This window comes from Bos grunniens, chromosome 26, assembly GCF_055505025.1.
Source record: "Bos grunniens cultivar Pamir isolate PY7600 chromosome 26, Bosgru_T2T1.0, whole genome shotgun sequence".
Classification (NCBI taxonomy): Eukaryota; Metazoa; Chordata; class Mammalia; order Artiodactyla; family Bovidae; genus Bos; species Bos grunniens.
Genome location: NC_141190.1, coordinates 343,980 through 467,354, shown reverse-complemented (window position 1 = coordinate 467,354; position 123,375 = coordinate 343,980). Strand labels below are relative to the sequence as shown.

The 123,375-nt window shown below is 41.5% G+C and overlaps 1 protein-coding gene and 2 pseudogenes across 2 annotated transcripts; all 3 read left to right on the top strand.

Annotated features, from left to right (window-relative positions):
- Positions 1 to 7,559: 7,559 nt before the first annotated feature.
- Positions 7,560 to 69,225, top strand: LOC147343920 (putative coiled-coil domain-containing protein 144B; annotated as a pseudogene).
- Positions 69,226 to 69,846: 621 nt separating this feature from the next.
- LOC147343919 (ankyrin repeat domain-containing protein 26 pseudogene) lies at positions 69,847 to 72,747 on the top strand (annotated as a pseudogene). The gene is made up of 2 exons (XR_015155843.1): positions 69,847 to 69,996; positions 71,316 to 72,747. The product of XR_015155843.1 is annotated as an ankyrin repeat domain-containing protein 26 pseudogene (transcript).
- A 4,594-nt stretch (positions 72,748 to 77,341) lies between these two features.
- Positions 77,342 to 93,758, top strand: LOC147343918 (ankyrin repeat domain-containing protein 26-like). Its single transcript, XM_086377872.1, has 3 exons — positions 77,342 to 77,452; positions 78,667 to 78,918; positions 91,697 to 93,758. The coding sequence occupies exons 1-3, from the start codon at positions 77,342 to 77,344 to the stop codon at positions 91,820 to 91,822; spliced, it is 489 nt and encodes a 162-aa protein (XP_086233998.1). The 3' UTR covers positions 91,823 to 93,758.
- The last annotated feature ends 29,617 nt before the right edge of the window (positions 93,759 to 123,375 follow it).

The window sequence follows — 123,375 nt, the reverse complement described above, 5'->3', positions numbered from 1 at the left end:
AAGAATGTTTTACATATTCATTTTCTCTGTGTTATAGTTAAAAATCTATGTGTTTTTTCTTAGTCTGAGGAAGTAGCTGGCATAGGACTCTGGGCTCAGTAAGAAAGTCATTGGCTTTCTTACTTCTTTTGTAGAATTAAGAACTTTGCCTAAATCATGACTCTCATACCTTAAAAAAAGTTTTTTTTTTCCCCCCCAAAGAAAACAAACTTTCTTTAAAACAATTTTTGTGTGTGTGTGGAACCATATTATATAAAACAAAGATAAATATAAAGCCTTTTAACCAAAGGAGTGGCCAGAGGTCCTGCACTTGTGACTTCTCAGGTTCTCAACCCTGCAGTGACCCCTGTGGGACCTTCCCCTTCTATGGGACATAGTTTGTAAACTAACAGTTATGTGTTAATCCTTCTCACTAAACACCTTTAGAATAAAAACTTTCTGGTACATTGTTCTGTGTATAATTTTCTCACCTTTCTGTGTTTTTGTTAAATGGAAAAGTTTAAAGAAAATTGCAGGTGTGTTCTCCTTAATAACATTCAAATCAAACTACTTCCTCCATTTGAACAGGATCCTCACCTAGAAATCAAAATAAAGGTCTCAGAAGTATGTATTTAGTGCAGGAGCTGTTAGGGGGAGAAGAAAGTAATCTTGTGGGTCATTCCTAGGATCATGCATCATTCTCTAATTCTTTGAAATTATATGTACTCTATAGACTGATATTTATTGTACTTTTTATCAGTTTAACGTTCTCTATATATATGTTCTCTGTTATTTATAAGCCGAATAAGTAGGAATGCATTTTCTTTTATTTATGTGATTATTTTTCTACTTAAGTAATCTTCAAGTTAGGTCTAGTCTCTAAAAGTATTATTTAAATGTCACATTTAGTAAGCTGTACAACATTCCTATGATAATATCTCTTGCTTAACTTAAAGATAAATAATATTTGACTTATTTCAGATGCAGCAGGAGTTGGACAGGAGTATAACTAGAGAACTAAGAGAGGGTATGTTGGCAAAATGTATGAATTAAGTTTAGACATTGATTTCTGAAATACACTGTAAACAATAAATGGCATCTCTTTCCATTGTTTGGATAACAGATGCTATGTTTAATAGTTTTTTTCTTATACATAGCTAATGAAAAATGTGAAAGCATGAGCAGTCATAGTGAAAATTATTCTTCTTCCTCATTTATTCATCATGTTCCATAGTTTAAAAAATAATCTCAAAAGGTCTATGCATTTCTATTTATTTCTGACTGTATCCTTTCTCTACTACTGCCATCGCTGTGGAACTGTCAATCTGCACCCTGACACCATTTTCAGAAAGCATGGAGTTCATCAAAGTCTCAAGTGTCTGGTAGTGGTTAAGGCTAGAACATCCAGACTCAAGCAGTTATGTTTGCATAGCTGTCACTTGGTGGGTGACTTTATAAATTCTATGTCATTGACTTTGTCACTAGTTTATCTCTTGCCCTCAGGAAAATCTCCAAACACCTGCATCAATGTGGGTCCTTCCAAAGTAGTTGGCCTTATCTCTTTACCACCTTATTCTGCCGCTTAGCTATGCATCTAACCAGCCAGACTGTTCAGAATCCCACAGATTCGTTTCCTCACCTCTGGTCTTTGTACGTGCTCCTCCCCTCTGACTCTTGTACTTTTTCCTGTCCTTCAGGTAGCTACTTCCATAGCACCTCCACCAAAAAGCTGGCAATATTGACACAAAGCCAGCTGTCCCTTCTTAGTGTTCCTTGGGCCATCTTGTATACCTGTTTTAGTATTTATGACTCTGTATGGAAATTGTCTGTTCATCTATTTTTACAGTTTATGGCATTATCATTTCTCAGGGTGAGTGGGTCACCTTCATCTTGTAAGTCCAGTGTTTGTCACAGCACCTTAACAGACAGTTATTGAGTAAGTGAATGAAGAATGAGAAAGCCAGAAGCTCTGATACTCAGACACATGTGGGACCATGGGCTGATTATATAATTGTAATCTTGTATTTTGTTTTCTGTCATTTATAGATATGTTTCATTTTTCAGAGCACTTAGAAATGTCTCAGGTTTTTGTTTTTTTTTTTTTTTGTTTTTACTAATACTGAGTTAACTCAAGTATTTTAGATAAAGAATGTAATCCTTTTTCTTTATAGCTGCTACTGAATTTGAATCTGAGTCCTATGGATTGTCTCCTCTAGGAGCTACAGATGGGTCAAATCTGTCTCAGGACCTGCTTTTGAAAACATCACAAGAATATGTACAGATTTTGAAGAAAAAAATATATGATCTGAAAGATAAATAGTAAAAAATTTCCCTTCTAGACTGTTTTCATGACATTTTAGTTGTTTCTCATTCAGCATGATGAGAAAATCTTTATTAAATGGAAATATTTGTGTGTGTGTGTGTGATGAAAATTTATATGGTATTTAAAAAATACTACTTTTAAACAGTAGTATCTAAGTACTTTTGATACTAAGTGTTTTTTCTGCAGCTAACTTAAGTGATTTAAAAACCAGCACTGTTAAGTTTTCCATATTCAAAGAGTGTTAGTGACTCAGTAGTGTCCGACTCTGTGACCAGTGGACTGCAGCCAGCCAGCCTCCTCTGCCCTCCACTATTTTGTGGGGTTAGCTCAAATTCATGCCCATTGAGTTAGTGATGCTATCCAACCCTCTCGTCCTCTGTTGTCCCCTTTCTCCTCCTGCCTTCCATCTTTCCCAGCATAAGGGTCTTTTCTGATGAGTCAGCTCTTCACATCAAGTGGCTGAAGTATTGGAGCTTCAGCCTCAACATCAGTCCTTCCAATGAGTATTCAGGATTGATTTCCTTTAGGATTCACTTGTTTAATCTACTTGCAGTCCAAAGACTCTTGAGATCTACTCCCAACACCACAGTTCAAAAGCGTTAATTCTTTGGCAGTCAGCTTTCTTTATTGTACCACTCTCATATCCATACATGACTACTAGAAAAGTGTATATATGTTAACCCCAATTTCCTAATTTGTCCTTCCCCTCATGTTTCCCCTTTCATAACCATAATTTGATTTTCAGATCTTTTGAGTTGGTTTCTGTTGTGTAAATAAGTTTATTTTTATTAAATTCCACATGGAAGTGACGTGATACTTGTTTTTCTCTGTTTGAGTTACCTCACTTAGTATTGTAATTTCGAGATCCATCTGTGTTGCTGCAAATGCCATTATTATTTCTTTTTATGGCTGAGTAATATTCCATTTTCATTGTGTGTGTGTGTGTGTGTGTGTGTGTGTGTGTATAGTGCATCTTCTTTATCCATTCTTCTGTTGATGGACACTTAGGTTGCTTCAATGTCTTGGCTATTGTAGATAGTTCTGCAGTGAACATTGGGGTGCATGAACCTTTTTGAATTATGGTTTTCTTCAGACATACTCCCAGGACTGAGACTGCTGAATCATTTGGCAACTCTGTATTTAGTTTTTATAGCAACGTTTATAGAGTTTTCTACAGTGGGTGTACCTAGTTGCATTCCATAAGCAGTGTATAAGGATTCCCTTTTCTCTACACTCTCTTCAGCATTTATTGTTTGTATATTTTTTGATGGTGGCTATTCCTGATTAGTGTGAAATGATACCTTATTATAGTATTTCTGCATTTCTATACTAATTAGTGATGCAGAGCATCCTTTCTGAGCATCCCTCATGTGCTTTTTGGTCATCTGTAGGTGTTCCCTACAGAAATGTGTATTTAGATATTATACTCATTTTTTGATCAGGTTGTTTGTTTTTTGATATTGGGCTCTTTGAGCTGTTTGAATATGTTGGAGATTAATCCCTTGTCACTTGCATCATTTGCAAATATTGTGTCCCATTCTGTGGGTTGTAGTCTGTCTTCTTTATGATTTCCTGCACTGTGCAAAAGCTTTTACATTTAATTATATCCCATTTGCTTATTTCTGTTTTTATTTTCATTACTCTAAGAGGTGGATGAAAAAAGATCCTGCTGTAATTTATGTCAGAGTGTGTTCTGCCTATATTCTCCTCTGAGTTTTACAGGACCTGTCTTATATTTAGGTGCTTAAGCCATTTTGAGTTTATTTTTGTGTATGATGTTAGGGAGTGTTCTAATTTCCTTCTTATACATGTAGCTGTTGACTTTTCTCAGCACCACTTATTGAAGGGGCTGTCTTTTCTCCTTTGTATAGTCTTGCCTCCTTTATCCTAGATTAATTGACCACAGGTATGTAGGTTTATCTCTGGACTTTCTGTCTTGTTCCATTGATCATTCAATATATTTCTGTTTTTGTGCTACTACTGTTTTGATTACTGAAGCTTGCTGAGTAGTTTGCAGTCAGGGTACCTGATTCTGTCAGCTCTTGCTTTTCTTTCTCAAGATTGCTTTGTCTCTTTGGGGTTCTTTTGTTTCCATACACACTGTAAAATTTTTTGTTCTAGTTGTGTGAAAAATGCCATTGGTAATTTGATAGAAATTGCACTGAATCTGTAAATTGCTTTGGATACTATAGTTATTTTGACACTTATACAGTTATAATGTCACTTTCATTTCTGTATTTCAGTTTCCTCTCTTTCCTTCTTAGTTTAGGTAAAGGTTTATTGATATTGTTTGTTTCTTTCAGGAAATGAACTTACAGTTCTTGCATATGAGCACTAGGCTGGCACGCCAGGCCTCTGTGTGCATGGGCAATGTGTTTAGAGGTGTTACTTAGCAACGATCATTCTGGGATGAAAGATTCCAAACCGTTTAGCTTCCCAGCTGGGAAGTTGTGGCCGGACAGCTCTGGCTTGCCTGTAGTGTTCGTGTTGGGTTTAGGGGACTGTGAAGAGCCAAGGGAGAGGTGAGGTGTGTTTGGAGTCTGTAGGCTCTGTGATGAAGAAGATTTTTGGCTTCAGGAGTAAGAAGGGTGTGTCACCCTTTGGCTCCTCCATCAACCCAGTGAGAAACAGCAGGCATGGAGTCAACTTCCAGCCCGGGTAGCGCATCCGAGACAAAGACCTCAGAAAGATCCACAAAGCTGCCATTGTGGGCAACGTAGCCAAAGCTGCACTTTGTGTTGTTTGGGAAAAAACGGCCTGAACGACAGGGACAACGTGAACAGGTAAGCGGGGTGGAAGGTCCTGGCGGAGATCCCGCCTGTGAGTTTCCCCTCCAAGGCTCCTGGGATCCAATACCCCGCAGACTTTATAGGCAGCAAAAAGCCTTAGCTGGTTTTGGACCCACTTATAATTCCCCTTATAGAGCTTTACTGATAGTTTTGAAGTCATTTAACTGAATGTTGGTAATCACAGAAATGAAATGAAACACGAATAGCATCTGTTTTTCCTTTCTTCTTCCTACTTTTTATTTGCATGGGTTAGCATGATGTACTCATGAGTAAAAGCTCTCAGGTTATATAGCCTTCAAGAAATCTTCTGAACCTTCTGGCTCTCACATTTTTTCTCCTGTGATTTATGAAAACACTTCCTCATGGATTGCCTATTGTGGATCATGGTAGTGGACAGATTCCTGATGTTGTCAATATCTTATTTTTAATGTATATACTTTTTATACTGTAAGGTTATATATTTCAGAAAACTGCATAGTGAGCAAAATAATTCCCATACCAAATCAGCTTCTGGATTAAAAATTCTTCAGATACAATTCAATATCCATTTTATATCAGTGTACACTTAGAAATATGTGTTCTTTGCTAAAGGACCTTAGAAGACAGCTTTGAAGTAGGAAGCTGGCTGTGTCCTTGAATAGGAAGACATTTTCTTAGGATGTATGGTCTTTCTATATTTAAAGCAAATCAACATTTCATGGTTTTAAAGATTTTGGGTTACATATGCTGTCTTTAATTGTTGTGATGAAATGAAAAGTTTTGTATAGTAGAGGAAGATTTGCCCTTCTAGATATCAAAATGTGCTATAAGTGCCCACAAAGTGTTCATTTACTAACAACTGAAGAGATAGATAAATGAATGGAACAGAATGTCCAAACACCCAAATATATGTAAAACTTTAGAACTTGAAAATGATGACCTTTTCTGTTAGAAATGATAAACTGTGTGTAGATGGTGGAGAAATAACCTGGTAAAAGATAAAAGTAACTCAATTTTTATCTCACCAAAAAGTTTCAGATAGAGTATGGATCAAAGATTTCAAATATGCACAGTGAGAAAAGTACCAGAATAAAACTCAGTTTCCTATTTATACATTTTTTTTATCTGCTGACAGAGACCTTCTGTTTTTTCTATTTCTACTGTTTATTAACCTTATTTTCTTTTTTAATTGGAGAATAATTGCTTTACAATGTTGTGTTGTTTTCTGCTGTATAACATTATAAATCAGTTGTAAGTATACATATATCCCCTTCCTTGTGAGCCTCCCTCCCACCTTAAACATCTTTCTAAGAATGATTTCAAAAGTAAGAAATCTGGAGTTTCCTGGATTTCGGCACACACCAAAAAAAAAAAAAAAAAAAAAGAAAGAAAGAAAAGAAATCTGGATGTTGATTTAACATTTTAACAACATAAAAAAATTAAAACTCTCTGTAGATCAATCTGTCTATAGGCAAGTCGGCTTAGCAGACAGGGCTTGTCTTTTTGGCACTAATAGGAATGTGGCACAGATAAAAATGATTTCTCACTTTTAATTTTTTTTTTTTTAGAATTTTTTTTGAGGATTGATATTTTCTGACAGCTTTCAGCCTTTTCAGAAGTCAAGGGAGTCTACAGAGTTCCTTGGTCATCTAGTGGTTAAGACTCACTGCTGTGGGCCCAGGGTTCAATACCTGGTGGGGGAACTAAAACCCTGCCAGCTACTGGGATGTATTGTACAACATGGGGAATATAGCAAATATCATATAATAACTTTACATGGAGCATGACCTATAAAAATTGTGAATCACTATGTTGTGTACCTGTAATATATAATCATATGTACTATGCATCATCTATATTTTAATTAAAAAGAAGCAACTTTAGATAAAAGACCTTATGTTAATTAAATCAATGGGAAAAATGAGAAATGAACAAACAAAAATGCCACCAATTATAGTGGTACAGACATTGTGAATTATAAATTTCATTCCAATGTCAGAGACGTTAAAATGTCAGAAATTGAAGGTATTAGAATCACTGAAGCATAGTGTTGTCTCTAATCCTCAAAATGTATCTGCAAAGTAGGTATGATATCCTTTGACTTCATTGAGATGTTGTCCTTGTAAAATCGGAGAAGGCAATGGCACCTCACTCCACTATTCTTGCTTGGAGAACCCAGGGATGGGGGAGCCTGGTGGGCTGCCATCTATGGGGTCGCACAGAGTCAGACACGACTGAAGCAACTTAGCAGCAGCAGCAATAAGTATGATTATATTACCTAACAGTTACTGAGCTGTTACCTGTGCCAGGAATGGTTCTAAACTCTTTGCGTGGATCTCATTTAAGTGTCGCAGTGCTGTCCTGTGAGAGAACTACTTCTCTCTCTCCATTTTGTTGATGAGGAAATTAAGGCTCAGAGAGGCTGAGTGACAGCTAAGTGACAGAGTGAAAGTCAAATTCAAACCCAACTTGAGCTGAAACTCGAGATCATGGCCATTCTATTCAAGTAAATTGTTCTTTCATTACTGTGTTAAGAAGAGCTAATGCTAATATATAATGTTCTTTCTCCAGAAGGAAATGAAATATTTGTTTTAGAGGGATAGGAATAGCATGCTATTGAATGTTTTCAATCACAGGAACAATTATTTGTTTTGAAACAGTAACACTACAGTTTCCTGAAAACTCCTCTTGCTTTCATAGGACTGCCCTCCACTTGGCCTGTGCCAATGTCCATTCAGTGGTGGTCACTCTGCTCCTGGAGAGAAAATGCCTGCTTAACCTCTGTGACAATGAAAACAGGACAGCACTGATGAAGGTATGGGGCAGCGAACCGTGTCCACATGAGGTGGATGTGATTTAACTACTGAGACTAAAAGTGAATTCATCTCATTAAGATATAGCAAACCAGTGAAGCTTGTCGACTGTTTACTTGGAATTCCTAGAATTTACACTCTGTTTCTTGGTGCATCACTGACAGGCCATAGCATGCCAAGAAGACGAGTGTGCGACTCTTCTGCTGGAGCATGGTGCCAACCCAAATGCCATGGACGTCTGTGGAAACACGGCACTCCACTTCGCTGTCTTTTGCCAGAATATATCACTTGCAGCAAAGCTGCTTTCCTGTGATGCCAATATAGAAGCCAGGAACAAGGTATATTTCAACTAACTTTATTTACAAAATATTTGCAAGGCATTTTTTTAAACTGCTGCTGCTGCTGTTAAGTCGCTTCAGTCCTGTCTTACTCTGTACGACCCCAAAGACAGCAGCCCACCAGGCTCCCCTGTCCCTGGGATTCTCCAGGCAAGAACACTGGAGTGGGTTGCCATTTCTTTCTCCAATGCATGAAAGTGGAAAGTGAAAGTGAAGTCGCTCAGTCGTATCTGACTTTTTGTGACCCCATGGACTGCAGCCTACCAGGCTCCTCCGTCCATGGGATTTTCCAGGCAAGAGTAGAAGTGTTTTATTTCTAAATGTGTAAATAGGTAAACTGAATAGTGTCCATCAAGCCCTGTTACCGTGGAAACAACTCCAAAGCCACTGAAAGGGGAAAATTTTTGGAGCTCACAGAGAGGGCAAAACTGTGTCTCCCAGCCAGCCATCTACCCCAGAAGGAAGATTTACCATCAGAATGTGCCCACGAGTGGGTGGTAGACTCAGAGCCCACAAATGATGAAGACTTGGGGGGAGTGAAGTGATGTGAGAAGTGGCTGCTTCCAAGGGCTCAAAGAATGGGTGCCCCTGGGAGTGGGTGGGACGAGGAAGGAGATCCAGTGCCCATGAAGGGGAGCTGGGTGAGTGCAAGTGGGCCTGGGAGACAGCAGGCCTGGAGCCCTGAGCCCTCCAGGACCCTGGTTCTGAGATCCGGCCAAGAGGGTCAGGTCATGTTTGACTCCCAGCAAGGGTGTTCACTTGTGCTGGTGACCACTTGGTTCACGAGGTACACCTCGGGGTCTCCTATGCTCAGCACTGGGGAGCAGCTCTGTGGGGTTGCAGCTGTGCGTGTGGAGCTGGTGGTGGCGAAGCCGCCCCTCCTACTTTCTCCAGGACACATATGACGTCCTGCAGCTGCAGCCCCGCCAAGAACTCCCTCCACTCTCACAGGTGGGCTCAGTTTTCCTTCTTTGGAAGCTCCAGCCTTCCCTGAGTGAAAGTATTTTGAAGGAACCAAATTGTCTAAGATTTCACTTTAAATCATGATATTTCTCAAGCATTAGAGAGTAAAGCATTCCTTTATGCGTTTATGGCTGGTATTCGTGATAACACTGCACTTGTTAAAGGTAAAACATTTTCCAAATATTTTCCCCCACTTAAGGTTTTGTTTTGTTTTGTTTTGTTTTGTTTAATCAGTCTAAAATAACACAGTAAAGCAAAATTTGCCTCAGTAGACTTTGTCTTAAAATTCAAACATAATGAAAGCATTTTACAACATATTAGAAATCTTGCTGCTGTTCACAAATTCCCATTTCATGAAAAATGGTTTATATAAACACAGTTTCTCTCTCATTTCCCATGTCTTAAGAGGGTAAAAGGAAAGGAAAAGGAACAAGCAAGTGAAAAGTGCAAGTCAAGCTGGAATTTTGGCAGTTGGGAAATGCCAAGAAGAGGATTTATTTATTTTAATATTTATTTATTTGGCTGAGCTGGGCTTCGTTTTAGCATGTAGGATCTAGTTTCATGACCAGGGGTAGAACCCAGGCCCTCTTTCCTGGGAGCACTGAGACCCAGCCACAGGACCACGATGGAAGTCCTGAGATTTTGGTTTGTGCTTTTTATTCCCTTCAGTTTATATATTTCTTATATGCTTTTCAGTTTTCAGGGATAATAGTTGTTATTTTGAAAAAGAGTGTGAGTGAATTGTAAACTTGCCTAGGTGCCAGTTTTAAGAAGACTCTGATCAAAACAGACTGACAGTGAACAGTTGGTGATTAAGTGGGAATTAAGAGAGAAGAACAAATAACTACCTGATATTATCCTATTCTGGCAGAACCATCCACTTAGATAAGAGTCTAGACTCTGCTCTCCCATCTAGAATGTCTTGATGGGAAGGAAGTAAGGGGTTTATAAATAATGAGATCAGGTTGCCTTTGGGGTTTACTAGTCCCTGTTCTACCACTGTTTACCCAGGAAAATTTTTTTTAAAAAATTGTAGTTTTGATGACTCTTGCCTCTTAATGCTTTTCTTTTTTATTCAAACCTCTACGTAAGAGAAGGAATTGGCTGTGTGAGTAAGAGATGAGACTGGAGTGGTTGCTGCAGTAATTCTCAGCTATATTCTGCTGGTGAACCACAATTATTTAGGAAAACTTATTTTAAAAATGTATAAGCCTAGGCTGTTTGCTGTAGATTTTGACTGAGTAAATCGAGGAACGCTTAGACGTGTGTATTTAGAATTATTCCCTTGAGATTCTGATCGAATCCTTGATGAATAACTATGGAGTGAATACATGTAATTTCTAAATGCACCCTTCACAAAAGAAAGTAGTCTCCTGAAGTGTTGGAGTTTGATCAGTGCTAGCTACTTCCATCAGCTCCCTTCTTTCCAACAATATTAGACTGACTTTTTCTCTGCCCCTGTGCTTGAGACATTAAAAGAAGTATCTTTGGCAATATCTATGGGCTTGAATGATAACTCCTTTTCCTTTCAACCACTCATCATTCAGTGACACTCCGAGAGTCTTTAGCTATTTGCTCATGATGAAGTCACTTCGTCTGTAGAGTCTGACCCTTTAAGGATTTTGCACCTTCACTTATCATCCAGGTCATTAGGTCAACAGATGTTCATTACCAACAGGGTTTTCCTGACTACAATAATAGTAACTCACGAGCCTTTTTTGGTGTCAGCTTCAGGACAGACTCTTGCAGTGTGTCTGTTAGAATTCCTGATCTCTGGCATAAGCAGATGAGAGCTTTAAAACCCGTGAAGTTAGTAACAGTACAGAGGGGAATTGTTTTAAGCATTTATTTTCAGCAGGCTTGGAAACACATGATCCATTTTATGAACAATCTAGAAGAATTCTAGAGATAGATTGTAGTTTCAACAGGCAGTGGAAACATTCTTGACTGTGAATTATGAGTCTTTTAAAAAGAATTTATGTTTAATTGAATTATGAGTCTTAATAGCCATATTTATTACATATTGGGACCCAGTTTTTTTGTGAAACATATGATACTAAAGAAAGGAAAGGTTCACATACAAATATTTGCTTTATACCCACCTGTTTGGAAACAGCAAACATAAAACAAAACGTGGGCCATAAACCAAACATGGCCCTTGGATATATTAATTTACCTCCATACATTGGGTCAACATTTCAAATTTAGGAGGCTCATGCAGAAGTTCAGGCTTCTCCAAGGACCAAATCTGGACCCCCTTGAGCCCGTCCTACTGTTTGGTCTGCGTTCAGAGGCCACCCCTTCTGTGTGGGACATGTGTTTTCGGGGTTCCCAGTCTCACCTGGCTTTTTCACTTAATCAGGTCATCAGCTTTCCATCCATAAGCATTTGAGTTTCCAATTTTTGATTGATAGTTTATTTTGATAAATATTTGAAGGTTTTTGAAAACAGTCTAATTAATCTATAATTGATTTGATATTTTAAAAAATATCTTAAAAATGGGATTGAATTTTTCAAATTAGAATTTTTAAGTTGGTTGTGGTGGTTTTGCACTGAATAACTCTCACAAACACACAGGATTATAAGAGACAATGCAGAGAGAGCTGGTGGAAGAGCAAGTCCCTAAGAAAATGTTGAGCATGTGTTTACTGGTAATTTTATGTTGCAATCTTTAACTAAAAGCAGTAAAGCAAGACAGACACCAGAACTCTAGGATTTTGGAAGCTTCCTCCTGGTGGTCTGGAGGTAATCACGTGAGAGTCATCAAGAAGGGTGTTTGAAGATAAGGTGTGTGTGGGGGGGTGCTCATTCTGCATGTAGTTAGCATCTAGCTAATGCTGACCTCTCAACCAGAACATCTAACTTAAGGAAGGGCGGTGGAAAGAGCAAGCTAGGGAGAGAAAATGAGTAAGGTTAAATTCCAGGAGACATTTCTGAGAAAGCAGTAAAACAGTGTTCCCACAGTTGAATTTTTGAAAAAGGAAAAAAAAAAGTTTCTCTCTTTGCATGTTCATGTAGAGAATAATATTCCCACTGGAATGTCTGTAAACCTTTTGAGTTTACTCATGGTCATCCGTGGATAGGTTATGCATGCTACAGATAGTATTATATATTTCTGCCTCAGCATTGTCCCTAAAATACGCAGTTGATAGAGTAGCTAAATGACACCCGCACCCCCTGCATTGGGAGCTTGACACTTAGCCACTGGACCACCAGGGAAGGCCCAGAGGAGGAGCATATTAAAGAGAAAGAAGATGCACAGGGCAATGAGGAGGGAGCTCTCTTTCATTTAATTTCTGACTTTTATTTTTAAGTTCAGAGTATCTATTGCACAATTTTAATTTCAGTTTAGAAATAGGTTAACTGTGTACATTAGAAATGGTTTTCCCTGTTTTACAGGATGGCCTGACACCACTGTTACTTGCAATATGTGAAAGGAGAGGGCAAATGGTGGAGTTTTTAGTAAAGAAAGAAGCAAATATACATGAGGTTAATAAGATGAAAAGGTACTGTTGTTCTTTTTCTTTTTAAAACCCTTAGTGGTGTTCTAGGATTGTAATATCAAGATTAAATGAATAAGAGGATTCATTTGTGATCTACTTAGGTAGAAAATCAATTATTCTGATTGAATCATGAATCATGAACAATATATAGCAGGAATATATAGCAGGATTCATATCCCTTTATAATATTGACCAGTGTCATATGCAACCTCTTTTTGTTTGGTTGGTTGATCTTGTAATAGCTGAGGTGTTTCAAATTAGTTTTATTAGCTTTGTGAAATATGGATTCTGCTTTTGAGTTTACCTCATGACAGTATCAAGTTTCTTAATTCTTTTAAAAGAATTCTTTAACCTCTACTTTGTATGTATATATTTTTATAAGATGCATAGTAAAACTAAAAGACTTGATTTTGTCTTTTGGATAACTGTTTTATTTATTTATTTATTTATTTTACTTTGTAAATTTTTATTTGTCTTTTTTTTTTTTATTCCTTTATTTCTCATGTGTTCCCCATCTTGAACCCTCCTCCCTCCTCCCTCCCCATACCATCCCTCTGGGTCGTCCCAGTGTTTTAAATTACTTTGTTTGAAGAATGCTGATGTTACTAGGTTACAAAAGAGTCAGATACAACATAGTGACTAAATAACAACAGCCACAAAAAGGTGATTATTATTCACAGTCACCAGATCCTGTGGGCTCATCAGTTTTTATCCTTTCTCATTTTAGTACATTTTGATATTTTCATTTTTAATGCAGGTAGAAGCAGGAAAGATAGCTTTGATCAGATAAACAGTTCCTTTAACAAAGACAAGTCAGAGGTGAATGATACAGATGAAAATGATGGGCTTTAGGTTCAGGCTAGGTTCAACTCCTAGGTTTCCTACTGATTAGGGTTATCATCAGCAAATAAGTTTCCTGATACAAAAGGCAAATAGTAATGCATCTTTCAAAGGTGCTTCTGTGAAAGAAAGATTTTATATATAGTATTTCATTTTTAGCGCCTAGCACATTCTTGTCCACATCATTAACTGCCACCATGACTATTTTTATTCCCATTATTAATATTTTTTTATTTAAACCTGCAAGTAGCCTTTCCTTAACCCAACCTCTAGCTGACTTTGAAGCCGAATATATCAGACTAAGGAGGAAATAGGGAATTTAACCCTTAAATAGTCATCTGCGTCAGATAAGTGACCTCAGCATCGTTTCTTGTCCATCAAGGACTTTATTATTATTTTTAAAAAAACATTTATTTATTTGGCTACGTGGGGTCCTAGTTGTGGGAACTCTTAGTTGCAGCATATGGGATCAAGTTCCCTGACCAGGGATGGAACCTAGGCCCCCTTCACTGGGAGCCTGGAGTCTTATCGACTAGCCCACCAGGGAAGTCCCCATCAGGGACTTTTGAAATAGTAAGTGCTGCTACCTGGCATCCCAGTGGGACAGGAGGCTTCTTTTCTGTCCCTTCATTTTAGCCTTGGAGGTAATTTGCAAAGATGAACACTTGAGCCTGTAAATGGTCAGTTCTTCATGAAAGGGCAAGGCATTCACTTGGTAAAGCATATCAAATTAACTGTTTAAGTTAGTCAACTCAACTTCCTGAGGCTGAAGTCATCTCTCTGTTGTTTTAGAACAGCCCTCATGCTTGCTGTCAAGTATGAATCAACAAATGTTGTCAGACTTCTTCTTCAGCAAGGTGCTGACATCTTTTCTCAAGATGTTTTTGGATGGATTGCAGAAAAATATGCTGTTATTAGTGGTTTTAATACGTAAGTATTCACATTAAAATGCCAGTTCTAACTGTTACTTGCTACGTGACCAGTGAGAGTTCCAGTTTGGTGCAGGCAGTTTGGAGAATGGTGGTGAGATGTTCCCCCTCAAGAGCTGAAAGCCAAGCAAAAGGCAGTTAGTGACTCTTGGCTGTGGGCTCGGGGTGGTTTATCTCAGGACATGTAGATCTTGATCCTTAGAAAGCTTGACATTAGCTATTTCATTCCAAGTGTGACCTCCTGTTATGGCGTATGAACAGTGTCACAGTTGTGATATTTCTGACTAGTTCTTTGGTTCTTGAAATATTTATTTCAACAGCAAATCCTGTTTTCCCTTGAGGGCTTGCCTCTCTGTGCACTTCTGCTTGAATTTTCCAAGAACCTGGAGGATTCCCTAAGGTCAACGAAACAGTCCTCTCCCACCAGTCATTTGGAGAGGAAAAAATAGTTCCTTATCATCATTCTGTTCCTTGCATTGATTCTCCTGTTGCAGCACTGCTGCTACAGCTGGTCTTGACAGGGTCTGCTTGGCAGCTGGATGTAGAGTCTGGATGTGGCTCTATAAAGACCTTTAATAAAATCATGGGAAGATTTGGGAGAATGGCATTGAAACATGTAAAATATCATGTAAGAAACGAGTTGCCAGTCCAGGTTCGATGCACGATACTGGATGCTTGGGGCCAGTGCACTGGGACGACCCAGAGGGATGGTATGGGGAGGGAGGAGGGAGGAGGGTTCAGGATGGGGAACACATGTATACCTGTGGCAGATTCATTTTGATATTTGGCAAAACTAATACAATTATGTAAAGTTTAAAAATAAAATAAAATTAGGGGAAAAAAAAGAAAAGGAAAAAAAAAACTCATCCTGCAGTGGGATCATGATTGACTTTTGCTCCCAGGCCACCCCTCTGGGTCCAGGTTCCCCAGCCTTTAAGGTGATGCACACGTCGACTTCAGAATGAGAGCTCCTTTGTTCTCATATGTATGCTGTTGCTCAGTCTGCTGCAAACAAAGCTCCAGCACCCAGTTCAGGCAGCTGGGTGGCCTCGCTTCCCCCCTCACTCAGAGACCTTATGTAGAGCCCACGTGGAAGCCTAGATCTTCACGATGAGGTGCCCTTGAGGCTTTTATTTATCTTTTCTGCTAGCAGATGTCAGTGGGGACCATTTTAGGCTGTCAGAGAGGGTCAAGTGCTCCTGCAGGGATTGAGCAGACTTTCCTTTCTCCTTTGTATCTCGACTTGAACCTCAAGGTGGCTTTCTGTCCTGTGGGGGCACCTGTTCTTAGGTCACAGGTTCCCTGTCATCCTTCCCAGAGTAGTGGGTCCCAGCTTGCCTGAGATTCCCTAATTATGCTTGGCCCCTCATGGGATCTGTTTCCTGTAATAATGAAAATCTTCCAACGGATTTCTGTCTTCCTCCACCTTAAATGTTTTCAGAATCTGCCCCATAAGTAACCCATTCAGCAGAAATCCCTAAATCTCAAGTAAGATAGTTGGAATTCAGAGAGGTAAGCCCTGTCTAGAACTTGTCAGTACCCACTGTAAGAGTAGGGATATGTCTTCCATGTGAATTGGAGAGGAACATGGAGATTAAACATCATTGTCAGAAAGATCTGCTGGTTCAGAGTTTGAGTAGGTAGAGTAGGAAAAGTAGTGGTCCAGGCCAGGTCTTGACTGTGATTATTTTTCTGCTCTTGGTGTAATTAGCTGCAATAATGGGGGATCATTATGTTCTCTAATGTAGTGAATTCTTATGTTATAAATAAATTTAGGTACACATTATCCAAAAGCTGAGATTCCCTAAATTACAAACCACAAAGAACAGCTAATCACCAGAATTAATAACAGTTTCATGCAACATTTGAGTGTTAAATGTATGAAAAAGCACACATTGGGATTTACTTGGAATTCCAAAGTAGTTACAGCAATAAACTTGAAGATGAAATTATTCCACTCTTAGATTGTTTCTGCAAGCATTTATGGTGTATATTATCTCATTACATCCTATTAATCCTCTTTTGAAATAAGATAGTAACTATCCAAGTTGTGTAGAGGAAGGACTTTGAACTGAAGAGAAACAACTCCTCCAGGAATAAAGAGCAGTTGGTTATAGAGGTAGGATGTGCAAGCTCGAGAGATTTTTCATATGTCAAGCTGCTGCTGCTGCTACTAAGTCGCTTCAGTCGTGTCCGACTCTGTGCGACCCCATAGACGGCCTCCCACCAGGCTGCCTCATCCCTGGGATTCTCCAGACAAGAAAACTGGAGTGGGTTGCCATTTTCTTCTCCAATGCATGAAAGTGAAAAGTGAAAGTGAAGTCACTCAGTCGTGTCTGACTCTTCTCAACCCCATGGACTGCAGCTACCAGGCTTCTCCGTCCATGGTATTTTCCAGGAAAGAGTACTGGAGTGAGGTGCCATCACATTCTCCAATGCCAAGCTAAATCTAGTTAATTATTGGAGCTGTACTGCCCTGATTTCATGACTACTTCATCTTCCTTTTCTTTCTCCTTTCAGTTCAGTTCAGTTGCTCAGTTGTGTCCGACTCCTTAGGACCCCATGAACTGCAGCATGCCAAGCCTCCCTGTCCATCACCAACTCCCAGAGTTCACCCAAAATCATGTCCATTGAGTCGGTGATGCCATCCAATCATCTCATCCTCTGTTGTCCTCTTCTCCTCCTGCCTTCAATCTTTCCCAGCATCAGGGTCTTTTCAAATGAGTCTGCTCTTCACATCAGGTGGCCAAAATATTGGAGTTTCAGCTTCAACATCAATCCTTCCAATGAACACCCAGGACTGATTTCCTTTAGGATTGACTGGTTGGATCTCCTCGCAGTCCAAGGGACTCTCAAGTGTCTTTTCCAAGACCGCAGTTCAGAAGCATCAATTCTGCACTCAGCTTTCTTTATAATCCAACTCTTACATCCATACATGACTACTGGAAAAACCATAACCTTGACTAGATGGACCTATGTTCAGAAAGTAATGTCTCTGCTTTTTAATATGCTAAGTTGGTCTAACTTTCTTTCCAAGGGGTAAGTGTCTTTTAATTTCATGGCTGCAGTCACCATCTGCAGTGATTTTGGAGCCCCCAAAAAACAAAGTCAGTCACTGTTTCCCCATCTATTTGCCATGAAGTGATGGGACCGGATGCCATGATCTTAGTTTTCTGAATGTTGAGCTTTAAGTCAACTTTTTCACTATATTCTTTCACTTTCATCAAGAGGCTTTTTAGCTCTTCTTCACTTTCTGCCATATATGTGGTGTCATCTGCATATCTGAGATTATTGATATTTCTCCCGGCAATCTTGATTCCACCTTGTGCTTCATCCAGCCCAGTATTTTTCATAATGTACTCTGCATATAAGTTCAATAAGCAGGGTGAAAATATACCTTTACTTTCTCCTTTACTACATACTTAATAAAAGTTTATAGAACTTAGAAACTTGAAATGTATACTACAATTGAAGTTTTGATATTATCTCTGACATTGTCTGAAATGATCTAAGAATTTGGTACTTGTTTTTTGTATCAGTGTTAAAATATTATTTATCGCATTTTCAATGCATAGTTTTTGCCAACTGATTTCTGAATATAAAGAAAAGATATCTAAAACTTCTCCTGAAAATAGCAACCCAGGTATGTCATCTGATACCGAATTACTCTCGGTGATTCTACCATAGATTAAAGTCGGAATGAGGAAGTTTCAATAATGAAAGGACTATGAAAAAAATAGTGTAAATTTCATGTGTATTTTATTTTTTAATTAATTTCTTTATACTCTAGTATTCAGAATTCTTTAAGAAGTTAATTGCAGGTGATTTAACATCAAAGACTGTATTGTCTGAAAAGAAATCCATCTTTTTAATATGGCCCCTAAAGTCCCATATTAGTTCTTTGTGTAAATCAGAAAAAAAAAAACATTAAGTGAGTATGATGTATATGTCATCTATAGTCATAGTACAGCAGATTGGATGTCTTATGAAAGTGAACTCTAATTTTTAGAAATGGTTTACATTTAGTGAATGATGGCTCAGATGGTAAAGTGTCTGTCTACAGTGCAGGAGACCTGGGTTCGATCCCTGTGTTGGGAAGATACCCTGGAGAAGGAAATGGCAATCCACTCCAGGACTATTGCCTGGAAAATCCCATGGACAGAGGAGCCTGGTAGGCTACAATCCATGGGGTCACGAAGAGTCAGACACGACTGAGCTACTTCACTTTGACTTTCAGTTTCACTGAGTAGTGATTAGTCTCGCCAAAATAGTTACCATCATTAAACCTGGGAACTTGAATAATCCCTTCCTGGTAGGATAAGAAATGATAAACAACAACTACAAAGCTGAGGCAGTGTGCAGCATAGTAGTGAGATATTATTTCTGAAAGATACCTACCAGTTGTACAGAAGGCAGAAAAGTAATGCCTGGTTGAGAACCAGTTATTTTGCCTATTGTACCAAGCAGGACTAGATTACCAACTTCATTCCTTACAGATCCAGAGAGAGTGAGATAGTTTGACTTCATTAGGATCAGATATTTTCTTTTGTGTGTAGGACAATTGTCATGAGAGTATAGTTTTGTAAGAACAAGATGTTCTCTTGCCATTAGTTAAAAGATTATCATAATAGATATTCAAATAGAACAACTTGGGACTCTGCAGGTTCTAATAAAAGCACAAAAATACTTTGCATTAACAAAAACAGCATTAGATCCACTGGATGTGGCATCTAGCACATTGTACAGGGTATCCAAGGATACCTTTAGCTGAGTAGACCTCTATCTAAACAAAGGGGTCTTCCCAGGTGCCTCAGTAGTAAGGAATCCACCCGCCAATGCAGGAGATATGGCTTGATCCCTGTGTTGGGGAGATCCCCTGGAGAAGAAAATGGCAATCCACTCCCATACTCTTACCTGGGAAATCCCATGAACAGAAGGGCCTGGTGAACTGTAGTCCATGGGATCACAAGAGTCAGACACGATTTGGTGACTGAACCACAAAAACATCTATCAGAGAACTGTAGGTTGGTTTATTACACTAGTCAGAGGAGATACAGAGATGTCAGTGTCTTGGTTTTCAATACGCTCAGAATAGAGTTTTTCTCTGGTTAATTTCTGTATTTTTCTAAAGAAAATTTTCAAAGAAAACATGCTAATTTATTTGTTCATTTGTTCACTAAGCAGATACATTTCAAGTGTCTTTTATGTGCTAAGCATTTTTCTGATGTCACAGGGTGAAAACTTTTAAAAATCACTGCCCCTGCTCTCCTTGCTCAAGCTTGCAGTGCTCCTCTCCCCATGGAGTCACTGCATGTGAGTCATCCCTCCAGCATCAGATCATGACGACCCCTGGGAAATGTTGTCCAACAGCATCAGAGTCCGTGGTTCCCTCCATCCTTCCCTCCCTTCCTTAGTTCATTAGCTTAGGATGTGATGATGTATGCCTTCCAAGCTGAAAAAACATGATTTCTATAAAAATTTGCCATATAATGGGAAGGACTGATATAATGATATCCCTCATTAGTACACAGCACTCTTTGGACCATCCCGATCTGTGTGGTCCAGATACTCTTGAGCAATGGAAGGAGATAGTCTCAAGAGATTCTTTTTAAACATGTTTATATATATATGTATATATATATATATATATATATATACACACACACACACACATACATACACACACACACACACACACAGAGAACCTGAACTTTTTAAAAAGTTCCATATATATATATATATATGTATATGTATGTATATATATATACACACACACAGAACCTGAACTTTTAAAAAAAATTTTTTTTAAAGTTCCATATATATATATATATATATGGAAAAATATATATATATATTTAAAAAGTTCAGCTTCTGTGTACCCTACTTAATGCTCACTGCTACAAGTCTAGTCCCCATTCTCATCACTGAATTGAGACCCTTTACCCGTTTGCCCTCCCCCACCTGCCTTTCAAGAGATTATCCTTTCTAAACTTGGAATTACTACATCTTTCATACTTCTCTTGCCTTTTGGAAAGAGGGCCAGGAAGAGAAGACTTTTGTTTCCAATGTTTTATCTTGCTCTGAAGTTCAGGGCCTTTGGCCAAGCTTCCCTGTGATAGGGCATTTTCATTGTGAACTGAAGAGCCAGAGAAGTAGTCATGTCCCAGCAAGACACCTATAGTCTCTGTTCAGTGCTCCAGGCAATAGAAATCCAGAAATACTGTGCTGTTTAAGAATGCTATTGTCAGCTTATAGTACTTATTGTATTAATGGTGTAGTATCATTTTCTGTTCAGTCTTCTGGAGTTTGGTTAGGATTATGGTCATTGTAAACAGCGGTTCTTTTCTTTGTTGTTTTGTTTTGCATTTTATGACTATAAAGGGGAGGAGTGGTTCTTAGGCATTAGTGGCCTACTAGTATAGTACAACCACTGTTCCCTTCCTCTAGTGTGGCCTCCAGGTGTGGTTTGAAAGGAATACTTTTAAACAAAGCCTCAGTCTTGAGGTTTTAATATTCTGTATTTTTCTTCCATTGATTTAAAATGTATCTTGTTTTTTTCTTTAACAGTGGATGAGAGTTCTGAGGAGGACTCTTCAAGGAGGTAGGATTTTATGGATGTTTTAAATTATGTATTTAACTAATGGAACATGGAGAAGAGAAACTAATGGTTGTTGAGTGTTCTACTCTGGGTTAGACACTGCATTACGTGCTTAACATTTGTGACCTCATAGAGTCATCACAGCAGCTTTGTAAAGTAGCTGTGTCCTACTTTTACTTAATTAGACAACTGTGGTTTCAGGAGGTTAATGAATTGACCCTGGTTAAAATGAGCTGGCTTGTGATTTGACAATTGGCCTTCCTGGCTCCCACATTCATGCCCATAGGCCTCAGCAGAAACTGAGAAGTACCCATGTAGCATATAAGTTAAAGATATAAATTAGTTATTTGATGTATACAATTAAAGTTTTGACATTGTGGGGAAACTCCCTGTACTCCCTTAGAGTAAAGGAGAGAAGTAATGCCATCTCAGTAAGTGATATCCCTGCTGACGGACCAAGACTCCCATTTTGGACAGGCTCAGATTCGTCTCTGAACCTTGAACAGACAATGGAGAAGGAAAAGCATATTGTTCTGCTTAGTTTTAAGTCATCAGGTTTATTCCAGTTTGGGCAAACAAGATTTATTTCAATCCATCAATTGGATTTTCAGTTTAGCAATTAGAACTTTTAGTGAAAAATTATTTTTAGGCTCTGCCAATACATTGGCTGTCACTCTCTGTTATGGAAACTAAGAAGGAGTGTTAACTAGATATTTCATAGGTTGGGAGAGATGGATGCAGAAATAGGTAATGAAAAAATTTTTTGGAGACTTCCCTGGGGATGCAGTGGTTAAGATGGTTAGTAAGACATCTTCCAATGTAGGCAGTGTGGGTTCGATACTGGGTCAGAGAAGCTAAGATCTCACATGACCCAGGGTCAGACAGCCAAAACATAAAATAGAAGCACCGTTGGAACTAATTCAGTAAAGACTTTAAAACTGATGCATATCAAGAAATCTTTAAAAAATTAAAATAAAAAGCTGTTTTAAAACAGGCCAAATTTTATTCATGTCAATAAATTTCATTTAATATATAAACTTTCACTTTTTTTTCTTTTGTTCAAAGGCATGAACTCACTCATTTTTTAAAACTTTATTTTTTAACTTTACAATATTGTATTGGTTTTGTCATATATCAACATGAATCCACCACAGGTATACACGTGTTCCCTATCCTGAATCCTCCTCCCTCCTCCCTGCCCATACCATCCCTCTGGGTCGTCCCAGTGCACCAGCCCCAAGCATCCGGTATCATGCATTGAACCTGGCCTGGCGACTAGTTTCATATATGATATTATACATGTTTCAGTGCCATTCTCCCAAATCATCACACCCTCTCCCTCTTCCACAGAGTCCAAAAGACTGTTCTATACATCAGTGTCTCTTTTGCTGTCTCGTATATGGGTTATTGTTACCATCTTTCTAAATTCCATATATATGCGTTAGTATACTGTGTTGGTGTATTTCTTTCTGGCTTACTTCACTCTGTATAATAGGCTCCAGTTTCATCCACCTCATTAAAACTAATTCAAATGTATTCTTTTTAATTGCTGAGTAATACTCCATTGTGTATACATACCACAGCTTTCTTATCCATTCATCTGCTGATGAACATCTAGGTTGCTTCCATGTCCTGGCTATTATAAACAGTGCTGCGATGAACACTGGGGTACATGTGTCTCTTTCACTTCTGGTTTCCTCAGTGTATATGCCCAGCGGTGGGATTGCTGGGTCATAAGGCAGTTCTATTTCCAGTTTTTTAAGGAATCTCCACACTTCTCCATAGTGGCTATACTAGTTTGCATTCCCATCAACAGTGTAAAAGGGTTCCCTTTTCTCCACACCCTCTCCAGCATTTATTGCTTGTAGACTTTTGGATAGCAGCCATTCTGACTGGCGTGAAATAGTACCTCATTGTGGTTTTGATTTGCATTTCTCTGATAATGAGTGATGTTGAGCATCTGTTAATGTGTTTGTTAGCCATCTGTATGTCTTCTTTGGAGAAAAGTCTACTTAGTTCTTTGGCCCATTTTTTGATTGAGTCATTTATTTTATTTTGGAATTGAGCTGTAGAAGTTGCTTGTATATTTTGAAGATTAGTTGTTTGTCAGTTGTTTCATTTGCTATTATTTTCTCACATTCTGAAGGCTGTCTTTTCACCTTCCTAATAGTTTCCTTTGTTGTGTAGAAGCTTTTAAGTTTAATTAGGTCCCATTTGTTTATTTTTGCTTTTATTTCCAATATTCTGGGAGGTGAGTCATAGAGGATCCTGCTGTGATATATGTCAGAGAGTGTTTTGCCTATGTTCTTCTCTAGGAGTTTTATAGTTTCTGGTCTTACGCTTAGATCTTTAATCCATTTTGAGTTTATTTTTGTGTATGGTGTTAGAAAGTGTTCTAGTTTCATTCTTTTACAAGTGGTTGACCAGTTTTCCCAGCACCACTTGTTAAAGAGATTGTCTTTAATCTATTGTATATTCTTTCCTCCTTTGTCAAAGATAAGGTGTGCATAGGTGCGTGAATTTATCTCTGGGATTTCTATTTTGTTCCATTGATCTATATTTCTGTCTTTGTGAGAGTACCATACTGTTTTGATGACTGTGGCTTTGTAGTAGAGCCTGAAGTCAGGCAGGTTGATTCCTCCAGTTCCATTCTTCTTTCACAAGATTGCTTTGGCTATTTGAGGTTTTTTGTATTTCCATACAAATTGTGAAATTATTTGTTCTAGCTCTGTGAAGAATACCGTTGTTAGCTTGATAGGGATTGCATTGAATCTATAAATTGCTTTGGGTAGTATACTCATTTTCACTATATTGATTCTTCCAATCCATGAACATGGTATATTTCTCCATCTATTAGTGTCCTCTTTGATTTCTTTCACCAGTGTTTTATAGTTTTATATATATAGGTCTTTAGTTTCTTTAGGTAGATATATTCCTAAGTATTCTATTCTTTTTGTTGCAATGGTGAGTGGAATTGTTTCCTTAATTTCTCTTTCTATTTTCTCATTATTAGTGTATAGGAATGCAAGGGATTTCTGTGTGTTGATTTTATATACTGCAACTTTACTATATTCATTGATTAGTTCTAGTAATTTTCTGGTGGACTTTTTAGGGTTTTCTATGTAGAAGATCATGTCCTTTGCAAACAGTGAGAGTTTTACTTCTTATTTTCCAATCTGGATTCCTTTTATTTCTTGTTCTGCTCTGATTGCTGTGGCCAAAACTATGTTGAATAGTAATGGTGAAAGTGGGCACCCTTGTCTTCTTCCTGACTTTAGAGGAAATGCTTTCAATTTTTCACCATTGAGGATAATGTTTGCTGTGGGTTTGTCATATATAGCTTTTATTATGTTAAGGTATATTCCTTATATTCCTACTTTCTGGAGATCTTTTTATCATAAATGAATGTTGAATTTTGTCAAGGGCTTTCTCTCGATCTATTGAGATAATCATATGGCTTTTATTTTTCAATTTGTTAATGTGGTGTATTATATTGATTGATTTGCAGATATTGAAGATTCCTCGCATCCCTGGGATAAAACCCACTTGATCATCGTGTATGATCTTTTTAATGTGTTGTTGCATTCTGATTACTAGAATTTTGTTAAGGATCCTTGCATCTATGTTCACCAGTGATATTGGCCTGTAGTTTTTTTTTTTTTTTTTTTTTTTTTTTGTGGCATCTTTATTTGGTTTTGGTATTAGGGTGATGGTGGCCACATAGAATGAGTTTGGAAGTTTACCTTCCTCTGCAATTTTCTGGAAGACTTTGAGTAGGATGGGTGTGAGCTCTTCTCTAAATTTTTGGTAGAATTCAGTTGTGAAGCCGTCTGGACCTGGGCTTTTGTTTGCTGGAAGATTTCTGATTACAGTTTCAATTTCCATGCTTGTGATGGATCTGTTAAGATTTTCTATTTCTTCCTGATACAGTTTTGGAAAGTTGTACTTTTCTAAGAATTTGTCCATTTCTTCCACGTTGTCCATTTTATTGGCATATAATTGCTGATAGTAGTCTCTTATGATCCTTTGTGTTTCTGTGTTGTCTGTTGTGATCTCTCCATTTTCATTTCTAATTTTATTGATTTGATTTTTCTCCCTTTGTTTCCTGATGAGTCTGGGTAATGGTTTGTCAATTTTATTTATCCTTTCAAAGAACCAGCTTTTGGCTTTGTTGATTTTTGCTATGGTCTCTTTTGTTTCTTTTGCATTTATTTCTGCCCTAATTTTTAAGATTTATTTCCTTCTACTAACCCTGGGGTTCTTTATTTCTTCCTTTTCTAGTTGCTTTAGGTATAGAGTTAGGTTATTTATTTGACTTTATTCTTGTTTCTTGAGGTATGGTTGTATTGCTATGAACTTAGGACTGCTTTTACAGTGTCCCACAGGTTTTGTGTTGTTGTGTTTTCATTTTCATTCGTTTCTAAGCAAATTTTGATTTCTTTTTTGATTTCTTCTGTGATTTGTTGGTTATTCAGCAGTGTGCTGTTCAGCCTCCGTATGTTGGAATTTTTAATAGTTTTTCTCCTGTAATTGAGATCTAATCTTACTGCATTGTGGTCAGAAAAGATGCTTGGAATGATTTCAATTTTTTTTTAATTTACCAAAGCTAGATTTGTGCCCAGGATGTGATCTGTCCTGGAGAAGGTTCCATGTGTGCTTTAGAAAAAGGTGAAATTTATTGTTTTGGGGTGAAATGTCCTATAGATATCAATTAGGTCTAACTGGTCTATTTTATCATTTAAATTTTGTGTTTCCTTGTTAATTTTCTGTTTAGTTGATCTATCCATAGGTGTGAGTGGGGTATTAAAGTCTCCACCATTATTGTGTTATTGTTAATTTCCCCTTTCATACTTGTTAGCATTTGTCTTACATATTGTGGTGCTCCTATGTTGGATGCATATATATTTGTAATTGTTATATCTTCTTGGATTGATCCTTTCATCATTATGTAGTAACCTTCTTTGTCTCTTATCACAGCCTTTGTTTTAAAGTCTATTTTATCACTCATTTTTATTGTATTTTTTTTTTTTCTTTAAAGATTTTCCAACAAACCTGGCATTGATTTAGGGCCTACATCAAATGATGAAGTCTTAGATTTTAAAACCAAGGTAAAATGTTTTGTTGTGAAATTCGTTTTCCTGCTCTGAAATTACTTTCATGTAATATTTACTCTTATGATTAGACAGTGGAAGTGACAAATAGATTCAAAGGATCAGATCCAATAAACAGAGTGCCTGAAGAACTATGGATGGAGATTCCTGACATTGTACAAGAGGCAGTTATCAAGACCATCCCCAAGAAAAAGAAAAGTAAAAAGGGAAAATGATTGTCTGAGGAGGCCTTCCAAATACCTGAGGAAAGAAGAGAAGCAAAAGGCAAAGGAGAAATGGAAAGATATACCCATTTGAATGCAGAGCTACAAAGAATAGCAAAGAGAGATAAGAAAGCCTTTCTCAGTGATGAATGCAAAGAAATAGAGGAAACAATAGAATGGGAAAGGCTAGAGATCTCTTGAAGAAAATTAGATATACCATGGGAACATTTCATGCAAAGATGGACACCATAAAGGACGAAATGGTATGGGCCTAAGAGAAGCAAGAGGTGTCAAGAATATACAGAACTCTACAAAAAAGATCTTTATGATCCAGATAACCAGGATGGTGTGATCACTCACCTAGAACCAAACATCCTGGAATGCGAAGTCAAGTAGGCCTTAAGAAGCATCACTATGACCAAAGCTAGTGGAGGTGATGGAATTGCAGTTGAGCTATTTCAAATCCTCAAAGATGATGCTGTGAAAGTGCTGCACTCAATATGCCAGCAAATCTGGAAAACTCATCAGTGGCCACAGGACTGGAAAAGGTCAGTTTTCCTTCCAATCCCAAAGAAAAGCAATGCCAAAGAATGTTCAAACTACCACATAATGGCACACATCTCACATGCTAGCAAAGTAATGCTCAACATTTTCCAAGCCAGTCTTCAAGAGTACATGATCCATGAACTTCAGATGTTCAAGCTGGATTTAGAAAAGGAAGAGGAACCAGAGGTGGGAAACCAGACCATCTGACCTGCCTCCGGAGAAATCTGTATACAGGACAAGAAGCAACAGTTAGAACTGGACATGGAACAATAGACTGGTTCCAAATCAGGAAAGGAGTACATCAAGGATATAAATTGTCACCCTGCTTATTTTACTTATATGCAGAGTACATCATGCGAAATCCCAGACTGGATGAAGCACAAGCTGGAATCAAGATAGCTAGAAGAAATATCAATAACCTCATATATGCCGATGACACCACCATGATGGCAGAAATTGAAGAACTAAAGAGCCTCTTGATGAAAGTGAAAGAGGAGAGTGAAAAAGTTGACTTACAACAAAACATTCAGAAAACTAAGATTATGGCATCTGGTCCCATCACTTCATGGCAAATAGATGGGGAAACAATGGAAACAATGACAGACTTCTTTATTAGAGCTTCAAAATCACTGCAGATGGTGACTGCAGCCATGAAATTAAAAGATGCTTGCTCCTTGGATGAAAAGCTATGCCCAACCTAGACAGCAGATTGAAAAGCAGGGACATTACTTTGCCAGCAAAGTTCTGTCTAGTCTAAGCTATGGTTTTTCTAGAAGTCATGTATTGATGTGAGAGTTGGACTATAAAGCAGGCTGAGTGCTGAATAATTGCTGCTTTTGAACTGTGGTATTGGAGAAGACTCTTCAGAGTCCCTTGGACTGCAAGGAGATCCAATTATTCCCTTCTAAAGGAAATAAGTCCTGAATATTCATTGAAAGGACTGATGTTGAATCTGAAACTCTAATACTTTGGTCATCTGATGCAAATAACCAACTCATTGGAAAATACCGGTTCTGGGAAAGTTTGAAGGCTGGAGGAGAAGGGGACAACAGAGGATGAGATGGTTGGATGGCATCCCCAACTCAGTGGACAAGAGTTTGTAAAGCCTCTGGGAGTTGGTGATGAACATGGAAGCCTGGTGTGCTGCAGTCCATGGGATCGCAGAGAGCTGCACACAACTGAGCAACTGAACTGTGCTGAACTGATGTTGATATTTTCATAAAATTTGAAGAACACAGTGTAGATGCATAAAAATATATTAATGAAATCATATGAAATGGAGGCTTAGCTTATAGTATATCCTTAAGAATACTGATATGTTACTGATCTATTGTATATAAATTCTAAATATATGTGTTGCTTCACATACCTTATTATACTTGTTTTTTTTTTTTTTTCCGTAAAGTTTGTTCTTGACTAGAAATGTCTCACTTTTTCCTTCTTCTTCCTCTTCTACCTTTAAAATTTTTTTTTTAATATTTACTGTTAACTTAATTTTTCCTTGCAGAACACATTTCTTCAGTGTCTGTCCTTTCAGTCCATCTCTCTCTGTCTCTATTGTGAACATGTTTGCTTATGGCTTTCAATTTAGAGTGTGGCTTTCATTCATGACCTTTGCCCTATAGGTTTAACCTTGTTTTTCCCCTGTTTCATGGAAGCAGCTGAATTTTTTTCCTTGTTTCATTGGTCTCTAGCTGTTTGACAAACAGAATAGAAGTAGCTTATCGTATTTGCAGTTCTAGCCCATCTAAATACGGTTGTTAAAACCTGAACTTTCATATTTCCCTTCACAAGTGATAATCCATGTACATATTAATCATGGAAGCAAATTTCAAAATATAGCAATTAATTTAAATGTCTTAGTTTTTCAATAGTGCTCTAAACTACCAGGGATAAATTATTACTCTAGAACATTTTGGTAGAGAAAGTAATCTAGTGGGTGTCCTAATATTTGTATAGCAGTCAATTAGCGGTAAGGAGAGGAACATCTGGGGCTTCTAATGTCATCTGTCATAATCCTTCCTCATGAGCAGGTCAGTCAGGGAAAAAAACTGGGATTTGAATCCACATCTGAATGACTCCAGAGCCTGTGCTCTTTGTGTTATATTATAGAGGAATGGGGGATATTATAATTATTTTATTCAGGTTGGTACTTGTTATATTCTTCAAGCTCTTATTTTCTTCTCCAGCATGTCCTGAAATCAAAGGTAACTAATGAAGGCTTCTCAGCAATCCAAGAGAAACAGTAAGTTATTTGAAGACTGTCTTCCTGGTGTTATTCCTTGATTTGAAATGACACATGTTCTCATGTACTCTCTCCTGTTTTCACTGTACTAGAAGCAAAATGTGGCATTTTGAGACCAGAGAGTACAACTTTCTCTCAGGACAGTAATTCTGATAGTAACGTTGAAGATATGATTGAAACATTTCTCAAACCATCACCCTGCTTTGAGGGCATCTGTAATCCTGCCTTCCCATTGCCTGAGCCTGTTTCATAACTTCTCAAGTCTGTAGCAGGCCTTGGATCTTACAAAGGTAAGTTTGTTCTGTTTGTAACTCTTCTTTCCCTGTATTTGTTCACATACCAGTCCCCTGATCTTTATGGTGACAAAAAGGATCCCACCACAGAAATAGAAGCCCTCAAAGTCACGATATGAAGTGGTGTGATAATATGAGCCATACATGTGCATGTTTCAGATTTATAAATATTGCCATTATGAAAGAAAAGAATTAAAAAGCACTGAGGTAAAACAAATAGATGAATATGAAGATTGGGAGGAGGATGAAGGGGAAGAATTCCTTTAAGAAGTGCAAGATGAAGAATTCCTTTAAGAAGGACAAGATGAATATAAAATGGAATGAGGGTGAAGATGAGACAGATATTATACAAACACAACAGAAACAGTGGGGTCAGTCAGACTAGGAACTCTGTATTATAAATATGCGAGAAATTATTTCAAATTCAACTTAAGAAGAGAAAGTGAGGTTGTAAAAAAACAATGCTCATACTCTTTTGAATGCCATATAGCTGATTTTTATGAAGAACTAAAAAAAATGTGTTCCTTATTTTTTTTGGTGGTTGTTTTTGAGGTTGGTGGTGGTTCTTGTTTTTTTGTTGAACTGAAGTGTAGTCAGTTTAAAATACTGTGTAAGTTTCAGGTGTACAGCAATGTGATTTGTTTATACCTGTGTGTGTGTGTGTGTGTGTATTGAATATAGTTCCCTCTGGAAGTTCATTTAAATTTGAAGTGATTTCCCTTTTTAAAAAAAAATCTCACTTTGAAACTAATGAAGTGATGTCTTCTATTTAACCTAGCAAAACTTTCATTTAGCGATAATTCAAGATGAGCCCTGTTTTGGGCCTTCAGAGATGTATTATGAATTAATAATTTCTGGCCCTTCTATTTATTGTGGTTTCTAACTTCAGGTCAGTTCAGTCGCTCAGTTATGTCTGACGCTTAATACTTAATGTATTTATTTATCTTACTGTTTACTGTAACCTTGGTGGGTGTTTTAGATCTTTCTGAAAATAAAGAGGAAATACATAAGCATTTTATCTATTCTTTTTACTAAAATTATAATTTATAATTTTATAAATGAGATTCTTAATCTCTCTTCATTAAATGAGAAAATTTTCAGCTGCAACAATCTGAAAGAACAAATGTAGAAGTATATTTTTTCCTCTGGAGAGATTCTGATTTCTTTCTTCTGAATGTCAGCTAATAATGGGTAATTACATACATTAAATGGATGAGATCACGATTTATGCTTTTGTCTTATATAGACTGCTGCTGCTGCTGCTAAGTCACTTCAGTCGTGTCTGACTCTGTGCGACCCCATAGACGGCAGCCCACCAGGCTCCCCCGTCCCTGGGATTCTCCAGGCAAGAACACTAGAGTGGGTTGCCATTTATATAGACTACTTGTTATTATTAAATCATAAAGAAAGAAAAATTACCACCAGAGTTTATAAAATTGTCTGTGGAAGATATTTTTTCTTTTAAAAATATCTCTAGCACCATGTACATTCCATGTTATTTTTATTTATTTTTAATTTTAATTGGAGGCTAGTGACTTTACAATATTGTAGTGGTTTTGCCATACACAGACATGAATCAGCCATGGATGTACATGTGTTCCCCATCCTGAACTCCCCTCCCATCTCTCTCCCCATCCCATCCCTCTGGGGCATCCCAGTGCACCAGCCCTGAGCACCCTGTCTCATGTATTGAACCTGGACTGGTGATCTGTTTCACATATGATAATATGTATGTTTCAGTGCTATTCTCTCAAGTCATCCCACCCTTGCCTTCTCCCATAGAGTTCAAAAGGCTGTTCTTTACATCTGTCTCTCTTTTGCTGTCTCGCATATAGGGTTATCGTTACCATCTTTCTAAATTCCATATACATGCGTTAGTATACTGTATTTGTAGTTTTCTTTCTGGCTTACTTCACTCTGTATGATAGGCTCCAGTTTCATCCACCTCATTAGAACTGATTTAAACGTATTCTTTCTAATGGCTGTGTAATATTCCATTGTGTATATGTACCACAGCTTTCTTATCCATTCGTCTGCTGGTGGACATCAAGGTTGCTTCTATGTCCTGGCTATTATAAACAGTGCTGCAATGGGCACTGGGGTACACGTGTCTCTTTCACTTCTGGTTTCCTCAGTGTGTATGCCCAGCAGTGGGATTGCTGGGTCATATGGCAGTTCTATTTCCAGTTTTTTAAGGAATCTTCACACTGTTCTCCATAGTGGCTGTACTAGTTTGCATTCCCACCAACAATATAGGAGGGTTCCCTTTTCCCCACACTCTCTCCAGCATTTATTGTTTGTAGACTTTTGGATAGCAGCCATTCTGACCATGGTGAGATGGTACCTCATGGTGGTTTTGATTAGCATTTTCCTGATAATGAGTGATTTTGAGCATCTTTTAATGTGTTTGTTAGCCATCTGTATGTCTTCTTTGGAGAAATGTGTGTTTAGTTCTTTGGCCAATTTTTTGATTGGGTCATTTATTATTCTGGAATGAGGTGCAGGAGCTGCTTGTATATTTTTGAGATTAATTCTTTGTCAGTTGCTTCCTTTGCTATTATTTTCTCCCATTCTGAAGGCTCTCTCTTCACCATCCTTATAGTTTCCTTTGTTGTGCAAAAGTCTTTAAGTTTAATTAGGTCCCATATGTTTTTTTGCTTTTATTTCCATTGCTCTGGGAGGCGGGTCATAGAGGACCCTGCTGTGATTTATGTCAGAGAGTGTTTTACCTATGTTTTCCTCTAGGAGTTTTATAGTTTCTCGTCTTATGTTTAGATCTTTAATCCATTTTGAGTTTATTTTTGTGTATGGTGTTAGAATGTCTTCTTGTTTCATTATTTTACAAGTTGTTGACTGGTTTTCCCAGCACCACTTGTTAAATAGACTGTCTTTTGTCCATTGTATATTCTTGCCTCCTTTGTCATCAATAAGTTGCCCATCAGATCAGATCAGATCAGATCAGTCTCTCAGTCGTGTCCGACTCTTTGCCCATAGGTGCTTGGATTTATCTCTGGGCTTTCTATTTAGTTCCATTGATTTACATTTTTGTCTTTGTGCCAGTACTATACTGTCCTGATGACTGTAGCTTTGTAGTATAACCTGAAGTCAGGCAGGTTGATTCCTCCAGTTCTGTTCTTCTTTCACAAGGTTGCTTTGGCTATTCAAAGTTTTTTTTGTATTTCCATACAAATTGTGATATTATTTGTTCTAGTTCTGTGAAAAATACCGTCGGTAGCTTGATAGCGATTGCATTGAATCTATAGATTGCTTTGGGTAGTATACTCATTTTCACTATATTGATTCTTCCAATCCATGAACATGGTATATTTCTCCATCTATTTGTGTCCTCTTTGATTTCTTTCAACAGTGTTTTATAGTTTTCTATATTTAGGTCTTTTGTTTCTTTAGGTAGGTATATTTTAAGTATTTTATTCTTTTATTTGCAGTGGTGAATGGAATTGTTTCTTAATTTCTCTTTCTGTTTTCTCATTGTTCGTGTATAGGAATGCAAGGTATTTCTGTGTATTAATTTTATATCCTGCAACTTTACTATATTCATTGATTAGCTCTAGTAATTTTCTGGTGGAGTCTTTAGGGTTTTGTATGTAGAAGATCATGTGGTCTGCAAACAGTGAAAGTTTTACTTCTTCTTTTCCAATTTGGATTCCTTTTATTTCTTTTTCTTCTCTGATTGCAGTGGCCAAAACTTCCAAAACTATGTTGAATAGAGTGGGCACCCTTGTGGTCAGAGTGGTGAGAGTGGGTACCCTTGTCTTGTTCCTGACTTTGGGGGAAATGCATTCAGCTTTTCACCATTGAGGATAATGTTTGCTGTGAGTTTGTCATATATAGCTTTTATTATGTTGAGGTATGTTCCTTCTGTTCCTGCTTTCTGGAAAGTTTTTATCATAAATGGATGTTGAATTTTGTCAAAGGCTTTCTCTGCATCTGTTGATATAATAGTATGGTTTTTATCTTTCAACTTGTTAATGTGGTATATTACATTGATTGATTTGCAGATATTGAAAAATCCTTGCATCCCTGGGATAAAGCCCACTTGGTCATGATGTATGATCTTTTTAATATGTTGTTGGATTCTGTTTGCTAGAATTTTGTTAAGGATCCTTGCATCTATGTTCACCAGTGATATTGGCCTGTAGTTTTCTTTTTTTGTGGCATCTTTGTCTGGTTTTGGTATTAGGGTGATGGTGGCCTCCTAGAGTGAGTTTGGAAGTTTACTTTCCTCTGCAATTTTTCTGGAAGAGTTTCAGTAGGATAGGTGTTAGCTCTTCTCTAAATTTTTGATAGAATTCAGCTATGAAGCCGTCTGGACCTGGGCTTTTGTTTGCTGGAAGATTTCTGATTAGAGTTTCGATTTCCATGCTTGTGATGGGTCTGTTACAGATTTTCTATTTCTTCCTGGTTCAGTTTTGGAAACATACTTTTCTCATAATGTGTTCATTTCTTCCAAGTTGTCCATTGTATTGGCATATAGTTGCTGATAGTAGTCTCTTATGATCCTATGTATTTCTGTGCTGTCTGTTGTGATTTCTCCATTTTCATTTCTAAGTTTGTTGACTTGATTTTTCTCCCTTTGTTTCTTGATGAGTCTGGCTAATGGCTTGTCAATTTTATTTATCTTCTCCAAAAAACAGCTTTCAGCTTTGTTTATTATGTTGTTTTGTTTCTTTTGCATTTCTTTCTGCCATAATTTTTAAGATTTCTTTCCTTCAACTAGCCCTGGGGTTCTTCATTTCTTCCTTTTCTAGTTGCTTTAGGTGTAGAGTTAGGTTATTTATTTGACTTTTTTCTTGTTTCTTGAGGTAAGCCTGTATTGCTATGAGCCTTCCCCTTAACACTGCTTTTACAGTGTCCCATAGGTTTTGGGTTGTTTTGTTTCATTTTCCTTTGTTTCTATGCATATTTTGATTTCCTTTTTGATTTCTTTTGTGATTTGTTCGTTATTCAGAAGCATGTTGTTCAGCCTCCATCTGTTGGAATTTTTAATAGTTTTTCTCCTGTAATTGACATTTAATCTTACGGCATTGTGATCAGAAAAGAGGTTTGGAATGATTTCAATTTTTTTGAATTTACCAAGGCTAGATTTATGAACCAGGATGTGATCTATCCTGTTGAAGGTTCCATGCGCCCTTGAGAAAAAGGTGAAATTCTTTGTTTTGGATTGAAATGTCCTATAGATATCATTTAGGTCTAACTGGTCCATTGTATCATTTAAAGTTTGTGTTTCCTTGTTAATTTTCTGTTTAGTTGATCTATCAATAGGTGTGAGTGGGGTATTAAAGTCTCCCGCTATTATTGTGTTATTGTTAATTTCCGCTTTCATACTTATTGCTAATAATTTGCCTTACCTATTGTGGTGCTCCTATGTTGGTGCACATATATTTATAATTGTTATATCTTCTTCTTGGATTGATCCATTGGTCATTATGTAGTTTCCTACTTTGTCTCCTTTCACAGCCTTTATTTTAAAGTCTATTTTATCTGATATGAGTATTGCTACTCCTGCTTTCTTTTTGGTCTCCATTGGTGTCAAATAACTTTTTCCAGCCCTTCACTTTCAGTCTGTATGTGTCCCCTGTTTTGAAGTGGTCTTTTATAGACAACATATATAGGGGTCTAGTTTTTGTATCCATTCAGCCAGTCTTTGTCTTTTGGTTGGGGCACTCAACCCACTTACATTTAAGTTAATTATTGAGAAGTATGATCCTGTTGCCATTTACTTTGTTGTTTTGGGTTTGAGTTTATACACCCTTTCTGTGTTTCCTGTCTAGAGAAGATCCTTTAGCATTTGTTGAAGAGCTGGTTTGGTGGTGCTGAATTCTCTCAGCTTTTGCTTATCTATAAAGCTTTTGATTTCTCCTTCATATTTGAATGAGCTCCTTGCTGGGTACAGTAATCTGGGTTGTAGGTTTTTCTCTTTCATCACTTTAAGTATGTCCTGCCATTCCCTTCTGGCCTGAAGAATTCTATTGAAAGATCAGCTGTTATCCTTATCGGAATCCTCTTGTATGTTATTTGTTGTTTTTCCCTTGCTGCTTTTAATATTTGTTCTTTGTGTTTGATCTTTGTTAATTTGATTAATGTGTGTCTTGGGGTATTTCGCCTTGGGTTTATCCTGTTTGGGACTGTCTGGGTTTCTTGGACTTGGATGACTATTTCCTTCCCCATTTTAGGGAAGTTTTCAACTATTATCTCCTCAAGTATTTCCTCATGGCCTTACTTTTTGTCTTCTTCTGGGACTCCTCTGACTCAAATGTTGGGGCGTTTAGCATTGTCCCAGAGGTCTCTGAGGCTGTCCTCATTTCTTTTAATTCTTTTTTCTTTTTTCCTCTCTGCTTCATTTATTTCTACCATTCTATCTTCTACCTCACTTATCCTATCTTCTGCCTCTGCTATTCGACTTTGGTTCCCTCCAGAGAGTTTTTGATCTCATTTATTGCATTATTCATTACTGATTGACTCTTTTTTAATTTATTCTAGGTCCTTGTTAAACATGTCCTGCATTGTCTCAATCCTTGTCTCCAGGCTATTTATCTGTAATTCCATTATGTTTTCAAGATTTTGGATCATTTTTACTATCATTATTCTGAATTCCTTTTCAGGTAGACTCCCTATCTCCTCCTCTTTTGTTTGGTTTGGTGGGCATTTATCATGTTCCTTTACCTGCTGAGTATGTCTTTGGTTTTTCATCTTGTTTAGATTGCTGTGTTTAGGGTGGCCTTTCAGTATTCTGGCAGTTTGTGGTTCCTCTTTATTATGGAGGTACCTCGATGTGGGTGGGTTTGGACGATAGGCTTGTCAAGATTTCCTGGTTAGGGAAGCTTGTGTCGGTGTTCTGGTGGGTGGGGCTGGATTTCTTCTGTCTGGGGTGCAATGAAGTGTCCAATAGTGTTCTGGGATGTCTATGGGTTTGAAGTGACTTTGGGCAGTATGTATATTGAAGTTTAGGGCTATGTTCCTGCATTGCTGGAGAATTTGCATGGCTTGTCTTGCTCTGGAACTTGTTGGCTCTTGGGTGGTGCTTGGTTTCCGTGTAGGTATGGAGGATTTTGAATGAGCTCTTATCGATTAATGTTCCTAGGAGTCAGGAGTTCTCTGGTTTTCTCAGGTTTGGGACTTAAGCCTCCTGCCTCTGTTTTTCAGACTTATTCTTACAGAAGCCTCAAGACTTCTCCATCTATACAGCACCAATGACAAAACATCTAGGTTTATGATGAAAAGCTCCTCCACAGTGAGGAACACCGGGAGAGGTTCACAGAGTTACATGGAGAAGAGAAGAGGGAGAAGGGAGATTGAGGTGACCAGGAGTAGGAGAGGGGGAATCAAAAGGTGAGAGAGCAAGCTAGCCAGTAATCAATTCCCTATGTGCTCTCCACAGTCTGGACACCTTGGAAAGGTTCATGGAGTTACAAAGAGAAGAGAAGAGGGAGCAAGGAGACAGAGGTGAACAGGAGGACAAAAGGGTGAATGAAAAGGAGAGAGACAGATCCAGGCACTAATCAGGTCCCTAAGTATTCTCCACAGTCAAGAACACACAAAGAGATTCACAGAGTTGGGTAGAGAAAAGAAGGGGGAGGGAGGAGATAGAGGCGACCTGGTGGAGACAAAGCAGAGTCAAAAAGGGAAGATAGAAATCAAGCCAGTAATCACACTCCCAGGTAAAAATGGGTACTGAAGATTGGGTTCTTAAAGGTACAACACTGATAACAAATACCAAAAAGCAGAGATTAAAAATCTAGAGTAGAGTTTAGACTCTGAAAAACACAATATTAGAAAAACAAAACAAAGTCACAAAAATTATGAAATATATACATGAAGTTTGCTTTAAAAATAGGGTCTTTTGTTTTTTCAAGGTAATAGTAGCTTATAAAAATGAAAATTAAAGGAGTAATATCAGGGAACATTCAGCTTTAAGGAATCCAATGTTATTCTTTTCTTTTGTGTGACATTTCTCAAGGATTCTCTATTCCTCATCAGTTGCTGCAGGAACGAGCAGAGCTGCACACAGTTCCTGGGACTGAGATCCTGAGAAAGGGCACCTACTTGGTCCCTTCAATGACTCCCTCCAGTGACCTCACTGAAACGTGATCTGCTCAGTTATGCGGACATGCAATGCTTTCTGGCCCTTTGAAGATTGTTATTTGCTTGGCTTTGTTTTTGCTCAGTTGTTTTGTTTTGTTTTTAACTGCTTAAAGCTGCTGTGTATGAAGATATATAAACATGCTTTTCTGCAAACAAAGAACCCTTGTTTCACTCCAGACTTGGGTCCCCTGCATCCCTCTTCTTGTCGACTCCAGTCCCCAGGTCCCAGTCTAAAAAGACCATGACAGAGTAATAGAGAACTTTAAAAAAATTAAATATTTAAATAATGATAATAGTAAAAATATATCTAGGAATTTCTCTGGAGCTGTTGTGGGCAGTGTGGGGTCAGTTCAGTTTCAGATAGTTCCTTGATCCAGCTTATACTTCTCAAGATCTATAGGCCCCTTCCAATGTAGTCACTGCTAACTACAGGGTTTTAATCTATTGCACCTGTCACTTCCAAAGCAGTTCCCTCTGTTTATTTTAGCTTCTTCCATTTGCTGTTCTCTTCAGTGTCTAATTCCTGTCCTGACACAAGGGGGCGAAGGTGGTCACTTATTTAGGCTCACTTGTTCAGTACTGCAGTGAGGACAGAGGGACACTGCAAACAAATATCACTGGCATGTGTGGGGAGTGCTTGCAGTGTCTCGGCGACACTGGGTTTGCCCTTGCTCATGGCACGTGCACTTTCCCCCTCTACAATTCTCAGGCTCTAGGTTGTTCTGCCAGGGAACTATCTGAGGCGGGCCCTGGGTTGCGTGCACTTCCAAGGTCTAAACCGCTCAGGTTCAGGTTTGCAGGTAGTCCACAGAGGGGCAGACTCAGTTGGGCCTGCGTTTTTTGACCTTTCCAGGTCTGAGCAGCTCAGGCGACCAGGTGCTTGGTGAGCGCTCTCTCCCCAGGTGGGGAGTGCATCTTATCACCTCCCCGGTCCCAGCTGCTCAGTTTCCTGGGTGACAGCGGGTGCACCCGTCTTCAGTGTGCTGTATATCTCTTCTGGGGAGCTGATCTCTGGCTGTGACCCTCCTGACAGAAGTCAACCATCCAGAATCGCAAGGGGTTTTGGTTAGCAACTGGGTGCCTGCTTGCAGCTTAGTAGAAGTTTGCCTCTTTCCTCTGGCTTCCCTGCTCCTGCCTCCCTGTCTCCAGTGGGGGATGGGCCGACCTGCAGCCATCTAGATCTCCTCTGGTATTCGCTCAGTCCTTTGTTTTTTGAGTAGGCCTGGCAGTGCCTTAGGTTAGGGCTTTTCGCAGGATAGTTCTCTCTCTCTCTCTCTCTCTCTCTCTCTCTCTCTCTCTCTGGCTATCCCACAGTGTGGGTTGATATCTCATGTTAGTTTCCTCAGATTGCCCCCTCAGGGCATTCAGGCCCAGTCCTTACCTTAAGCAGTGCAGCCCGTGCCTTCCTGTTCAGCCCCCACTTGCTGCTGGTGGATGCAAGCACAGGGAGTTCCATTTAGGCACGTGATCTGTGGGTTTTATTTATTTATGTATTTATTTTTCCTCCCAGTTATGTTGCCCTCTGAGATTCCAAAACTCTCCACAGACCCACCAGTGAGAGTGTTTCCTGGTGTTTGGAAACTTCTCCATTTTTAAGACTCCCTCCCTACCTCCATGGATGGATCTCCATCCCTACCTCTTTGTCTCTCTTTTTATCTTTTATATTTTGTACTACCTCCTTTCAAAGACAATGGGCTACCTTTCTGGGTGCTCCAGCATTCAGAAGTTGTTTTGTGGAATTTGCTCAGCGTTCAAATGTTCTTTCAGTGACTTGTGAAGGAGAAAGTGGTCTGCCCGTCCTATTCCTCTGCCATCTTAGGACCGCGGCCCCCCATATTATTTTTAAGAAACTTTATTAATTTCAATGTTTATAGATGTTAAATTACCATGTCAATTCTTTGTTATGTGAAACTAACGTGTAAATTCTTCCATATAGAAAAGTTAGTCATTGTGGTAACTTGATTTTTTTTTAGTTGTTTTTTTCTTTCCTGATGTGAATATTGAGTCATTGTTGATCATCATAAATGTATCTGAAAACTTTTAAACCTTCAACTTGGATAACCATAGTTTTACTCCTTTTTTTTTAATATCTAGGTCATTCCTTTACTCTTTACCTGCCATTCCAGAAGACATAGATAAGAAGTTACAGTCGTTAGTGTGCTGCTTACAGGGAAAGAGGCAGTAAACCATCTGAATGTTCAAATAGAGTTGTAAAAAATTCATTTATTCTTAAATGAAGGATAATTGCTTTCCACAATTTTGTTGTTTCCTGTCAGACATCAACAAGAATCAGTCTTAGGTACACCCATGTCCCCTCCCTCCCAAACCCCCTCCAATCTCCCTCTCCATCCCACCCTTCTAAATTGTTGAAGAGCCCCTCTTTGAGTTCCCTGAGTGAGAGGGCAAATTCCCATTGGCTATCTATTTTACATATGGAATTGTAAGTTTCCATGTTACTCTTTCCATCCATCTCACCCTCTCCCCTCTTCCCCTTCACCCGTGTCTCTAAGTCTGTTCTCTCTGTCTGTTTCTCCATTGCTGCCCTGCAAATAAATTCATCAGTACCATCTTTCTAGACTCCATACATATGTGTTAGTATCAGATATTTATATTTCTCTTTCTGACTTACTTCCCTATGTATAATAGGCTCTAGGTTTATCCACCTCAATAGAACTGACTCAAATGCATTCCTTTTTACAGCTGAGTAATGTTCATTTGTAGATATGTACCACCACATCTTCATCCATTTATCTGTTGATGGCCATCTAAGTTACTTCCGTGTTCTAACTATCATAAACAGCACTGCAATGAACATCGGGGTGCATGTGTCTCTTTCCATTTTGGTTTCCTCAGGGTATACTCCTAGGAGTTGGATTGCTGGTTTGTATGGTGGTTTTATTCCTAGTTTCTTAAGGAACCTGCATATCATCTTCCATAGTGGTTGTATCAATGTACCTTGCCACGAGCAGTGCAAGAGTGTTCCCTTTCCCCCAACACCCTCTCCGGCATTCATTGTTTTTAGACTTTTTGATGATGGCCATTCTGACTGGTGTGAGGGGTATCTCATTGAGGCTGAGTGGTAAAGAATCTGCCTTCAGTGGGAGACCTGGGTTTAATCCCTGAGTCTGGAAGGAGGGCATGACAACCCACTCCAGTATTCTTGCCTGGAGAATCCAATGGACAGGGTAGCCTGGAAGGCTTCAGTCCTAGGGTGGCACAGAGTCGGACATGACTGAAGCGACTAAGCAGCAGCAGTGGTAACAGACTTTTGGATGATGGCCATTCTGCCTGGTGTGAGGTGGTATCTCATTGTACTTTTGATTTTTATTTCTACTGTGGTTTTTTACCAAATCGACATTGACAAGATAGTGCTGGAGGCTTGAAAGTATTGCTACATTTGGATTCTCATGTTGATCTCCAAGGAACATTTCAAGAGAAGCAAAAGCATAGGAAATAGTAATAAATATGTGGGGCTATAATAACAGCATTTAGCTTTAGTGATGTTTTAGTAAGTGCAAACCATTTCGCATAGTGTAAGTAGCATGTGCAGAGTACCTTTATGGCAGCCGTACTTGAAGTAACATAAAGTAACAGTGCCCTGTTTGAAGGTGGCAGCTATGGAAGGAGATAAGAAGGGCCTAATCTCTTAGATGTGGCAGCCACTGCTTGGTGATGCAGCACCATGTTTGAATTCAGCATCCTGGTTCTGTCATATAGCAACTGTGGGATCTTGGCAAAACCTGTCTCAACCAGGTTCAGAGTAGGGTATTTCCTCAAAAGTGATTAGGAAAACTTCATGCAACTCATTGTTATCATCCATTCTAGCAGAGTGTCTCTGAGAGCCTTCCACAGAAGTATGTGGATCATTTACCTGGAACTGCTGGTCAAAGAGGAAAAAAGACATTAAATAGACAAGTAGAAGGTAAAAACTGTATTTTACAGAAAAATCATTTGAGAGAACATTGATTAAAAATGGGAATACTGATACATTCTAATAGGCAAAGAAAATCACCTTTCAGATGGGCAGTGAGAAAAAAGATGAGAAAAGGAGGGCAATTATGTGTCTTATCAGATGTCTATCACAGATTACATTGAGAATCCAGTTTAAGGAGCTAAATTATTGGTTCTTAGACTTAATTCACAGTCCAATGTTTAAGACTTTGTCCGGTTAAGACTCTCCAATGCAGGTGGTGCAGTTTCGATCCCTGCTCAGGGAATTAAGATTCCATGTGACACATGACCAAAAACAAATTATTAGTTCTATTTCAAGATACTCTACGACCTAAGGAAAGTCAAAAAGTAAGAGGCAAAAGGGAATGAAAGATGAGAGAGGCAGAGGGTACAGGGAGGAAAAGAAGAAAAGGAAGCACAGGTCTGTGGGGGAAGGGGGCAATAAGTAATGAAGGTCTTTAGATAAAAGGAGAGTATTTGACATGGACAGTGTATTTGAAGTGAGCTTCTTGCACAAAAACTTGTCAGAGAAGAACAGCAAAGTTCTTGCCTCTTCCTGTTTACTCGTTATTAGGAAGACGTTCAGAACTGCGGTCCCTGGGCATGCAGAGTGGTGTGTCATCCTCTGGGGGAGCGTGGACATATGTGCTCAGCTGTAATATGTGAAAATTGGTGTCATATGAAATGTTGCTGCTTTCCAGCATGGTGTCACACGGGACAAAAGAAGAGAGCTGGAAAGAAGGAGAGAGCAGGGAGCATGATGGGGAGACCAAGGAACCTACAGCCTCATAGAGAGTCCACTGGAAGGTTTCCAACTTCTAATGCCATTTCAGTTTAGAGGAATGTGTTCACGTGAGGAAACGGAGGCTGAGATTTCCAGAGAATGAATTAAATTGAAATTATGTAGAAGCAGACTCTGTGTAGATCAGAGTTTCTCAAATTTTAATTAGTCACTTGGGGACCATGTGTGAAATGCATATGCTGAGCAGGAGGTCTGCTCAAGTGCATATGCTGAGATTCTGTGTTTCTAACAAGCTCTCTGAGTAGCAAGTGTGTAGCCTTGCATATACAGAAATCTGAAAGAAGAACATTGGATAGTGCAGGACATAACAGGATCAAGGAAAAGCATTATTTTGTGTTTCTTTCTGAGTGTGTTTATAGCCAGAGGGAAGCAAAGAGTTGAAGTAGCAGTTATAGGTGTAAGATACCATTGCTAAGCAAAGAGGGAGAAAGAAATGGTATGTGTCAGGGAATGTTTAACTTTAGGACTCCTGTATGTTGTTTTCTGTTTCTCATGAACCCTCTGTTCCTTATCAGTTCCTGGTATACAAAACAAGTGGAGTGGCACGCTCTTCCCATGACTGAGGTCATGGGACAGAACGCGTACATGGATTTCCTTCAGTAACTTTTACTCTACAGTAAAAGTGTTTAGTCACGACCCTCTTACTCAAGATATGGGTTGTCTTCTGGCCTTGTGGCGATTGTTATTCCTTGTTATTCCCTTGGTAACCGTTGTTATACATCTGGCTTTTGTTCTTTTCTTAACTTTATTTTTTTGCCTAAAGCTTCCTTGTATAACAATACATAAACTCACACAAACATGAATAATGCACCCTTGTTCCACTAGAGACTTGGGTCTCCCATGTCCTTCTTTGTCTCTCTGCCTAGTTCTTTGGAGCATAGAGGCCTGCCAAGCTCACTTTCTTGCCCGGGCTTCCAAGACTTCCTTGAGAGGACGTCCTGTGCCTTAGTGAGTGGTACAAGCCCTATTCTAGGGCTTTTTGGTTTTCCATATAACCCAGGGAATATTAGTCTCTCTCTTTTGCTTTCTTTTCGTTGACTCTGGTCCACCAGGCCCCAGTCTGTAAAGAAGACCGCAGGTAGGGATGATCCATAGAAAGGATGTCAAGGGGGAATATTTAAGTCCACAGATCCAGATATTACTACCCTTTGGATAGGAGAGAATCTAGTGAAAGGACAAAGAGAGGAAAGGAAGGCCTTAGGGAGGTGAGTTTGGAGTTGATGGGGACACTTGAGAGAACTCCTAGATGACTTCAGTGTATTTGCCCTGAAAAGAGATAAGATCATTATTGCTCCAGAGAATCCTGGAGGTGGGAGGGGGTGCTAGAAGTGGGGGAAACCACAGCCCCTCCGAGTATATCTTAGGCATCAAAGATATATGTTGTGCTGGTATTTGTTATTCAAATTAGATTAATTTGAAAAAGGAGGCATTGACTTTTTTTAAAGATAGCTGATTCTTTGAAAGTTGTTTCATAGAAATCCTTTGAAACATTAGCATGATGTACCAAACCAAACTAAATTTTGAAGCCAAACAGATTAATAGGGTCCATTCCCTAAATGCTAGAAATACTTTTAATAAATATTACACTGATTTTGAAACATGCAAGATTTTTAATTTCTAATAATTCTGTGGCAATTAAATGTATTATTTCTTTTTCACTATCTTTAGTGGATTCCTATGTCTGTCTTACCAGTGTCCTAAGACCCCCCTAAAAACAAGACACTAAAACTGAATGTATTCAGTGCCAAGCCTGAGCAAGAGGATTCTGCTCAGTACTAACTCTGCATGAATGTACAGCTGGCTTTCATATTTACATGTAATTAACTTTGTGCCCCTTTTTCCTTTTAGATTCTCCTGGGAAATATCCTAACGTGAAGGTAAAAACGTTTATGATTTTATCTTGAATTCTGAACTGTGGATCGTCTCCTATGTACATTATTTAGTAATCAACTTGTTTCCAAACGCCATTCAGCCAGCAGTCAGAATGAAAGAGTCTGTTGCTAATGAAACAGTTAGAATGAAGGATTTACAAACATCCAGTTCAGGTAAATTTTGCAGTACACAGTTAACTCTGGAAAGAGGGACATTGAACTATTTGAAATGTTCAGTCTTCATACTTCTAATATTTTCTTTGCAAATTTAATTGAAGAATTGGACATACGAGTTGGTGATGGACAGGGAGGCCTGGCGTGCTGCAGTTCATGGGGTCACAAAGAGTCAGACATGACTGAGGACTGATCTGACCTAATCTGATCTGAAAGCAAATGTTATTGTTGAAACCTGTGTTTTGAAACAAAAGATATTTACAAGGATAAGAACAACAAAAAAATTAAATTGTAAGCTTCAACTCAACGTGTTTCTGTATATGCTTCTACACTCTGAAGTTCTCAGTTTAGAATCTCTATACTTCTCAGGAACTCTCCGAGATTAAATTTTAGACTCTTAAGTTTTTTCCAATGTCCAAAAATGCTTGTTTGCACTCTAAACTTTCCCTAGAGTAAAACTTCACTTGCTAATATGTTAGTTCTATTTCAGCTTATAATTGTTTCATTATAGTATCTAGTTACACAGATGAATGTAGGCCAATATGATGTTTTGATGAGCAGGCTGTATGTGTGTGTGTGTTTATGTGCATGTGTTTGTGTGTGTGTGTGTGTGAGTTTGTGGTATCCTTGATTATTAGAAGTAGGGGAAGTAATCATACTTTAATGACAGTTGGATAGACATAATCTTTTGAAACAGTGATTGTGAAAGTTGTTGGCTTTAGGATCCTATTATACTTCTAAAAATTACTGAGAATTCCAAGGAACTTTTATTTATGTCTATTGATGTTTACTATATGGAAGTTCAGTTGAGTTCAGTCACTCAGTTGTGTCCGACTCTTTGCGACCCCATGGACTGCAGCACACCAGGCTTCACTGTCCATCAGAACTCCCGGAGTTTACTCAGACTCAAGTCCATCGAGTTGGTGATGCCATCCAACCATCTCATCCTCTGTCTTCCCCTACTCCTCCTGCCTTCAGTCTTTACCAGCATCAGGGTCTTTTCCAGTGAGTCAGTTCTTTACATCAGATGCCCAAAGTATTGGAGTTTCAGCTTCAACATCAGTCCTTTCAATGAATATTCAGGTCTGAATTCCCTTCGGATGGAGCGTTTGGATATCCTTGCAGTCCAAGGGACTCTCAAGAGTCTTCTCCAACACTACAATTCAAAACCATCAATTCTTCAGTGTGCAGCTTTCTGTACAGTCCAACTCTCACATCCATACATGAGTACTGGAAAAACCATAGCTTGGATGAGACAGATTGATGTTGGCAAAGTAATGTCTCTGCTTTTTAATATGCTGTCAAGGTCGATCATAGCTTTTCTTCCAAGCAGCAAATGTGTTTTAATTTCATGGGTGCAGTCACCATCTGCAGTGATTTTGGAGCCCCCCCCCCCCCCCCACATAAAGTCTGTCACTGTTTCCATTCTTTCCCCACCTATTTGCATGAAGGGATGGGACCGGATGCCATGATCTGAGTTTTTTTAATATTGAGTTTTTTTTTTTTTTTTCATGGTAGTAAGTGAATAGGATTTGTTGAAGAGAAGGAAAGTATAAAGCTCTCAGCATAGGCACTTAGAGAAGGTAAAGAGTTCCCCAAAGACAGGACTTACAGTAGTTTATATCCTTACCAGTATTCTGTACATTTTTGGTTGGCTCCTGTCCTTAAACTATGTCATTTCTAACTAATCCGTTTAAAGGTCAAAATGTTTAACTTAACATCTTTATGGCTTCTCTTGCTCCTTGGATTAAGTCATCACCCTTTTTCATGACCCCTGGCCATTTTACAGTGGACCAGATATTGAGTTTTAAACCAACCTTTCCACTCTCCTCTTTCACTTTCATCCAAGGGCTCTTTAGTTCTTCTTCCGTTTCTGCTATAAGAATGGTGTCATCTGCATATCTGTGGTTATTGATATTTCTTCTGGCTATCTTGATTTCAACTTGTGCTTCATCCAGCCCAGAATTTTGCATGATGTACTCTGCATATAAGTTAAATAAGCAGGGTGACAATATACAGCCTTGACATACTCCTTTCCCTATTTGGAATCAGTCTGTTGTTCCATGTCCATTTCTAAGTGTTGCTTCTTGACCTGCATACAGATTTTTCAGGAGGTAGGTCAGGTGGTCTGGTATTCCCATCTCTTTAAGTATTTTTCAGTTTGCTGTGATCCACACAGTTAAAAGCTTTGGGGTGGTCAATAAAGCAGAAGTAGATGTTTTCCTGGAACTCTCTTGCTTTTTCAGTGATCCAGTGGATGTTGGCAATTTGATCTCTAGTTCCTCTGCCTTTTCTAAATCCAGCTTGAATGTCTGGAAGTTCACGTTTCATGTTCTGTTGAGGCCTGGCCTGGAGAATTTTGAGTATTACCTTGCTAGTGTGTGAAATGAGTGCAGTTGTGCAGTAGTTTAAGCATTCTTTGGCATTGCCTTTCATTGGGATTGGAATGAAAACTGACCATTTCCAGTCTTGTAGCCACTGCTGACATTTCCAGATTTGCTGGCATATTCAGTGCAGCACTTTCGTAGCATCATCTGTTAGGATTTGAAATACGTCAACTGCAATTCCATCACCTCCACTAGCTCTGTTCACTAGCTCTGTTCATAGTGATGCTTCCTAAGACCCACTTGACTTCACATTCCAGGATGTCTGGCTGTAAGTAAAGGATCACACCATCATGCTTCTCTGGATCATGAAGATCTTTTCTATATAGTTTTTATGTGTGTGTTCTTACCACATCTTCTTAATATTTTCTGCATCAGTTAGGTCCATACTATTTCTCTCCTTTATTGTGTCCATTTTTGCATGAAATTGTCCCTTGGTATCTCTTACTCTCTTGAGGAGATCTCTAGTCTTTCCCATTCTATTATTTTCCTCTGTTTCTTTGCATTGACCACTGAGAAAGGCTTTCTTATCTCTCCTTGCTCTTCTTTGGAACTCTGCATTCAAATGGGTATATCTTTCCTGTTCTCCCTTGCCTTTAGCTTCTCTTCTTTTCTCAGCTATTTGTAAGCCCTCATCAGACAACCATTTTGCCTCTTTGCATTTCTTTTTCTCTGGGATGTTCTTGGCCAGTGCCTCTGGTACAATGTCACAAATCTCTGTCCATAGTTCTTCAGGTACTCTGTCTATCAAAACTAATCCCTTGAATCTATTTGTCACATCCATTGTATAACCCTAAGGGATTTGATTTAGGTCATACCTGGATGGTCTAGTGTTTTTCCCTACTTTCTTCAATTTAAGTCTGAATTTGGCAATAAGGAGTTCATGATCTGAGCCATAGTCAGCTCCCAGTCTTGTTTTTGCTGACTGTATAGAGCACTCCATCTTTGGCTGCAAATAATAGAATCAGTCTAATTTCATCATTGACCATCTGGTGATGTCCATGTGTAGAGTCTTCTCTTGTGTTGTTGGAAGAGGGGGTGTTTGCTATGACCAGTACGTTCTCTGGGCAAAGCTCTGTTCACCTTTGTCCTGCTTCAGTTTGTACTCCAAGGCCAAGTTTACCTGTTACTCCAGGTATCTCATGAATTCCTTCTTGTACATTCCAGTCCCCTATATTGAAAATAACATCATTTTTCGGTGTTAGTTCTAGAAGGTCTTCTATGTCATCATAGAACTGTTCAACTTGAGCTTGTTCAGTGTTACTGGTCAGAGCATAGACTTGCATTATTATGATATTGAATGGTTTGCCTTGGAAACGAACAGAGATCATTGTGTCATTTTTGAGATTGCATTCAAGTACTGCATTTGGAACTCTTGTTGACTGTGATGGCTACATCATTTGCTCTAAGGGATTTTTGCCCACAGTAGTAGACATAGTAATCAACTGAGTTAAATTCACCCATTCTAGTCAATTTGGGGGCTTCCCTGGTAGCTCAGTCAGTAAAGAATCTACCTGCCATGCAGGAGACCTGAGTTCAATGCCTGGGTCAGGAAGATCTCCTGAGGAAGGAAATGGCAACCCACTCCAGCATTCTTGCTTGGAAAATCCTATCGCCAGAGGAGTCTGGCGAGCTACAAATAGCCCATGGGGTCAGAAGCATGGAACACGACTTACAGCCTAAACCACAAACCAGTCCATTTTAGTTCACTGATTCCTAAAATGTCAATGTTCACTCTTGCCATCTCCTGCTTGACCACTTCCAATTTGCCTTGATTCATGGACCTAACATTCCAGGTTCCTATGCAGTATTGCTCTTTACAGCCTTGGACTTGACTCCCATCACCAGTCACATCCACAGCTAGGTGTTGTTTTTGCTTGGCTCCATCTCTTCATTCTTTCTGGATTTATTTCTCCACCGATCTCTAGTAGCATATTGGACACCTACTGACCTGCTGATGGGAAGTTCATCTTTTGGCAGGAGCCAGTGAGAGGCATTCCACTCATGACAAAGGTCATGAGGAATGAGGCTCGGCATACTCAAAGGCAGAATCAAGCCTCAGGAGTCCCCCTGGATATTCTCGAGCATCTACCCCCCAAAAAACAGAGTCTGCCTACTTTATTGCTTTGTGCTCTCACCTCTGACTTTACTGGGGGCTGTCCCCCACCACCATCTCGCTCTCCCTGTCAAAGAGTTAACTTACAGCTCCAATTAATAAAGTTCCTGGGCAATTAGGAGTGTTTAAATCCAAACCCCTCAGATAGCTCTCTAACTCGCCTCACAAGTTTACCTGGACTCCTACAGCTATGCATACGATTGTTTACAGTCTCCCAGCCTCGAGAGGCATGGGAAGCTTAAGATATTCAAATAGCTTAGAGCCTCTCAGAGAGTTAGAAACTGTCAGAGTAAAACTAGTAGAAGATTTCATTGATGAGCCAATGCTTGCTGCTAAGTTTCCACATCCCCTGTATTGTATCCTTGAATGTGTATTAATTAATATAGTTGGTATGTAGAAAAAATAAGTAGTGGCCTTGGTGTTAGCAACTTTAGCCCCTTAAGGTAATAAATCCTTTCCTTTGTTGTAAACCCATTACACCTCTGCCCTATAGGAATGCAATTTTATCTAACACCTTTGGAAGATGGCGCCAAACCTTAAAATAATTACTCTTAGAGAAAATAAGTCTTATGGTTGACAAACCTTTGTCAAGAGTCATAAAATGTTAATAGGCCTTCTGGCCAGAAGATGATGTAAATCACCTAAACCATTAGTATACGATAAATTTGCAGGAAAGAAACCCTGGTTTTTTGATAAGGATCAAAGAGTGCTGGCTTTACATCCCCTATTATCCTCTATGTGTAACTTAGGGTATAAAAACCCCTGTTGAAAATAAAGCTACGGCCCTTGCTCACCAAAGCTTGGTCTCCCCATGTCATTTTTCTCCTCATTTTCCAGCTGAGTCTCCATCTGGAGCGCGGAGGTCCTCTGCAACCATTTATTTGCCTGGGCTTCTAAGACCCACTCGAGAAGGTGTCTAAGGTGGGGCACCTTCTGCTATTCGAGAGGGCGCCTGCGGCCTCCGTGGTCAGAGCTAACCTGGTGTCACAGGTTATATTGATTTTCCACGTAAACCAAGCTACTCAGCCTCTTTTTTCCACTGAATTTTCCTACTGAGCTATCCTCATTCTATTACTCTTTATATCTTTGATGAATATGTAAATATTCGCTGACGCCGTCTCCCCTTCGAATACCCTGGATCAGCTGGGGCTGGACCTTGGCAATCTTTCAGTGTCCTATCTTTTTGCCTTTTCATACTGTTCATGGGGTTCTCAAGGCAAGAATACTGAAATGGATTGCCATTCCCTTTTCCAGTGGACCATGTTTTCTCAGAATATTCCAGCATAACCCATCTGTCTTGGATGGCCCTTCATGGCATGGCTCGCTCATAATTTCATTGAGTTAGACAAGTCTGTGGTCCATGTGATCAGTTTGGTTTGTTTTCTGTGGTTGAAGTTTTCAGTCTGCTTGCCCTCTGATGGATAAGGATAACAGGCTTATGGAAACTTCCTGATGGAAAGACTGACTCTTGGGGAAACTGGATCCTGTTCTAATGGGCAGGGCCATGCTCAGTAAATCTTTAATCCAATTTTCTGTTGATGGGTGGGGCTGTGTTCCCTCCCTGTTGTTTGACCTGAGGCCAAACTATGGTGGAGGTAATGAAGATAATAGCACCTCCTTCAACAGGTCCCATGCATGCCCTGCTACACTCAGTGACCCTGACTGTGCAGCAGGCCACCTCCAACCCTCCCCTCAGCCAGAGACTCCTGGATAATAAAACTAAAAAAAGTAAAAAATACAGGCACACACAATCATAATGGCAAATTCCGTTAGTCATTAAAGTTCTGATATCACATATCCTGTCTCTGGAGAACTCCTGTGTCCACTCAGAACATAACTGAGCATGGAAGTAACGTTTAGAGTTGTTGTGAAAAGAGTTTTGACCTCTTGGATCCCCAGGCCCAGAGGGTCTCTGGACTTCAGGAATTTTCAGGGCACACTAGAGAACCACTATTTTAAACCATTGGCATGGCTGGATGTGAAATGATAAAGGGACCCTTGTGTTGACACAGGGTTTAAAGTTTCACTTTTACATTTCTTGCTTGTTTCTTTGATTTCTCTTAAGAAATTTAGACCTGAGAGTTCCTTTTTTTTTTTTAAGCAAATATTTCTGTGTTGTGTTCATTCTTTCCTCATGGTTCTCTGTGCTCTTTGGATCCAGTGTGGTCCTAGACTTATCGTATTTTCTTGTGGAAACAATTGGTCACCCACAAGACTATCATGTCTCATATAAGTTTATGATGTCTATCCAGGGCTTAAAAAAATAGTTTTGAAGATATTGATAATTTGAGGAAAGACCATCTCATTGTGTTTAAAGAAGTTGTCATTGGTGGTGGTGTTCAGTCGCTAAGTCGGGTCCAACTCTTTGTGAGCCCATGGGCTGCAGCACGCTAGGCCTCCCTGTGCCTCATCATCTCCCGGAGTTTGCCCAAGTTCATATCCATTGCATCAGCGATCCTATCCCACCATCTCATCCTCTGCCCTCCCCTTCTCCTCCTGTCCTCAATCTTTCCCAGTATCAGGGTCTTTTCCAGGGATTCAGCTCTTCACATCAGGTACCCAAAGTTTTGGAGCTTTAGTGTCAGCATCAGTCCTTCCAGTGAATATTCAGCGTTGATTTCTCTTAGGATTGACTGGTTTGATCTCTTTGCTGTCCAAGGGACTCTCAGATGTCTTCTCTAGCACCACTCTTTGAAAGCATCAATTCTTCAATGCTCAGGCTTCTTTATGGTCCAACTCTCACATCTGTACATGACTACTGAAGAAACCATGGCTTTGGCTGTATGGACCTTTGTCAGCAAAGTGATGTCTTTCCTTTTTAATGTTGTCTAGGTTTGTAACATTAATTAAAGTAGTAGCATTCATTAAAAGTGTTTTTAAAACCATGGTGTCTAGAGCACACAGTATTATAAGGCATACTTAAGTGTAAAATAAGGTAGATATACATTTTCTTAATAATATATTTGTATGTTGAAAAATAGTCATGTATGGATGTGAGAGTTGGACTATAAAGAAAGCTGAACACAGAAGAATTGATGCTTTTGAACTGTAGTGTTTGAGAAGACTCTTGAGAGTCCCTTGGACTGCAAAGAGATCCATCCAGTCCATCCTAAAGGAAATCAGTCCTGGGTGTTCATTGGAAGGACTAATGCTGAAGCTGAAATGCCAATATTTTGGCCACCTGATGCAAAGAGCTGACTCATTTGAAAAGACCCTGATATTGGGAAAGATTAAGGGCAGGAGGAGAAAGGGATGACAGAGGATGAGATGGTTGGATGGCCTCACTGACACAATGGACACGAGTTTGGATAGACTCCAGGAGTTGGTGATGTACCGGGAGGCCTGACATGCTGCAGTTCATGAGGTCACAAAGAGTCGGACATGACTGAGCGACTGAACTGAATTGAACTGATGTTGAAAAAATAATTATTGGTAAAGTTCTTATGGAGTACAGAATATGCAATAGAAGTTAAGTGAATCAAAATCAGTAATACTAGGCAATTAAAAAGTAGAAGAAATGAGACACACTAGTTTACATCTCTTCATGAATGACGGTGACGTGTGAGATATTGTAAGCTGTGAAGGACTAGTGAGTTTCAGGGGAGAGGAGGTCATGGAACTGATTCTCTGAAGAAAGACTTTGTACAAGTTGGTCAGAGTTGTATTCTCACGTTCTAATAAGTGGAGACTTTGTTTTCACATTTTTCAAATTGGGCTTCTGCTGCTTTGAGCCTCAATAATGAGACTTGTCAAAGAGCCAGGCATTTGAAAGTTGATGGTCAGTGTGCGTTGGTGTCCCATTCAATGATCAAAAATCAATCAGCATCCACAGAATTTGGACAGAAGACTGTAATAGATAAAATGAAGATGAAGACTGTAGCAGTGTTCCTGGTAGGGAATTACTCGCTCCATCAGCTATGCAAGTCGGAGCTGCCAGGAAACAGAGGAAGCAAAGGTAATGCAGAAGCCCAAAACACTCAGCTGTGGGCCACCTGGGCACGACCTTACCATCCTTATGATGGTTCCAAATTAGATTCTGTGGCAAAGTCTACCTTGTGCTGACTCCTTTTATGCAAACTACAGCCAATCAATACCTCTTAGCAAGGTGTTTGCATTTGCCCTCTGACCGTAGTAATACAATAAATAACAAAGAGAATTAGGAAAACGTAAGTTCGTTCAGGCTGGTGTTTAGCATACACCTGAGAGCGCATAGCAGGATTATGTTTAGAACTCTGGGACTAGTTGGGAGACTAGGTAGCCATCTAGAGATTGCCTTCTCAAAACGGGACTTTGTAGCAATGTTTTAATATGGTTGTCATTTCATAAGTATTATTCATGATTATATTCAGTATAACTGCAAAAGCAACTCTGATACCAAATACTAAAATATTTCTTGTGTTTTCCGTGACTTCATATTTTTTAGAATTGGCTTTCCCAGTGGGAATGGGAGTCATGGGAAATTTGCTACATAGTACCTCCTTCTCAGCTGTGTCCACATAGTATATCTTGTTTTAGTATTTGTAATGAATTAAGAGTTCACAAGGGAGGTTGGTATAAAGGAGTGGTATATCACTTAAAAGCAGTATATAGAAAGTCAATTCTAATTCTACTAGGATGCCCAGTCTATTGAGTAACCACGTCTAAGAATGTGTTGTCCATAAATACTAATTAATTTAGCACCCTAAATCAGTCATACAGTCAGGACTATGGTAATAAATCATCCACTCCTTCTTTTTTCACTCCTGTACATTTTTCTTTTCTATCCTTACCTTGAACTTACAAAATGTTCTCAGTTATCTCCTAGAATAATGACTACAGGCTCTAAACTCAATGTGTTTGTCTTTTTTTTTTTTCTTTTAATCTATACAACTGAGTTGTTTGCTCTTGTTTCTCCATGAGCTTGGTAGGTCCAGGAAAAACAAATTCAAGAAAATACCTACACGAGTCCCTTCAACACTGAACGATGTGAGATAGGAAAATTACAAAATAGAAGCCACTTCAGTCAGTTCATGTTGATCATTTTCTTCTCAGTCAATACATTTTATAAAATAATGAGCAGTTATTTTATCCTTTAGGGTGCCTGGATTTGTACATTTATTGGTTCCTTAAAGATTTATTCTATACTGTACCCTGAAAGTTTTATATCCTAAATATTTCTGTAAACACTCCCTCAGTTCAGGCCTGCATCACCTTGTTATTCCCAGTATTAATACCTTCAGATTCCCCTCCTCTGGTTATTCATATGCCCTTCAGATTCCTCCCTCCTGTGGTGTTTAGAGTCACCAATCTCAAAAGCACACGTGACTATGAGACACTCTGAGTCACATTAATGTCTACACCTCTTAAAGCACCATTGATGTTTTCATAATCTGACTTCTGCCTGACCCTCTATCTCTAGCCCTTTCAGTCCTTTGCTCTAGAATTCTGAACTGCTGCTGGTGCCCTTGTCACTTGTACCTGTTGTTGTTCTTCAGTCGTTCAGTCATGTCTGATTCTACGTGGCCCCATGGACCACAGCACACCAGGCTTCCCTGTTCTTCATCATCTCCCAGTGCTTGCTCAACTCACGTACATGGAGTCTGTGATGCCATCCAACTATCTCATCCTCTGTCATTCCCTTCTCCTCCTGACTTCAACCTTTCCCAGCAACAGGGTCTTTTCTAATGAGTCAGCTCTTTGAATCCGGTGGCCAAAGTACTGGAGCTTCAGTGCCAGCATCAGTCTTTCCAGTGAATGTTCAGAACTGATTTTGTTTAGGATTGACTGGTTAGATCTCCTTGAAGTCCACGGGACTGTCATGAGTCTTTCCGAACACCACAGTTGAAAAGCGTCAGTTCTTCGGTGCTCAATCATCTTTTTGGTCCAACTCTCAAATCCATACATGACTGCTGGAAAAGCCTTTGCTTTGACTAGACGGACCTTTGTTGGCAAAGTAATGTCTCTGCTTTTTAATACACTAAGTTTGTCATATCTTTTCTTCCAAGGAGCAGGTGTCCTTTAATTTCATGACTGCAGTCACCATCTGCATTGATTTTGGAACTCAAGAAAATAAAGTCTGTTTCTGTTATCATTGTTTCCCCATCTCTTTGCCACGAAGTGATGGGACTGGATGCCATGACCTTCATCAGTCCCATCCCTTCACTTTGGACAAATATCTACCCTGTAGTGTGTGTGCTTCTCTCCCCATCTTGCTACAGCCTGAAATGCTCTCCCTCTCCTGCCCTCTGTTCCCTTGAACTGTGTAAGTCTGCACTCAGGCATTATCTCTAGAAAAGCCATCCCTGACACCTTTTTCTACCTTTTTTTGTGAAACTCCAGTGTCTAGTACTGAGTGGAAACCCGAGAAATAATTATTGAATAAGAGACACTGGGGCTCTGTATCAACCTAGAGGGATGGGATGGGGAAGGAGATGAGAAGGAGGTTCAAAAGGGGTGATATATGTACCTATGGCTGATTCATGTTGTGGTTTGGCATAAAACAACAAAATTCTGTAAAGCAGTTATCCTTCAATTAAAAAAAATAGATTAAAAAAAAAAAACGCGCTATATATATCGAGGTGACTTTTAAGAGCTTGTCCTCTGCTGTCTAGGAGCCAAGAGGATAGACACATAAAGAAATAATTTACAGTTCAGATCTAAATCTATAACTTAAAAAATCTAGAAAGATACACTAGAAAAAATTTTAAAGTACTAAGGGAGCTAAAAGGAAAGGCATACTTCTTTATCAGGGGAAAGATGGCAGTAATCAAAGACAACTTCACAAAACAGGTTGAACCTTAAAAGATGAAAAGTAATTTGTTGGAAGAGTAGAGGGAAACCTTTCAGATGAAGGAACTGATAAAAGCTAAAAAGTAAGAGGAATTTTGTAAACCATGAATAACGTTGCAGTTGATGCTTGGCACGTTGTTAAAAAGGTCCTGTTATGAAGTAGAGAAGAGAATGTATGGTGACTTTATATGTCTGTCCTGTATTTTGTTTGGTTTCTGATTGTTTTGTTCACTGATGTTTGGATTAATCTGTGGCTGAATCTTTGAGCTGTTTGTGTGCCTGTAACCTGGTGACATCTAGTATTTCCTAAATGGTTTGTTGAAGTTTGCAAGTCATTGGAAGTAGTTCTTAAAGAAGTAAACATTCAGCTGAAGATTAAGATTGATTTAACCTGTCATTTCATACAATGTTTTAGATCTCTGTTTTAAATGAGGATTATGTCTTTTATCTAAACGTTCTAAGTAATTTTAACTAAACATGCAGATCTGTCAAGAGAATTAGACTTAGAAATGATAACAGAGGAAGAACAAGAAAAACTTGATGAAGATGAGAATAACCATGCACAGGTATGTAAAACTAAATTTCAATATCTGGTGTAGTACTGTATGAGAAAATGTGTATCAAACAAGGCAAATTAGAATGGAAAGATAAGTTAACACCCATCATAAATGAGTTAAAGTGGTTCACTGAAATTTTGTAAGGGATACCAAATTACCATTTCTCCTGAGGAAGATCAACTACATGATAACCCTAAAGAAGGAGCAAACCGAAAGGAAATATCTCCTAATCTCACAAATAATATACCTGATTGGGAGGGAAAAGATGCATTTGGAGTACCTGTCTCTCTAGTATTCCAAGCATTTCCAGTCTCAAAAATGTTTTTCCATGGTCTGTAAACTCTGGGTCCCTTGGATAGGCTTGTCGGTCATCTTCAAAGCTTTTTTCCCCTGAAAATAAAGTAGACTTTGAGAATTATCAACTAGACATTGAACATGTGTTTATGAAAATTGAGGATGGTTTTTATAACGATACAGAAAATTACAAAAGTAGGGGAGCCGGTAGTTATATTCGAAGTGAAAAACCAAGAGATTGATATGCAAATGTCACAAAATATGAGGCAAGGTCAAACTAATCGGAAATTAGACACGGGGCAGACATGTTATTTTAGTCTGTAGCTTGTCTACTCTGGTAAGATGAAACATAGAATTCAAATAAAAATTCCCCTTGCTGTTGTTAAAATACCGATCTGAAAAACAAAGCAATGCAGGACTGGTTCCAGAAGCCACTGCATGCAGATAATTGCAGCGCTAGTGACAATAAAAGCATGGAATCCGGATTGGAAAATGGGAATTCTTCTCCACCTAATAGTCACAGTGCATCTGAAGTGTATGTAAATGAAGAATTAGAGAAGGATATGCAGAGGTTTAAGAATGAAATAGACGTGTTTCAAGTAGAGTTTCTGGCTCTGGAAAAAGAAAATTTAACTTCCAAAGGAGTTTCTCATTTTCCCTTGCTTTGGTTTTTCTCTTTCTTGATGATGTGGTCCATTTTGATTTTCCATTTATGAATAAAAGGGGGTCATCCAAAGAGGTAATTGTGTAGAAATCAATTATTATCTCAATAACAGGAATTCAGGAAACGATTTTCATGGCTTCTGTCCTTCAATCAATTCTCATATCTAATTCTTCTCTGTCAGTCTTCATATGGACTGGGAAACTCATTTACCTGTTTGCCATGTGGACTTCTGAGCCAGAACAAACACCAAGGAAATTGCTTAAGAAGAATAATCAGCTAGGGCTTTGTGTCTTTTTTTTTTTTTCCCTTTAACTCCGTTGGGTTAAATATGTTATATTTCCATAGAATGGGAAGAAAGCACTTGACTGAGAGATGGGATTTGAAAATGTGTTCCCTCTAATTTCTTCATTGTGGTTGAATATGTGTGATCTTCTCTGCTTTCTGCAATCACTGGGCACTTAGATTTCCAGCATGGCTGCTTCAGGATTTTTTAATAACAAATACATGCGCTCCCATATATACTTTAGTCATCAGCACTCTCAGATGTTTCTTTTGAGACAGACCTTTCCATTATGTTGTTTACTAAAATGTAGAAAGTTTTGACCTGTGTGATTTTGTTACATAGATAGTGTGTGTGTGTGTGTGTGTGTGTGTGTATGTGTGTGTGTGTGTGTGTGTGTGTGAAAGTTGCTCAGTCATGTCCAACTCTTTGCAAACCCTTGGACTGTAGCCTACCAGGCTCCTTTGTTCATGGAATGCCCCAGGCCAGAAAGAATACCAGAGTGGCTAGCTGTTCCCTTCTCCAGAGGATCTCCCCAACCCAGGGATCAAACCCAGGTCTCCCGCATTGAAGGTGAATTCTTTAATATTTGAGCCACCAGGGAAGCCCATAGGTAGTATAAACCCTGAGAAAAAATGAAAAAAAACAAAAAACAAAAAAAAAACATTAAGTGTTTATCTCCAAAGGAGAAGACTGAGTTCTGAGATGCTGTGAGATTTTTTTTTCTTCAGTAATAGGTTTTTTAAATTGTTTGTCTGCTCTTTTGTGTAAGAGGTGCTTTGACTGAGTTTGAACAACAGACAAAAAGACAAAAAAAAAAGAAACAAAAATTCTATGTATTCTCCTGTTAAAAAACAACAACAACAACAACAACAACAAAAAGGAGATGAGCCCTACCCCCAACTAAGGCACTGAGTTACTGTGCCAAAGTCATGCTTTTAACTTATCTGATTAATCTGATGAATTCATTTGGTGATATATAACATTCAACATTCCAGAATTGTATCATCTCTTTTGATGCCATAAAATGCTAGGGAGTGCCAGTTTAGGGGCCTTAAACAAAACCTTGAACTTTTTTTTTTTTTTTTTTTTAGTTTATTGCTGTTTTTGGTAAATAGTGGGGCAATACTAGGTAATTATTTCTATATCTTCTAGCTGTAAGGTTTGAAGGTTATTGAATGTGGAATTGGGAAGCATTACTTATATTCCAGAATTCCACACTAACTAACAACTCCTCAGTTTCATTCTGCTCCTTGTGTTTTAGTAAACTCTGGTTCATTTAATTTAGTAAACACTGTCACTTTTTTGCTCTCTTCCAGATCCAAGTGAAAAAAGAATTGGATAAGGCAGAGGGGAAAGAATAGCTTTAGTGCAGAGAGAAGAATGTTTCTTTTCTGAGGTGCTAAGGTGTCACATCCTCTACATCTGGCTGTTTAATGGAAAATCCAGGTAGTAAAGACAAAAGAGGACAGATTCTGTGTCTTTGTCTTTTTATTTCTCTGTCTCTGCCAGTCAGATGGGGAAGACTGAATATGAATAATTGCATCTTATTAAGAAAACCATTTTTGAAATTTTGGGGAATTTTGTTTCTTTTTCTCAAACAGAAAGGAGCAGATTTCACAAAAATTTCAGTGACTTGTAAGTGATAAAATTAAAATAAACACAAAAATATTATTATCACTTAAATTCAGGGTGAGCACTGAGTCAAATAATAAAATTGAAAACAAAGATCTTTATAATCAATACATAGCAATTATTCTTAGTGTCAAACTTCCATTAAAGGTTGAAGAAGAAAAGAAACACAAAAGTAGTGAAGTGGAAGTATCAGAGAACATATGCGATGCTGCTGATGAGAGTGGATTGTTTCAGCAGAGAAAGATTGGAGGAAACAGCAACCAGGAGTTTCCTGCTATGCAGAATGAGGGTTCTGATAGGTAATCCTATATCAATATTTAACAGCACGTCCCTTGTTATGTTCCTATAAAATAATTTCTAACTTGAGCTAATATTTGTGATGTACAGATTGTATATTTTACTAGAGATATAGTTATTTGTAATACTCTTGTCCTTTAGCCTTATTACTAGGATGCCTTTGTTAATATACCACCATGTTACATATTAGAGTATTCTGGATTTGACTGCATATTAATCAGTGTGTTGTATATTTAAATTTGTTTTGTCACTAATGAACATTCTTTCATTTCAGTTTGAGGACTTCTTTCAGCATTTCTCATGAGGCGGGACTAGTGGTGATGAACTCCATCAGGTTTGCTTTGTCTGGGACAGTTTTTATTTCTCTTTCATTTCTGAAAGACAATATTTCTGGAAAGAGGCTCTTCCAGGGTTTTGGCTGGCAGGTTTTTCTCTCCTAGCTCTTTGAGTATGTCCATGGAGGGAGGCCAAATTGCTGATGGTGGCGGGAAAACCGATGAGGCATCAGTCTTTCAGCAGTGATGTGGTCGCCACATCATGTGGGTGGTTTAAAAGTGAGCTCTCCTCCCCTGGCCAAATATTTCCTTGGTTTCTTCTTTCATGGTATATGTGCCTCATGTCATTTAAAATACCACCTAAATTATGTGTGGCTTTTTTCTGTGAATTCTCTTTTTCATTTATTTTTGGCTGCGCTGAGTCTTTGCCGCCAGAGTGCTTGGGCTTCTCAGTGTGGTGGCTTCTCTTGATGCTGAGTGTGGGCTCTAGGGTGCTGGCTTCAGTAGCTGTGTAGCAGGGTTTAGTTTTACCATGGCATGTGACATCTTCCCTGACCAGGAATGGAACGCCTTCCCCCTTTATTGGTAGGTGGAGTCCTAAGCACTGGGCCACCAGGGAAGTCCCTAAATTCACCATTATTATATTTAGAAGCAAAACAAAAAATATAGTGTAAATCTACTTATGACTCCCATGTCTAAGAGTCAAGGCGCTTAGCCAGTGTACTCTAGGTTTGCAGTGTAGCCCTTGAGGTTCTTCTCAGTGTCTTTCCAGATGCATCTCTCTATTTTCTTCCATGTATTTTGTGCTCTTCCTTCCAGGTTCCTCAGAAACAACCTAGATGTCCTGTGCCTGATGTTTGTGCTCACATTCGAATCTCCAGGTAGAATGATTTTCTCCCTTTTCTGCTTCTCATGACCTCCTCTCTTCACTTCTGCAAATCCTTCCTTATTTCACTTTTCACTTTCATATATCAAGTTTTATATACTGTATCATAATCATGTCTGTGTTTGAAGGAAGAATTTGTTTTCTTGCATATGGTTGGTACTCTATAACTCTCTTGTGAATTAATCAACAACTTAAGATGGGTAAGAGTTGGAATTTTATAAGAATTGGTTGTTTTTTTTTTTTTTCTTTATCAGTAGAATTATTGGAAAACATTGGCTTTTTTTGTGGACTTTTTAAAGTAGCGATCCTGGTGTGCACAGGAAGGCAGTAAAGAAAAAGAACAATGATAAATGGACACTGGATGAACGTGTGGTTGCACCAATATTTGAAAAGACCGATTCACTGACTGGTGGTCTGCTGCACTTGAATGATGACAGCATTTTAAGGGAAGTGGATCAGGGTGATGACAGGTACATTCTCCAGATTCTTTGTTTGTAGGGGAAGACATATTAGCACTGAATACTTCTTCTGGAAATAGAGCAGCATTATACAGTACTCAGGCCAAGACAAGAGATTGCTCAACTCTAGTGGACGAACACTGCTGAAATGTTAAGGTGAAGTCCAGTGCCTTTGGCGGAGAAGTCATTTCAGTAAATAGTCCCCTTGGAAGCTAGACTGTAATGAATACAGGTAAATATTCAGTAGGGAATGTTATTGGGACAGGCAATGAAGAATTGGATGGTAACTAAAGAGGAATGTGGAGTTCACAGGTGTTACTTGTTTTATGTTAAGAAGGGAGCTTTTAGAGTATGTATGCTATTGGAGGGAGAAGGCAATGACAACCCACTCCAGTACTCTTGCTTGGCAAATCCCATGGACTTAGGAGTCTGGTAGGCTGCAGTCCGTGGGGTCGCTAGGAGTCAAACACTACTGAGTGACTTCACTTTCACTTTCCACTTTCATGCATTGGAGAAGGAAATGGCAACCCACTCCAGTGTTCTTGCCTGGAGAATCCCAGGGATGGGGGAGCCTGGTAGGCTGCTGTCTATGGGGTCACACAGAGTTGGACACGACTGAAGTGACTTACCAGTAGCAGCAGCATGCTATTGGAAATGAGCCAGCAGATGGCGTGTTTATTTAGTTTAGTCTTGTTTGCATTTCCAATACTAGAAACCTTATTGATTGTATGACATTATCTTTAAACTATTACGGTGAACTAATTGTACATATGACTTCTGTTCATGTATAGTTTTATGGTAAGGGCTTGTTCATTGGTTCTGAAGTGTAATATTTCTATGTAATGGAATATGCAGATGATTGCTTAAGTTAATTCTATCATATATAGATTTTCAAAAATTACATAATTATGAATTTACAAACACATAGGCTATACTGAATAGGATATGGTCATTCCTTGATAATTCTAGCTGACAGTTACATGATGAGTAGCTGTGATTTTGTAAGGTGCTCTGAAACATCACATCATATTAACTTCATAGTTGTTTATAGATTCCAGGGAAAAGGGGAAGATTTTGTTTATATTCAATAGAAAAACATTATTAGCAGTCTTTCACAAATTATTCCTTTTGCATGATAAAGATCTAAATGACAAAACCCGTACTTCTTTTACTAAGTGTGTCATTAACATATATTGTGTGCTCAATACATGTATGTCAGATGCATGAAGAAACAGCAGAATGGGTGAATGAATGCTTATTGATGATTTTTTTTTACAGAAAACAAAACTTTATTGACAGTAGATATGCAGGCTTACCTACTTCTGATGTCTTTTTATTTTTTGAGAAATATGTTTTAAGATTCAGAAATCATTATTTATAGCTATAGCTAGACCCGAAATAATACTATAGATTCATTTGCTATCATATTACTTAAAAAGACTTTTCAATATTACTTTCTCAGCATATTTTGGAAGAGCAGTGTTGAAGCCAGACTTCCTGGGTTTGAATTCTGGGTCTGTTGGTGACATGCTGAGTGGGCTTGGGCAAGTTCCTCAGCCTTTGTGTGCTCCATTTCTTCCTATCCTATCTCCCAGAATGACTGTGGGGATGAAAATGCCTTTAGGACATGTTAGGTGCTTCTGATAATGCATAGCTGATGCATAGGACGTCCTCAAAAAGCTAATATCTTGGTTTTTCAAATGGATTTCTTTCTTAGAAGAACTGAAGGAATACCTCCCAGGTAGGTCGTATTGCCATAAAAGTTAGTTCTTATGGAAAAGAACAGGTGCAAAAAATACTGGTATACTGTTTCCTATTACACAATGCAAGTAACTTTATGTTTTTCCTTTTCTTTAGATCTAACTTTAATACTTTATTAGTATTACTGATATATTTTCTGTGTCCTTTAATGCTGCTCTTATTTATTTCTGCATCCTTTATAGACAATTACTTGCCAATGGAAAAAGTTTATATAAAAAAGAAAAAGTTTAGGTATTGTTTGTATTTTGAATATTTAATATTAGCCTGAAAAGAATCATTTGTTCTTTTAGGCCTGCAAGGAAAACACCATATGAAAAGAAGAAGGTATAGTAAAAAAAAAAAAATGAACTTTCAAAAATATTATCCTTATCGAAAATACTTTGTCAAAGGAATAGTGCTAAAATAGAAAATCTTCCTTTGTTGTAGAGAAGTTTACTTTGAACACATCATTTAGAAACACTGTTGATAAAGTTATCCTTTTGATAAAAATCTCTTCTTTTAAGAAATGTCTGTTTTTGTTTTGATACAGAGATTTATCACTTCTGTACACTTGGTGTATTTATATATATTTTAAGGACATTGTGAAAGAGTATTGTTTACGTGTAGGTCAAAGAACTAATTAATTATGTGAATGAACTGGATGACTTAACTCAGTCGTCCGAGACTGTTTCTGAGGATGGTGACGTGCTTTACTCTAGGAATTCCACGTTGCAAGTAGAACCTCACAACGTGGGGTATAAAGGTAGGACTGCAATGTAAATGTTAACGAAAAGCCTGTCTGTGTATAGAGGAGTGATATATGCACACCTTGTCAGTACTGCTCTAGAGCCAGTGATATGCTACAGTGCCGTGCATCTCAGAAGTTTGTTTTGCCTTAAAAGGACATGAAAGTGAGTGTATACTCTGAGCCACAGGCCTATGATACTCTCACTCACTGTACCTTCTGTTGACTCTTCTTTCCTGTGCCTTCACCCATGGTCAGGTCAGCATCATTTTCCTCCTAGAGTAACTGAAATAATCTCAGGACTTCTTTTCCTGCCACTCCACCTGGCAGAACCTCAGTCTGCACAGCAACTGTAATTATTGCCTATTTTTAAGCATTTAGGTCCCATCATGCTACCCCCTTGCTTCAAGCCCAACTGTTGCCTCTCTTTGCTGTGTGGTTAAAGGTCACAATTGTGTGGTTCCATCTGGTTTTAGTTTTCACCCTTCTTTCTACATGAATTCTAGAATCAGCTTGTCAATTCCCTAAAATGTCTTCTGGTCTTAACTTTTTCATTTTCCTTCAGTTCAGAATACTTTGTACTTTCTCTTTTCATTACCTCTTTGATCCAAGGGTTATTTAGACCCATGTGATTTAGTTTCCAAATATTGAGAGTTTTCCAGAGATCCTTCTGTGCTCTTGCTTCTCGTGATTCATTAGGTGCATCCAGAGGGGCTCTGGGGCTAGGGCTGATGATTTCCTGCCTTGGAGGCAAGACCTTGCTGACTACCCTGTTAATTCTGCTGATACCTAGGAATTTTCCAGCCTGGCTCATGAGAATAGACAGAATTCCTGGGACTGAGTGAGCACCAGTCACAGGTTCCTATAGTCTTTTCAGATGGTTTCTCCCTGGTCTCAGGTGGTTTCTCCCAGATGGTTTCTGTTTGTTCATCTGCTGAATACCCGAGGGGCTCCTGAGATCCCCAGGGTCCTTTTTCTCTCTGTTCCACTCTCTCCTCTCCACAGTTCTGATCTGTGATCTCTGCCCACTTTGGTTCACCAGACTGTCAGCTTCATCACCTCCTGTCAGGGAGTCTGGCTAACTCAGCTTCCATTCCTTCTCCCTGTGTTGGGGCCTGAGAATTCTCTCAAGGCAGTGAGCTGGGGCATTCCTTAGGCTAACCTCATGTGTTTCCAGGATCATTGTCTTTCATTCCCTGAAGTCCTTTGTCATGAAAACCATCGTTTAATGTATTTTGTCCGCATTGTTTTTGCTCACTCCACTCAGGAAGGTAAGTCAGTAGCTGTTCACTCCGTCTTGGTTAAAAACATAATGACAGCTGGAGACTGTCCACAGAGTTGTTCTTCCTACTCTACTTACTACTTCCTGCTCATCCTTCATTTCTCAGTGTGACATCTCTTCCCCAGGGAAATCTTTCCTGGACCCAGTCTATGTCAAGTTCTGTTATGTGATCATAGAACTCTCTTTTCTTAGACTATCTATCTGAGTTCATAATTATTTTATTTGTCCTTGTCTCCTACTAGACTTCAAGCTAAACAAGACCCAGGGGCATCTGTTTTATTTGCAGAACTTAGAATAATGTCTTCCACATTATAGACCCTTAATGTCTGTTCAGTGCGTGGATGAGTGAACATGAAAGGCAAAGTCCTTTATACTCAAAAATTACTCACATAAGTTTTTTTGTTTGTTTCTATCTTTGTTTTCTTCATCATGCAGATTCTGTTAGCTTGTTGAAAATTCAGGATACAATTCTTTCACATGAAAGATTAGTAGATTTTGAGGTACCATTTCACACCAGTCAGAATGGCTGCAATCCAAAAGTCTACAAATAATAAATGCTGGAGAGGGTGTGGAGAAAAGGGAACCCTTTTACACTGTTGGTGGGAATGCAAACTAGTACAGCCACTATGGAGAACAGTGTGGAGATTCCTTAAAAAACTGGAAATAGAACTGCCTTATGATCCAGCAACCCCACTGCTGGGCATACACACTGAGGAAACCAGAAGGGAAAGAGACACGTGTACCCCAATGTTCATCGCAGCACTGTTTATAATAGCCAAGACATGGAAGCAACCTAGATGTCCATCAGCAGATGAATGGATAAGAAAGCTGTGGTACATATACACAATGGAGTATTACTCAGCCATTAAAAAGAATACATTTGAATCAGTTCTAATGAGGTGGATGAAACTGGAGCCTATTATACAGAGTGAAGTAAGCCAGAAGGAAAAACATAAATACAGTATACTAACGCATATATATGGAATTTAGAAACATGGTAACAATAACCCGGTGTACGAGACAGCAAAAGAGACACTGATGTATAGAACAGTCTTATGGACTCAGTGGGAGAGGGAGAGGGTGGGAGGATTTGGGAGAATGGCAATGAAACATGTAAAATATCATGTAGAAAACGAGTTGCCAGTCCAGGTTCGATGCATGATGCTGGATGCTTGGGGCTGGTGCACTGGGACGGCCCAGAGGGATGGTATGGGGAGGGAGGAGGGAGGAGGGTTCGGGATGGGGAACACATGTATACCTGTGGCGGATTCATTTTGATATTTGGCAAAACTAATACAATTATGTAAAGTTTAAAAATAAAATAAAATTAGAGAAAAAAAAAAAAAGAAAGATTAGTAGATTTTCAAAGAAGCCAAAGAAGCCACTGTGAACTACTTAGAGGAGAATTTTACAGAATGAAAAGTAAGGTTCATGGGCTACAAAAAGAGCTGTCAGAAACCAAAGAAGTGAAATCACAGTTAGAGCATCAGAAAGTGGAGTGGGAACGAGAGCTCAGCAGCTTAAGACACTATACACCTCACCTTTAAGGAAATATTTGAACTATTGTTTCCTTTAATTCTGTAGAGACATAGACGTGTCATAAGGACTAACTTATCCTCTAGGATTTTACAGAGGAGAAAGTGTTACTAGTATTTTGGAGTGTGAAATTCTTAGAAATAATATAGCAGGTTCTTAACAGTGAATGCTTCTAATAACTTAATGTATATTTTTCCAAATCATCATTTTCATGAGCATACAGAAGTCCACCATAATGGAAACCCCATTAAATATTTACTGAAGCAACAGTTAGAACTGGACATGGAACGACAGACTGGCTCCAAATAGGAAAAGGAGTATGTCAAGATTGTATATTGTCACCCTGCTTATTTAACTTCTATGCAGAGTACATCATGAGAAATGCTCGGCTGGAAGAAACACAAGCTGGAATCAAGATTGCCAGGAGAAATATCAATAACCTCAGATATGCAGATGACACCACCCTTATGGCAGAAAGTGAAGAGGAACTAAAAAGCCTCTTTATGAAGGTGAAAGAAGAGAGTGAAAAAGTTGGCTTAAAACTCAACGTTCAGAAAATGAAGATCATGGCATCTGTTCCCATCACATCATGGGAAATAGATGGAGAAACAGTGTCAGACTTTACTTTTTTGGGCTAAAAAATCACTGCAGATGGTGACTGCAGCCATGAAATTAAAAGACATTTACTCCTTGGAAGAAAAGTTATGACCAACCTACATAGCATATTCAAAAGCATAGACTTTACTTTGCCAACAAAGGTCTGTCTAGTCAAGGCTATGGTTTTTCCAGTGGTCACGTATGGATATGAGAGTTGGACTGTGAAGAAAGCTGAGCAACGAAGAATTGATGCTTTTGAACTGCAGTGTTGGAGAAGACTCTTGCGTGTCCCTTGGACTGCAAGGAGATCCAACCAGTCCATTCTGAAAGAGATCAGCCCTGGGATTTCTTTGGAAGGAATGATGCTTAAGCTGAAACTCCAGTACTTTGGCCACCTCATGCAAAGAGTTGACTCATTGGAAAAGACTCTGATGCTGGGAGGGATTGGAGGCAGGAGGAGAAGGGGATGACAGAGGATAAGATGGCTGGATGGCATCACTGACTTGATGGACGTGAGTCTGTGTGAACTCCGGGAGTTGGTGATGGACAGGAAGGCCTGGCGTGCTGTGATTCATGGGGTAGCAAAGAGTCGGACACGACTGAGCAACTGAACTGTACTGAACTGAAATTGACTTCCAATTGTTTTTCACTTTTCTGTATTCTATTTAATACTGCAAGGAACACCTTTTCTATAAATTCATTTCTACCTTTCTAATTATTTTAAATACATTTTCTTTAATAATATCATATAATGTGGTCAAAGTATGAGAACTTAAAAGTGGTCTGTAATCTATATTTCTAAACTATTCTTAGTTTATATTACTTTACATTCCCATTATGAAGTAGCCATTTTTCTCAAGAGAAAATGAAAACAAAATTTATGCAGTTTTTTTCTTAACCCTCTGTCTGAAAACAGTGACCATTATTAAGTGTTTTTCATTGTATTCCCCTCACATTTACTATTTTAAACATTGTGAAGAGGGAACGAAATTTATTACAGCAGTGAATAATCTCATGATTTTCTAAGAAGAGTTTTAAATTTTTCAGATTCACCTTAAAGCAAGAAGAAGAGAATAGAAGAAATGCCTAGATGTTATATGAAAAAATGAGGGAGCATTTAACAAGAAAAGAAGACCAATATAGTAAATAAGTTGAAGTAAAACAGCACCTAGAACTCACTTTCCAAGCAGTAGAAGTGATAGTGAAGACTGAGAGAAATAATCTGAATCAGGTAGAGTAATCTTTGGTAAAAATTTCAAATTTCTAACACGATTTTATCAATATTATTTATAATATCCACTTTTTAAAAAATACCATTTATTTAGTGTCATTTTGTTTAGTGTTTTAGGAAATTTTAGGTTAATTGTTAAAAAGAAAAGAAAAGAAATTCAAAGTTCCCAAAGTAACAAGGCCGGAAATAAGAATTGTATGATCCTGACATGCTGGGTGCACTTTTTCGAGCAGAGGGAGGGAGAGGTCACATCAGTAGCTCACACAATAGATCCTGAGAAACCACAGGGTTGAGAATGGTGTAGAAACTGGAGGTTAAGCTCTCAGCCCACCTCAGGCAACCAATCCTTCAGCCTTGATGGAACATTCGTGAGTGAATAGGTCTAGAAGAGAAGGGGTGCTGGGAGGGACCATCCTGCCTAATTTTACACCGAGTTGCCTCTGGCCTTCAGTCTGGCAGGTGGCTGAGGGTCGTGGACCCCCCTCCCTCTGTGCCCATGAGCCCTCCAGTCCACCTGCCCCATGAACAGCTCAGAGCTGGCTCCAGCTTTCCCAGCTGCATTCTCCCTTACAGCAGAGTCCTCAAGGACAGGTGTTAACTGGCGTCCTCGAGAGGTGCAGGAATTTTTTTCCCAGCAGTTGGTAGAAACCAGACAATTTTGAAGTTGATTGTCCTTCCTTCTGCAGAGTTCTTGAGTGGCATCTCACAGCAGAGGAATTTGCTCCCACACCTGATGTCCCTCTCAAACATGGACTGGGTCCCATCCCTGAGGTCCTAGCAGCAGATCCCCCACAATGAAAAGCTCTCAGGAAGAGCTCGGGAAAGTAGTATTTGTAATTCAAATCCATTTGTCTAGAGCAGTTAGGTGGTCACATACGATGGCCTCATCCAAGGAGAGGCCTTTAATATTTTCCATAGGAATCGATCTCAAATCTTTTGTGACTATCTCGGAGGAGCCAGCACCCTGATTGTGGTTTAGGCAAGGAGGACCATGTGTGGTCCACCATCGACTGCGCTACCTGACCAAGTCCCTCTGCTCTGGAGTGAACGTGTCAGTCACTCCATGCATGTCGTCACCTTCAGTGTCTGAATCAGAGTCCATTCTTGGCTCCACTGTCATTCTTTAACCAATACCCTGTCAACAACCTTTTCACATCATTTACTGTTTTTTTGTAAAAACTGCGACATCAGTTGTAAAAACACTTTTGAACACTTTAAAAAGTTGTTTATTTAGAATAAACTTATAAAAGTGCCTCCCCCGCACCAAGGGGTAGGGGGAGGGGGGAAACAACAAAACTCTTGCAACAAATATCTTGCAATTAAAGATATTCTGGGTTTTGGTAATGATTTCACTTCCTCGATTGATCATTCGGTTAGTTTATCACTTCCCCTAATGGTAAGGAGGAAACTATAGGCTGTTCAGAGACCACATTTTGGATGTGATTCTTCTACTTGTGAGAAAATGAGCACTCTGCCCTGTGAGTGTCCTATTTCAGTACAATGAACTTTTCAAAATAGTGATAGATATGGCATAATATATATTTAGTGATAGTTATTAAGTGCTTTTCATCATATTTTCCCCATCTTACTATTTTAAACATGATGGAGAGATAATGAAAGTTATTGCAGCAGCAAATAATCTCATAGTTTTCTAAGAACTTTCTAAATTTTAGCTTATTTACCATTAGTGTATGTACCATGAATGAAGTAGGAAGCTTATTTTGTATTGATATGTTTGTACTAGAGACATGTGGTTTGATGTAAGAAGACTAGTAGAGTCCAAAGACCTGGCGAAAAGGCTGCAGCTTACTCATATTTTTAACATTTTCCTTTCCAGAATCATTACAGCTAATGAGTTAATTAATGTTTGTAGAAGTGTCTACTACAGTTGTCAATTGGTATAATTCTTGTAACTGCCTATTAAAATGTTAGAAGGTAACATATTCTCAAGCAAAAACTTTTTGTACAAAATTTAGTCTATTTATACAGAGTTAAGAGTCTTACTGTGAAGTAGATATATAGGAGGTATCAAATGCAGTGTTATAAACCTAGAAAGTTGTGTTGTTTATTGAATTATAGTTAACAATATTCTGTTAGTTTCAGGTATACAGCACAGTGATTCAGATATATATGTATATGTGTGTGTATTTTATATAAATGGGGCTTCCCTGCTGGCTCAGACTGTTATGAATCTGCCTGCAATGCAGAAGACCTGGGTTCAGTCCTTGGATTGGGAAGATCCCCTGGAGAAGGTGGAGAAGGCAATGACACCCCACTCCAGTACTCTTGCCTGGAAAATCCCATGGGCAGAGGAGCCTGGTAGGCTGCAGTCCATGGGGTCGCTGAGAGTCAGACACTGAGTGACTTCACTTTCACTGTTCACTTTCATGCATTGGAAAAGGAAATGGCAACCCACTCCGGTGTTCTTGCCTGGAGAATCCCAGGGACAGTGGAGCCTGTTGGGCTCCAGTCTATGGGGTCGCACAGAGTTGGACACGACTGAAGCGACTTAGCAGCAGTAGCAGCAGCAGCCTGGAGAAGGAAATGGCTGCCCATTCCAGTTTTCTTGCCTGGGAAATTCCATGGACAGAGGAGCTTGGCAGGCTATAGTCTATGGGGTCCCAAAGAGTTGGACATGACTGAGTGACTAATACACATACACACTCACTCACATGTACACACATATTCCGTTTCAGATTCTTCTTGCAGAATATTAGGTGTAGTTCCTTATGTTGTATAGTAGATCTCTGTTGGTTATTTTATATCTACTCATGTGTATATGTTAATCCCAACATCCTTGCTGCAAATAGCATTATTTCATTCTTTTTTATGGATTACTAGTTTTCCATTATATAAATATTCCACATCAGATGCAATTTTTAAGTGTAGTCACATCTATGAATCTTTTATTTTAAGCCTTTGGATTTGTTATAGTTCAGAGAGAAGGCTTTTCAGTTCTGAGCTTCTTGAAAAATCTCTTGGTATTTCTTTTTGATTTTCATGGATTCATTGTCTTACATTAAATTTTTGAACCTTTGGGAATTCCTGCTTGTATAAAGTCTGAGGATTGAATTGAACCTTATTTTTTCCTGTTGGAGACACACTTGGGGCAGTCTTTTCATTGTATAAACATACAAGTTAGTCTTTCATTTCAGAAGAAATCATGGAATGTCACTTTACTGAGTACTAGCTAAACATCTCCTTTTTTTTCACTTAGGTTTATGATAGTTGTGAAGAAACAAAAGACCTGTTGCACAAAAAGCACATGCTGCAGGAGGAAATTGCCATGCTAAGACTGGAGATAGATGCACTGAAAAATCAGCACCTGGAAAAGGAAGAGAACTATTTTGAGGACATTGAAATTCTCAAAGTAAAGAATGATGATCCTCAAAAGGCAATAAAACTGAATGAGGAAACGTTAACAAAGACTATATCCCACTACACAGGCCAGCTTAATGCTCTGACAGCTGAGAATACAATGATAAACTCTAAGCTGGAGAACAAAAAAGAAAGTAAATAAAGACCGGAACAGAAGTGAAATCCTACTGTTCTAGACTGGCTGCTGCCTTACATGATCATGATCAAGGTCAGACGTCAAAAAGAGATCTGGAACTTGCCTTCCAGAGAGCAAGAGATGAGTGGTTATGCTTGCAGGACAAAATGAAGTATGATGTGGCTAATCTAAAAGATAACAGCGAGATGCTTTCCCAGCAACTATCTACAGTGGAAAGTATCTTCAATAAGCTGAAAATCAAGCTGCATCACACGAGAGATGATCTTAGAGAAAAGACTTTGATGTTAGAACGTGTCCAGAGAGATCTAAGTCAATCAGAGTGTCAAAAGCAGGAAATTGAACACATGCATCAGAATGAACAAGGCAAAGTGAATACATGCCTTGGAAAGCAGGAATCCTTAGAGGAGAGATTATCTCAACTCCAGAGTGAAAACATGTTGCTCCGACAGCAACTGGGTAATGCACAAAACAGAGCCAACAGTAAAGTGAAGACGGTCATTAGCATCCAAGACCAGTTTCAGCAGATCGTGAGAAAACTTCAGGCCGAATATGAGAAACAAGGTCTGCTGCTGGAGAAAAGAAACAATGAGTTAATCAAGGAATATAATCATTTAAAAGAGAGAATGTATTGGTATGAAAATGAGAAAGCAGAAGGAAAAGTGAGCATCCAGAAGGAGAAATAATTCTCAGACTTCCTGAAAGAAAGTTAAAAGTGATTCTTGATTCTGGCTAAATGTTGAATGTGCTGTTGCTGCTAAGTTGCTTCAGTTGTGTCCGACTCTGTGCGACCCCATAGATGGCAGCCCACCAGGCTCCCCCGTCCCTGGGATTCTCCAGGCAAGATCACTGGAGTGGGTTGCCATTTCCTTCTCCAATGCATGAAAGTGGAAAGTGAAAGTAGGAAGTCATTTGGTCATGTCCAACTCTCAGCGACCCCGTGCACTGCAGCCCACCAGGCTCCTCCGTCCATGGGATTTTCCAGGCAAGAGTACTGGAGTAGGGTGCCATTGCCTTCTCCAAATTTGAATCTAGTTGAATATAAAAAATACACAGGCTGTGAATCTATGGTCTCTAAACCAGCCTAAAAGCATACCTTGTATCTAGCAAATAAAAATTAGACCGAAGAAATCCTTTACTTTGAGTAGGGACATTGTGTCATTTATGAAATGTTAAGAGATTTAGTTCTATATTGTTAACATAGACAGGTGCTATTAATTTACTCTTTATTAAGGTAATAATTTTAATCTTTATGTTACCACATTTCAGTATCATGACGAAGCAGATAAATGAAATGCTCAAACCTGAAATGAATATTTCGAAATGAAGCTTCAGTTACCTGGATTATCTTGATCATCAATTCCAGGTTTCCCAGAGGCTGTATTTTATATATCGTACTTTGGCTTCAGTAGCTTGTCATAGCTTTTTGTTATATTTGTCGGTACAATTTTATTTTTATTCATGTCAATTTGAGTTAATATGGGAAACATTTTAGCCTTGAATCATTTGTTCTTAAAGCCTCTCAACTCTTCAAATGCAGTTACTTATCATTAAGTCATAATTTGGGACTCAGGTGGTGAGCTTTAGCAAAACTATTATTGATTTAAACTTCCCACTGCTATTTATGATTTACTTAACATTTTTACAAACAATTTGCTCATAATTCTCATTTTAAGTATCAATTACTATCATTTGAATACAAGCTTGTCCTCTAAAAATGAAGGATGGCAGGATTTGTGAGCAGCAAGAATGGAGTGAGTCAGGGAGAAGGTTGTAAGAGCTGTGGTCTGGAGTCAGGTAGAGGCCAGGTTATCGAGGCTCCTTGAAGGCCATGGGAGCAACCTCATTTTTTAAATTGCATTTTTCTTTTATATTAGAATATGGTTGATTTACAATTTTGTTGTTAGTTTCATATGTACAGCAAGTTGATTCAGTTATTTGTACACTATATCCATTATTTTTCAGTTCCTTTTCCCAGGTAGGTGACTACAGAATATTGAGTAGAGCAGTTAGCCAAGGGCAAAGGTGGGGAGGAGGGATGAATTAGGAGTTTGGGATTAATGTAGACACACTACTGGATATAAAACAGATAAGCCACAAGGGAATGATGTCATTTTTCTGCTGAGGTAGGGATCTATTGGAAAGATCTGAGCACTGGTTGGAATATGTGAAAATCTCTGAGTTAATCAAAGCTTCTAATAAAAAAGGAAAGGAAAATGTTTCCATACTGTTTCCACAGTGTGGAATTTTCCATCACTTTCCCCACCTACACACTCATTTCTTTCTAGACGTGAGGTGGTGAAGCTCTGCAGATTTATTGGGAGGGGCAGGGTGTGGATAGTGGGACCACATCCTTTGTCTGAGTAACTTAATATCAGGAAGGCTGGAGGATGGCCACTTCTGTGTCTATAGCCAGAGTCAGTGAGGAGGAAAACAAAGGTGATTGCTGTCTGTGGTGATAGTTTTCAAAGTGCATATGTTGGAGTTTCTATTATTAACATAACATAATAGTAAAGTGATTTGATAAACTCACTGACAAAGCATCTTATTAGGCAGTTGTGAGACAACTTCAACAAGAACTGGATGACTCTGTAAAAAAGCAGTCTATGTCAGAGACTTCACTGAAAGTCATGTCATGTTATTGTGCTAAGTTAGAAGCTGAGGTACAGGATTTGAAGAACAATTGTAAACTACTACAACTATGTCAACTCATAAGTCAGGTATGTATGAAATTGAACATGCTAACAGTTAATATGTAGGATAGAGTATTTAGAACACTCATTTTCATTGTCAGTTTTCTTCTGTATTTTTGTTACAAGTAACTTATTACAATTTTCTTATCTTTATAATGCACTCATTCCTTAAACTCTGACTTTCATCCTACCATTTGCATTATATTACTTTTTCCTTATATTATTTACCCTTAGGAAACTTGAGAATTGTGTCTCATTATTCACACAAGTTGAGAGCCTTTTTTTTTTTCCTTTGAAACAATACTTTTTAAAGTGATAGCTGTATTACCATGATATGGCAATCCAGATTAAAATCAGAGGATAATATTAGTTTAATGGAACATTCAGAAAATTATCATTTCTCATCTTTCCTTTTGTAAATTGCTGTAGAGTTCTGTATACATTTATTTCATGGATTTCAGAATAATGTGTGCAGAAAGGGTCTTATACAAACCAGTTGAAGTTTAGGCATTGCCTTCTTTCCTTTTCATTTTAAGTATATTGTAAAAGCATAAATGTACTCAGATGGTGTAGAATACGTACATCCAAACTAGAGAATTAAAAAGATTATCTGGATCCTGCCATTGGATTTTTTTTAAAGCTATTGAGATATAATTGACATATCATAGAATTCACCTACTCAACATGTGTATTTCAGTATCTCTTAGTCTAGAGATGTGTAACCGGTGACTACAGTCAATTTTAGAGCATTTCCATCACCCCCTAAAAGAAACCCTGCATCCCTTAGCCACCACCCATGGCCTCCCATCTCCCTCAGCCCCAGGTAACCCCCAGTCTAATATCTGTCTCTGTAGACATGCATGTCCTCAGTATTTTATATAAATGGAATCATGCTGTATTCTCCTTTGGGATTAACTTTGCTCATTTGATGTCATGTTTTCACAGTTCATCCATGTGATAACACGTATCAGTTCTTCCATTTCTGTGTGTTGTCAACAGTAAGCTAAGCCATGTATCCATCATCACTTGATGGAGCTTTGGGTTGTTTCCGCTTTGGGTTTATTAATAATGCTATTGTGAACATTGATTTCCATGATTCTGTGTGCACATGTTTTTATTTCCCTGTGGTTGGATCTTATCCTCAAAGTTAGCTGGCTGATTTCACCTTTTCTTGGCCCTTGCTCAGACTGTCCTTTCTGTCTTTACAGTTTCTTTTCCTCTTGGGTAGTCCTTCATTATTTCAGACCTGGCACGCGGTCTCTCCTCCTTCAAGGAGCTTTCGTGACTATTCAGCTCTTTGAGCCTTTTCACATCAGCGCTTGTTTCCTAGTCTCTGAGGAACAGTTTAGCCCCTAATTTTACACTGTGGACATGTCTTCCAAGACAGGGAATCTTGGCTAAGTATACATTGGTGTAACAGGGAATATTTATTGATATGCACAGCACTTGTCTTGCATAAATGGACAGTAAGAAAGGATTACAAGAATGAGGCATTTTTTGTTGTTGCTTTACAGAAAAACATGTGGATCATCTCTGTTAACTGTTAGGAAATGAGATTTCTTTAATTTGAAAGTAATTCTCTTTGGAAAGCAATTCAAATTAACAAAAAGTCTTTGTACTTCAGAAAAAGGCTTATGGGATTAGAATCCATATTTTCAAGATTTATTAATTAGAGTCTTATTCTCACAGTCTTCTTTTGAGAGGAACTTATTAACTAAGCCCTAGATAACTCAACACAGTATCCTTCAAACTTCTTTAAAATCCTGGGACATTAAGATGGGGGGAGGAATAAGAGACATTCCACTAAGAGGTGACTTGTAGTCATTTTATGAAGAAAGATAGAAAAACGTTATTGTAGAACAATAAAATAGTGTAAAATAAAGTGCAATTGTTGTGTGACAAAGATGACAGTGAAGAATATATTTTGTGACACTTGGTGGTTTGAACTTCTTTCTTGATTCTCTGAGTAATCTCTGGTCCTACATTCTACAATACAGATACCATCATATTTATTTGATCCTGGGTTTGATTTAGGCTGTGCTCAGTCCACTTTCTTCACTAGCAAACAGTAACCTTTTATTCTTGAAGACTGCTGATTTTCCAGCAGAGCTGGAAACTGCATCTTCAAAATATCTGCACCTGGTTGCAAAAAATCAAGTTTTTCAACAGGAGTTATTATCTATGAAACGAATGCAAAAAAAAAAAAAATGTAAAAAACTAGAGAAGAAGAAAAAGAAGTTGGAGCAAGAAGTAGTGAACCTCAGAAGTCATATAGAAATGAATATGATAGAACACAGTCAAGTAGAGCAATATCAACAGGAGACTGAATAAAGAGCGAGACAGGATATAGTAGAGAAATAAAAAGAAGTCAACCTATTTTTGCAGGTTAATTTGTTCATCTGTCATATGCTTGAATTCACTTTCACTGTACAGTACATTTTGGATCTATACAGCTTAGGTGTTTCCTCTACCTCCCTTAGAGCAGTTAGTTTTGTAGATTTCTGGAAGGAAGGGAGGCACTTGTTTTCCCTTTGAATATTTCAGTTTCCATCACAGTTATCACTAAATTGATCTTTCAGAATTATTCTCACTAGAGAATCCTTTTACTTATAAGACCAATTGGTAAAAAACAAGATCATTAGGAAGAAAAGAAAATATTATAGTTTAAAACTGGTACCATTCTCTTGAATTATTCTTAAGTCGTCTTGTTCAATTTTTAAAATTTTAAGTTGATCCTCTTATTCTTTGAATTATCAGATTATATATGTACTACTACAACAGTGATTCCCCTTTAATTTTATAATTCAGATTTAATTCACTTCACATTAATGATAATTGTTTTAAACTTCTGCTTTTTTTTTTTTTTTCACCTTTGAAGTCGCTCTCTGAATCACTGACTCAAAACTAAAGGGAACAAGTATAATTTTCCAGGTTAATGATTATTTTAAAAATGTTATCTTTTTCAATTTGCCTTAGACACAAGCTGAATTTCAACAGATTGAACTCAGAATTAAAGACTTGGAATCTGAACTCTCCAAAATGAAAAGTTTGCAGGAAGATTCTAATAAAGCAGAGTTGGAAAAATATAAGCAACTCAACCAAGTAGAATGTGAAGTTAGAAAGTCATTGGAAGATAAACTAGACAAGAAAGTCAAAACACAAAATCACAGAAACTAAATTTAGTTCATTAATTTGTCTCTAAAGCCTAATTTTTATAGAGTGGGGTACATGAGATTCATAGGAAGTGAAAGCTAACTAATGGTCACTGCTAAGGGGGCACCTTAAAACAAAATATTAGTACTGTATCAAGTTTTTCCACACTATGTAAAGGCATACTTATGAAATAGGGGGAAATTAACACATGGGTTAAAGGCAGGATAAATTCCAAAGTGGCTAAAAGTAATATAGTGACCTGACTGAGGGGTCTGGAGAATGGAAAGGGCAGATCCCACCTGCAGTGCCAAGTCCAGGTTTCCCCACTATCTGAAAGCAGAGCACTACTAGGAAGCCTTTCATAAGCCAAAGCAGCATAAAACAAAGAAGCAGGTACCTAAGGACACATTCTGCTAGTTGATACATAAAATGAATATGCACAAGTGAAGCACAGGTGCTCCCAGACAGGGTTTTGGGCTGTGGCAACTTGATGCTGAGATGTGGGGTGTGGCTTCTGGGACAGGAACTCAGTGGGGCCAGTCTCCCTGCTTGGGGAGCACGATGCCTCTCACTGTAAAACTGTACACTGAATACTGTTTAGAGTTTTGGCTTTTTAAATGAGACCAGAAATTGTCTTCAGATTTTTTTTTCCCCTCTATCATCAAAAACAGGTACTGACATAGGCCCTTCGTAGAAGTGTAGTAACATACAGTGAACTTTGGAAAAGCAGGGGATACTTGTAATTGATCCTGGGGCTGTTTTAGCTCTTTTCAGCCTCACCCTTTGACTTTCTCATCCTCCCTTGAGATTGTGGCTCTAAGTGATACCACAGAGCCAAAAGCTTAATTTCTCTGAGGTCATGAGTGAAACGTGTATACAAGGGTGGTGAAAGCAAATGCTTGAAAGTGGCTTTGTGGGATGGGGTGTTTCTTCATCCCTGAACTGTTTCCTGGAGGCAGGTGTGCCCCAGAGGGCAACAGGTGTCACTGGGAGGCCACCTCCCTTTCTCTTTGATGTCCTTTCTCTCCTCTCCCAACTGTGACTTGTTACTTGAGTAACCCTAGACACATGTGTACTCTTTAGAACAAGGTTACAACTATCACTTTTTACAGTAGGTCTGCTCTGTGTTTTCAGTGTTCAGTTTATTGGGAATTCCATTAACTATATGGCAACTTTAAAAATGCAGATAATTTAAGGAAACATGAGTAAAGTTGGTGTTTTCCATCTTCTTCAGGACTCATGAGAGGCTGGCAGTGATCAGCACCAAACTTGAGGTGAAGAAAGAGAAGAAAAGATCTTTACTCAGCTCTCTTAGCATGAGGCCAGTCCTGGAGCCCCCTTGTGTTGGAAATTTCAATAATCCTTTAGTGCTCAATGGAAATCTTACTCCAAGAGCAAAAGTAGGGTTTTCTACCTCAATTCCATGCCCTTCGAATAACAGCATGAAGACTTACTTGACTGAGGTTAGTTCTATTATCTTTTGTTCATTGGGTTTCAGATTTCTAATACGAATAATTCTTGTTTTTAATTCGGTGAACTTCTGAGTTGTTTATTTGACTTATGCACACTAAGTAAAATCTGTCATTAACTGTGCTAATTAAGGAGATATTTAATGATTGTTTTTTGTCCTAAATCTCTTGTTTTTAAGAGATACTTTTTAAATTTCTTGAAAAGCTGCATTGAAATTCTACTTTAGAAATGAAATCTTATTGCCTAGTAATTGAAAGTATTCTTTAAGATGTTTGACTTACTTTCTAATTGATTTCACTTTAGCAGTGGCTCATAATCATTTCCAAGCTTTGCTGCACCCACGGCAGTTTATCTACCCCTAAGCATAAATGACAATGGCAACCCACTCCAATACTCTTGCCACGAAAATCCCATGGACTGAAGAGTCTGGTATGCTGCAGTCCATGGGGTCGCAAAGAGTCAGACATGACTCAGCGACTTCCCTTTCACTTTTCACTTTCATGCATTGGAGAAGGAAATGGCAACCCACTCCAGTGTTCTTGCCTGGAGAATCCCAGGGACAGTGGAGCCTGGTGGGCTCCAGTCTATGGGGTTGCACAGAGTTGGACACGACTGAAGCAACTTAGCAGCAGCAAGCATAAGTGAATCACTGGCATCTATACACTAACCACATATGGATGTGTTTTTATTTGAAAGAGTCCTAGATAAATCCTTTTTATGAATTAAACAAACTTGTAATACTAAATCAGAAGATTAATTTCTGGTTTTAGGTTAACATTTTTTGTTATTTTCTTGTACAAGAGTATGTCTTTAATTGCTATTTTACTTATAGAATGTTGATTTAAATTTCTAAAAACTATCTTGCTGAGCAGTTGTAGAATATTTCTAAATTTGTACTCAATGAAAACATTTAAAAATTATAAATGAAGCTCACTTTATCTCTATCTTGACATCATCTGGATGAATGATATCTAAGATAGCAATGATGAGGAGTCTTGAAATTGCAACCAGTTTTCATTGTGTAAGCATTGTGGTTAAAATATCCGTTTCAGTCTGTGCACACGGGTTTATCATTTTGATAGTGTTTCTGTGGTGTTGGTGATGCAGAGACAAGTAGCCCTTGTTAAATGCAGTCTCAACCTGTTTTCTAACTTGACATCTTGCCATCATAGAAGAGCGACCTAAAGTTTCTTCAACAGTACTGCAGTTATGTTGGGTTTTATTACTTGAGAGCTGTGAAACTGGAGGACGTGCTTTAGCTATGCCGTCACAGCGGGCCTCTGAACACTTCATCCCAAGTCAGACACTTCCCCATGCAGGACTAAGGGGAGGAAGCAAATGCTTGACCCTTGTCCCAGGGGCAGGCTGCCTACTGCACACCCAAGTGCATGGCGCTGTGGGCACCTACATCTTTTCAAAGAAGAGATTTGGAACCAAGCAAGCACCTCTTAGTTCTTTGTCCCAAACTCACCCGTTAGATAAATCTCCTCTCTCCTCATAAAGGGAGTAGAAGTATAAGTCCTCCCCTTGAAACTTCAGGCTGAGGAAATGAAGTTCAACTGTAATTTATGACCAGATTTAGACTATAATGGAGATTATACTCATGCTTTTTGTATGTACCAACTAATGATGAGACCTTTGGATAGAAGTATGCTAGACAGTAAAGAGAGATCTGTTGCGTGTTTTAAGTTTTATCCTAAATAACCCAAAATGTGGATAATTCATTTGTTGACTCATTTAAAAAAAACAGGTTTTATCTGGAGGAAGCAAACATCCTTTTAAGGATGAATCTCTTCAGTTTTGGCCTGCTTGATTACAATAAAGATTTTCTCTTTCAAGTTCCCTTTCCTGTGTTTAAAAAAATGTCATGCTTTATAAATTAAATATATCCACTTCTCCAAAAGGAGTTTGATATTCATTTATTCTAATTCATGCCTTTAAAGCATATGATTTAGTTAGAAAGTTACTACATCATGCCATGCCACAAGCAGTATTGAACTATAAACAAGGTTTTACATATTCATTTTCTCTCTGTTATAGTTAAAAATCTATGTGTTTTTCTTAATCTGAGTAAGTAGCTGGCATAGGACTCAGTAAGAAGACCATTGGCTTTGATACTTCTTCTGTAGAATTCGGAAATTTGACTAAATCAATGAGTCTCATATCTTACAAAAAGTTGTTTTTTTTTTTTTTTCCCCAAACAAAACAACTTTTCTTTCAAAAAAAAAATTTTTTTTTTAGTTTATTTTTGTGTATGGTATTAGAAAGTGCTCTAGTTTCATTCTTTTACAAGTGGTTGACCAGTTTTCCCAGCACTACTTGTTAAAGAGATTGTATTTAATCCATTTTATATTCTTGCCTCCTTTGTCAAAGATAAGGTATCCATAGGTGCGTGGATTGATCTCTGGGCTTTCTATTTTGTTCAATTGATCTATATTTCTGTCTTTGTGCCAGTACCATACTGTCTTGTGGAGAAGGAAATGGCACCCCACTCCAGTACTCTTGCCTGGAAAATCCCATGGACGGAGGGCCTGGTGGGTTGTAGTCCATGGGGTTGCTAAGAGTCGGACACAACTGAGCGACTTCACTTTCACTTTTCACTTTCATGCATTGGAGAAGGAAATGGCAACCCAGTCCAGTGTTCTTGCCTGGATAATCCCAGGGACAGGGGAGCCTGGTGGGCTTCTGTCCATGGGGTCGCACAGACTCAAACATGACTGAAGCGACTTAGCAGCAGCAGCAGCAGCAGCATACTGTCTTGATGACTGTGGCTTTGTAGTAGAGCCTGAAGTCAGGCAGGTTGATTTTTCCAGTTACATTCTTCTTTCTCAAGATTGTTTTGGCAATTTGAGGTTTTTTGTATTGCCATACAAATTGTGAAATTATTTGTTCTAGCTCTGTGAAGAGTACCGTTGGTAACTTGATAGGATTGCATTGAATCTATAAATTGCTTTGGGTAGTATACTCATTTTCACTATAATGATTCTAACACCATACACAAAAATAAACTCAAAATGGATTAAAGATCTAAACGTAAGACCAGAAACTATAAAACTCCTAGAGGAGAACATAGGGCAAACACTCTCCGACATACATCACGGCAGGGTCCTCTATGACCCATCTCCCAGTATATTGGAAATAAAAGAAAAAATAAACAAATGGGACCTAATTAAACTCAAAAGCTTCTGCACAACAAAGGAAACTATAAGCAAGGTGAAAAGACAGTCTTCAGAATGGAAGAAAATAATAGCAAATGAAGCAACTGACAAACAACTAATCTCAAAAATATACAAGCAACTCCTACAGCTCAATTCCAGAAAAATAACTGACCCAATCAAAAAATGGGCCAAAGAACTAAACAGACACTTCTCCAAAGAAGACATACAGATGGCTAAGAAACACATGAAAAGATGCTCAACATTACTGATTATTAGAGGAATGAAAATCAAACCCACTATGAGGTACCATTTCTTGCCAGTCAGAATGGCTGCAATCCAAAAGTCTACAATCAATAAATGCTGGAGAAGGTGTGGAGAAAATGGAACCCTCTTACACTGTTGGTGAGAATGCAAACTAGTACAGCCACTATGGAGAACAGTGTGGAGATTCCTTAAAAACCTGGAAATAGAATTGCCTTATGACCCAGCAATCCCACTGCTGGGCATACACACTGAGGAAACCAGAAGGGAAAGAGGCACGTGTACCCCAATGTTCATCACAGCACTGTTTATAATAGCCAGGACATGGAAGCAACCTAGATGTCCATCAGCAGATGAATGGATAAGAAAGCTGTGGTACATATGCACAATGGAGTATTACTCAGCCATTAAAAAGAATACATTTGAATCTGTTCTAATGAGGTGGATGAAACTGGAGCCTATTATACAGAGTGAAGTAAGCCAGAAAGAAAACCACCAGTACAGTATACTAACACATATATATGGAATTTAGAAAAATGGTAACAATAACCCTGTATATGAGACAGCAAAAGAGACACTGATGTATATAACAGTCTTTTGGACTCTGTGGGAGAGGGAGAGGGTGGGATGATTTGGGAGAATGCATTGAAACATGTATAATATCATATATGAAATGAGTCAGCAGTCCAGGTTCGATGCACGATACTGGATGCTTGGAGCTGTTGTACTGGGACGACCCAAAGGGATGGTACGGGGAGGGAGGAGGGAGGAGGGAGGATGAGGAACACATGTATACCTGTGGCGGATTCATGTTGATATATGGCAAAACCAATACAATATTGTAAAGTTAAAAAAAATAAAATAAACAAACAAACAAAAAATTTTTCCGTGGAACCATATTATATAAAATAGAGACAAGTATAGAGCCCTTTAGCTAAAGGAATGACCAGAGACCCTGCCGCTGTGATTTCTCTGTTCTTCAACTCAGCAGTGACCCCTGTGTGACCTTCTACTTTTATGGGACATAGTTTGGAAACTAACAGTTATGAGAGAATCCTTCTCACTAAACATCTTTAGAAATAAAACTTGCTGGTACTTTGTTTTCTTGAGTATAATTTTCTTACCTTTCTGTGTTTTCATTAAATGGAAAATTTTAAAGAAAATCACAGATGTGTTCCCCTTATTAGCAGTTTGATTTCAAACTACTTCCTCCATTTGAACTCGATCCTCACCTAGAAATCAAAATAAAAGCCTTGGAAGTATATATTTAGGGCAGGAGCTTTTAAGGGAGAAGATAGTAATCTTGTGGGTCATTTCTAGGACTATGCATGATTCCCTAGTTCTCTGAAATTGTGTGTTCTCGATAGGCTGGTATTTTTTGTACATTTTATCAGATTAAATAGCATTCCATATATATGTTCTCTGTTATCTAAAAGGAGAATAAGTGGGAATTCATTTTCTTTTATTTATGTGATTATTTTTCTACTTAAGTAATCTTCAAGTTATGTCTAGTCTCTAAAAGTATTTTTAAATGTCATATTTAGTCAGTTCTGTGGCATTCCTATGACAATATATCTTGCTTAAATTAAACATAAATAATATTTGACTTATTTCAGATGCAGCAGGAATTGGCCAGGAGTATAACGAGAACTAACAAAAGTTATGTTGCCAAAACTTATGAATTAAATTTAGACATTGATTTCTGAAATACACCTAAAACAGTAAATGGCATCTTTTGCCATTGTTTGGATAACAGATGCTATGTTAAATGATTTTTCTAATACATAGCTAATGAAAAATGTGAACACATGAGCAGTCATAGTAAAAAATCTCCTTCTTTCTCATTTATTCATCATGTTCCATAGCCTTAACAAAAATCTTAAAAGGTCTATGTAGTTCTTGTTTTTTTTTAATTTTTGTTTTTAAAATATTTATTTATTTTAATTGGAGGCTAATTACTTTACAGTATTGTGGTGGCTTTTGCCATACATCGACATGAATCAGCCATGCGTGTTCATGTGTCTGCCCGTCCTGTATCTCACCCCTTACCCCCACCTCCAAAGGGCTCTTGAGGGTCTTCTCTAGCACCACAATTTGAAAGCATCCTTCCACTTTGAGGAACCTCAGTCTTTGCTCTGACAGCTGTTAACTGATGATGCCCCTGGACATTATGGAGGGTAATCAGTTGTATTCAAAGTTACTGATTTATATACTAATCACATCTAAAATATACCTTCACAGAAACATCTAAACTGGTGTTTGACCGAACAGCTGGGATCATATTCTAGCCAAGTCGACAGATTAATTAGCCATCACACTGGGCAGATAATTAAAAGGACAATATTGAAATCGCCTAGTATTTCTCCAGTTCTAGGCTAGGTTTTATGGAGAACCTATACCACAATCTATTTATTCCTTCCTGTCCTCCTGCAGGAGTTATTTATTGATTTTGTTACCCAACCAGACTTGGGTCCACTTGCCCAATACACAGTCAAACCAATCTCCTGACACCAGGTTGTGATGAAGGAAACTGGTGTTTCCTGCAAGGTGCCCAGTGTGGGGCCAGGTAAAGATAACAGAGGATTCCTTCTCAAAAGACCCAAAGTCTCTGATGGCTTCCAGGGAAGGGTTTTATTGTCAGTGGTGTTTTTTTGTTTGTTTGTTTGTTTTGTTTTAATATTAGTCATTTATTGTTAAGCAAGGGAAGCTTCAAAATACTACAAACATATTTCCAGTATGGAGAAATAGCTAGATATAGACATACATAAACACACACACAGGAGTAGATATAGAGATAGCAGTATAGAAATATATGTCCCCAAGTTTTGTATTAAACAGGAGGACATATATTTGTATTAAACAAGGAGGAAAGGCTAGTTAATGAGAGAATTAACACAATTTTAAACATTTCCCAATAGTTAGAATACTTGGGAAAAAATGAATGCACCTTTTGGCAAACTAGAATAAAGAAAAATATGTGGCTTAGGTTTCCTAAAGATGAAAGCAATTTTTAAAAAATACTTATTTTATATTGGAGTATAGCCAACGAACAATGTGGTGATAGTTTCAGGAGCATAGTGAGTGACTTCGCCACACACATACATGTATCCATTCTCTCCCGAATTCAGGGAAGGGTTTTTGATGTCAGAGTTAGGGGTGAGAGTGTGAGGTGCCTGATAGCTGGTGTACATCCTTCTGGACTGGTTGGTGGTGAGGTAACTGAGTGACTTTAGGAGTCAGTATTATCAACCATCAGGTTTCAACTGGTCTGGGGTGTACATAGGTTTAGTCAACATGCAGTTAACTTCTTCCAGCTGGTAGGCATTTCAGTATGTGCAGAATTCAAGAATATGGTTCATAATGTTATCTACAGCACTTAAGGAGGAATTCAAGGTCCTTGACTTTGAAGTTTTACCTATCTGTTATTTTGTCTTGCTCAACTGTTTTTGTTTCAGCATTTTCTCACTTCTCTGATTACATTTGCTCTTTGGTCAAAGCCTCAGAGGCTAAAGCTTTTCTGTAAACAAGAGGCAGGTTCTGTGGACAGGTCCTACTCCGTTTCCATTGGTTTTTCTTTTTAGTGTGTCCTCCTTTATTTTTAATAGATTTAAGAGGTGGAGAGAGGGTTCAAAGGAGTTTTTCATTCATAACCCACCTAGGCTGGAACATCTAGAAAAATCTCTCTTCTTAAAATAATCTGTGTGTCATAGTCCTCCACCTCATATATTAAATACGCATCATGTGCTTCAAAAGCCACACACCCAAAACCAACCAATTCCAGAGTCCTATCTCTGTGCTGGATGTTAGAGATGGAAAAAAAACAAACAAAATGTGGCTTCTTCTCTTACATTGGTTGTTATTGGTTGCCACTGGGCCCCTCAACGCTCATGAGTCTTTGGACTGAAAAAAGGTACTTTATGAAACTGCAAAGAAAATGGAAGGAAGTCATAGGAAAGACCCCTTAGCTTCTGAGATATTTATTGAGAGTTGGAGAGATCTCTTCTGAAGGGCTATAAAGCCTTGTCCCAGCAGGAAATAATTGTTAAAAATTTTTTATTGGAGTGTATATGACTTACAGTGTTGTGCTAATTTCAGGTGTACAGCAAAGTGAATCAGTTTTATATATATATATATATATATATATATATATATATATATATATATAATCAGTATATATATGTATATGTGTATATATATATATAAATATAAATATATATATATATATATATATATATATATATATATATAACCACCTTCTTTTCAGATTATTTTCCCATATGGGTTATTGAGTAAATTCCCTGTAATATATTGGTGGTCATTATTAGTTATCTATTTCTATTTTATGCATAGTAGTGTGTGTGTGTGTGTGTGTGTATATATATATATATATATATATATATATATATATATATATTCCAATCTCCTAATTTATCCCTCCCCCCATGTTTCCCTTTTGGTAACTGTAAGTTTGATTTTCAGACCTGGGAGTTGGTTCCTATTTTGTAAATAAACTTATTTTTATTAGATTCCACTGTTAAGTGATACCATATGGTATTTGTTTTTCTCTCTCTGAGTTACTTCATGTAGTATGAAAATTTCTAGGTCCATCCATGTTGCTGCAAATGGCATTATTTCATTCTTTTTATTGCTGAGTATTACTCCATTTGTTCAAGCTGGTTTTAGAAAAGGTAGAGGAACCAGAGATCAAATTTCCAACATCTGCTGGATCATTGAAAGCAAGAGAGTTCCAGAAAAACATCTATTTCTGCTTCATTGACTATGCCAAAGCTTTTGACTGTGTGGATCACAATAAACTGTGGAAAATTCTGAAAGAGATGGGAATACCAGACCACCTGACCTGCCTCTTGAAAAATTTGTATGCAGGTCAGGAAGCAACATTTAGAACTGGACATGGAACAAGAGACTGGTTCCAAATAGGAAAAAGGAGTACATCAAGGCTGTATATTGTTACCCTGCTTATTTAACTTCTATGCAGAGTACATCATGAGAAACGCTGGGCTGGAAGAAGGACAAGCTGGAATCAAGATTGCCAGGAGAAATATCAATAATCTCAGATATGCAGATGACACTATCCTTATGACAGAAAGTGAAGAGGAACTAAAAAGCCTCTTGATGAAAGTGAAAGAGGAGAGTGAAAAAGTTGGCTTAAAGCTCAACATTCAGAAAATGAAGATCATGGCAACTGGTCCCATCACTTCATGGGAAATAGATGGGGAAACAGTGGAAACAGTGTCAGACTTTATTTTTGGGGGCTCCAAAATCAATGCAAATGGTGACTTCAGCCATGAAATTAAAAGACTCTTACTCCTTGGTAGGAAAGTTATGACCAACCTAGATAGCATATTCAAAAGCAGAGACATTACTTTGCCAACAAAGGTCCATCTAGTCGAGGCTATGGTTTTTCCAGTGGTCACGTATGGATGTGAGGGTTGGACTGTGAAGAAAGCTGAGCACTGAAGAATTGATGCTTTTAAACTGTGGTGTTGGAGAAGACTCTTGAGACTCCTTTGGACTGCAAGGAGATCCAACCAGTCCATTGTAAAGGGGATGAGCCCTGGGTGTTCTTTGGAAGGAATGATGCTAAAGCTGAAACTCCCATACTTTGGCCACCTCATGCGAAGAGTTGACTCATTGGAAAAGACTCTGATGCTGGGAGGGATGGGGGCAGGAGGAAAAGGGGACGACAGAGGATGAGATGGCTGGGTGGTATCACGGACTCAATGGACTTGAGTTTGAGTGAGCTCTGGGAGTTGGTGATGGACAGGGAGGCTTGGCATGCTGCGATTCATGGGGTCGCAAAGAGTCGGACATGACTGAGCGACTGAACTGAACTGAACTGAATACTGCATTGTGTGTATGCATGTGTGTACCACATCTTCTTTATCCATTAATCTGTTGATGGATATTTAGGTTGCTTCCATGTATTGGCTATTGTAAATATTGCTGCAATGAACATTGGGGTGCATGTATCTTTTTAAATTATGGTTTCCTCTGGATAATTGACCAGGAGTGGGATTGCTGATTCATATGGCAATTCTATATTTAGTTTTTAAAGAAACCTCCATTCTGTTCTCCACAGTGGGTGTACCTAGTTACATTCCCATGAACACTGTAGGAGGGCCCCCTTTTCTCCACACCCTATCCAGCATTTATTGTTTGCAGATTTTTTATGATGGCTATTCTGACTGGTGTGAAATGATACCCCATTGTAGTATTTCTGCACTTCTCTAATAATTAGAGATGTTGAGCATCCTTTCTTAGCATTGTTTCATGTGCTTTTTGGTCATCTGTAAGTGTTCTTTAGAGAAATGTCTATTTGGATCTTACACTCATTTTTTGAGTGGGTTTTTTTTTTTTTTTATATTGAGCTCTTTGAGCTGTTTGAAAGTTTTGGAGATTAATCTGTCAGTTGCCTCATTTGCAAATATTGTCCCCCATTCTGTGGGTTTTCTACTGTCTTGTTTATGATATCTTGTGCTGTGCAAAGGCTTTTAAGTGTAATTAGGTCCCATTTGCTTACTTTTGATTTTAGTTTCATTACTCTAAGGGGTGGGTTAAAAAAGATACATTGCTGTGATTTGTGGCAGAGTGTTGTGCCTGTGTTCTCCTCTAAAAGTTTTATAATGTCTGTCCTTATGTTTAGGTCTTGAATCCATTTTGAGTTTATTTTTGTGGATGGTGTTAGGGAGTGTTCTGATTTCATTCTTATACATGTAGCTGTCCAGTTTTCTCAGCACTGCTTATTGAGGAGGCTGCCTTTTCTCCATTGTACAGTCTTGCCTCCTTTGTCCTAGATTAATTGACCACAGGTGCGTGGGTTTCTCTCTGGACTTCCTACCCTGTCCCATTGATCTATGCAATATATTTCATTTTTTTGTGCCAGTACCAATGTTTTGATTACTGTAGCTTGTAGTGTAGTCTGAAGTCAGGGAGCCTGATCCTGTCAGCTCCTGCTCTTCTTTCTCAAGATTGTTTTGGCTCTTCAGGGTGTTTTGTATTTCGATACACACTGTAAAATTTTTTGTTCTAGTTCTATGAGAAACACCATTTGTAATTTGATACAAATTACATCAAATCTGTAGATTTCTTTGGTTAGTAAAATTATTTTAACAGCAGGAAATGGTTTATTCAGAGGGGTTCTAGGTATGTGGTGACCACCTTGAATTAAATCAGATTCAATCAAATTCATTAAATCAGATCTGATTTTCCAAGCCTTTGGCTCCTTGTGTCCTGAAGAAGGCACCAAATGACTGGCCAGGGCTCTGATGCTTTGGAAAACATGAAATGTAATTTTAAAAGGCCAGCATCTTAAAGTGTTCAGTGGTCTGTCTGCAACCCTTCCTTTTTCTTCATTTTAGTGTAATGTGGGTCAAAAGGAGAAGCAGACAGGAAAATAGTCGTCTCTCCTGGAGTGTGGTGATATTGTGGAATATGAAAATGTGAGTCAACCACAGAGACAGCCAAGTCAAACAGCACCTAAACACAGAGCTTGTATGGGAACTTGTGTGTGTGTGTGTGTGTGTGTGTGTACTTGTGCTTCTGAGAAAGATTAAACAGTAAAGAATGGAAGTGATGAAACATATTCCAAAAAAAAAAAAAAGTAAAGAGAAAACATTGTAGAAAAACCTATAAAAAGAATTTAAAAAGTGGGTCACAAAAGAGAGAGAAAGGAAAGCTCAAGGGGGCATGAGACCGGGGAATGTGGATAAAAGTACTGACAAGGGAGCTCCAGGAGGCAAGATCCTAGTCCTCTCTTTCTTGAAGTTCTAATAATAGTTGAATTTTAAATGACTGTCATACAAGTAGAGGACAAGAAAAAACACACCAAGTCATCTGGAACCAATTCAGTGGAAATTTTTATTTCAAGGACTCTTCATAATTTCTCTATGTTATATTTTACATATATCTTACATATTATATTTTACATATAATTTACATATATATGTATATATATTATATATATATAAATATAATATATTTTACATATATTTACACACACACACACACACACACACACATATATATATATATATATATATATATATATATAATATGAATGACAATGTCAGGTGGTAAGTTTTGAATTTTCAGTGATATCAAAAAGAGTGTGGCAGGAATTTAGGAGGAAGTTGCATGTAAGTGAGCAAGTGTGGTCGGGAGAGAAGACTAGGTCGGGAGAGCTGGGACATGGCCTGGGCCCTGATTGATGGCAATGAACAGGATATTTGAGATGAATGAACAGAATTCATTTCCTAGAATAGTTGTTAAGCAAGGATGTTATGAACATCCATAAACCTACAGTACAGATGGCAGAGTGGCAAAGGGATTAAAAGAATAATCTTGTTAACAACCTTCAGTTATAAAGGATGAGAAGCCAGAATTTCCTAATTTAGCAACATCATCTCCTTGGGTTTTCAGTGTTCTCTCATCAATTGTACCATATTTTAAAAAAAAATCAATAAGTTGGTAAATGTTAGGAAAGCTTGACATGACATATTTATTGTATGCTTTTCACAGATCCATATTTATGTCATCCAGCTGCTTTAGAGAGTTAAAATTATGATCATAAGACACATGAAGGGCATAGACAATGAGCATATTAAGAGGAAGATCAGGACGATTTGAAACCAAAGGAGGAATATAAAAGTTGCTGCTGCTGCTGCTATGTCATTTCAGTCGTGTCAGACTCTGTGTGACCCCATACTTCTTGTAGAATAAAGAAAGCTGTATTCTTTAAGACTTATGCTTAGACATATTATTATTTGCGGTCATATTTTGTCTATCTCATTACATGGAAGAAATTTTAATCTCAGTACTTTGTTTTCCTCACCGAGCTCTTCTTACCAGCCCTCCTACAAAGCATTAAAAAGAGAATATTTAAGCCAAATTTGTCCAGGAGGTTTCACTGAGCATGTAGAGTATCCTGCTCACAGACATGCTGTGTGGTGTTTATTCCCTGGCACTTTCCTGCAGGTTTCTCTGAACCTTAACATCTAGAACCCATGACCTGAAGTGCTGAGAGCTCTCCCCCTTCACCTGTAGGCAAACCGTTTGATTTCTGCTCCCCTTGTCTTCCCATAAAAGGGAGTTTGGGAGGATGATTTCCCAGGAAGTTTCTAATGGTTTTAACATCAAAAGCTAGTTGTGATGCCTTATCTCCTTTCTTCCAGCTGTTTTGAGTTCTGTTCTTGGTTTGCAGAGGCTTATAAAAATGCATTTGTTATTTTTCAGCTTCACAGGTGAGGGCAGACCAATCGAGTTCCATTTGAGGCTGGACTAGTCACCCATGTGGTTGGCCTCTGGTTCTCATCAGCTGTCTTGTTCTGTGTAGAGTGAAGACAGTGTGCGGAGTGAAAGTACAGTCAGAACGCTTCACGGTTCCTGTGTTCCTAGAACAGAGATGCTCCACTCTTCAACCTTGTTCCCATCAGGTATGATAGATTTGTTTGAGTTCTGAGCTGCTGTCAGAGTGGAGAGTCTGATTGGATCTCCATACTAACCAAAATGTTCAGCACTGGTGCACCTCACATTGACTGATTTCTAACTTGAAGTCCTGGGGTCTTCCTGGAGGAAAGGATAGCAGGGACTTGTTCTTGTGTATTGTCAGTGGTGGTGTCTTAGATCAAATGCCTGCGAAGTTCCAAAATGTGACCCAAGTCAGGTGGCCCAGCCCTCTTTCCCATGTAGTGAACAGCGTCAGGGACGTCTCTCCCCAGCGGGTACTTGAACTGTGTATTCTCATCTTCATCATGGTAATGTAGTGAACTCTTCATGCTTGGCAATGAAAAGATGGACAGTTCAAACGAGATGATTATAATCCACGTGGCTCTGGATGTAATAAAGACAGTCATATGATGAGACACAGTCTATTTCTCACACACACATTCCTCTCATATATGTTTGCTTTTAATTGTATTCTGCATCTAATTATACTCCTCTCCTGACTTGGCCCACACCATCATGGACTATGGGGTGCAAAAAGACAGCTACAGAGGCACCAAAATGACCCTCCACTGGTGGTTATTTGAAATCTGATCATAAGGCTTCAAGTTCATGGCTGCAGTGGGTGCTGCCCCTACATCAGTAGCACAGAAACCTTCCTGCTGTACTAGAACGTCCATGTAAAAATGGGTAACATCAGTAGGAAGACTGGGGCAGAGGGTAACACTGCCCTGGCAGGTTAACAGCCCTTGGAAACCAACCAATCTCAAGTCCCTGGAAAGTAGAGAGGCCTATAGCTGTCACGAACAGGTCAGACCACATAGATCTCATAGGAGACTCAGTCTGGCCCTATGGGGATCAGAGCAGATGATTTAAAGTCTCTTTCTATATAACTGTGTGTTCTTTGGGAGAAAAGATTGGGGTGGGGGAGCAAATTGATTTCAAAAAAATCTACACTAAAGAAAGTTATACAGCTTTCTTTAGCCTTTAATATTCTGGTTTCATTGCAAGTCTCTAAGAGGGGGAAATAAAAGGGAGCTTTTCCCAAATGTTTTCCAACTGGGATTCTGTCTTCACTGGGGATCACTCACATTTTCAACGTGCACAAATGCCCCCATGTGCCCTTGCCCCAACCCAGTTTGGAGAATGCCAGCTGGAGTAGTCAGGGAATCTCCTGCTGTCCAGGGCTGCCAGCTTTGCTGAGACTGAGCTCCCAGGTCAGTGGGAGTCAGCTCCAAGACAGTCCAAAGTGATAGCCTTCACAAATGGACCCCCACATACTTGGTTGTATATGAATGCTGGCTAAGGTTACATCAATACGTGGATTAAAAAAAAAAAAAAAAATGAAGATCCACAGCCTGCCTGTGCACCCTTTCCAAAGGTTGCTCTGCCAAGAGCTGAGCAGCAGTGAGCAGTCCCAGGTGGGTGGAAGGTCTTGCTTTCTACAAAGTCCTCTCCATAATGGTGATACCTGCCCTCTATCCCTATGCTTGCTATGATGAGTTTCTCCAGGGCCCACAGATCTTTTGAGTGCCAGACAAAATAGTGTTTTTTGAGAAAGTGAAAGTCTGTTGATTTAGTATTAAATAATTTTGCAACTCAGATGATTTCTAATACTTTGCTTTCATGAAATTTGAAGGAAGACCGAGTTGAGCTCTGTCAAAAGTTAGATCATTAAAAATCATTTTGATGATAGATCACCCTATCAGAGGGAGCTCGGTAATGGACATTACTATGATAAAGTTCCTTTCGTTTTCATGAAAAATGTTTCATAGTGTGTATAACAACTGTAACAACAGTAATTGTAAAATGAGATTAATGTTGGTGAACATTGCCATCTATTTTAGGAAATAGATGCATCTTAATTTAGTAAGTCTGATGAAAACTGGTTTTCCCAATAAAATTTTACTTTTTATGTTTAACATTAATAAAATCCTGTGTGATAAATCACATATTAATAGTATCTATAGTGATTATTCAGTTTAGAATTATTTCTTTAATATCTAGAGCTATTTGGCTACAGGATTAAACATTATCTTCAAATTAAAATGTACAAAATTGAATTCAAGTTATATACATATTTTGCTGCAAATAATTATGGTTGATCAATGAAAGGATTTTAGGCATAAAATGTATCACATTAACATAAAATTATGTGAAGAAAGTAGAGTGGAAATACAACTTTAAGGAGTAAATGAAATGATTTTTGCCTACTAAATATGAGCTTGTAGTTGTATATTAAAATGAATTATGGTGGACATCAAGTTGCTGTGGTATTAGATTGTCCTGGAAACAGTGAAGAAGTCATATTAGGATTTTATTTTTAAATTTTCCTATTTCTGATTCACCAGAGTTTATATCCTTTGCAACAATTTAAGTTGATAAAGAAATGGTTGAGATGTTAACTTAAACACATGTGAAGAGACATATAATGGTTGTTTTTTGTCAAATGATAGTGTTACCATGCATTTTGAAAGATGCCCAAATGAATAATCTGAAAAGACATACAGTTTAAAGAATTACTTTAAGGGGTAACCAAGCAGGAAATTGAAGGTTTCTATATCCAACAGCACATAGTGAGAATAACAAAACAGGGGTCCAGAAATGGCTCCATTTGGTCTGGTTCAGGCTCTTTCCACACTTCCTCCCACTGCCCTCCTTCTAGTCAAGGATCCAGGTCTAACAGGTCCTCAGCTCCCAACTTAATATTCCATGTTACCACTACTCTCCTCCTCCGACGTGTGGCACTCATTTCTTTCATACTCAATGACAATCATGTTGACTTGGCCGCGGGACCACCTCATGGAACTATCCGGGAAGTCATCACCCCCTAGCCCACGTTCCCTGTCTCATTCTTCTTTCAAATCCCAGGAACCCTCAGACAATAGAAAGCCCAAGTTTACGCCTAGGCCCTAAGCCCTTGTCCATCTATCATCATCTGACTTATTGCTATAAATTTATGCATTTGCAGTTTTCAAAGTGCCTCCCTCTTTATACTTCCTCTTTTCCTCTTTACCACAACCTGCTGTAATAGATGAAGGTAGAAGATGGATGGATAGATGGATGGGTGGATAGATGGATAGGTAGGTAGGTAGAAAGAAGAAACTGGGGCTCAGAGGATTTAAATGATTTGCCTGTGATGACACAGCAAGAAATGGTGGAGTTAGCATTTGGAAGCAGGTCACCTGTCTTCAGACTCTTCGCCTTATGCACGACATCATGGGCAAGTCCAAGGTCAAAGAAAACCAATTGGAATATTATGAGTCTGGGGTGGCCCATTCAAAAACTTACTGATCATATAACCCTGGAGAGTGTGGTGGGTGTTAGCACATGGTCCTTGTCTGATGGCTATGGTCTGTGGTCTTCACACTTCATCCAGGTTCTCTGTCAGACATTTGGAAAGGACTTACAGTGAGGTGAAATGAACATGTAAGTGTACTTCCACATACTGTTGGACAAGATTACTTAACTCACAACAGGACATGATTGTGTGGAGCTTAGAGAGCTGAGTATAAACAAGCATTCACATAAAAATGTGCAAGTTTTGCTGCAAGTGGTGTTTTAGTCTGGATAGTTGTACCAGAAATAAAACTTGGTTGGATGTCAAAACACCAGTCATCTAACTTTAGTTTTATTTTTAATTAAAGACACTGACTTTTAGAAACCAAGAGAAATACTAAACCTGTTTCAACTTACCTCAAAGTGCCCAAATTTATCATTATTTCTGGCTAAGCTGACTTCACCCATGCTTTTGTGTCATTTTTTGGAAAACTTTTGAGGATATCTTTTTTTGTTGTTGTTTTTTTAAGTGCATTCAGACATACAGTTTTTTAAAAAAAAAACAATTACTCCTACTTTGGAGCTTTATGTTTAATTCTCCCATGTGAGGTATTTCATTTAAGACAGCCCTTAAGAACCTTGTAAAGTTAGTTAGAATTTAGGGTCACAAAAATTCAGACACAACTTAGGGACTAAACAACAATTGAACAACAGAGTGATTGATTCCTTAGGACTTAAAAGAGTCCATCTGTAAGTCAGATACACAGTGAATAATTTTAGTTCACTTAGCACACACAGGACAAAAATTACTAAAGAAAGGACTGTGGCATTATAAACAACCAAAGACTGTGCTCCAAGACTACCTGGAATTTCAAGTGAGCACATGGCCAGTTCAGCAACCTGGATTTATTCTACCTGTCGTCGTGGATTGGCTCCAGCTGTTTCTTTCTGCTGCTGCTGCTGCTGCTAAGTCACTTCAGTCATGTCCGACTCTGTGAGACCCCATAGATGGCAGCCCACCAGGCTCCCCCATCCCTGTAATTCTCCAGGCAAGAATACTGGAGTGGGTTGCCATTTCCCTCTCCAATGCATGAAAGTGAAAAATGAAAGTGTAGTCGTTCAGTTGTGTCTGACTCCTAGAGACCACATGTACTTCAGCCTACCAGGCTCCTCCATCCATGGGATTTTCCAGGCAAGAGTACTGGAGTGGGGTACCATTTCCTTCTCTGGATTCCTTCTGAGCATTGCTCAACTTGCTGAGTAGTCAGGCTCACTGTCCATAACCAACATGCATAGATTGTACAGCAGGGAAGGATGAAAGAGACCAGTGTAAATGACCTCCCCTGGCATTTGGGGCAGGAAAATCTATTTCTGTGAAACTTGCTGTACAGGAGAAACAGCATCCAGACACCTGGTGTCTACATATCAATAATGCTTCTGCTACTATTATGATGAATAAAAGTCACCTCTCCCAGAGTTTCAAATACCGAGGATCATTTTATTTTCAGCTGCCAGTGCTGCATGCAGAGAGGACACAGGGCTCCAGGGAGGTGGAGGGGTATGCCTGAGATCATAATGCAAGTTATTAATGGTAAGTCAGAATTTTTTCTGATATCTCTCAGCTCTACACACCCACCTACTACTATCCATCTGTGAATTTGAAACCAATTTACACATGAATTTACTACACATGGCAAGTGTTTGTGAAGTGTTGTGATGTCCTGTGCAAAAGATACTTGTTGCTAAGCTTTGTCCAACTCTCTGCGACCCCATGGACTGTAGACCACTAGGTTCCTCTGCCCATGTGAATTTCCAGGCAACAATACTGGAATAGTGGCTTGCCATTACCTCCTCTAGGGCATCATCCCAAGCTCTCCTGCATCTCCTGCATTGGAAGGCAGATTCTTTACCACTCTGCCACATGAAAAGGCTTCAAAGATGCTAATGGTATTTAATTAGTATGATTTGATATCTGTTTATAGTGTAAGGCAGTAGCAAGAGGAGTATAAGCTAAAGAAGAAACATTTAAGTTGGAATCCATTCTGAAAATACTTGGAAAAAAAAAAAAAAAAAAGATCAGGGATGGATAGAACACAACGGTGCCCAGACTGACAGCTTTGAGAGGAATGGGATATTCCAGTGTGGAGTAGTCTGGAATAGTCTCCATATGCCCCAGTGCCAAGCAACAAGCCTGACTCAAAGCTGACAGCCAGCCAGCGTGTGTTCATCCAGACTGCATGTTTGCATTTGAGCTGCTGAGCACGCACTGATCATGTGGCCATCATGCACTGATCATGTGACTCAGCAGGCAATAATTAAAGAGCTCAGCAGGCACGAATCACGCAATCAGCAGGCAATAATCATGGAGCTCAGCTGGGACGAATCACGCAGCTCAGCTAGCAATTATGAAGCAGTTGAACTGGCAGGAATCACGAAGTTCAGCTGGCTATTATCAAGTAGATGAGCAGGCAGGAATCACGCACCTCAGCTGGCAATGATCAAGCAGCTGAGCAGGCAGGAATCAAGCAGCTCAGTTGGCAATTATCAAGCAGATGAGCAGGCACTAATCCCGTAACTCAGCAGGCCCTGATCACATGACTGAGCACACACTGATCACGTGGTTGATCATGCACTGATGACGTGACTGAGCATGCACTTATCACGTAGCTATCATGCAGTGATCATGTGACTGAGAGGCGCTGATCATGTGACTGATCATTCCCTGATCACGTGGCTATCATGCACTGATCATGTGCCTCAGCAGGCAATAATCAAAGAGCTTAGCAGGCACGAATCACTCAATCAGCAGGCAATAATCATGGAGCTCAGCTGGGACGAATCACACAGCTGAGCTGGCAATTATCAAGCAGCTGAGCAGGCTGGAATCACGCAGCTCAGCTGGCAATTATTAAGCAGCGGAGCAGGCAGGAATCACGAAGTTCAGCTGGAAGTTATCAAGCAGTTGAGCTGGCGCTAATCCCGTAACTCAGCAGACCCTGATCACGTGACTCAGCACGCACTGATCAGGTGGCTGAGTACGCACTGATCACGTGGCTGATCATGCACAGATCACGTGACTGAGCATGCACCGATCACGTGGCTGATCATGCACTGATCACGTGACTGAGCACGCAGTCATCACGTGTTTATCATGCAGTGATCACCTGACTGAGAGGCACTGATCACGTGACTGATCAGGCACTTATCAGGTGACTGAGCACGCACTGATCACGTGGCTGATCATGGACTGATCACGTGACTGAGCATGCACTGGTCACCTGGCTGATCATGCACTCATCACGTTACTGAGCATGCACTGATCACGTGGCTATCATGCAGTGATCACGTGACTGAGAGGCGCTGATCATGTTACTGATCATGGGCTGATCACGTGGCCATCATGCACTGATCATGTGCCTCAGCAGGCATTAATCATACAGCTGAGCAGGCATGGTTCACGCAATCGGCAGGCAACAATCATGGAGCTCAGCTGAGACGAATCACGCAGCTCAGCTGGCAATTATCAAGCAGCTGAGCTGTCAGGAATCAGGCAGCTCAGCTGGCAGTAATCAAGCAGATGAGCAGGCAGGAATCATGCAGCTCAGCTGGCAATTATCAAGGAGATAAGCAGGCACTAATCTCATAACTGAGCAGGCCCTGATCACGTGACTGAGCATGCACTGATCATGTGGCTATCATGCAGTGATCACGTGACTGAGAGGCACAGATCATGTGACTGATCATGTCCTGATCACGTGGCCATCATGCACTGATCACGTTATTGAGAGACGCAGATCATGTGGTTGATCATGCACTGATCACATGACTACGCATGCACTGATCACGTGTTTATCACTGCATGCGCAGTCAGGTGGTCAGTTCCTGATCAGCCACGTGATCAGTGCGTGCACAGTCCCATGATGAGCGCCTGTCAGTCACTGATCACTGCCTGATAAACACGGGATCAGTGCCCGATCAGCCACGTCATCAGTGCATGCGCAGTCACGTGATCAGTGCATGATAGCCACGTGGTCAGTGCGTGCACAGTCCCATGATCAGCGCCTGTCAGTCACTGACCATTGCCTGAGAAACACGTGATCAGTGCCTGATGAGCCATGTGATCAGTGCCTGATCAGCCACGTCATCAGTTCATGCGCAGTCACGTGATCTGGACTTGTTCAGCCACGTGATCAGTGCCTGCAGAGTCAGGTGATCAGGGCCTGCTGAGCTGCGTGAGTCCTGCCGGCTCATCTGCATGACAAATGCCAGCTGAGCTGCGTGATTCCTGTCGGCTCATCTGCTTGACAATTGCCAGCTGAGCTGCGTGATTCCTGCCTGGTCACCTGCTTGATTATTGCCAGTTCAGCAGCATGATTCCTCACTGCTGAGCTCCTGCCTGCTGATTTCGTGGTTCGTGTCTGCTCAGCTCTTTGAGTATTGCCTCCTGAGGTCCCTGTTCGGGCACCACCTGCCGGGGACCAGCCCCAGCTGATCCAGGGTATTCGAAGGAGAGATGGCCTAGGCGACTATTTATATGCTAATCAGAGATGTCAAGAATAATAGTATGAGGAGAGCTCAGTAGGAAAATTCGGTGGAGAAAAGAGACTGAATAGCTTGGTTTACGCAGGAGACCAATCAAACTTCAAGACAAGAAGTTTGCACCACTTATGTAGGCCGCAGGCGCCCTCTCGAATAGCGGAAGGTGCCTCAACCTAGACACCTTCTCGAGTGGGTCTTAGCAGCCCAGGCATAATTAGGAAGTGTGGTGGGTTCCGCGCTCCAGATGGAGACTCAGCTGGAAGTTCAAGGGAAGAATGACAAGGAACTTTATGAATTGGAGCTGTAAGTTAAGTCTTTGACAGAGAGAGCGAGACGGCGGTGGGGGACAGCCCCCACTGAAATCAGAGGTGAGAGCACAAAGCAATACAGAAGGCAGACTCTGGTTGTTATGGGGGGGAGATGCTCGAGAATATCCGGGTGGACTCCTGAGGCTCGATCCCGCATTTGCCTATGCCGAGCCTCCTTCCTCATGACCTTTGTCCAGAGTGGAATGCCGCACCGGCTCCCGGCACATGATCAGTGCATGCTCAGTCAGGATATCAGTGCATGATCAGCCACTTGATCACTGACGGCACAGTCACGTGATCAGCGCCTCTCAGTCACGTGATCACCGTATGATAAACACGTGAGCAGTGAACGACCATCCAAGTGATCACTGCATGCGAAGTCAGGTGGTCAGTTCCTGATCAGCCAGGTGATCAGTGCGTGCACAGTCCCAAGATCAGTGCCTGTCAGTCACTGATCACTGCCTGATAAACACGTGATCAGTGCCCAATCAGCCACGTCATCAGTGCATGTGCAGTCAGGTGATCAGTGCATGATAGCCACGTGATCAGTGCGTGCACAGTCCCAAAATCAGCGCCTGTCAGTCACTGATCATTGCCTGAGACACACGTGATCAATGCATGATGAGCCATGTGATCAGTGCCTGATCAGCCACGTCATCAGTGCATGCGCAGTCACGTGATCAGTGCATGATAGCCACGTGATCAGTGCATGAAGAGTCATGTGATCAGTGCCTGATCAGCCACGTCATCAGTGCATGCGCAGTCTCGTGATCAGTGCATGATAGCCACGTGATCAGTGCATGCTCAGTCCCATGATCAGGGCCTGTCAGTCACTGATCATTGCCTGATAAACACGTGATCAGTGCATGATCAACCACGTCATCATTGCATGGGCAGTCACGTGATCAGTGCATGAGAGACACGTGATCAGTGCATGCTCAGTCACGTGATCTGTACTTGACCAGCAACGTGATCAGTGCCTGCAGAGTCACGTGATTAGGGCCTGCGGAGCTGCATGACTCCTGCCGGCTCATCTACATGACAATTGCCAGCTGAGCTGCGTGATTCCTGTCGGCTCATCTGCTTGACAATTGCCAGCTGAGCTGCGTGATTCCTGCCTGGTCACCTGTTTGATTATGGCCAGTTGAGCAGCATGATTCGTCACTGCTGAGCTCCATGCTTATTGCCTGCTGATTGTGTGGTTCGAGTCTGCTCAGCTCTTTGAGTATGGCCTCCTGAGGTCCCTGTTCGGGTGCCACCTGCCGGGGACCAGCCCCAGCTGATCCAGGGTATTCGAAGGAGAGATGGCCTAGGCGACTATTTATATGCTAATCAGAGATGTCAAGAATAATAGTATGAGGAGAGGACAGTAGGAAAATTCGGTGGAGAAAAGAGACTGAGTAGCTTGGTTTACGCGGGAGACCAATCAAACTTCAAGACAAGAAGTTTGCACCACTTAAGTAGGCCGCAGGCGCCCTCTCGAAGAGCGGAAGGTGCCTCACCCTAGACACCTTCTCGAGTGGGTCTTGGCAGCCCAGGCATAATTACGAAGCGTGGTGGGTTCCAGGGTCCAGATGGAGACACAGCTGGAAGTTCAAGGCAAGAATGACAAGGAGCTTTATGAATTGGAGCTGTAAGTTAACTCTTTGACAGAGAGAGCAAGATGGTGGTGGGGGACAGCCCCCAGTGAAATCAGAGGTGAGAGCACAAAGCAATACAGTAGGAAGACTCTGGTTTTTTTGGTGGGGAGATGCTCGAGAATATCCGGGTGGACTCCTGAGGCTCGATCCCGCATTGGCGTATGCCGAGCCTCCTTCCTCTTGACTTTTGTCCAGAGTGGAATGCCTCCACGGCTCCCGGCACATGATCAGTGCATGCTCAGTCACGATATCAGTGCATGATCAGCCACGTGATCACTGACGGCAGAATCACGTGATCAGCGCCTCTCAGTCACGTGATCACCGTATGATAAACACGTGATCAGTGAAAGACCAGCCACGTGATCACTGCGTGCGCAGTCATGTGGTCAGTTCCTGATCAGCCACGTGATCAGTGCGTGCACAGTCCCATGAACAGCGAATGTGAGTCACTGATCACTGCCTGATAAACACGTGATCAGTGCATGATCAGCCACGTCATCAGTGCATGCGCAGTCATGTGATCAGTGCATGATAGCCACGTGATCAGTGCATGCTCAGTCACGTGATGTAGACTTGATCAGCCACGTGATCAGTTCCAGCACAATCACGTGATCAGGGCCTGCTTAGCTGCGGTATTCTTGCCGGCTCTTCTGCATGACAATTGCCAGCTCAGCTGCGTGATTTGTCCCTGGTCACCTGCTTGAATATTGCCAGTTGAGCAGCATGATTCGTCACTGCTGAGCTCCATGCTTACTGCCTCCTGATTGCGTGGTTCGTGTCTGCTCAGCTCTTTGAGTATTGCCTCCTGAGGTCCCTGTTCGGGCGCCACCTGCCGGGGACCAGCCCCAGCTGATCCAGGGTATTCCAAGGAGAGATGGCCTAGAAGACTATTTATGTGCTCATCAGAGATATCAAGAATAATAGTATGAGGATAGCTCAGTAGGAAAATTCGGTGGAGAAAAGAGACTGAGTAGCTTGGTTTAGGCGGGAGACCACTAAAACTTCAAGACAAGAAGTTTGCACCACTTACGTAGGCCGCAGGCGCCCTCTCGAAGAGCGGAAGGTGCCTCACCCTAGACACCTTCTCGAGTGGGTCTTAGCAGCCCAGGCATAATTAGGAAGCGTGGTGGGTTCCCCGTTCCAGATGGTGACTCAGCTGGAAGTTAAAGGGAAGAATGACAAGGAACTTTATGAATTGGAGCTGTAAGTTAAGTCTTTGACAGAGAGAGCGAGATGGTGGTGGAGGACAGCCCCCAGTGAAATCAGAGGTGAGAGCACAAAGCAATACAGTAGGCAGACTCTGATTTTTTTGGGGGGGAGATGCTCGAGAATATCCGGGTGGACTCCTGAGGCTCGATCCCGCATTTGCGTATGCCGAGCCTCCTTCCTCATGACCTTTGTCCAGAGTGGAATGCCTCCCCGGCTCCCGGCACATGATCAGTGCATGCTCAGTCACGATATCAGTGCATGATCAGCCACGTGATCACTGACGGCACAGTCACGTGATCAGCGCCTCTCAGTCACGTGATCACCGTATGATAAACACGTGATCTGTGAAGGACCAGCCACGTGATCACTGCATGCGCAGTCAGGTGGTCAGTTCCTGATCAGCCACGTGATCAGTGCGTGCACAGTCCCATGATCAGCGACTGTCAGTAACTGTTCACTGCCTGATAAACACGTGATCAGGGCCCGATCAGTCACGTCATCAGTGCATGCGCAGTCATGTGATCAGTGCATAATAGCCTCGTGATCAGTGTGTGCACAGTCCGAGGATCAGCGCCAGTCAGTCACTGATCATTGCCTGATGAACACGTGTTCAGTGCCTGATGAGAAATGTGTTCACTGCCTGATCAGCCAAGTCATCAGTGCAGCGCAGTCACGGGATCAGTGCATGATAGCCACGTGATCAGTGCATGCTCAGTCACGTGATCTGGACTTGATCAGCCACGTGATCAGTGCCTGCAGAGTCACGTGATCAGGGCCTGCTGAGCTGCGTGATTCTTGCTGGCTCATCTGCATGACATTTGCCAGCTGAGCTGCGTGATTTCTGTCGGCTCATCTGCTTGACAATTGCCAGCTGAGCTCCGTGATTCCAGCCTGGTCACCTGCTTGATTATTGCCAGTTGAGCAGCATGATTCGTCACTGCTGAGCTCCATGCTTATTGCCTGCTGATTGCGTGGTTCGTGTCTGCTCAGCTCTGTGAGTATTGCCTCCTGAGGTCCCTGTTCGGGTGCCACCTGCCGGGGACCAGCCCCAGCTGATCCAGGGTATTCGAAGGAGAGATGGCCTAGGCGACTATTTATATGCTAATCAGAGGTGTCAAGAATAATAGTATGAGGAGAGCTCAGTAGTAAAATTCGGTGGAGAAAAGAGACTGAGTAGCTTGGTTTACGCGGGAGACCACTAAAACTTCAAGACAAGAAGTTTGCACCACTTACGTAGGCCGCAGGCGCCCTCTCGAAGAGCGGAAGGTGCCTCACCCTAGACACCTTCTCGAGTGGGTCTTAGCAGCCCAGGCATAATTAGGAAGCGTGGTGGGTTCCCCATTCCAGATGGTGACTCAGCTGGAAGTTAAAGGGAAGAATGACAAGGAACTTTATGAATTGGAGCTGTAAGTTAAGTTTTTGACAGAGAGAGCGAGATGGTGGTGGAGGACAGCCCCCAGTGAAATCAGAGGTGAGAGCACAAAGCAATACAGTAGGCAGACTCTGGTTTTTTTGGGGGGGAGATGCTCGAGAATATCCGGGTGGACTCCTGAGGCTCGGTCCCGCATTTGCGTATGCTGAGCCTCCTTCCTCATGACCTTTGTCCAGAGTGGAATGCCTCCCCGGCTCCCGGCACATGATCAGTGCATGCTCAGTCACGATATCAGTGCATGATCAGCCACGTGATCACTGACGGCACAGTCACGTGATCAGCGCCTCTCAGTCACGTGATCACCGTATGATAAACACGTGATCTGTGAAGGACCAGCCACGTGATCACTGCATGCGCAGTCAGGTGGTCAGTTCCTGATCAGCCACGTGATCAGTGCGTGCACAGTCCCATGATCAGCGCCTGTCAGTCACTGATCACTGCCTGATAAACCCGTGATCAGTGCCCGATCAGCCACGTCATCAGTGCATGCGCAGTCACGTGATCAATGCATGATAGCCACGTGATCAGTGCGTGCACAGTCTCATGATCAGCGCCTGTCAGTCACTGATCATTGCCTGAGAAACACGTGATCAGTGCATGATGAGCCAAGTGATCAGTGCCTGATCAGCCACGTCATCAGTGCATGCGCAGTCACGTGATCAGTGCAAGATAGCCAGGTGAACAGTGCTTGCACAGTCCCATGATCAGCGCCTGTCAGTCACTGATCATTGCCTGATAAACACGTGATCAGTGCATGATAGCCACGTGATCAGTGCATGCTCATTCACGTGATCTGGACTTGATCAGCCACGAGATCAGTGCCTGCAGAGTCACGGGATCAGGGCCTGCTGAGCTGCGTGATTCCTGCCGGTTCATCAGCATGACAATTTCCAGCTGAGCTCTGTGATTCCTGTCAGTCATCTGCTTGACAATTGCCAGCTGAGCTGCGTCATTCCTGCCTGGTCACCTGCTTGATTATTGCCAGTTGAGCAGCATGATTCGTCACTGCTGAGCTCCATGCTTATTGCCTGCTGATTGTGTGGTTCGTGTCTGCTCAGCTCTTTGAGTATTGCCTCCTGAGGTCCCTGTTCGGGCACCACCTGCCGGGGACCAGCCCCAGCTGATCCAAGGTATTCGAAGGAGAGAAGGCCTAGGCGACTATTTATATGCTAATCAGAGACGTCAAGATTAATAGTATGAGGAGAGCTCAGTAGGAAAATTCGGTGGAGAAAAGAGACTGAGTAGCTTGGTTTACGCGGGAGACCAATCAAACTTCAAGACAAGAAGTTTGCACCACTTAAGTAGGCCGCAGGCGCCCTCTCGAAGAGCGGAAGGTGCCTCACCCTAGACACCTTCTCGAGTGGGTCTTGGCAGCCCAGGCATAATTACGAAGCGTGGTGGGTTCCGCGGTCCAGATGGAGACTCAGCTGGAAGTTCAAGGCAAGAATGACAAGGAACTTTATGAATTGGATCTGTAAGTTAACTCTTTGACAGAGAGAGCGAGATGGTGGTGGGGGACAGCCCCCAGTGAAATCAGAGGTGAGAGCACAAAGCAATACAGAAGGCAGACTCTGGTTTTTTTGGTGGGGAGATGCTCGAAAATATCCGGGTGGACTCCTGAGGCTCGATCCCGCATTGGCGTATGCCGAGCCTCCTTCCTCTTGACTTTTGTCCAGAGTGGAATGCCTCCCCGGCTCCCGGCACATGATCAGTGCATGCTCAGTCACGATATCAGTGCATGATCAGCCACGTGATCACTGACGGCAGAATCACGTGATCAGCGCCTCTCAGTCACGTGATCACCGTATGATAAACACGTGATCAGTGAAAGACCAGCCACGTGATCACTGCGTGCGCAGTCATGTGGTCAGTTCCTGATCAGCCACGTGATCAGTGCGTGCACAGTCCCATGAACAGCGCATGTCAGTCACTGATCACTGCCTGATAAACACGTGATCAGTGCATGATCAGCCACGTCATCAGTGCATGCGCAGTCATGTGATCAGTGCATGATAGCCACGTGATCAGTGCATGCTCAGTCACGTGATGTAGACTTGATCAGCCACGTGATCAGTTCCAGCACAATCACGTGATCAGGGCCTGCTTAGCTGCGGTATTCTTGCCGGCTCTTCTGCATGACAATTGCCAGCTGAGCTGCGTGATTCCTGCCTGGTCACCTGCTTGAATATTGCCAGTTGAGCAGCATGATTCGTCACTGCTGAGCTCCATGCTTACTGCCTCCTGATTGCGTGGTTCGTGTCTGCTCAGCTCTTTGAGTATTGCCTCCTGAGGTCCCTGTTCGGGCGCCACCTGCCGGGGACCAGCCCCAGCTGATCCAGGGTATTCCAAGGAGAGATGGCCTAGAAGACTATTTATGTGCTCATCAGAGATATCAAGAATAAAAGTATGAGGATAGCTCAGTAGGAAAATTCGGTGGAGAAAAGAGACTGAGTAGCTTGGTTTAGGCGGGAGACCACTAAAACTTCAAGACAAGAAGTTTGCACCACTTACGTAGGCCGCAGGCGCCCTCTCGAATAGCGGAAGGTGACTCACCCTAGACACCTTCTCGAGTGGGTCTTAGCAGCCCAGGCATAATTAGGAAGCGTGGTGGGTTCCCCGTTCCAGATGGTGACTCAGCTGGAAGTTAAAGGGAAGAATGACAAGGATCTTTATGAATTGGAGCTGTAAGTTAACTCTTTGACAGAGAGAGCGAGATGGTGGTGGAGGACAGCCCCCAGTGAAATCAGAGGTGAGAGCACAAAGCAATACAGTAGGCAGACTCTGATTTTTTTGGGGGGGAGATGCTCGAGAATATCCGGGTGGACTCCTGAGGCTCGATCCCGCATTTGCGTATGCCGAGCCTCCTTCCTCATGACCTTTGTCCAGAGTGGAATGCCTCCCCGGCTCCCGGCACATGATCAGTGCATGCTCAGTCACGATATCAGTGCATGATCAGCCACGTGATCACTGACGGCACAGTCACGTGATCAGCGCCTCTCAGTCACGTGATCACCGTATGATAAACACGTGATCTGTGAAGGACCAGCCACGTGATCACTGCATGCGCAGTCAGGTGGTCAGTTCCTGATCAGCCACGTGATCAGTGCGTGCACAGTCCCATGATCAGCGACTGTCAGTAACTGTTCACTGCCTGATAAACACGTGATCAGGGCCCGATCAGCCACGTCATCAGTGCATGCGCAGTCATGTGATCAGTGCATAATAGCCTCGTGATCAGTGTGTGCACAGTCCCAGGATCAGCGCCAGTCAGTCACTGATCATTGCCTGATGAACACGTGATCAGTGCCTGATGAGAAATGTGTTCAGTGCCTGATCAGCCAAGTCATCAGTCCAGCGCAGTCACGGGATCAGTGCATGATAGCCACGTGATCAGTGCATGCTCAGTCACGTGATCTGGACTTGATCAGCCACGTGATCAGTGCCTGCAGAGTCACGTGATCAGGGCCTGCTGAGCTGCGTGATTCTTGCTGGCTCATCTGCATGACATTTGCCAGCTGAGCTGCGTGATTTCTGTCGGCTCATCTGCTTGAAAATTGCCAGCTGAGCTCCGTGATTCCAGCCTGGTCACCTGCTTGATTATTGCCAGTTGAGCAGCATGATTCGTCACTGCTGAGCTCCATGCTTATTGCCTGCTGATTGCGTGGTTCGTGTCTGCTCAGCTCTTTGAGTATTGCCTCCTGAGGTCCCTGTTCGGGTGCCACCTGCCGGGGACCAGCGCCAGCTGATCCAGGGTATTCGAAGGAGAGATGGCCTAGGCGACTATTTATATGCTAATCAGAGATGTCAAGAATAATAGTATGAGGAGAGCTCAGTAGGAAAATTCGGTGGAGAAAAGAGACTGAGTAGCTTGGTTTACGCGGGAGACCAATCAAACTTCAAGACAAGAAGTTTGCACCACTTACGTAGGCCGCAGGCGCCCTCTCGAATAGCGGAAGGTGCCTCACCCTAGACACCTTCTCGAGTGGGTCTTTGCAGCCCAGGCATAATTAAGAAGCGTGATGGGTTCCGCGCTCCAGATGGAGACTCAGCTGGAAGTTCAAGGCAAGAATGACAAGGAACTTTATGAATTGGATCTGTAAGTTAACTCTTTGACAGAGAGAGCGAGATAGTGGTGGGGGACAGCACCCAGTGAAATCAGAGGTGAGAGCACAAAGCAATACAGTAGGCAGACTCTGGTTTTTTGGGGGGGAGATGCTCGAGAATATCCGGGTGGACTCCTGAGGCTCGATCCCGCATTTGCGTATGCCAAGCCTCCTTCCTCATGACCTTTGTCCAGAGTGGAATGCCTCCACGGCTCCCGGCACATGATCAGTGCATACTCAGTCACGATATCAGTGCATGATCAGCCACGTGATCACTGACGACACAGTCATGTGATCAGCACCTCTCAGTCACGTGATCACCTTATGATAAACAGGTGATCAGTGAACGATCAGCCACGTGATCACTGCATGCGCAGTCAGGTGGTCAGTTCCTGATCAGCCACGTGATCAGTGCGTGCACAGTCCCATGATCAGCGCCTGTCAGTCACTGATCACTGCCTGATAAACACGAGATCAGTGCCCGATCAGCCACGTCACCAGTGCATGCGCAGTCACGTGATCAGTGCATGATAGCCAGGTGCTCAGTGGGTGCACAGTCCCATGATAAGCGCCTGTCAGTCACTGATCACTGCCTGATAAACCCGTGATCAGTGCCCGATCAGCCACGTCATCAGTGCATGCGCAGTCACGTGATCAATGCATGATAGCCACGTGATCAGTGCGTGCACAGTCTCATGATCAGCGCCTGTCAGTCACTGATCATTGCCTGAGAAACACGTGATCAGTGCATGATGAGCCAAGTGATCAGTGCCTGATCAGCCACGTCATCAGTGCATGCGCAGTCACGGGATCAGTGCATGATAGCCACGTGATCAGTGCATGCTCAGTCACGTGATCTGGACTTGATCAGCCACGTGATCAGTGCCTGCCGAGTCACGGGATCAGGGCCTGCTGAGCTGCGTGATCCCTGCCGGCTCATCTGCATGACAATTGCCAGCTGAGCTGCGGGATTCCTGTCGGCTCATCTGCTTGAAAATTGCCAGCTGAGCTGCGTGATTCCTGCCTGGTCACCTGCTTGATTATTGCCAGTTCAGCAGCATGATTCATCACTGATGAGCTCCATGCTTATTTCCTGCTGAATGCGAGGTTCGTGTCTGCTCAGCTCTTTGAGTATTGCCTCCTGAGGTCCCTGTTCGGGCGCCACCTGCCGGCGACCAGCCCCAGCTGATCCAGGGTATTCCAAGGAGAGATGGCCTAGGCGACTATTTATATGCTAATCAGAGATGTCAAGAATAATAGTATGAGGAGAGCTCAGTAGGAAAATTCGATGGAGAAAAGAGACTGAGTAACTTGGTTTACGCGGGAGACCAATAAAACTTCAAGACAAGAAGTTTGCACCACTTACGTAGGCCGCAGGCGCCCTCTCGAAGAGCGGAAGGTGCCTCACCCTAGACACCTTCTCGAGTGGGTCTTAGCAGCCCAGGCATAATTAGGAAGCGTGGTGGGTTCCGCGCTCCAGATGGAGACTCACCTGGAAGGTACAGGGAAGAATGAAAAGGAACTTTATGAATTGGAGCTGTAAGTTAACTCTTTGACAGAGAGAGCGAGATGGTGGTGGGGGACAGCCCCCAGTGAAATCAGAGGTGAGAGCACAAAGCAATAAAGTAGGCAGACTTTGGTTTTTTTGGGGGGAATGCTCGAGAATATCCGGGTGGACACCTGAGGCTCGATCCCGCATTTGCCTATGCTGAGCCTCCTTCCTCAGGACCTTTGTCCAGAGTGGAAAGCCTCCACGGCTCCCGGCACATGATCAGTGCATGCTCAGTCACGATATCTGTGCGTGATCAGCCACGTGATCACTGACGGCACAGTCACGTGATCAGCGCCTCTCAGTCACGTGATCACCGTATGATAAACACGTGATCAGTGAACGACCAGCCACGTGATCACTGCATGCACAGTCAGGTGGTCAGTTCCTGATCAGCCACGTCATCAGTGCAAGCGCAGTCACGTGATCAGTGCGTGATAGCCAGGTGATCAGTGCTTGCACAGTCCCATGATCAGCCCCTGTCAGTCACTGATCACTGCCTGATAAACACGTGATCAGTGCATGATGAGCCACGTGATCAGTGCCCGATCAGCCACGTCATCAGTGCATGGGCAGTCACCTGATCAGTGCATGCTCAGTCACGTGATCTGTACTTGATCAGCCACGTGATCAGTGCCTGCAGAGTCACGTGATCAGGGCCTGCTGAGCTGCGTGATTCCTGTCGGCTCATCTGCTTGGCAATTGCCCGCTGAGCTGCGTGATTTCTGCCTGGTCACCTGCTTGATTATTGCCAGTTGAGCAGCATGATTCGTCACTGCTCAGCTCCATGCTTATAGCCTGCTGATTGCCTGGTTCCTGTCTGCTCAGCTCTTTGAGTATTGCCTCCTGAGGTCCCTGTTTGGGCACTACATGCCGGGGACCAGCCCCAGCTGATCCAGGGTATTCCAAGGAGAGATGGCCTAGGCGACTATTTATATGCTCATCAGAGATATCAAGAATAATAGTATGAGGATAGCTCAGTAGGAAAATTCGGTGGAGAAAAGAGACTGAGTAGCTTGGTTTACGCGGGAGACCAATCAAACTTCAAGACAAGAAGTTTGCACCACTTACGTAGGCCGCAGGCGCCCTCTCGAAGAGCGGAAGGTGCCTCACCCTAGACACCTTCTCGAGTGGATCTTAGCAGCTCAGGCATAATTAGGAAGCATGTTGGGTTGCTCGCTCCAGATGGAGACTCGGCTGGAAGTTACAGGGAAGAATGACAAGGAACTTTATGAATTGGAGCTGTAAGTTAACTCTTTGACAGAGAGAGTGAGATGGCGGTGGGGGACAGCCTCCAGTGAAATCAGAGGTGAGAGCACAAAGCAATAAAGTAGGCAGACTCTGGTTATTTTGCGGGGGAGATACTCGAGAATATCCGGGTGGAATCCTGAGGCTCGGTCCCGCATTTGCGTATGCCGAGGCTCCTTCCTCATGATCTTTGTCCAGAGTGGAATGCCTCACCGGCTCCGGGCACATGGTCAGTGCATGCTCAGTCACGATATCAGTGCATGATCAGCCACGTGATCACTGACTGCACAGTCACGTGATCAGCGCCTCTCAGTCCCGTGATCACCGTATGATAAACAGGTGATCAGTGAACGATCAGCCACGTGATCACTGCATGCGCAGTCAGGTGGTCAGTTCCTGATCAGCCACGGGATCAGTGCGTGCACAGTCCCGTGATGAGCGCCTGTCAGTCACTGATCACTGCCTGATAAACACGTGATCACTGCATGATGTGCCACGTCATCAGTGCCCGATCAGCCACGTCATCAGTGCATGCGCAGTCACCTGATCAGTGCATGCTCAGTCACGTGATCTGTACTTGATCAGCCACGTGATCAGTGCCTGCAGAGTCACGTGAACAGGGCCTGCTGAGCTGCGTGATTCCTGTCGGCTCATCTGCTTGGCAATTGCCCGCTGAGCTGCGTGATTCCTGCCTGGTCACCTGCTTGATTATTGCCAGTTGAGCAGCATGATTCGTCACTGCTCAGCTCCATGCTTATAGCCTGCTGATTGCCTGGTTCGTGTCTGCTCAGCTCTTTGAGTATTGCCACCTGAGGTCCCTGTTCGGGTGCCACCTGCCGGGGACCAGCCCCAGCTGATCCAGGGTATTCCAAGGAGAGATGGCCTAGAAGACTATTTATGTGCTCATCAGAGATATCAAGAATAATAGTATGAGGAGAGCTCAGTAGGAAAATTCGGTGGAGAAAAGAGACTGAGTAGCTTGGTTTAGGCGGGAGACCACTAAAACTTCAAGACAAGAAGTTTGCACCACTTACGTAGGCCGCAGGCGCCCTCTCGAAGAGCGGAAGGTGACTCACCCTAGACACCTTCTCGAGTGGGTCTTAGCAGCCCAGGCATAATTAGGAAGCGTGGTGGGTTCCCCGTTCCAGATGGTGACTCAGCTGGAAGTTAAAGGGAAGAATGACAAGGAACTTTATGAATTGGAGCTGTAAGTTAAGTTTTTGACAGAGAGAGCGAGATGGTGGTGGAGGACAGCCCCCAGTGAAATCAGAGGTGAGAGCACAAAGCAATACAGTAGGCAGACTCTGGTTTTTTTGGGGGGGAGATGCTCGAGAATATCCGGGTGGACTCCTGAGGCTCGGTCCCGCATTTGCGTATGCTGAGCCTCCTTCCTCATGACCTTTGTCCAGAGTGGAATGCCTCCCCGGCTCCCGGCACATGATCAGTGCATGCTCAGTCACGATATCAGTGCATGATCAGCCACGTGATCACTGACGGCACAGTCACGTGATCAGCGCCTCTCAGTCACGTGATCACCGTATGATAAACACGTGATCTGTGAAGGACCAGCCACGTGATCACTGCATGCGCAGTCAGGTGGTCAGTTCCTGATCAGCCACGTGATCAGTGCGTGCACAGTCCCATGATCAGCGCCTGTCAGTCACTGATCACTGCCTGATAAACACGAGATCAGTTCCCGATCAGCCACGTCACCAGTGCATGCGCAGTCACGTGATCAGTGCATGATAGCCAGGTGCTCAGTGGGTGCACAGTCCCAGGATAAGCGCCTGTCAGTCACTGATCACTGCCTGATAAACCCGTGATCAGTGCCCGATCAGCCACGTCATCAGTGCATGCGCAGTCACGTGATCAATGCATGATAGCCACGTGATCAGTGCGTGCACAGTCTCATGATCAGCGCCTGTCAGTCACTGATCATTGCCTGAGAAACACGTGATCAGTGCATGATGAGCCAAGTGATCAGTGCCTGATCAGCCACGTCATCAGTGCATGCGCAGTCACGGGATCAGTGCATGATAGCCACGTGATCAGTGCATGCTCAGTCACGTGATCTGGACTTGATCAGCCACGTGATCAGTGCCTGCCGAGTCACGGGATCAGGGCCTGCTGAGCTGCGTGATCCCTGCCGGCTCATCTGCATGACAATTGCCAGCTGAGCTGCGGGATTCCTGTCGGCTCATCTGCTTGAAAATTGCCAGCTGAGCTGCGTGATTCCTGCCTGGTCACTTGCTTGATTATTGCCAGTTCAGCAGCATGATTCGTCACTGCTGAGCTCCATGTTTATTTCCTGCTGAATGCGAGGTTCGTGTCTGCTCAGCTCTTTGAGTATTGCCTCCTGAGGTCCCTGTTCGGGCGCCACCTGCCGGCGACCAGCCCCAGCTGATCCAGGGTATTCCAAGGAGAGATGGCCTAGGCGACTATTTATATGCTAATCAGAGATGTCAAGAATAATAGTATGAGGAGAGCTCAGTAGGAAAATTCGGTGGAGAAAAGAGACTGAGTAGCTTGGTTTACGCGGGAGACCAATCAAACTTCAAGACAAGAAGTTTGCACCACTTACGTAGGCCGCAGGCGCCCTCTCGAAGAGCGGAAGGTGCCTCACCCTAGACACCTTCTCGAGTGGGTCTTAGCAGCCCAGGCATAATTAGGAAGCGTGGTGGGTTCCGCGCTCCAGATGGAGACTCACCTGGAAGGTACAGGGAAGAATGACAAGGAACTTTATGAATTGGAGCTGTAAGTTAACTCTTTGACAGAGAGAGCGAGATGGTGGTGGGGGACAGCCCCCAGTGAAATCAGAGGTGAGAGCACAAAGCAATAAAGTAGGCAGACTTTGGTTTTTTTGGGGGGAGATGCTCGAGAATAACCGGGTGGACACCTGAGGCTCGATCCCGCATTTGCCTATGCCGAGCCTCCTTCCTCAGGACCTTTGTCCAGAGTGGAATGCCTCCATGGCTCCCGGCACATGATCAGTGCATGCTCAGTCACGATATCTGTGCGTGATCAGCCACGTGATCACTGACGGCACAGTCACGTGATCAGCGCCTCTCAGTCACGTGATCACCGTATGATAAACACGTGATCAGTGAACGACCAGCCACGTGATCACTGCATGCACAGTCAGGTGGTCAGTTCCTGATCAGCCACGTCATCAGTGCAAGCGCAGTCACGTGATCAGTGCGTGATAGCCAGGTGATCAGTGCTTGCACAGTCCCATGATCAGCCCCTGTCAGTCACTGATCACTGCCTGATAAACACGTGATCAGTGCATGATGAGCCACGTGATCAGTGCCCGATCAGCCACGTCATCAGTGCATGGGCAGTCACCTGATCAGTGCATGCTCAGTCACGTGATCTGTACTTGATCAGCCACGTGATCAGTGCCTGCAGAGTCACGTGATCAGGGCCTGCTGAGCTGCGTGATTCCTGTCGGGTCATCTGCTTGGCAATTGCCCGCTGAGCTGCGTGATTTCTGCCTGGTCACCTGCTTGATTATTGCCAGTTGAGCAGCATGATTCGTCACTGCTCAGCTCCATGCTTATAGCCTGCTGATTGCCTGGTTCGTGTCTGCTCAGCTCTTTGAGTATTGCCTCCTGAGGTCCCTGTTCGGGCACTACATGCCAGGGACCAGCCCCAGCTGATCCAGGGTATTCCAAGGAGAGATGGCCTAGGCGACTATTTATATGCTCATCAGAGATATCAAGAATAATAGTATGAGGATAGCTCAGTAGGAAAATTCGGTGGAGAAAAGAGACTGAGTAGCTTGGTTTACGCGGGAGACCAATCAAACTTCAAGACAAGAAGTTTGCACCACTTACGTAGGCCGCAGGCGCCCTCTCGAAGAGCGGAAGGTGCCTCACCCTAGACACCTTCTCGAGTGGATCTTAGCAGCTCAGGCATAATTAGGAAGCATGTTGGGTTGCTCGCTCCAGATGGAGACTCGGCTGGAAGTTACAGGGAAGAATGACAAGGAACTTTATGAATTGGAGCTGTAAGTTAACTCTTTGACAGAGAGAGCGAGATGGTGGTGGGGGACAGCCTCCAGTGAAATCAGAGGTGAGAGCACAAAGCAATAAAGTAGGCAGACTCTGGTTATTTTGCGGGGGAGATACTCGGGAATATCCGGGTGGAATCCTGAGGCTCGGTCCCGCATTTGCGTATGCCGAGGCTCCTTCCTCATGATCTTTGTCCAGAGTGGAATGCCTCACCGGCTCCGGGCACATGGTCAGTGCATGCTCAGTCACGATATCAGTGCATGATCAGCCACGTGATCACTGACTGCACAGTCACGTGATCAGCGCCTCTCAGTCCCGTGATCACCGTATGATAAACAGGTGATCAGTGAACGATCAGCCACGTGATCACTGCATGCGCAGTCAGGTGGTCAGTTCCTGATCAGCCACGGGATCAGTGCGTGCACAGTCCCGTGATGAGCGCCTGTCAGTCACTGATCACTGCCTGATAAACACGTGATCACTGCATGATGTGCCACGTCATCAGTGCCCGATCAGCCACGTCATCAGTGCATGCCCAGTCACCTGATCAGTGCATGCTCAGTCACGTGATCTGTACTTGACCAGCCACGTGATCAGTGCCTGCAGAGTCACGTGATCAGGGCCTGCTGAGCTGCGTGATTCCTGTCGGCTCATCTGCTTGGCAATTGCCCGCTGAGCTGCGTGATTCCTGCCTGGTCACCTGCTTGATTATTGCCAGTTGAGCAGCATGATTCGTCACTGCTCAGCTCCATGCTTATAGCCTGCTGATTGCCTGGTTCGTGTCTGCTCAGCTCTTTGAGTATTGCCACCTGAGGTCCCTGTTCGGGTGCCACCTGCCGGGGACCAGCCCCAGCTGATCCAGGGTATTCCAAGGAGAGATGGCCTAGAAGACTATTTATGTGCTCATCAGAGATATCAAGAATAATAGTATGAGGATAGCTCAGTAGGAAAATTCGGTGGAGAAAAGAGACTGAGTAGCTTGGTTTAGGCGGGAGACCACTAAAACTTCAAGACAAGAAGTTTGCACCACTTACGTAGGCCGCAGGCGCCCTCTCGAATAGCGGAAGGTGCCTCACCCTAGACACCTTCTCGAGTGGGTCTTAGCAGCCCAGGCATAATTAGGAAGCGTGGTGGGTTCCCCGTTCCAGATGGTGACTCAGCTGGAAGTTAAAGGGAAGAATGACAAGGAACTTTATGAATTGGAGCTGTAAGTTAAGTCTTTGACAGAGAGAGCGAGATGGTGGTGGAGGACAGCCCCCAGTGAAATCAGAGGTGAGAGCACAAAGCAATACAGTAGGCAGACTCTGGTTTTTTTTGGGGGGAGATGCTCGAGAATATCCGGGTAGACTCCTGAGGCTCGGTCCCGCATTTGCGTATGCCGAGCCTCCTTCCTCATGACCTTTGTCCAGAGTGGAATGCCTCCCCGGCTCCCGGCACATGATCAGTGCATGCTCAGTCACGATATCAGTGCATGATCAGCCACGTGATCACTGACGGCACAGTCACGTGATCAGCGCCTCTCAGTCACGTGATCACCGTATGATAAACACGTGATCTGTGAAGGACCAGCCACGTGATCACTGCATGCGCAGTCAGGTGGTCAGTTCCTGATCAGCCACGTGATCAGTGCGTGCACAGTCCCATGATCAGCGACTGTCAGTAACTGTTCACTGCCTGATAAACACGTGATCAGGGCCCGATCAGCCACGTCATCAGTGCATGCGCAGTCATGTGATCAGTGCATAATAGCCTCGTGATCAGTGCGTGCACAGTCCCAGGATAAGCGCCAGTCAGTCACTGATCATTGCCTGATGAACACGTGATCAGTGCCTGATGAGAAATGTGTTCACTGCCTGATCAGCCAAGTCATCAGTGCAGCGCAGTCACGGGATCAGTGCATGATAGCCACGTGATCAGTGCATGCTGAGTCACGTGATCAGGGCCTGCTGAGCTGCATGATTCTTGCTGGCTCATCTGCATGACATTTGCCAGCTGAGCTGCGTGATTTCTGTCGGCTCATCTGCTTGACAATTGCCAGCTGAGCTCCGTGATTCCAGCCTGGTCACCTGCTTGATTATTGCCAGTTGAGCAGCATGATTCGTCACTGCTGAGCTCCATGCTTATTGCCTGCTGATTGCGTGGTTCGTGTCTGCTCAGCTCTTTGAGTATTGCCTCCTGAGGTCCCTGTTCGGGCACTACATGCCGGGGACCAGCCCCAGCTGATCCAGGGTATTCCAAGGAGAGATGGCCTAGGCGACTATTTATATGCTAATCAGAGATGTCAAAAATAATAGTATGAGGAGAGCTCAGTAGGAAAATTCGGTGGAGAAAAGAGACTGAGTAGCTTGGTTTAGGCGGGAGACCACTAAAACTTCAAGACAAGAAGTTTGCACCACTTACGTAGGCCGCAGGCGCCCTCTCGAAGAGCGGAAGGTGACTCACCCTAGACACCTTCTCGAGTGGGTCTTAGCAGCCCAGGCATAATTAGGAAGCGTGGTGGGTTCCCCGTTCCAGATGGTGACTCAGCTGGAAGTTAAAGGGAAGAATGACAAGGAACTTTATGAATTGGAGCTGTAAGTTAAGTTTTTGACAGAGAGAGCGAGATGGTGGTGGAGGACAGCCCCCAGTGAAATCAGAGGTGAGAGCACAAAGCAATACAGTAGGCAGACTCTGGTTTTTTTGGGGGGGAGATGCTCGAGAATATCCGGGTGGACTCCTGAGGCTCGGTCCCGCATTTGCGTATGCTGAGCCTCCTTCCTCATGACCTTTGTCCAGAGTGGAATGCCTCCCCGGCTCCCGACACATGATCAGTGCATGCTCAGTCACGATATCAGTGCATGATCAGCCACGTGATCACTGACGGCACAGTCACGTGATCAGCGCCTCTCAGTCACGTGATCACCGTATGATAAACACGTGATCTGTGAAGGACCAGCCACGTGATCACTGCATGCGCAGTCAGGTGGTCAGTTCCTGATCAGCCACGTGATCAGTGCGTGCACAGTCCCATGATCAGCGCCTGTCAGTCACTGATCACTGCCTGATAAACACGAGATCAGTTCCCGATCAGCCACGTCACCAGTGCATGCGCAGTCACGTGATCAGTGCATGATAGCCAGGTGCTCAGTGGGTGCACAGTCCCAGGATAAGCGCCTGTCAGTCACTGATCACTGCCTGATAAACCCGTGATCAGTGCCCGATCAGCCACGTCATCAGTGCATGCGCAGTCACGTGATCAATGCATGATAGCCACGTGATCAGTGCGTGCACAGTCTCATGATCAGCGCCTGTCAGTCACTGATCATTGCCTGAGAAACACGTGATCAGTGCATGATGAGCCAAGTGATCAGTGCCTGATCAGCCACGTCATCAGTGCATGCGCAGTCACGGGATCAGTGCATGATAGCCACGTGATCAGTGCATGCTCAGTCACGTGATCTGGACTTGATCAGCCACGTGATCAGTGCCTGCCGAGTCACGGGATCAGGGCCTGCTGAGCTGCGTGATCCCTGCCGGCTCATCTGCATGACAATTGCCAGCTGAGCTGCGGGATTCCTGTCGGCTCATCTGCTTGAAAATTGCCAGCTGAGCTGCGTGATTCCTGCCTGGTCACTTGCTTGATTATTGCCAGTTCAGCAGCATGATTCGTCACTGCTGAGCTCCATGTTTATTTCCTGCTGAATGCGAGGTTCGTGTCTGCTCAGCTCTTTGAGTATTGCCTCCTGAGGTCCCTGTTCGGGCGCCACCTGCCGGCGACCAGCCCCAGCTGATCCAGGGTATTCCAAGGAGAGATGGCCTAGGCGACTATTTATATGCTAATCAGAGATGTCAAGAATAATAGTATGAGGAGAGCTCAGTAGGAAAATTCGGTGGAGAAAAGAGACTGAGTAGCTTGGTTTACGCGGGAGACCAATCAAACTTCAAGACAAGAAGTTTGCACCACTTACGTAGGCCGCAGGCGCCCTCTCGAAGAGCGGAAGGTGCCTCACCCTAGACACCTTCTCGAGTGGGTCTTAGCAGCCCAGGCATAATTAGGAAGCGTGGTGGGTTCCGCGCTCCAGATGGAGACTCACCTGGAAGGTACAGGGAAGAATGACAAGGAACTTTATGAATTGGAGCTGTAAGTTAACTCTTTGACAGAGAGAGCGAGATGGTGGTGGGGGACAGCCCCCAGTGAAATCAGAGGTGAGAGCACAAAGCAATAAAGTAGGCAGACTTTGGTTTTTTTGGGGGGAGATGCTCGAGAATAACCGGGTGGACACCTGAGGCTCGATCCCGCATTTGCCTATGCCGAGCCTCCTTCCTCAGGACCTTTGTCCAGAGTGGAATGCCTCCATGGCTCCCGGCACATGATCAGTGCATGCTCAGTCACGATATCTGTGCGTGATCAGCCACGTGATCACTGACGGCACAGTCACGTGATCAGCGCCTCTCAGTCACGTGATCACCGTATGATAAACACGTGATCAGTGAACGACCAGCCACGTGATCACTGCATGCACAGTCAGGTGGTCAGTTCCTGATCAGCCACGTCATCAGTGCAAGCGCAGTCACGTGATCAGTGCGTGATAGCCAGGTGATCAGTGCTTGCACAGTCCCATGATCAGCCCCTGTCAGTCACTGATCACTGCCTGATAAACACGTGATCAGTGCATGATGAGCCACGTGATCAGTGCCCGATCAGCCACGTCATCAGTGCATGGGCAGTCACCTGATCAGTGCATGCTCAGTCACGTGATCTGTACTTGATCAGCCACGTGATCAGTGCCTGCAGAGTCACGTGATCAGGGCCTGCTGAGCTGCGTGATTCCTGTCGGGTCATCTGCTTGGCAATTGCCCGCTGAGCTGCGTGATTTCTGCCTGGTCACCTGCTTGATTATTGCCAGTTGAGCAGCATGATTCGTCACTGCTCAGCTCCATGCTTATAGCCTGCTGATTGCCTGGTTCGTGTCTGCTCAGCTCTTTGAGTATTGCCTCCTGAGGTCCCTGTTCGGGCACTACATGCCAGGGACCAGCCCCAGCTGATCCAGGGTATTCCAAGGAGAGATGGCCTAGGCGACTATTTATATGCTCATCAGAGATATCAAGAATAATAGTATGAGGATAGCTCAGTAGGAAAATTCGGTGGAGAAAAGAGACTGAGTAGCTTGGTTTACGCGGGAGACCAATCAAACTTCAAGACAAGAAGTTTGCACCACTTACGTAGGCCGCAGGCGCCCTCTCGAAGAGCGGAAGGTGCCTCACCCTAGACACCTTCTCGAGTGGATCTTAGCAGCTCAGGCATAATTAGGAAGCATGTTGGGTTGCTCGCTCCAGATGGAGACTCGGCTGGAAGTTACAGGGAAGAATGACAAGGAACTTTATGAATTGGAGCTGTAAGTTAACTCTTTGACAGAGAGAGCGAGATGGTGGTGGGGGACAGCCTCCAGTGAAATCAGAGGTGAGAGCACAAAGCAATAAAGTAGGCAGACTCTGGTTATTTTGCGGGGGAGATACTCGAGAATATCCGGGTGGAATCCTGAGGCTCGGTCCCGCATTTGCGTATGCCGAGGCTCCTTCCTCATGATCTTTGTCCAGAGTGGAATGCCTCACCGGCTCCGGGCACATGGTCAGTGCATGCTCAGTCACGATATCAGTGCATGATCAGCCACGTGATCACTGACTGCACAGTCACGTGATCAGCGCCTCTCAGTCCCGTGATCACCGTATGATAAACAGGTGATCAGTGAACGATCAGCCACGTGATCACTGCATGCGCAGTCAGGTGGTCAGTTCCTGATCAGCCACGGGATCAGTGCGTGCACAGTCCCGTGATGAGCGCCTGTCAGTCACTGATCACTGCCTGATAAACACGTGATCACTGCATGATGTGCCACGTCATCAGTGCCCGATCAGCCACGTCATCAGTGCATGCCCAGTCACCTGATCAGTGCATGCTCAGTCACGTGATCTGTACTTGACCAGCCACGTGATCAGTGCCTGCAGAGTCACGTGATCAGGGCCTGCTGAGCTGCGTGATTCCTGTCGGCTCATCTGCTTGGCAATTGCCCGCTGAGCTGCGTGATTCCTGCCTGGTCACCTGCTTGATTATTGCCAGTTGAGCAGCATGATTCGTCACTGCTCAGCTCCATGCTTATAGCCTGCTGATTGCCTGGTTCGTGTCTGCTCAGCTCTTTGAGTATTGCCACCTGAGGTCCCTGTTTGGGTGCCACCTGCCGGGGACCAGCCCCAGCTGATCCAGGGTATTCCAAGGAGAGATGGCCTAGAAGACTATTTATGTGCTCATCAGAGATATCAAGAATAATAGTATGAGGATAGCTCAGTAGGAAAATTCGGTGGAGAAAAGAGACTGAGTAGCTTGGTTTAGGCGGGAGACCACTAAAACTTCAAGACAAGAAGTTTGCACCACTTACGTAGGCCGCAGGCGCCCTCTCGAATAGCGGAAGGTGCCTCACCCTAGACAACTTCTTGAGTGGGTCTTTGCTGCACAGGTATAATTAGGAAGCGTGGTGGGTTCTGCGCTCCAGATGGAGCCTCAGCTGGAAGTTCAAGGGAAGAATGACAAGGAACTTTATGAATTGGAGCTGTAAGTTAACTCTTTGACAGAGAGAGCGAGATGGTGGTGGGAGACAGCCCCCAGTGAAATCAGAGGTGAGAGCACAAAGCAATACAGTAGGCAGACTCTGGTTTTTTGGGGGGGAGATGCTCGAGAATATCCGGGTGGACTCCTGAGGCTCGAACCCGCATTTGCGTATGCCGAGCCTCCTTCCTCGTGACCTTTGTCCAGAGTGGAATGCCTCCCCGTCTCCCGGCATATGATCAGTGCATGCTCAGTCACGATATCACTGCATGATCAGCCACGTGATCACTGAGGGCACAGTCAGGTGATCAGCGCCTCTCAGTCACGTGATCACCGTATGATAAACACGGGATCAGTGAACGACCAGCCACGTGATCACTGCATGCACAGTCAGGTGGTCAGTTCCTGATCAGCCACGGGATCAGTGCGTGCACAGTCCCATGATCAGCGCCTGTCAGTCACTGATCACTGCCTGATAAACACGTGATCAGTGCCCGATCAGCCACGTCATCAGTGCATGCGCAGTCACGTGATCAGTGCAAGATAGCCAGGTGAACAGTGCTTGCACAGTCCCATGATCAGCGCCTGTCAGTCACTGATCATTGCCTGATAAACACGTGATCAGTGCATGATAGCCACGTGATCAGTGCATGCTCATTCACGTGATCTGGACTTGATCAGCCACGAGATCAGTGCCTGCAGAGTCACGGGATCAGGGCCTGCTGAGCTGCGTGATTCCTGCCGGTTCATCAGCATGACAATTTCCAGCTGAGCTCTGTGATTCCTGTCAGTCATCTGCTTGACAATTGCCAGCTGAGCTGCGTCATTCCTGCCTGGTCACCTGCTTGATTATTGCCAGTTGAGCAGCATGATTCGTCACTGCTGAGCTCCATGCTTATTGCCTGCTGATTGTGTGGTTCGTGTCTGCTCAGCTCTTTGAGTATTGCCTCCTGAGGTCCCTGTTCGGGCACCACCTGCCGGGGACCAGCCCCAGCTGATCCAAGGTATTCGAAGGAGAGAAGGCCTAGGCGACTATTTATATGCTAATCAGAGACGTCAAGATTAATAGTATGAGGAGAGCTCAGTAGGAAAATTCGGTGGAGAATAGAGACTGAGTAGCTTGGTTTACGCGGGAGACCAATCAAACTTCAAGACAAGAAGTTTGCACCACTTAAGTAGGCCGCAGGCGCCCTCTCGAAGAGCGGAAGGTGCCTCACCCTAGACACCTTCTCGAGTGGGTCTTGGCAGCCCAGGCATAATTACGAAGCGTGGTGGGTTCCGCGGTCCAGATGGAGACTCAGCTGGAAGTTCAAGGTAAGAATGACAAGGAACTTTATGAATTGGATCTGTAAGTTAACTCTTTGACAGAGAGAGCGAGATGGTGGTGGGGGACAGCCCCCAGTGAAATCAGAGGTGAGAGCACAAAGCAATACAGAAGGCAGACTCTGGTTTTTTTGGTGGGGAGATGCTCGAAAATATCCGAGTGGACTCCTGAGGCTCGATCCCGCATTGGCGTATGCCGAGCCTCCTTCCTCTTGACTTTTGTCCAGAGTGGAATGCCTCCCAGGCTCCCGGCACATGATCAGTGCATGCTCAGTCACGATATCAGTGCATGATCAGCCACGTGATCACTGACGGCAGAATCACGTGATCAGCGCCTCTCAGTCAC

Bases quoted from the DNA above. Each gene is read 5' to 3' on its own strand.
- LOC147343918 (XM_086377872.1), top strand. From the start codon at position 77,342: ATGAAAAGTTTGCAGGAAGATTCTAATAAAGCAGAGTTGGAAAAATAT. The intron at 77,453-78,666 runs GTCAAAACACAA...ACATGAGTAAAG, and splicing joins AAGATAAACTAGACAAGAAA to TTGGTGTTTTCCATCTTCTT. The intron at 78,919-91,696 runs GTTAGTTCTATT...TGTTCTGTGTAG, and splicing joins TGAAGACTTACTTGACTGAG to AGTGAAGACAGTGTGCGGAG.